Consider the following 127452-nt stretch of genomic DNA (forward strand, 5'->3'; position numbering starts at 1 on the left):
CAAAAATACAAACAAACAGAAGGAGCACCCATGGGATCACCCCTATCACCTGTCATTGCCAACCTCTACATGGAACACTTTGAAACCCAAGCTCTAGAAAAATCGGATCACAAACCCAAACTCTGGCTCAGATATGTAGACGACACCTTCATAATCTGGCCACATGGGAAAGAAAAACTGGACAACTTCCTCACACACATCAACAGCCTACACCCCAAAATACAGTTCACCATGGAAACAGAAGCTAACAACCAACTTCCCTTCCTGGATGTCTTAGTCTACAAGAAATCCAATGGCTCCCTAGGACACACCATCTACCAGAAGAAAACACACACAAACCGCTATCTGCATGCTCTCTCACACCACCACCCAGCACAGATCAACTCTGCAGCCAAGACACTCATCTCCAGAACAAAACGCTTAGCTGACGAACAACACCTAAAACCCGAACTACACACTCTCACCAATGTACTAACATCCAATGGATTCCATAGAAATAAGATTACAAACCTAATCCAAAAAGAAACCCCAACTAAAATCCAAGACAAAGAACAAGAAAACGGCAAAGCCCTCCTCCCATACATAAAAGGAACCACAGACAGAATCAGTAAGATCCTTCATAAACACAACATCAAAACAGCATTCTGCACAAACAGAAAAATATCCACCATCCTTAGAAACCCCAAAGATAAAATTGAATTAGAAAATCAAGAGTATACGAAATCCCATGCACCACTTGTCCCACCATATACATCGGACAAACCAACAGAAGAATAAGTGCACGCATTGAAGAACATAAGAACTCAGTCAAAAAAGAGGAACCAACATCTTCCCTGGTCCAACACCTTAAAGCCACAGGACATGAAATTGACTTTAAAAATACCAGAACCATTGCCAAAAGTGAACATTTTAATAACAGAATAATCAGAGAATCCATCGAGATAGAAAAACGCCCACACAGCATGAACAAGCGAGATGATACCTCCCGTCTACCAGCCATTTGGAAACCCGCCCTTATTGACAAACGATTCCCTAACACACAAAATGATACCAGACCCACACTCACAAAAACCACACAGGAGGTCACCACCACACATCCACGCAAAAAACAAACCCAAAGCCACACCGATGACGAGGCACGACCACAAACCAGAAGCCAGACCACAGCTGCATCATTAGCCACTTTAAACCCCTCCAATCCATACATGAAGCAAACTGACACCCTCCATGACGAGGAGACACAACCACGAACGAGAAGCCAAAAAATAGCAAGGCAGCCCAAAATCTTAAACCCCTCTGCAACTCAGACTAACCTGAGCACAATCAAACAGAACACTCCCCCAGCCAATCAGAGCACAGCCAAGCCCCTAACCATTCAGAACACACCTCCACCCAATCAGAACACAGCCAAGCTCCCACCCAATCAGTTCATACCCCCACTGGCAGTTAAAAGGAAGAAACAGCTAAGACCACACATTGCTGCTCAAAGCACGAAGCTGAAAACACCAGCCTGAAGATGACGAATGAGACTTCGTCGAAACGTTGCCAAGACACTTCCAATTTTACGCGGGAGAAAACCCGAACAACCAAAGACCTACATACAAATACCCGCGAAAACTTCAGAAAACACACACACACACACACACACACACACACACACACACACACAAATATATATATATATATATATATATATATATATATATATATATATATATGTAGGTCTTTGGTTGTTCGGGTTTTCTCCCACGTAAAATTGGAAGTGTCTTGGCGACGTTCAGCACCAGCCTGAAGATGAATGGGACTTCGTCGAAACGTCACCAAGACACTTCCAATTTTACGTGGGAGAAAACCCGAACAACCAAAGACCTACATACAAATACCCGCGAAAACCTTAGAAAACATATATATATATATATATATCCCACTATGTATGTATGTATGTATGTATGTATGTATGTATGTATGTATGTATGTATATGTAGGTCTTTGGTTATTCGGTTTTTCTCCCACGTAAAATTGGAAGTGTCTTAGCGACGTTTCGACGAAGTCTCATTCGTCATCTTCAGGCTGGTGCTTTTGGCTTCGTGCTTCTAGGAGCAAATTTGCTCCTAGAAGCACGAAGCATTTGCTCCTAGAAGCACGAAGCCGAAAGCACCAGCCTGAAGATGACGAATGAGACTTCGTCGAAACGTCGCCAAGACACTTCCAATTTTATGTGGGAGAAAACTCGAATAACCAAAGACCTACATACAAATACCCGCGAAAACCTCAGAATATATATATATATATATATCTCCCCCACCTTTATTTTTTACAAATAACTCAAGGTGGTGAACATATCCAACATATCCTCCTCCTCCTATTTTCTCCATAACAACAGTCCTGTGAGGTGAATTTTCTCCCTATAGATCAGGGGTGTCAAACGTGCAATGTCATGTGACGTGTCGTGACATATCATAACTTTTTTGCCATTGCTGGCAATGGGGTGGGCATGGTTTCGCTATGATGCATCTGGCCTGTGGGCCTGCAGTTTGACACCCTTGCTATAGATAATGGTTTTGGTCACAGACATAAACTTAACCATGATAAAACCATGGAGTAAGTAGAAAAGAAATAACAGGTAAGATGTGATAAACAAATCCCAGAATATTCACATCTTTAGGGGAAAGAAGAAATGGGAACACATAAGATGTTGTGTAAGGCTGAGTGTAAGAAATTAGAATGGATTTAGAAATAAAACTCTTCATGTGACAGAAAGAAGCAGTACGTTTGCAAATATTAGAAGATGGGAAGATTTCAATAGTAATGTGGCTTAAAATCTGATGGTTTCCCACCAAGATGTTTTGGGCAGAATAGCTAAAGAATGCCTGTCTGTTGAAAGTTAAAAAGGAAAATGGAAAAATGAAGGGTACTTCCCTTATTGAGTTCTTACTGCAGTGTCCAAATTTGGAATAGAGAGAGGCAAAATATAATAGGAATTTGTAAACATCAGTGAAGCTTGTTGTGGCTACACAGGTTGCCTCTCTGCACTTTGATCAATGGGTTGTTCCTTGTTAAGATGCCCCAAAGGCTTTCTGGCACAGGTACCGAGGTTATTAATTACAACAGTTTATAATGACATTAGCTCTAAAGAACCAAATCAAATCATGCAACTTTAGTTCCTAGGTGATCATTTTTTAATGCTATATGGTATTTCAAGAGAACGTTCTTTCTTATTCTAAATTAAGCCCAGCCCTACCATTTTGGCAGCAGAAATACTGTAATCCTTAAAGTAACAGGTCAAATATATGTAATTTGAATTAAATATGCATTCAATTATTGTCTATCTCAGGTAGCAGGATACTGTTAAGCAGTTGTTAGATTCTAACAGAATCCTTCAGTATATACTAGGATTTCTCTAATTTATTTATCTGGAAGCCCATTTTTATTACTTTTTATGCATAAAAAATGCAAATAAGCTTTTAAAGGGTCAGTTTCCTCTCTAATTAGGATGTTGACAACAACGTGGTGAAGGATAAAGAAAATAATTATTTGAATATTTTTCAAATATTGAAGGGCTTTTCTGTTTATTTAATAAAGACTGGTCTTGATCCATGGACTGCATTTAGGAAATGCTACGATTTATTAATAATCAAAGTCACTTTCTAAGTATTAGCCTTGAGATAACCAAATGGCATTGTGCAAATACCAAAAAGAAGGTGATGGTACATTTTGATAATTTGAATATAATAGGAGGAGAGCTGGATAAGATGGTAATGTGCAAACTTGCCCTGTTGATTTCCACCCATCCACTTTACTTAAAGTCTCCTCTAATGGTACCATGAGGAATCATTAGGCTAGGAAAAATGGCAAAATCTGAAGAACTTCTTAGAAAAAAATGTTTTAAAAATCCTCTACCAAATGGCCCATCTAATATGCTCAGTAATTCCTCCAAGCTGAGTGTTGGAGGAAAAATAGAATAACAGAGTTGGAAGGGGCCTTGGAGGTCTTCTAGTCCAACCCCCTGCTCAAGCAGAAGACCTTATACCATTTCAGACAAATGGTTGTCCAAACTCTTCTTAAAAGCCTCAAACTGGGGAGGGAAATGAAATGGAGTAGATTAAATGAAGACTATATTTTGGGGGGACACACATTCTGCTTTAGAGAAGCATTGAATGGGAAGTGGTGATACTCTCTTTCTTGCACTGTGTATGTACCCGATCCTGCTTTCCCCGATAGACAAACACAGAAAATGTAGGCTGGGGGAGAAACCTGTGAAGAAAGACAGTTTGCAAGAGAGTCACAATAAGTGGGAGAAAGGTTGGATACTCTCTCACAGGGATACCCTTCTTTTCTGCTTTCCAACTTTGATTATCGCTGAATGTCTGACCCTGTCAGCTTCCCCTCTGGGAGCTGTCTGACTTCATATGTACAACTAGTATTTGTTACAACCAGTTGTGTAGATGAATTCTGATCTTCCATCAGAGAAAGCACCATTTTGATACTGATCTGTATTTTCTCTTTCTGGACTAGGAGGAAGACTCTCTCCAAATTGAAGAAAAGATAAAGTGGGGAGATGGATTTGCAGTAGTTTATTCTGTCACTGACAGGTGTAGCTTTGATGAGGTGATGAGGCTGTGCTTTCTCATCAACCATATCCATTCTAGCCCAAAGCGGAACAGTGCTAGTGGAGAACCGCCGGTTGTGATTGTTGGAAACAAGAAGGACCTACAATTTGACCGAATGGTAACCTTTGAGGATGGAGAAAATCTCTCCAAGGCTCTGAAGCATCCTTTCTATGAGATCTCTACCAGGGACAGTTATGAAGAGACTGTGATGGTCTTCAACACCCTATATGGTGAGCTGATGAAGCAAGGGCACTTTTCCCCAGGGTCCTTCAAGAGGCGAGCATCATCTAAATTAATGGAAAAGATTCCTAAAATTCATGCCAATTCAAGTTTAACTTCAGCAGGCAGGAGTCTCAGCTTCAATTCATTCAGGGACTACATCCCAGAGTGAACATTTGTCTAAGCTGTTGTACAGTGATGTTCAAAGTACACAGAGCCAGTTCGAGATAACAAGGGAGAGGTTGCAGAATTCGTAGCACAAAGGGCAAGAGGCCTGCACGTTGTTAGGAAAGCTTTTTTTTTAAAAAAAAAAATTCCATCAAAATTGGAGTATCTGAGTTTGATCCTTAGCTGATAGCACAAGGCTATGTGATGCAACAGAATAACTTACTGGATGATACCAATGGACAATCTGTACCTGAATTTTTATTTCCAAAACATATTTCTGAAAATCCAACCCAAAATTAATGATTCTTCCCCCCCCGTTATTGTCTCCTAACAATTAATATTCACAGTCAATAATAGTAGCCTACAATCTCTGGCCCAAGGGGTTCCATTTAGCCAATGTTTCCAGTATATTTCACTTGGCCTATTCCACATATCCTCCCCTATGAATTTGTTTCTTCCATTTTAAACTAATTGAAGCCAGTAGCCATCTTAATGGCAGAAAATTCTAAAAGTAAGTGAGTTGTGGCGTGTTCTCATGTAGAGTCTTTTGAATTTGGATTTAAGAGCACTGTGAAGCACCATTGGGTTGGGCCCTTTTTATTTTCCCTTCAACAAGAAAAGCAGTCAACTAAATGTCTTTGCAAATGGGAATTCAGGTGCTGAATTCAACAATCGCTGAGCCGTGTTAAATGTTGATCTATCTTTTATGTGGTTTACAACAGGGGTTGAAAAGGTCTTAGATATACTGTTATCTCTCTGGTTCTTACTATTGATCTGTTTTTTCCAACAAGAATATTATATGTGCATCTTTTACAGACTGATTAAGACCATTGTTATTATTTGTTTTGGATGGATGCAGTAAAAACCACCCTTAATTTAGTCAAATATACTTAGGCCACTGAAAATGCTGGCTTGATCTATAGGCCTGAGTAAAAAGGGTGCTTTATTTGCATAAGAAGGTATAGTGAGATCAGTCTTTGTGGCCAGAGGGAAGAGGTGAATTCAGAGAACGGGGCAAGTTTACAGGATCCTACAACTTAGTATTTAAATGCTTATTAAGTCTACTGCCAGGAAATTCCAGGTACTCTTTACCAGAGTAATTTGAATTCAGATAATTTAGGTGCTGTGGATAACAGGAGCCAAGAATGTGTTCATCTGCCTCCCCACTTTTCAGATTGTGCTTGAAAATGTGAAAATATGAAGCTGCCTCATGGGAAGGTCCTTCTAGCCTATGAGTTTCTAGTTGGACAGATGGGAACTCTTTAACATCTCAGGTTCACTGTTCCTTGAGAAGCTTTGGCAAATAACATGTTCCTTATTTAAAGAAAAATAACTGGAGAAATGCTTGAAGCATATATAATTTGCCACAGATCTACTGTCCCTCTTCAAGCTATTTTTTTCCCCTCTGGGAGCTTCATCTACTAGGCCGATGCATTGCTCAGACTCCCAGGCACCTGCTGTTTTGGAGGGCGAGATGACAGATTAGTTGATTCAGTTTGTTCCCTAAGGCTCCTACGTGGCTTCTCTGCATTGGAAAACAGCCGCCTGCTCACTACCTACTACTCACTTCTTTACAGTGGTTGGTGTGGCTTCTTTGCCATGCAGCACACAGAAACAAAAAGATCTGTGTCTTAAACATGCAGATATTTTACATACACACTAAGGGATGCTCTGTATTTCTAAAAATAATAAATATGTCTGTACTAATTTCTCTGGCTCTTGATTCTTATCTAAACCAGCTAGTTCTCAAGTTGGAGACAGAGGTTTTGGGTGTGCATTTGCTTTGACACTGTGTGGCTTTACGGTTACAATTTGCTTTGTAGAATTATTATACTTACTATTAACTAAAATCTCTATCTATGGAGAAGGAATAAGCATATGTATTTTAACATACACACTTTGGGAATGTTACAGAGATCATGAAAAAAGAATGAAAATGTAATAAATCAATAAATGAGAAATTAAGTAAAGCAGCCTTATCCAAATAGTAGTTAGATGCCAGAATTCTGGTTACTGAGTGTATAGCTATGCTAGGACCCAGATTCTTAAAAACATCTAGTTAATGTGCACAACTTTTTATTATGATCAAAATTTCACTGCCTCCATTCTGAGGTATTTCATGGACTGCTGTCCACAATAGCATAAAAATTATGTGTACAGCATCATAACATGCATTTTGTTTAATTGCACATTTCAGAGATTCTTGAATGGTTCCCATAAAAACTATTTCTAGCCTTTGAGTGAAAGAATCTTCCAGATCCAGATATTTTCCATTTCAGTCATGCCATTCGCACTAATCCTTTGTTGCTTCAGTGGAAATAAGGAAATCTCATATGCTATCAAGCCCATCCTGCTGGTGGCATAAATAAGGAAAAGAATTGATGCTTTTGTTATCATATCTGGGAGCTGTCAATTAGTAATTTGATTTAAAAGCTCAACAAAGCTCCCTTTGTTAAACAGTGTCATTTGACTGGATCCGAGAAGTGGCCCTTCTCTATTGCAATGGTGGTCCTCTGGAACAGGGGTCTGCAACCATGACAACTTGAAGACTTGTGTACTTCAGCTCCCAGAATTCCTCAGCCAGCTATGCTGGCTGAGGAATTCTGGGAGCTGAAGTACACAAGTCTTCAAGTTGTCGAGGTTGCAGACCCCTGTTATGGAACACCACTATTCTAAGGGTGCCTATGGCTCCATTGTGATGGTATTTCAAATGTCTGTGAAAATCTGCCAAGCCTTGGGGAAGGGTGGGTGTTGAGCCTATTGGTTGTTTTTCTTTATATTGATTTTTTCCCCCTTTATACACACAAGGTTCTTTTTCTGTGTTTCATGTTTGTTTTTTTTTCTTTTAAAATTCTAAGCTGCCCATAGTCATCTGGAATAGGTGACTTCTACCTGTCATAAAACAATAAAGTTGCACTTAAATCCCATTGAAATCAGTCTGAAAAACTAGTTAATAATCTTTCATATTGATTTTAATTGAACCCATATGCAAATAATTAATAATGGGCTGTTATGTGCGTGCTTATTTCACTTATTTTTATAGGATGAATGAGTAAAATAAAACAGAAATAAACCCTTTTATTATTATTGCTCCAGGTTAACAGTAAAAGTGAACATAGTATTTATCTTCTGTAGTTTTTAGCTCAGTAATAATGATGGGGGTTAGAGGTCTGGCTCCCTCCTCCCCTTTCTTCCAAAGTAATCAAAGAAAATGTAAATATGAAATACTGTAGATGTTTATTCAGAGGAATAGCAAATGAATCATCAGTGCAGGTCTCAGAAAATAAAGAGAAACACTGTTCCATTTTTTAAAGTCTGGAAGCATTAGTTGTTATGTTCCCAATTTGTAATATATGCTTGTAAATGGATGTTTCTGCAATATAATATTATATCTCTGTCTGCTGTTTGGGAATTTTATCTTTCTCAGACAAGTGTCTGAAAAGCGTATTCGAATTTAGATATTGTTTCCACGTGAGAAAGCTGTCAGTAAAAAAAATATTTTAATCTGCTAGGCATAGGGAATATTTAAAGATAATTACACTTGATTGATATTCTGTGTTTTTTTAAATATTTGTTTCTCCTAATTCAATGGGAAAAGAACTATAGAGCTATATAATTTCACGCAACCTTATTACAGCAATACCAAATGTAGCGTTCTTCTACAGTTTATTTTATTATTAAATTTGTATGCTGTCTGGCTCCCTATGATTCTTCTGTCTAGGTTGGCCCTGGTAAATGCTTGGATGCAAAACCATCTAGGAAGTCCATAATTGGAGATTCTAGTATCCCTAATCTTTAAAGATTCTGGATGAGTCATGTCACAACCAGAATTCTGTTACATCTGCAGTGTATTCATCACCACATTCTTGGTGATATTAATTGGTGACTTCATCTGTAGGTCATAGTATTCTGATATTACTGAGTGCTGAAGAACCATTCTATTTCTTGTGCATAATTCAGGGAGAAAATAAAAAGAGGTATGATTTCACTAAGTTGATTGTTGCTCTCCTCACAAATTGTATTAATGGTTTTTTATTTGCTTTTACCAATTTATGATGTGTGCTGCCCACAGAGTTGCTTGTTGAAATGGGCAGCTATAGAAAACAAATAAATAAGACCTCACATGTAATGGACCCAAAGTAATTTTTCAGGGAGCTATGGAAGCAATTTTGAAAGTTCATGCAGAGAAGGTTCAAAACAGTCTGAAGAGATGGGTCAACCTCTCAAACAAACTAAAAAAGCTTGTTGCTTTACTTCAAAAATCTCTAGTGAAAGGCAGCTTTTGTTTACATGGCTGAATATCACAGTTTTCAAGTTCTCTTTTATGACATTAGGATTTATTTAACTCCTTTAAATATAGAAAGTTTACAAGTGACTTCCTTTTTGCTAAGCTATGCAGGGAATTCCTTGATACACTGCCTGATTGCTATTGACTCATTTTAGTGTTGATACATCCTCAAATGGCCATCTTGGCCTTAAGACCAAACCTGTCGTTTTGTCAGAGATTGGAAACCTCCAGATGTATGTGTGTATGTGCTGTCATTGGGACAGTTATCTAAGTGCGCACTGAGTAGAAGACTAGACTAGAAGACCTCCAAAGTTCCTTCCAGCTCCATTCTATTCTGAGTAGAAGGAGGGATCCCAATTGCAGCAGGATTGGATTATCATATTTTGAAGAAAGTGAAATAATATAAATCAGGTATCATTACAAAAAGATGAGGGGAATTAACAGAAAATTAAATTGAGTCCATAATTACCTAAAAGAATCCAACTATATTCTATGTGTACATTCTCCGCAATTATTCTGCTCTGACAGTTCATGCAAATATATTCCTGTACTTAAACTTCTAATGAATCTAAACAATACCAATCTGAAATAAACAGAGACTAGTACTATGGGCTTGCAGTGAATGATGCTAAGATATGTTTTGTGAAGCAACTGCATTTTACAAGGAGAACTTTTCCTAAGTAAAGAAAGCAACTGCTCTGCTAAGATGATAGGAAAAATAAAATTTTGGCAGCTATGAATAATGATATTCCTATTAGCTGAATTCAACTGCAATTCACACAACTGAGAAGATGTGAAATCACAGCGATAATTTCAGTAGCAGTCAATTTGGGAAGGGCATTATAGCCACACTCCAACTATAGGAAGAAGTTGAAGGGAGACAGTGGCAGAAAAGCTTCTATTTGTTTTCTGTCATCTAATCTAGTTTAACGAAGAGAAGGACAAGGGGGGACATGATAGCAGTATTCCAATATCTCAGGGGCTGCCATAAAGAAGAGGGAATTAAGCTATTTTCCAAGCACCTGAAGGCAGGACAAGAAGCAACGGGTGGAAACTCATCAAGGAGAGAAGCAACCTAGAACTAAGGAGAAACTTCCTGACAGTGAGAACAATTAATCAGTGGAACAGCTTGCCCCAGAAGCAGTAAATGCTCCAACACTGGAAGTTTTTAAGAAGAGACTGGACAGCCATTTGTCCGAAATGGTGTAGGGTTTCCTGCCCAAGCAGGGGGTTGGACTAGATGACCTCCAAGGTCCCTTCCAACTTTACTACTACTATTATTATTATCTTTCTGTAATCACCTTCTGCCTCAGAGGAAACAAAAGTTGGATTGTGCAAAAAAAAAAAACCTGCTGTTGTTGACAACCATTATGCCATATGTATACATTCCTTAGGGAATAACAACCTTGTTTTTCAAAATTCAAGGACAAGAATTTGCTGCTAGGAATGTTAATGATGATCTTTTTCCTTTTTATGTTCTTCTCAACTCTGACAAAAGACATTGTGTAAGCCCAGCCATCTCTCCTCAGGCCAGCATGACCAATTCCCAAAAGTACATTCCCCAAAGCCATTGCAAGAAGACCAAATGATTCATGGGTATATATAACTCCAGATTTTGCCTTCATTCAGCTACTAATTCAAGACCCCATTATGTCTCTGGAGATAAAGATTAAAAACAAACAAAACAAACTTGCATGGAAGGCAAGTTACCTTCTACTACACACATGCACAGGCTGACTGGCTTCATGTACTGCTAACTTACAACGTAGTTCAATTTTTTTTCTGGCTTAGGAGCTAATCATAATGATTTATTAACAATGGTTTATGACTTATGTAAAAACCCAGCCAATTGCAAATTATTAAAAAAAAACCACGGGTTACTTTATTTTGTATTTATTTGTAAAATTTATGTAATTCTCATTGTTCAGTATGTAAACCCAATCACTCTGTGACAATATACCTGTTCACTCATGTGCAAACACACAGCATCAGTTGGCGGTGTGACAGTCCTCTAAAAAGAAACTGAAATGTCATCATTGTTCATTGTCTTTCTTTCACAGTCCTTTGTGGTCTGCATTTTAAACCAAAAGCCAGTTCAACTTTCAAGCTTCTTTCAAATGTCAAAGGATTATTTGTTCCGTTCTTGACTATAATTAGTAAAAAAAAAAAAAAACCTGACTTGGGCTAAGTTGCAGTATTGAAAAATATCAATCAGCATTTGCTGGCAAGATTACTCAGCCTATTAATATTCTAATCTGCTTATATTATGATCTCTCCATCACAGGAAACTCTGAAGCCAAATATCTTTAAGTTCTAATCTATATCTTGTGGGTCTGACTAGCTTGTAACAAACCAATTGCATTCTTCCACTAGCCTCTTCTGTGGCACTACTTGTGCCTTGCCTTGTGGTTGTACGCAATATTGTCCATTTTAAAAAAAAAAAATCAACAACTCAGAGCCTATACAGATTTTGCAACAAACTCCTGGTGGTTTGTTGGCAATTTCTTACCACTTATTTTTAGATCATACTGAAGAGGGCAAGTGGTTGCCTTAAGAAAGGGGACAACTTGGGAACTATTCTTACATCAGCAATGGACACTGTGTGACCTACTCTAGAGTTGCTGGTAATAATTCACAACAGTCACAGTCACTAAGGCCAACTGCAGTCCAGCAACACCTGTGAGGGCCAAAGTTGCCTTTGCCTATATCAGGGGTAGGCAACCCAAAACACTTAAAGAGCCACTTGGACCCATTTCCCACCAAAAACAAAACACTGGGAGCCGCAAAACCATTTTGATATCTAAAATGAAGATAACACTGCATATATCCTTTTTTACCTTTATTATAGGTGTGTGTGTGTGTTTGTGTGTGTGTGTTTGTGTGTGTGTGTGTATGTGTGTATATATATGTATATGTATATGTATGTATGTATATATATATATACATACACACACACACACACAGAGATAAAAAAGGATATATGCAGTGTTATCTTCATTTTAGATGTCAAAAGGGTCTCTCTCTCTCTCTCTCTCTCTCCCTCTCTATCTGCCCTTGATCTGCCACTCCTCTTCCCTCGCTCTCTTTCTTTCTCTCTCTCTCTTTCCTCTCTCTCTCTCTCTCTCTCTCTCTCTCTCTTTCTCTCTCTCTCTCTCTTTCTCCCCCCCCCCTCTCCTATCTGCTGCTCACCTGACAAGCTTCAGGCTGTTGTCCAACAAGATCAGGGGTCGGCAACCTCGTCTCTTTTATGACTCATGGACTTCAACTCCCAGAATTCCTGAGTCAGCCTAGCTGGGCTAGCTAGCTCCCTCCTGCCCTTCCTGCTTCCTGCAGAGACGCAGCAAAGGGAGGAGCTCCGCCCAATAAGCTTTTCAGCTCCTCGGAGAATACTGTGAGTGCACTCTCTTTTACACAAAACCACACACACACACACACACACACACACACACACACACACACACAGAGAGAGAGAGAGAGAGAGAGAGAGAGAGAGAGAGAGAGAGAGAAGCAGGGAAGCGCAATTCCTCTCTCTGTCTCTGTCTCTCTCTGCAAAGGCAGAGGAGGCTGGGAGCCGCAGGGGAAGGCTCAAAGAGCCACATGCGGCTCCGGAGCCGCAGGTTGCCGACCTGTGGCCTATATCATAGGAATTGGCTTCCATGAACTGAAGTGTTTCTCAATCTTGACAACTTTAAGATGTGTGGACTTCAACTCCCAGAATTCTCCAGCCAGCATCTTAAAGTTACTGACATTGAGAAACACTGATATACTAAATTCACCTATCATACAATGCCATGATTTTTTTTAAACTGTGACCTGTAAAGCAAACAACAACTTGCTTCACAGAAAACATTAAGTCATGATTCATAGTAAATAAACTGGAGTGGTTAGCTTCAAGCATAAGGTGGCCTACAGGTAGTTCTGGGGTTTAGAACATCCAACTTAAAGACAACCCCTAAATACAAACATGGCAGCCTATTACAAAATGGGGGACAGCCGACCTGTTACAGTGCTTAATATGGTGATTGGCTCACTTAATATGATGATTGATCCAACTCAAAATGATGGTCAACATTCTTCTTGAGTCGACAATCCACTGAAGCAACGCAATACTTTCATGAGTGTCACAAAGTACCATTCGCATTTTTAAATAGAGTATGCTGTTTGTATTCAACAGTTGAATCATGAAAGCATTGCATGGTTTCAGTAATTCATACGCTCAAGGAAGGAGAATGCCATCTGCCATCCAGAGTTGGAACACTTTGCCTTCAGGATGGTGAGGGTTTAAATTCCAATGGATTCTCCTTAAATTGGGCTCTCCTTGCTGAAAAGTCTATGTCCCCTATAACTTGGTTTTAATGTATAAAACCTAAAATTAAAAGTTTAAACTTTACAAAAAGTTTATAAACAACTTTGTTGTTGTTCATCCATGATATGTGGACATGCAGGTACACTAACCTCTTCCAAATTAAATACAGTTTAGGTTAAAGACAGAATTAGGGAACAAAACTCATTCTTTATCCAGGGATTACCTGTTTCATGTGAAAGGTCAACTCAGCCTAAGGAATGGAACAATAATTTTTCATTATTGCACACTGTATACTGTAGATGTGAAGAGTAAAATGTTAATAAATCTGGTCTACTGAGTTATCAGCGATATAACCTACACCTTGCCTGCTCCCCAGTTCTTTCACATCTCTCTGAAAGCAGAAGATCCCCAAGGAAAAGCACAGAAGAAATATTCAGCAAAGGCGAAAATGCCAAATCGATGAGGCAGGTCTCTGGACATTTCCCAAGGAGAGCAACAGACGTAACCTGGCAACAGGTTCTCTTTGGCTGTTCCAGAGGGACAAAGCTGAGACATTGATGCCCAAAGGCTTGCTATTTAACATGCAAGAGTTTTTCAAACAAAGTTTGAAGATTTTATGTATTTCCTACATTTCTTCAGATACTTTATATATTATAGGATCTTTCTCACAGTTTCACAGCTCCTAATGTTGGCCTTTCCGATTTACATAATTTAAATCAAAATATTTTTGATTTAATTATTTGCTGCCCATCTCACCACGGGATGAATATATCTTGTTAATAGCTTACGAGTAAACAGATTAAATCTAGTAAACCAAGAGTCTGGCAAATTTTACTTAGAAGCAAGTAAACTATAAATAACTTAAGTAAAGAATTTTTAGAAACAAAGTAAGCTGTAGAAATGTAAGAGAGCAACAATTCAACAAAGAAGCAAATTCAAAGCAACAGGGTAGCTTTCCACATCCTTGGGATTGATGTGCAAAAGCGACCAGGGTACACTTGAGAACAAGAATATAAGTTTTTAAGATATTCAAGTCCAAACACAAACTCCCCTGTCTTCTCCAGGTTGCTAGGCAACGTCAAAACAGGGCTACTAAATTAGATCTGTACCTTGGTGACTTCTGGTGTCCTACATATTCTTGCATATAATATATTCATACATAATTCTTGGTATGGCCCTAGACTAGAAAACTTAACTGTTCAGAGCATTGAAGTGATATCACTGATTGTAGCTATTCTAACACATTTGAAATTTTCTCCAGTTGTGCTACAAGTTCTAGAAGTTGTTGTCCAAGTACATCTAAAACAGGCATGTCAAACTCGCAATGTCACGTGACATCGCACAACGTATCGGGCCAGTTTTGCCATTGCCAGCAATGGGATGGGCGCAGCTTCCATGTGATGCGTCCAGCCCACGGGCCAGCAGTTTGACACCCCTGATCTAAAGGATAGACCTTCTCAGCTTTGAGATTTGTTTTCAGATACAAACTGTCAATAAGAAGTTGGTAATTCACCATCCAAAAGGGATGCAATTTCAGTTGAAGAAGGTGCTGGTTGAAGTTATGTTGATATGTAAAGAAAAAAATCTTGCATGATCAATAAAGCATTTTAGAAATCCAGACATGTTTTTAACCAGTTTGGTCTAGTGGTTAAGGCACCAGGCTAGAAAACGGGAGACCTTGCGTTCAGGTCCTACCTTAGCCACGAAAGTCAGCTGGGTGACTTTGGGCCAGTCATTCTCTCTCAGCCCAACCCATCTCAGAGGGTTGCTGTTTGAGAGGACAATAGGAAGAGGAACGTGTGTTGGATATGTTTGCTGCCCTGAATTATTTGCAAAAATAATAAAGGTAGGGTATAAATAAATTACTTTGCACCAGGCAATTTAAAAGAAGAATTGATTTTCCAAATAGGTCCATCCTAGGAACTTGTCCATTTAATCCTGGGCCCCATCTCCATTGTTCTAGGTTTCCTAATGGACCATAAAAACTTACCACACAAGACGCCTCCTCAGGAGTCAGGACATCCAGTCCAGCGGCCTGTCTCTCTTCAACTAACCTGTATGTGTGCAGTGGTCTTTTCTTCCATGAGTCATCTGGCAACATCCAGCAACATTCCTTCAAAGGAATAACACCTTTGAACCAGAAGTCTCATTTAACTGTCACAGTAAATAATTGATAGGTCAGCCCTTCAAAGATTTATCTGCCTGGTCCTGTTTAAGAATCATCTTAGGCTGCAACCATAGTTACTTCTTGTGTAATGCATTCCATTTAAAAAAAAAAAAAACCTGTTGTGCACATAAAGATTCTTTGAGAAGCTGAAGACAAGTATTAAAAGAGCACAGCTAATCAGTTCCTCTTAAGAAAATTAGAATCGAACATGGCGTCCTTGGGTTTGTATCCCAAACACCAGGTCCTGGCACCCTGCTAAGGCTTTTGTCCCATCTGGAAAAGAAGAAATGGTACAGTATAGGATTGTTTTTTTTCTTTTTGGATGTCTGATATATGCCCCCAATGGAGAAAAAAAAAATGAAAGGATCAAATGCTTTGAGGTATTCATGCATCTCAAATTATGTGGAAGAAAACCAACAGAGATTTGCAACTCATTAAAGAAGATATTTTAATATATATTAAAACCCTGGTGGCTCAGTGTTATGCAGTACTGCAGGCTACTTCTGCTGACTCTTGGCTGCCAGCAGTTTGGCAGTTTGAGTCTCACCAGCCTTAAGGTTGACTCAGCCTTCCATCCTTTCGAAGTTGATAAAATGAGGACCCAGATTGTTGGGGTCAATATGCCGACTCTGTAAACTGCTTAGAGAGGGCTGTAAAGCACTGTGAAGCGGTATATAAGTCTAAGGGCTATGGCTATTATAGGAGATGATGGAAGGAAGGGGCAAAGAGGCAAAGGCAGAGGTGAGAGAATTAATTGTTACTTATATTGCTTATCAATTTCAGTAACTGTCCCTAGAAGGGAGAAACAGTTGTCTAACTTGTACAATTTTATAAACCTGCATCTCATCCTAGGCATCTCCTTATTCCTAAGCTAAGATGCCCAGTGCTACAGATCTAGTTTGCAAACCCAGTTTCCCTGTACAGAGCAGCAAAGAGATACAGAAAACTCAAGGTGCTTGCCCCTTAGCGCTCATCTGAATTTATATTTACATCTCGTATGCACACTCACACACACATTCCTAACTTGTGCCTTTTTTAAAGATTCCTGGAAAAAATATGTTGAAAAACAAAATGCTGTGATAGGATCATTTCTGGGGGCTAGAGAGAGAAAGAAGCAGCTGGGGTTTAGCTTTGCAGGAAGCACTTGGTGGGGTGAGCTGATGGTCTCCTCCCACTCTTTGGTGAATCACTTGCAGAGGGGGTTGCAATTCCTATCTGCCTTTCCCACCCAAACGCTTCCCTTGATGCCAGACACAGCAGCCGGGCGAACGTGAACTGGGATGTGAGATGTGTGGGATGTTCAGAGAGGAAAAGAAGTTTCTGAAGCTCATATCTTATTGAATGTGTATCAGTAAGCTGAAAATCACAGTAGTAACCCCCCCCCCATAGAAACAAGCTCTTTACAGCAAATACTCTTTGTGTGTGTATATGTGTGTGTGTTGCGTGTACATGCGTATGTACATATAATCAATCAATATACATAAAGAGAGAAGCAACCTAGAATTAAGGAGAAATTTCTTGACAGAACAATTAACCAGTGGAACAACCTGCCTCCAGAAGTTGTGAATGCTCCAACACTGGACAGCTATTTGTCTGAAATGGTATAGGGTTTTCTGCCTGAGCAGGGGGTTGGACTAGATGACCTCCAAGGTCCCTTCCAGCTGTTATTATTATTATTATTATACACATACATATACTATATAGTATATATGTCATAATGTATAATGTGTTATTTTAAGTTGCCCCCAAATCAACTGATACAAAAGCAGTTGTGTTCATAGAGAGAGTTAAAGACTGTACAGATAATTTAACTGAATTATCTCCTTTTCTTTGAGCCTTACAGCTGAGGCACCTTCTCTCACCATCACCGATCAGGTCTTTTCAAGAGGGCTAGCAAGAGAGTATACAATAAATATTCTCTATCTTTTGAGTGAAATGGAGTAATTCACAAAAACTGTTGTCAACAATTCATCATTACAAGGAAAATTATACGGTACTTCCCAGCTGAAGTATTCGACTCAGACATCAAAATGAAGGTCATGACTTAAATTCTCAAGTTACATTATTAAAATTATGTAGCTAAAATGTTGTAATTTAGCTGTGACATTAAAATCATATCGAATTTAAGCCAGGACAGAGTCCAGTGATGAACTGGAATTGCTGAGTCCAAGAGCAACAGCTATCAGTAGGAAGTAACACAAAAATGCTACTCTTTGCATGCATTGACAAGCCTCATGCCACCAACACAGACTGCATCCATACATGGTGCCAGATGAATCCAAGTTCATTTAACAAAAACCAAACACTGCCATTTCTGATTGATAAGATGTATGATTTAATTATTTTAATATTGTACTCAGTGTGTGAGTGGGTAGGTGGGTGTGCACGTGGACATCTTAAGGATTACTTACTCTGCTTGGCATTCAAATATGTGTTTCACTATCAATTTAAGGGTAGAGGTTTGTTCTATCCCAGCCTATTGCCGTCCTTGTTAAAGGCACAAGGACCAAACCACTGCTGATACAATAGGCTGGAGACTTTAAAATAAAGCAAGCCCCTTTTAATATGGGTGACAAACCTGTCAAATAGTCCAAAACACAAACAGCAAAATTCAAGTCCAAAGGAAGGAAATAGTCCACAGGAAACACAATGCAAACAGAAGAGTAGTCACAAGCAAGACGAACAGACCAGTATTCCAAGAAGCACTTTGCAAACGGTTGCCTTCAGCAACCAGCACCGCCCACACCTCCTCTTTTTATACAGCAGTCCCAAGGCGTTGCCTCTCATTGCCTTCTCCTTTTACCCTGGAGTTACGGTATTGACTGCTGCTGATTTACTCTCGCTAATTGATGAAATGTGCAAGCATCAATTAGCAAGTCCATCAGGTGTGAGTCCTCCGAGTCTGACTCATTCTCCTCACATAGCTGAGCTTCATCAGGAACACAACTGGAGGGCCCAGGCTCTGCATCAAACCGTGAGTCCTGTAATTCATCAGAGCCTCCCTCTGCCCCTGATGGCCCTTCAAATACCTCCTCCACCTCCTCCTCAGATTCTTCAGACTCAGCTGTTGGGAGCAGAGGCTGGCACGGAATCACAACAAGGTTGCCACTAGGGAAGTAAGAGAATGCACATGCTTATTTACAGTGATACTACAGTAAGTTTTTACTTGTAAGTCTTTCTTTCTAAATTCTGGGCTGCTTTTCCATTCCCTGCAATCTTGGAATGTTTACAAATAATAGATACAGGGAGGACAAATGAATCTGCACTTAGAACATTAAGAAAAAAGAAACTTCTGTTTGAAATGTGGAAACTTATGCCCTTTGGATGAGTTGATACATCTTAGTGACCAAAACTACAGTTAGTTGAACAGTGCTTTATTGAATTAATCCAGGACACTAAATTACACATCAACCACAATGTATTGTGCCACAAATTAATCAAGATTCTCTAAGCCAAAGTATGTTTTGCAAACCTAGCCAGCATGTGACCTAAGTGTGTGGTTTAACACGGTAGATACTGTATTTTTGATTTAGGTAGAAATGCACAAATATCTGTTTAACCCAGAAAGCACTGGTTCTGTGGTACATATGCAGTCAGAGGTTAAAACTGACCTAGCATCTGAGCATCTCTAACAAGAGGTATTGAATTCCTTGCCTACAGATGTTTTAATTGTGCCCTTTTAAAGAATGGTACAAGGAACAGATTTCAAGGGAGTTTAACTCAAGAAACTCAACTGTATCCCTCTCTAATTTGGCAGGTTACTAAATAAAGCAGAGGTGTCAAATTCAATTTTATTGAGGGCCCCATCAACATTATGGTTGCCCTCAAAGGGCCAGATGGGTGTGGCTGGGCAGGCGTGGCTAGGTGGTCACAGTTGGTTCACTGTGACTAGATAGGTGTGGCTGGATGGGCGTGGCTGGGTTGCTGTGACTTGGTGAGCATGGCTGGGTAGCTCCAGATAGCCCAATCCCGCTTCTGTGAGGGGATGCCCAGCAATGCTTATCTCCTCCTTGAGGCTGCTGCTGCTGTGCTCACTCTCCTTGACCAGGTTACTCATGGTGGGTGTGGGAGAGCAGCGGGGGGCTGAAGCTCATGGGCACCGCTCTGAGGTAGCTGCTTCGTCCAGTGGGCTTGTGAGCTTCCCGGGCTAGAAAAGAGCGGAGGGGTGGTGGGGCTCCTGTTGGATGGGGCTGCTGCTGCTGCCGGTGCCACCGCCACAGGGGTGAGGCAAGGCAAAGTGAGGTGAGACAGGTGGCAGGGTGGGGTAGGGTGGGGGTGGCCTGGCTACGGGTCCCTGAGGTGGGCAAGTGTGGTGCAGGTGGTGCAGGGCCAAGCACAGCTTATTGGACATCCAGGCTCACATCAAGCTGGCTGTTTCTGCTGGCCAATGAGCGGCCAAAGGGCCAGCAAGCTGCAGTTGCTGCTGGGCACTGCCAGCCCCTGCATGCTCCACCGCCTCCTGTGCATGTGCCCAGGGGGAGCACCCAGCTGGGCTGGGGTGGGCAGGGCCAAGGCAGCAGGGGCCTTGCCATCTCCAGGACAATCCTGCGAGCCAGGTCTAAACACATCATGGGGCAGATCTGTCCCGCAGGCCTTGAGTTTGACATGTCTGGACTAAAGAGATGCCAATGCACTGTCTTCCATTTTTACGGATACCATTTCTCAATCAATAGGAGAGTTTAAGAAACCTTCAGTGCAACCAATTCTCCATTGGCACTATTTCCAGTACTAATCGTGTATCTTTGCAAAGCTATCCAGAGCTTCCTCTTTACACAGCTGTCCAATGAGGAAGCGATCCATATCAATAGAAAGTGATAGAATATCTACTTCTTCTTACTTGCTGGATAGGGCAGGTATGGAGAAGGAGCAGAACCAGGGAGTCCGGAGCTAGGCAGAGGAACCTGTGGGGGGTGGGCCTCAGTCTTTGCCCAATAATGCCAATTCTGGTTGCCAGATCTGTTACAGGTCACAGTAATCTCTTTGCCATACCGGCACCAATCAAATTCTGCATGTTCTGTAAATGTTACTATTTATGATTGTACAATTTGTATCTTGCCTTTCCAGGAGAAACTTAAGGTGTAGAGAAATTTAGCTGGAGCCCTGAAGAGGAAGAGAGAGGTGAAATGGTTTCTTAACCTGACAAAGTAAAAAGCGAGGGAAGGAGGCTCAGATCAGACCCGCCTTGAATGTGTTTTCTTTAAAAGGGGGCAGTGAAGGCTATGAACAGATTCTCAAGATCCTGATAATATAACCTACAATAATAAAGTAGCATTTCTGTAATCCCTGGCCACCTAATGAGAAGGGAGGACTCACTGGAGAAGGGCCTAATGCTGGAAAGATTGAGGGCAATAGAAGAAGGGGACGACAGAGAATGAGGTGGCTGGATGGAGTCACTGAAGCAGTAGGAGTGAGCTTAAATGGACTCCAGAAGATGGTAGAGGACAGGAAGACCTGGAGGAACGTTGTCCATGGGGTCGCGATGGGTCGGACACAACTTCGCAATTAACAACAACAACAACAATCCCTGCAATGCCTGTCTTTACCTGGCTTACCTTGAAGGGCTGATTATACACTGCATTCCTTTCCCCCTTGCCCCCCCCCCAGTAAAAAATCTGTGAAGTAGATTTGGTGAGTGAGAAAGTGGCCCATAGACACCCACTGAGCTTCCATGGCTGGAAGACTCCCCATTTCCAGTTAATCACCCCACCATGCTCAGATAGCATCTATTGTATGGTACTTTTAATGCACAAATTACAGTAAAATTGCTAAGAAACAGAGACTTTCAATCTAGTAATAAATCCCCTCCCCAATATTTTAAGGTGCTAACAAATGGCCCAGGCTATTCTGAGCAATTCTTACTGATCTGCAAAAGAATTGGTGGGTATTTCTATAACACTGTACTCCACCAGGTGGTGTTGCTAAATCAGGAGGCTTCATAAGTCAGAAAGTGCTGGCATACACAATCTTCATTTAGTATATGAAATAAAATTACTTTAAATCTGAATGTGTGTGTTGAAGTCACTTTCATGTCAGCAAATACATAAATCTTGTAGGCAGAAACTAATACATGATTCATACTTACGTACATACTATTCCATTTTGGGGGAACCATCTTTATGCAAAAAGCAGAAAAGGAGTAAAAAATAATAAGCAGGAGAAATTAATGGAAGGAGATAAAAAGGAACTTTTACTAAATCATTTATTATTCCTCTTCATAACTTTCTAATCTGGCAAACCATCCTTGCTTCCACATCCTCACAGTGATTCATACGTTCACACCTCGGAGCACTTAGTGACAGTCTCCAGAAGTTGACATATCTATATATATTTGTTGGATATAATATGATCTTTCAGAAATGTATCATCTAATCAAAGGAGAAAGTACAACACTAATTTCAAATGGATAAAATATATATAATGTATAAAAACAAGAAATATATAGATCCATAAATATTGGTGACTGTACAGTTCACATCTAAAGTCTAATACATTTTGAAGTAACTTTGTTTAATTATAAATATGCTATCTATCACCCATTCTTAGTTCTTTATATATGTACAATGAATTATTTTCACTTGTAAGTAGTTATTGACTTTTTCTTTACAAGTTAAATAAGATACGAGTTATTGTATCTTATTTGTTTATTGGTGTCTTCAAGACAGTGTTGATGAGCCACCAAGCTAGGTTTGTGCCTAAAGCAGGACTAGAACTCATGACCTCCCAATTTCTAGCCGGATGCTTTAACCACTACACCAAACTGGCTTTCATACCTTAGTTGAAAGTTTGTTGTTGTTAGTTGCGAAGTCGTGTCTGACCCATCGCGACCCCATAGACAACGTTCCTCCAGGTCTTCCTGTCCTCTACCATCTTCTGGAGTCCATTTAAGTTCACTCCTACTGCTTCAGTGACTCCATCCAGCCACCTCATTCTCTGTCATCCCCTGTTTATGATAGTTACACATGGTCCACATTCAATCTAAGAAATTCAGGTTGGCAATGCCTGATTTATATATACAAATCTTATATAAACTGCTAAGTGTTTGAGAGTGATGGGAAGGGGGCCAAAAAGCTGCAATTCTGTCAAGCTAATAAATGGCCTCTCAAAAACTAGTACTAATTACTAGTGCCTATGAAATTATACTTTTAGTCCTATTTAGTCACATTGCAAGGCATTTGGTAAAGCTTTTAACACATCCAACAATTTGAAATGCAAATTTCAACTGTAAGTAGACACACAGGCAACTAAAAGAACTTTCTGTTTGTCTTTCATTTCAAGATATAATTTCTTTGATAAGCAAAAGGAACTTAGAAAACATTCCTTGCTGCATTACATCATCTCTTGAGATTGTTCTCTTGTTTTATTAGCCAGAAAACATAAATGGAAAAATAGTTCCATTATGTAATTTGACTGCTGTGGTGGAAAAACTCACCTAAGAACATGCCAACAGTTGGAGAGGGTACAACAATCATTTTATTAAAAGCAGCAAATTACAGTGAATCACTGATATCCTGTGTCAAGAACTAATAGCCTTAGAGACTAGTCAACCAAGTTTTTGTATATTATTACAGAGATTGGGCCATTGCCCAAGTATCATTTTATTGTACAACTGATAAGAAGCACTGATAGGGTTGCTTGGGAATCTTAATGTCCTGTGTCTAGTAAGAAAACACTTTGCCAGGCAGAGTGTTTAGCCTGTGAGAAGTATAAATGCCAATCAAACTGATTATTTCTCCAAAGGTTTGACCTCAGATTCCACTTTGAACAGGAAGAATTGTAAACACACCTCTTACTGCTCTCCTTGAGAATATCACAGTCTAGGGAGACATACAATTTGTGAATTAAAGCAATTCACTGATATAACAAAGGTCATTGTAGGATGATATTTATTTTATGAGGGAGTAGTAATGCCATGTGTGGTTTAGCAATTCAGGCTATAATAGCCTAGTACTTAATTTTTATGTTAAGTAGGCATTTTATATTAAATAGGAAAGCTAAGGCAGAGATATTCAGGGACACCTAGTTATGAGCATAAATGACATTATATTCCCTGCAAACTGTCAAAAGCAGTGAAGCGCTAATCTTGCTAAGAACAAGTATCACTTTCAGTGTTGATAGTGAAGTGGTAATGTTTTTGTGAAGTTCTTTTGAAAATGTTTAAAGAATAATCTGATCTAACCTGACTTGGGTGTCCGTTGTTCTTCTCAAACAATTTTCCTTATGTGGGGAAAGTCTGGCAGAGAAGAGAAAGGAGAAGAGGCAGCAGTATTTCCATGAAGGGGAGGAGATGGGTGTTAGGGATAGATGACAGTTTTGAAATAAAAAAACTTATCTAAAATGTTTACATTTCTTCATTAAGCAGTTGGATGGAACTTGGTTTTTACAATAAGGAATATGGGTGAAAATTAACTGATAGCCTATCCATATGGAGCTTTAATTGAAAATTTGAACTTTTCCATGTTCATCTACATTTGTGTTCTAGAACAGGGGTTCCCAACCTCTGGGCCGCAGCCCATTACTGGGCCATAGCTTATCTCAACCGGCTGTGTGAGTTGCGGGCTGGCGTGAATGCACATGCATGCAGCTCAATTCAGACAAGTGGCAGGCTGGTGTTCACATGCATGCAGCTCAACTTCCCCATGCTTGCTGGTCTGACGTTCATGCAGGTTGAGCTGCAAGCATGTGTTGGGTGCCAGCCTGCCAATCATGCAGCCCAGTTCCCCTCTCCCACCCGCCCCTAGCCAGGCTGCCAAACTGCAAAGGTTGGGGACTGCTGTTCTAGAACAAGATTGACCCCCTCACCCCCCTTTTTTTCAAACACCCTTAACTGTTAGCATTTCACAAAACATTGCAGACCTGACTGTTTACCCAGTCACTTGGATAGGACAGGGATCCCCTAACCCCAGTCCATGGACTAGTACCGGGCCACAGCATGCCAGCAACCGGTCTGCACAAATAAGCAAAGCCTCATCCGCAGGATGCAGGCAGCACACACAACCATGCACCTTCCAGTCCACGGAAAAACCTCTTTCCACTGAACCAGTCCCTGGTGCCCAAAAGGTTGGGGACCTCTGGGATAGGGGATGGGGGGGAGTAAATGAATGATCGGGGTCAAGTATTTATCCGTTGCAGTTATGTTTGGTTGGTCAATCTGTTTTAGTCTTGTAAGCCACCCAGAGCCACTTGTAGGGTGGCTCTGAGTGGCTCATATAAATTATGGATAGCTATGTAAATAATATAAATAATTATGTAAATAAGTGAAATAAAAACAAACAAGCTACCAAAATGTTGCCCAGCCCTGTAACAACGTTGCACAAGGAATACTGGCCATCTGATAAAGAATAAATTACTATCAGCCTTGTGAAGTAGTCCAGACAAGAAGCACAACCAGAACTACTAGCTCGAATTTTATTGTAAGGTTACATTAACTGAATCTTGCAAATCTGAAAGTATACAATGTCTTCCCCCCCCCCCCTTGCCTTTACAGTCCAAGGAACTTGTCAGGTCACAATCCTTCTGAGGACTCATCTGTCTCTTACTGGATCATTGTCTAGTATGTGGCCCTTCTTCCTGTCTCCTAAGGTCATTCCCATATACCATTACCATTATTTTGTGCACAAGCAAATAGATGGAAATTGTTGAGTCCTTCGCAAAAGGCAATAACTTCAGGAGTCATTTGGTAGTTCTCAGGAGCCTCTTTATTGGTGACTAGCAGCTCTGTTACAACGCCGCCGAGGCACACAAGCCTCTCTCCTCCTCTTAAAGACAATCCCCGGGCCAAACGGCAACATTTGGCGCGCTTTGCACTTCACGCATGTGCGCGAGTGCTGGCGCCAGCCAGTCTGGTCCCGGGCAGCTTGCAACTGCCCAGGACTGTTGCAACGTCCCTAGCCTGCCTTCTGCAGGCTCAGGACACAACAGAAATGTTGGAGTAATTTTGGCTTCTGGGTGAGATAAGTGCATTAGAATGTTCCATCAGTCTTTTTCAGTCCTGATCCTTATTGAAGGAAAATTAAAGAGACATCTAGGATGCTGCTGTCAAGGCTGTCTCCTTGACAGCAGGAAAAGTAATAATATAAAGTTTCATATAGTTATGAGATCTATTCAAATAATCATCAAGTGAACCTCACATTGTATGACCAGTAACATTCTTAGAATATCTCATCAGAGGGAAAGTATGCAATTTCCCATCTGAGTTCCATCAATTTACCATAAGCAAGTAAAAATAAAATAAACACATAAATAAGAAAATAAGGTTCAGTCAAAGTATTCTTGGATGGGAACAAAAATATAGATTTAAATTGAAATTCTCCAATATGATAATGTGGTTGTGGGACCGAAACTTCAGATAATTAAAGCAAAAGGCTAGAGCGCTGGCAAGGTTTAAAATAGTAGGCACAGGATGAGAATTCCACTAAGCAATTAGCATAACTACTGCTTTTTTGTCATGTCTTTAGGATTGTATGAATTTGGCAATGTATTTTTTTCCCAGCAATATATTGGTTCACTTGTTTATTTATACTGAACACTAATGAAGCATCATTAGGACATCATGTTCTGCCTTTTAAAAATCTTCTGACAGATTCATTGTGAAGGAGGAGGAATACGAAGGATTTGAAAACAAGCACATCAGTCAAGATCCCATTTCTTTCCCACAAGGTCCTCAAAGTACATCATCCCTTCCCCTCATTCTCATCCAATTGCTATTCTAAAGGACCTGTGATAATCTTGGAAAATAGCTAAAGGACAGCTTTCTGAGTCAGAAAACTCCAATGCCTATTAAAAATAGTTTTAATGGAATGGAAATCTACCTAGCTTATGTTAGGGATGGCAAATGTGAGCTATTTCCAAGTCACTTAATTGGCCTTGTCTATCATAATTACTGGATTATCTATGTGCAGGCAAAAAACTCATTAATTTTAAGAGTCAGTCAAAGAGAAAAAGGTTTATTATACATAACTGCAATAATTAGAAAGGTTGTAGAAATGTGTATATGTGAATTAGTTCAAAATATATTGGAAAACCAAGCTTTTAATTACATTTGGGCATTCTAAACTAATGGCATCCAATAAGCTAGACATCAATTCTACTAATAAGTGATCGCAAAGAATTTGTCCCAAAATGTTCATGAAGTCAAAAATGATGGTGTTGCATAATTTCCTCCAAAAATTAATTGGATCAAATTGACATTGAATTCTTGGTGTTTGGAGCAAGACAAGAATGTTTTGGTGCCTGCAATAGATGATTTTTTAAAAAATTATCTCTATTTCAGCTTATGTGATAAATATGATAATACTTTGTGAGAAGTCACACACCTCCCCAAGAGAAAAAATATTTTGGGGAATATTAAAAGGCAGAATATTATATTTCCCCAAAGAATCTTAAAGGCAGACTGGCCCCCCCCCCCAGGAAGCTGGGATTAGGACGAAAGATCCCTAGAATCAACAATCTCTCACACCAAAAATCCAATAGTCATCAGCCCCAGCCCCAGAGAAGCAGGATATGACCTTTGGGACATAATAGGATTAACCTACTACCATCAGAATACCAGAAAGGCACACTCAGACTCAGGTCAAAGTTCATGCCACAGGAACAACTCCAAACAAAAGCCCAGGAAAGTATAAAAACCCACTCCCTACTACATGTGTTCAGTTTTTTCCCCAGAGCCATCTTTCTGTCTGGCTCTCCTCTTCAATAAACTACAACCTTCTTTCTAAAGCAGTCTCCATGTTGTTTATTCCCACTTGGACTGCACCCTGATGAAGATTTTTCTTTCAACAACCTGTAAGCTTGTAAGACTATCAGAATTCCTTTGCCTTCATACCTGAGAATACAATGTTACCCTATATATGTTTTATTATCTAATACATATTTACAGCCTGGACAAATAATAAACCATGTTTGTGACTTATGCCTGTGGAGAAGGGCAGACCCCCTTTTCTTGAACTTTCTTTTTACATATTTAAGAAATAGAGAACCAGGAAAATCCAGCAATCTGGGACATGGCTAAGATCATTCCCCAAGGTAGATAAACCAAAACTTAACCTACCATCATGTCTTGTGCAACCCTCGCAGATTTAAAAAAAAAATACAATATGTATAGCCCCATCTTAAGTCACTTCCACTTCAAATTAACGTTGGTTTCCAGTTCAATACATTCCTTTACAAATCAAACAAACAGAAACCTGGAATGCTCAGTTGCTTAATACGTGAGCCATAACTTACTAGAAATCTTAATATATGTGGAGGTTCAAATGGTGGTCAGAGTATAGTTAGGCCTTACTCTTGGCTAGCTACTTGAAAACAAAACAAGTGTTTAACTGGACTGGAAGTATCTTCAAAAGAAGAAAGTTCAAATGTATTGGATCAGATATTTTTTTCAAGTATTTCCTTCACTACTAAAGGCAATTCTCAGGCCTAGCAGAAGACAGCCATATATGTGATGTCCTTTTTCAGAGAAATGTTAGGGAAGGGAAAGGAAAGACTGGATTTGTCAAGGTACACAATATGACCTTAGACCCCTAGGAATCTCAGTACCTTCATTCTATCAGTACAGCTTTCTATATTCTAACTGTTCTATTGAAACAATGGTCATTCTAAGCACTAGTAGCACTTCAAGGGATCTTGTAGGGGCCAACTAAGAGGTCTGGTGTACACTAGCTACAAGAGGTAATAAACTACCATCAACTATTTTTAAATCAAAGTTCTCCAAACGCGACAACTTTAAGACTTGTAGACTTCAATTCCCAGAATTCCCCAATCAGCATGGCTGGAATTCTGGGTGTTGAAATCAACAAGTCTTAAAGTTGCAACTTTGGAGACCTCTGTTCTAAAGCAACAACAGAAAACAATCTATTCCTTAAAAAAAAAAAAAAAACCTTTTCAATATTTAGATAGTTGAAGAAGCCAAAAGTGAGATATTGCAGAAAAGATAACAACAATCTGATAGCTTTCATTGGCAGCAGTTAAGGTTGCTAGAAACGGGGCTAGGAAATGGTAAAAATGGGAAAGAAATGAGAAGGTATTTATATTCACTTTTCATATTGTTCTCAAAACAGATAGACCTACTAAGCTTTGTAACTCTTGGAGAGATGTAGAATAAATTGGATAGTCTCTGCACATTGTTAATTTTTACTGATGCTTTATGCTTTTAAAGAACTGTTATTACTTTCTGTTTTTTATAAGAAAAGTGGGTTATAAAAATAACACATATAAAATAAATATTTTGTAACTACTACAGGCCAGAAATGGATTTAAGGAAGATTTGAAAGGAAAAAAAAGGATGAGTACATTAAAACACAAATGAGAGAGCAGTATATGAACATTTCGGAGGGGGGGAACTCTTATTCTTTAAAATGTATTTCTCTTGCAAGCTGCATAAAAGTTTAAAATACAATGACTGAGAAGGGGGAAAACTCTCATCTTCATGAAGAATGGCACGACTTTGCCCAAAATAAACAAGAGATGAAATTGGAAGGGCAGGCCCTATTTTGGGAAATAAAAGAAATGTTTTTCTTCAATCAGGTCAAAGGAGATTAGTTTTTCTTGGCTGCAAGAAGTAAACATTGTAGGCCATTCAAGGAAAACTTAAAAGATGAAATGCAGTTTGGAACTAGATTAGTTTTCCAATGGGCAGAAGAAATACATTAATTTTTTTTATATGGAAGAAGGTTTCTATAAGAACATGGGCTGGGATGAAAGATTCATTTAAATCCAACTTCCAGACTGAAGGATCTTCAAAGTGCTTCCTCTAAAAAGGCATACTGATAATTCCATTTGCTTTCTGAATTATAACCAAGTTTATTGGAAGAAAGATAGAGTTTCCATTGCCTGCATTTCATCTGTCTTCTGGTCTTTTGAAAAATGAATTCTGCCTCAGTGAAATTGTAGCAAAGGAAAGTTGTTGTTTAACATGACCAAAATCGAAGGAATTTTTTTAAAAAAAATGCATCAGAACAGCAGAATAACATGAATTGAATGGGACTTTGGAGTTCATCTAGTCTAGCGCAACCCTCTGATCAAGCAGGAACCCTGTAACATTTCAGACAAATGACTGTCCAATCTTAAAAACCTCCAGTGTCAGAGCACCCACAGCTAGATGTCAAGCAAATTTTCTCCAGTCTGATTTATCGCTATGCTGTGCTGTGCTGTGCTATGCTATTCCTAATTTTCATTGCTGTTTGCTTCTTTGGGAGTTATACATTCTAGGCCAGGGGTAGGCAACCTTGGCTCTTTTATGACTCGTGGACTTCAACTCCCAGAATTCCTGAGCCAGCACAGCTGGCTCAGGAATTCTGGGAGTTGAAGTCCACGAGTCACAAAAGAGCCAAGGTTGCCTATCCCTGTTCTAGGCAATACTTAATCAAAATGGGGAATCCTTGGTCCTCTCTGAGCTTGGTTGTTTGCTTGCCTAGCTAGGTAACATCATCAGTGTATACTGTATATAAACAGGGAGCAAACCCCACAATCACTAGCGCTGATATTTGGGTAAAGAAAGATTTGCAACAACAAAGCTCAGAGAGCATTTCCAGTCAAATCAAAGTATGATCATTCCTGTAAATTCAGCATCCCTTTTCTTTTTGTGATCTCTTACTGAACTCTTGCTTATTTTTCTCAGAATAGGAAACGGCCGTTTTCCAAATCAAAAACATCCTCTCAGGAGTGTAACTTGCCCATCAAAATCCCGACATACAGTTTCTCATCCACCTATAGTCACTGCTGGAATTTCATTTCCAAGGAAGAAATGGCAAACTGAGTTGAGCTGTCATCAGCAGCAGAATGAAGAGCGAAGAGCTGGTTAGGATTCCTCGCTTAACAAGGAGAGGACTTAGGACAGTGGTGGTGAACCTATGGAATGCGTGCCAGAGGCAGCACTCAGAGCCCTCTCTGTGGGCATGTGCGCCATGCCCCGGAGATGGCAACTGTCCCTCTTCAACCAGCCGCCTGCTAACTCGCCGAGGTCCCACATAGCCGGATGCATCCCAGCACCCATGTGCTCACTGGCCTCTGTGTGCAGGGGTCAATGGTGTCAGGCAGCAGCCACCCCAGCCCCTGCCTCGCCTTGCCCTGTGACAATGGCACCCTCGCCCTGTCCTGCCTCGCCGTGCCTCGCCTCACCCTGCAGGATGAGCCTCTTGCCCACCGCCCCACCTGCCAGAGACCCCCTGGATCTCCCCCAACCCTGCCTGGCCCCCACAGGCATCCCCATAAGCAACATCGAGGTGATCATGCCCACCTTGGCCATACCCACCCAGTCTGCCATGACCACCACAGCCATGCCCACCCAGCACCCGGCAATAAATAAGTGGGTTTTGGGTTGCAGTTAGGGCACTCAGTCTCTAAAAGGTTCGCCATCACTGCCTTAGGATCTCCCACAAGTAGCCAGTTCTGAGATTTCATATCCACCAAGGAATCACAGACCTTTCACAAAACATGGACACACTATATTCCAGAGCTGCTAATCTTGCAACATATAACTATGGTTATTTTTTTTTTAAAAAAATATAGTTTACTTTTTCACTTGCATAGGTTTTACATTTGAGGTAAAAGACTCCTCTCCCCCCAAAAACTCCTCTTTCTTAAACCTCCTATGAGAGGGCCTTCAAGAACATGTCAAAATAGCAGGTACAATCAAATGATTGTATCCCTGCCCAGTTTACCTTCAGTGATTTGCAGTGCACATTAAAAGGAGGTAAGGCTCATTTGGACATCATTAAATCCTCACATGTGCGCCTGCTTCCTATATATTGACAACAGCCCATACGTTCTTCAGTGTTTTGGATCTCTACTTTGATAAGCTTCCTATTAGCGTAGCCAGTGCTTTTTTTCTAAAAAAAAAAAAAAAAAAGGTGCCAGAACTCACACACGTCATACAATCTGCCTTGCCTACCGTACAAGGTTCCATCCAAAAAAGGTGCCAGAATTCATTCTGGGCGTTCTATGAGAAAAAAAGCCCTGAGCGTAGCCTCAAGGATCGTAGGTATTGTAGTTAAAACAGCTGGAAAGCACCCAAATTTCTAAACCTGGTTTAAAGTAATCAGAAACAACCAGAGAAATCTAGGTTTACTGGTATAAATACAGATATGCTTTATTTCTTTAAAATTGATATTTCCGGTAGGTCTCAATGTATTATTTTCTTCTAATGCATAGGTGTCCAACCTTCTGGTTTCAATGGGTTGCATTGAGTAAGAGGAATTGTCTTGGGCCTCATATAAAATATATAGCATAGTTTTATAAAATAAAATCATGTAATAATGTTAAAAGTTTACAATCTTGTGGGGCTACCCAGTGCTGCAAGTGGCCCCTGGGCTGTTGGTTGGACACACCTTTTCTAATGATCTAGTATTTCATGCTTCATAGTTTTGTTCCAAAGTATTCTAAAGGTTCCTTGTTTTGCAAAGTCTTAACCTTTCATTATTACAGTACAACCCGCAGGGGTAACTGTGCTAATTGCCCAGGTACTACATGTATGTGCAATATATGAATATATATGTATGTGTTACATATATGTGCATTGTTGGCATGTGTACACACACACACACACACACACACACACACACACACAAATGTAGATACATGTACACATGTGCATTTTCCCAGATTTGGCTCCATAATATTGCAGCGGCTACCATTGCAGAAGCCTATCATTGGAGTGTGGTTATAATGTTTGCCCAACATGCAGGACATTGCCAGAAACGTTTTTCTTTCCCTGAACTATAATAACCTTTTTACTGCTTCTGTTTACAAGATCACCGGTGCAGCATTTCATTAGTCTTGTAGTGAGATTAGAGAGAAATGTTTCACAACAGATTCAAAATAGTCCAGAGAAATAAGTTCTGCAAAGGACTTTTCAGTACATATTCTATTGACTTACGTAAGAGCTGGGTAAAAGAAAGAAGAGAAACTTCAGAGTTGTAGCAGGGTACTATTGGATTTATCATAGAATAAAACATGTTCTTTCTGGACTGAAATAAAAAGCCCAGAATCAAAGTGAGTGACTCAGTGAAAGAAAAATAATAATTAAAAAAAAAATCTGTCAGCTTCTGCTTTGCTTTGCAGGCAAATATTATAACCACTATGCTACTTGAACACTATTGCTGTCAGAAGCTGCAGCTGAGATTAGAGAATTTCAGGTACCAAATGACCCAGGTGAGACATATTCCTGTCACTCATGTCTGGCTAACACTGAAACCACAGGCACAGCAGACAATCCAGATAGCTACTGTATGCTTGACTTGGTCCAAGCTGGTTAAGAGTTTTAATGTGAAGCAGCAAAACTTATATAAAAGTCGTATTTATGGTGTGCTGGGGAAGAGTAGAAGATTCAGTCCTGCTCTCCAGAAACAGATAGGGGCCCATACTTCTAACAAGGCAACTTGACACTGTGGATATGCCCTTAGACTTAGTACTTAGTTGACAGATATATTCATAAGTAAGTTGATTTAAAAAATAGTGAAATTGGTTTCTAGATCCTTTGCATCAGTTTTTAATTGTTTTGAATCATGAACAAGAGCTTTTAAAGTTACAAGAATTCAAGATCAGACTGTCTATGAAATCTCTGGAATGATGAAAGATCAGGAGTTACTCTTTCAACTTCCTCTGAGGTGGAAAGGACTGATTCCCCTTCAGTTGCTCTCTGTTCGGTATTGTTAAATGAAAAGGAAAATCAAAGAATAGCAGGAGATCATTTTGTCCTCTGGTGACGCAATTTAGAGCCCATGTCTTACAAAAAAAGCTGTAACTTGAGAAAACATTATCCACTTACCAATGGAGTTATGAAACAGTCCAAATTAGGAGAAAATCTCAAAAACTGGAGAACCAGGATTGTAGATCATGTGATTGCCATTAAATACTAGAAATCCAATTTTTTTTTTTTTTATAAAAAATGATGTTTGGAGGTCATCAGAGATCCCAAATAAAAATCCTACACTACAAACAGTTCTACACTTTCTAATGTTAATTTGCATTATGTGAAAGCCAAGTAACTTTCGTGTATATATATGCAAATATACATAGCAGCTCTGGTTCCCAATTTACATAACTGGTGATGTGATTATTAGCAAAGGACCTAGTTTTGCTTGGGATTTAGTTCTTTCTCCTCAGTGCTTCAGACTGAGTGCTGGAGTCCCCCCTAAAAACAGACCCTCTCTGTCCCCTTGGTTTCTATAGCTGTTTAGCAGCCATACTGGGGAAGGGAGGGGTGAAAAAGTAGCAGGAATGAATGAACATTGCCCTGATTCCCAACTATAGTGCCAGCAGCAATTATGAAACAAAATGTTTTTATTTTTGTACTTATTTAGAAATAAAACTGCCTGAAATTGAGAAAGGAAGTGATAGTCTCCCAGCCTTCTTTGCAAACAGATAGGAGAAGTGTAAATGTGTGTGTGTGTGTGTGTGTGTGTGTGTGTGTGTGTGTGTAAAATAGATTACAGATCAGATTGCCCTCACAAAATGCAGAAAGAAGATAAATACCTAGGAAGAAATATCTTGTTGTGCAAACACAACTGGTAGGAAAGCTGCATGACTTTCCACCTAGAGTGTTACATTTAGACATCCTAAACCGAAAGTAAGAGATAGACTTCTTTCTAGTCACTTTATTGCTTAGTGCATTATTTTATTTTATTAACATTGGTTTACTTAGTCTACTGGGGTGCTGCTAACTTTCCGAGATGTTTGCAATTGGAAAAAAATCATTGCTAGTACTAGAAATCTGGGTTCCAAATTTTAATAGAGAAGAAGTGGTTTGGAACTTATGTGATTTTATGTGCGCGTTTACCAGAACTAAATATTAAATTCAATCTTCAATATCTGGATTAGCAGCAGCTAATCTCTCTACTTTGAGCGATATATGTTTGAAAATAAAATGAACTGATACGGCTATGAGGTTGTATCCAAAATAACTGAATGGAATGTAGGCAGTTTATAAATCTAGAATTCTAGCATGAATGTGAACTGAATTCAGGGTAGCTCTGCTAGTAAATCTTGGTTGGCATTTCGTGGAACCCCCCCCCTTGAATCAAGTTCAGGTAGTACCATGTCCCCTCAAAAAAGCAAAATAGTCTTTGAAAATAATAGTACAAACCACAGTTCAGTCCCAAAACTAGATATTAGAAGAACTTGAATTTTGGCAAGACTTCAGAACATATTATAACTTTGGGATCAAGCCTTCACATGCCCTAGTTTTGGAACTCTGCCCTTGAGAAGGTCACACCTTCCAAAACACATGGTGTGTGATCAAGCAGCTGGACTAAAGAACTTCTTCCCTTATTAGATACTTTTCAGCCAATGGACATCTGCTACTGGCCAAATAAAAAGGCAGCAAAGTTTGCCAATTGCTATGCAAGAAGTTGGGTGCCCTCCTGAAGAGAGGGAAATAAGATGACCCCTGCTTTTTCACCAATGGAACTGTTTTCTGAATACGAATTTTATCTAGAGATAAATTACATTAAATCTCCCAAAAAGTAGTAGAATGTTAGATCTGACATTCATATTCACCTTCACCTTCTTGGGAAATGGGAAGAATCAAAATCTCTCTGTAGAGCTATTACACATTTAATTGTGTTGATGGTTTAAAGCCCATTTGATTGACTCTTCAGTACTTCAAGACCATAAGAGGGAAATAGGGGACAGATAACTCAGGATTTATTCTGTATCCGTTCTCTGTAGCACCCTCCTTGCTTCTTGTCTAAAAGATTGCTAATCTGAGATCACATCCTTCTCATTTTTCTTTTTCTGCATATGATCTTAGTTGCCCTGCCTAAGAACAAAGATATTGCCAGCTGCTACAAAGTATTTCCTATGAGTAAATCTCCTTTTTGTTTTATGTATAAAACTAGCTCATTAGCAATTGCTCACATCAAATTCCAGCTTTTAGGAACACTCACTTACAGAGACACAACGCTTCAATCCCCAACCAATTCCAAACAATAAAAATCTCTAAAGAAAATGACTAAATATGCATCTCTCTGATAGATTTCACTTTCTAGAAATTTTGCAAGCATGTGCACACATGTACAGATGTATAATTTTTTTTTAAAGAACTCCATGTTCTCAAAATTTTCCTTAATCTAACAAGGCATATTTACTTAACCTTCAGTGTAAAGCAGCTACCATCTTTCAAAAACCGGTAACATCCTGCTTGTGCTATGTCTGACTTCTCTGCTGAGTGTACTTTCTAAACATTTTGCTGGGTTTTATCACATGCAAGTTATAACAAATCTGGCCAACTTGGATGCCTGGATTTTATCAGAACAGGAGAGGCTGCCTTTGTGTCTATTACACTGGGACCAGGCTGATGTGAATTATGTCATAGCAACATTTAGGATGTCATCACTGGTAGCCTATCACGGTGGTTTGCAGAACCCAGCAACGTGATTTTTCAAGGGTATCAAGCTGAAAGTAATATTGGTGATACATTTTACTCTGAGATTAGCACTAAGCCTCCTGTTTTTCTGCCAAAACTTCTCCAGGATTTTGCTTGCAGTGTTTTAAAAAGCCTCGGATTATACAAAACCAATCTGTTGAAGGAACTGTTGGTTCTATGCTTACCTTTCTAATATGGTCAACAGGTTATAGAGGTTGGAACGGGTGAGAACCGCAGGCTGTTACAATCAGGTAAGGATTCTTCCATTATGATGCATGAAAAGGAGACCAAATAATGCTTATCTACCTGTTTTTAGCAAGGGGTGTACTGAAAGAAGAGTTTTGTTTCCTTTTTATTTCAGCATCTATAATATAGAATCAAAATGATGTAACTTTTTTTCTTAAGAATTTTGTCAGCTATTGTTAGTTTACAAGAATTCTAAACAACCATCAAAGTTGTTTCGGAAATGATTTCAATTGATAGGTGTGTGCATGTGTACATGCACATCTCCATGTAAAGATACACACACACACACACACACACACACACACAACCAGAAGATCAATTGTATGACCACTGAGGAACAGATCTAATTATTATTTATAGGACTCTAACATGGCTTACTCAAAAAATGTATATGTTTGCAGTGATTTTGTGGACACAACTCCCTCCTTCCAGTTTAGTGACAAATGAGACATACGAGAAGGAAGAATTATTTTCCTATAAATAATAGTGATTTAAGAACTTTCATTCCCATCTTTTCTTTCATTTGACAGATGCCCCCTTTTCTTGAAGGACAATTGCTTCCCTTTTAGAATTGTTGCTATCATGGACTCACATTTACTAATAAACTAATTGCCCTTTATTTCATTCAGGATTCTAAACATGATTTTTAACCAAGAAAACTAAAGCACACAGAAATATAGCTATATAACTAATCTGCTGAATCTTTCTGTTTTCTCAGAGCTTTATGCATATGTGAGTGAAACCTTGCATTGTAGCAACAATAATATGTAAAAAAAATATAATTTTCAGAAGAAACCCATTGTTCCTGCTCTACAATATGTGTAATATAGTCAAATTTCCATTCCATCTCTGGGACCTGTAGCACATATCACATTAGCTGGGTCAAAAATCATAATATTGCCCTCACTTTTTCTAGGATGAACCTAGCTGTGTCATGAGCCATTTTATCAGGAGAGCATCAGCAAAGCTTTATGATCAGCTTCTTTCCCATTGGTCACATAGGGAATTTCCTGTGTGGCTTCAACACTCTGATCAATGTGGGGAAAGTGTGCTATGTGCTACTAAACCTTGGCAGCATGTCCCATGTAAAGAAGTTTACTGTTTCAGTTACTCTTTCCCCTCCACTCTTTTTCTTGGAGGACTATGCAAGCTGTGTCAACTGATGGGGTTCAGATATTGCCATGATAATCTCAGTTAGTTTAACCTTGTAAGTGACTGATTCCATGGAAATTAATTAGCTGAGCCAGTAGACCCCGTTCTAGTGTTAACTCTCTCTCCTTATTAACCCAGTTAAACATACAAGTAGTCCTCAACTTACAACCAGTCACTTAGCAGCCATTCAGTTATAACAGACCTCATCAGGGGTACTTATAACCTGATTCTGAAGTTCTGACAAGCACTCCTCCTCCATGGTCATGTGAATGCATGTCAGGCATTTGGCAACCAGCCCAGACTTATGGCCATTTGAAGGTCCTGCAGTCACATGACTGCTTTTTACAATGATTTTCCCAATTCTGTTTTTTGGGAAAACCGACCTATAGTGAACAATGGGTTTATTTTATGATTATGGCATTTGCTTTACAACTATGGCATTTGCTTAATGATTTGCTTAATGATTGTCAATCACATGGATGATTTCCCTTTATGACCATCATGACTTCGGATCATGATGAGCAAGCTCTTTTATGGTTATTAGTTGAGGACTACTTGCAGTGTGGGAATGGGGTCACTTAACTGAAATGCTACTTGGCTGCAGCTATGTAGACCTTTTGGCAGGAACTTTTCCAATCCTGCCTCCTGGCTTATCCATTTTCAGCATCCTAAGTAGAAGTAGTGTATACCTTTTTTTAATGAAAATTATCAGCACTTTTGATCAGTGACGTCATCAAAGTAAACAAACCCACGTGCTGATTACGTCAACAGGGCACAGCCCTAAAAGGAAGTGACGTGCTCAGCCCCCACCCTCCGGATGTGACGTTTTGGCCTAATCCCATCAAGATTGGCAGTCAACCCTCTGGGTACATGATTAGGTTAACCCTAGACTAATTCTATGGACATTCAAAACCAAAAAGAGCTAAGTAAAGTGAATAATTAGCAGAGGCCTGTGTTTTTGGGGAACAAGCCCTACTTTGGGGAGCTGTTAACCCTAGACTATTTCTGTGGACATTCAAAACCCAAAAGAGCTAAGTGAATAATTAGCAGAGGCCTGTGTTTTTGGGAAACAAGCCCTACTTTGGGGAGCTGTGAAATAAAAAATAAAAAAGGCTTTTTATTTCTAATCATTCTAGCCTAACGATGCTTTTAATTTTTGTGGAGTTTTAAAAATCAGTGCCTCAAAAGCTGGGGAAAAAGAAGCCCCTGAAAGGCAGCCAGAGCCTGCATTTAACCCCTTTTTTCTAAAAGATATTTTTTTCTAAAAGGTATTTATGTCTAGGTGGTTTTAAAAGCATTTCCTCGAATGCAGGGGGAAAAACAAACAAACACAGCCCCTTTTAAAACCCACAGCTGGTTTTTACCTTTGTAAAAAATCTAAACACACATATTTTGCCATTTGTACCCCGAATAAAATTTATTCTGCCCGCCTTCCCACTATAGCAAAAGACAAGGAATATTAACAGGAATTAAAATGCTCACAAGAGGCAAGCAGCCAACCAGGCTCACAAGAGGCAAGCAGCAAGCAGCCATGTGTGTTTCTGTCTGTCTGCTAGTAAAAAAAGGGGGGTTAGGCCTTGTTTGGGACGTGCCCGGGCATGTCATGCTCCCCGTGATCTGGGCATGCGCAATGCTCAAGGGCGTGTCATTGCAAGGGGCAGGGGAGTTTGCTCCCCGTGATCTGGGCATGCGCAATGCTCAAGGGCGTGTCATTGCAAGGGGCAGGGGAGTTTGCGCGGGCAGGGACATGCCCGGGCATGTCATGCCCCCCATGATCTGGGCATGCGCAATGCTCAAGGGCGTGTCATTGCAAGGGGCAGGGGAGTTTGCTCTCCGTGATCTGGGCATGCGCAATGCTCAAGGGCGTGTCATTGCAAGGGGCAGGGGAGTTTGCGCGGGCAGGGACATGCCCGGGCATGTCATGCTCCCCGTGATCTGGGCATGCGCAATGCTCAAGGGCGTGTCATTGCAAGGGGCAGGGGAGTTTGTGTGGGCAGGCCTGAACAGCTAGCGATTTAACCCCAGCAGTCTTTTGAAGATGGCAGCCTCTGATGGAGATTTGTTTGATGTAAATTTGACCCCCAAACCACCCAAGCGTGGGCGCAGAATAAGAAAAGGACCTGAGTTATACAGTTTCATTGAAGAGAACAAACTTATAAAACCTTGTTATTGCAGATTCTGCAAAACATCAAATGGTAAGTAAATATGTTTTTATTTATGATAATGTAAATGGTGCTGGAGCGGATACACCGCTAACAGGATGTGCTTTATATTTTGCAGACTCTGAATTAGTAATACCTAGACAGCAAACACTTCAAGACACCCCGCTTTTAGATTCCTGTGGTAATCGCCATGGTCAGAAAGCTTCTGCAGATTTCTCTGATCTAGACTGTAACAGGGATTATGAGCTATCCCAGAGACCACGCTATCTACCTTGTGAGTTAAAGAGCTGCAATTTGTGTAAAGACTGGTTTGCTTGTGACTGCGGACGTGATTTGTGGGGCTCAGACAGGTCAGAGTATTATAAAATAGTATTATCTTCTGATTCTGATAGTGGTGATGAGGGATATTTTTCTGATGGCGGAGCCGTGCACCCTCTGAATTCTGTATAACCAATAAAAGACTGTGTTAATGTCAACACTTGAACATTTGTCAGTGGTCTTTCAGTATAACGATGCATGAAAAGCTTTTAAGTCGTATTTATTATACTCCGGGGTGTGTAGGGAGTTATGGAGGTGTGAATGCCCTTTTTCAGGAAGCTAGAAAACATGATAAAAACCTGACCATGAAGCAAGTCAAGACGTGGCTGTCAGGGGAAGACGCTTATACGCTTCATAAGCCTGCAAGAATTAATTTTCCTAGAAATAAAACAGTAGTGTCTGGCTTAGATCATCAATGGCAGGCTGACCTCATAGATGTCTCCAAATTTTCTAAAGAGAATCATGGAAAAAAGTACATCTTAGCAGTTATCGATGTGTTATCTAAATATGCCTGGGCCTCCCCTTTATCTGATAAAACAGGGAGGGAAGTTACATCCGCTTTCCAGAATATCTTTCAAACAGGACGTGCACCCCGAAAATTACAGACAGATGCAGGTAAAGAGTTCTTGAATATTCCACTGAAGAAACTTTTAGCACGTTACGGCATTCATCATTTTGTCACTCATAGCGAAACTAAAGCAGCCGTTATAGAGAGGTTTAATAGAACCCTAAAAAACAAACTCTGGAGATATTTCACAGCTAGAAATACCCACCGGTATGTGGACATTTTAGCAGATACTATTCAGGGGTACAATAGCTCTTACCATCGTAGCATCGGTACTGCTCCTAACACCGTAAATTTGTCTAACGAAAGGGGTGTGTGGATGAGGCTTTATGGGGCAACTTTAAAAAGAAAAAGAAAGGAAAAATGTCTTAAGATGGGGGATCATGTCAGGGTATCCAGACTGAAGGGTAAGTTTGAAAAGGGCTATCAGCAAACCTATACGGATGAGATATTCATCGTCAAAGAACTGCAGACAAGGGGGGAAAGAGCGGTGTATAGATTAAATGATTACACTGGTGACCCTGTAAAGGGGGCTTTTTACTTTGAGGAGCTCCAAAAGGTTCCTGCTGACCAACAGCGCATATACAGAATAGAGAAAATTATCCAAAAAAGAGGGCGGGGGAGACACAGAGAATTTCTAGTCAAATGGACTGGATGGCCAGAGAAGTTCAACAGTTGGGTTAAGGAGACTGAAGTACAACATCTTTGATATGGCAGAGTTTTACATCACCCTTCCCAGCAATGCGTCAGCAGCAATTTTCCCCCAAAACAGAAATTCTAATTTTACTATACAATTAGCAAGATCATTGGATCTTCCAGGGTCATGGGAAGTAGGGCTAGCAGAGATACAGTATCCGCATAGTTGGCACACATTAACTTCTCCTGGATATTTTGAAATTGCTAATGAGAGAAAGAGATGGCATTTTTCTTTGAGAAGCGGATACTATACTAGCATCCGACAACTGTTAGAAAATATGAACAAGCTTATATCAAGTGCCAAGGACGGCCCTAAGACAACCCTACAGTATGATGCAGTGGGTCGAAAAATTAACCTTAAAGGTGATGAACCGCATACCATTCTAGTTAGCGGAGAACTTGGACATCTGTTAAGTACATTCCCTGGATTCAACACCTTATATGTTTACACAGACATTGTAGAGCTCCAGATAGTGGGTGACTACTATGTGCCATTACTGCGCTGTGTGCCTGTGCAAGGGCAAGACAATGATTTCATCACAATAACCTATGACCGTCCACATTATGTACCAGTCAGCAAACATCACATCGATACCGTTACTATAGAAATCAAAACCGACCAGGACAAAAACGTGCGTTTTTATAACGGGAAGGTGATTGTCAAGCTTCATTTTAGGCCTCGGAAAAGTGAAGGATGGTTGTAATCAAGGAGCACGGGAACCCTCAAGACTACGTGGCTTACTACAGGGCACAAGCCGGTGGAGGCCTTCCAGGCTTCCGAGGAGCCCCCATTATGTACGGGACAGGGTTAGGGGGTCTGTTCCGTGGGCTTTTTCGAAAAGCAATGCCTTTTTTGAGGCGTGGGTTAGAAATCATTAAGCCGCATGTGAAATCTGCTGCCAAAAACATTGTCAGAGATGTTGCGGGGAATCTTGTATCCCAAGTTGTTGATAGGGGGCAGGCTGGATCAGGGTTGTTCATAGCCAGGAAGAATTATGCATCGGGCCCGCCTATTCCGCTTAAAAAGAGAAGACTTGTGAAAAAGGCCCGTCATACCAAGAGGAGACGTGCGCAGAAGAGGAAGCTCTGTGACAAGGAAGACATATTCTAATACAATATGTCATTTATTCATTCTGCTTCAGAGGAATGTGTTAAATCAGAACTGGATCTTTTTCAACTGGCGCCTACACAGACCAGTATTGAAAACAGTACCTATGTCGAGATCCCTCCTTTATCAGCGCTAACACCCAACGCACCCCTGGAATTTTTTATCACGGGGCATGGTGAGCATTACACGGATTTAAACAACACTCTGCTGTATGTGAGTTGCAAGATTGTAAAGGCGGATGGGACGGATATTGATGATGGGGCAAGGGTGGGCCTGACCAACTACCCTATAGCATCACTATTTAACCAGCTGGATGTTACTTTGGGAGATCGGCTCATTACACAGAGCCATCATTGCTATTCTTATCGGGCCATGATTGAACTGATTCTGAACTTTGGTAGTGATGCACTGGGTACCCAATTTACAGCTGGGGTTTTTACAAAGATGACTCAGAACTCATGGAGAGTACTCTACTGACAGCTGCTGGGAACTCCGGTTTCAAAGCGAGAGCAAGACACACGGCCGGTAGTCGTAAATGGGATTTGCTAGGGCCTCTGCATAGCGATCTGTTTTTTCAAGATAGACTGCTGATTAATGGCGTTGATGTGAAAGTCAAACTCACAAGAAGCAGAAATGAATTTTGTGTGATGAAGGACGGCAATGAGAATTATAAAGTGCAACTCCTGGCAGCTTCTCTCTTTGTAAAACGTGTAAAAATAGCCCCGGGAGTGCGCCTTGGGCATGCAGAAGCTTTGCTCACCTCCAATGCCAAATACCCCATTGATCGAGTGGGGATGAAGGTTTACAGCATTCCTGCAGGGAGCCTTGTGTGTAATCAGGAAAATCTATTTCTGGGGCAGCTACCTAAACAATTAGTGATTGGGTTTGTGGACAATGCATCTTTTAGTGGGGATTATGAAAGAAACCCGTTCAATTTTCAACACTGCAATGTCAATTTTTGCGCCCTGTATTGTGATGGCGAGCAGATCCCTGCAAAGCCTCTCCAGCCTGATTATGAACACGGTCTTTTTGTGAGAGAGTACATGCAGATGGTGCAAGCCACGGGCAAAGGCATGAAAGACAGGCCACTGATAATCAGCCGGGAAGAGTTTAACCGAGGGTATACTTTGTATTGTTTTGACTTGAGTCCTGATCAGGGGTGTTCTGAGCACTATTCTTTGATCAAGAATGGTAACCTCAGAGCCGAAATTAGATTTGCACAACCCCTCCCCAACACCGTCAACATGATTCTCTATGCAATTTTTGAAAACCTTATTGAAATAAGTCACACAAGGAATGTGCTTTTTGATTATATGTGAGTATGGACACACTGCAGCTCCTCCAATTGTTCTCTGGAAATACTGCCTTTCTAGGGGTCTACCCTTGTGATCTGCTACCCCAGAGACATATCTCCAAAAGACCTTTTGGATTAATTGTAAATACTCACCCTCACACTCTGCCTGGTGAACACTGGCTGGCCCTCTACTTCCCATCTCCTGGATATGGGGAATTTTTTGATTCTTATGGAAGACCGCCGGATAGCCCTGACTTTCCTGGCTCTATAGTGATGTTTTTAGAGCAGCAAGCTGAGAAGTACACATTTCACCAACGTCAACTGCAACACCCCAGCGCTGTGACCTGCGGGCAACACTGTGCGTTTTTTCTACTGAACCGGACTAAAGGAGTGGACTATGAAAATATTTTAAAGATGTACTCCAAAGCCGATATTAAAAATGATCAAATGGTAAAGCTGTTTGTAAAAACTATAAAGGTGGGAAGGGGGCTTGGAACCTGTAACCGTCACCAATGCATGCAGACATGCATGCCTTATTGTAAAATAAAGAAGAAGACTTAAACGTTTTTACTTGTTTCACTGTGTTTTTATTCATTTTACAAATTGAGCCAGTCACCAAACTTGAACCTACTTCTAGGATTTAATGTCCAAGGGCTAGAGGGGGTACCGGTAATCAGAGGCTTCTGAGTTCCAAAAGGGGGTGTCATAACAGAGACGGGGTTAGTAGCAGCTTCATCCTTAACAACCAGAGAATCTTTCAACTTTTCTATTTGCTCTTTAACAGTTGTAGATCCCAACACAGAGGTTGGAACATTCACCTCGGCCATAGCATTCATAAAGTCATCCCAGCCTTTAGGTTTCCGCTTCTCAGTAGGAGCTCGGTGTTGTGAGGCTCCTTTTACCAAGTCTAAAATATTAGTACCAGGAATAGGGACCCCTTTGTATAAAAAGGTACCACGATCATCCCAGGTTGAGACGTCCTGATGCTGCTTCATTTTGTTCAGTAAAAGTTCTGCATTTTTCCTGTAACGGGTGCTCACACCCCTTAGGATCTCATCCATCGCTGTGTCCTGCGGAGATGGCTGTGGCGGCTGTTCTGGTAAAGTTGGAAGTGGTCGAGGCTCTTCCGGTGGATAAATGAGATTCAGTCTGTCCTTTTCAGATTCATTTTGCCTGGTCAGTCTTAGATACCTCTGCAGTGTAGAATTGTAGAGCTTAATCTTGTCATCCTCAGACAAATCAGCTCTCTGAAGAATGGTACGCATCTCATCATCCAACCGGTTAGTGGCTATAGCCCCCATAGTAGGTGGCCTACCCTGTAGTTGCTCCATCTGATGACGCGACACCAGGTACATTTTCTCGGCATGATCCATGGTTTATCCAGCTAACAGGCTAGTCAACAGCGGAATAGCTGTCCCTAGTAAGGGCCCGATAAAACCACCCGACTGAAGTATGATCTTCTTCTTCTTTTTTAGTGAGACCTTTCTATCACTCAACTTTTTAATGACACCTTTCTTTCTCTTTAGAGACCGGAATTGTGAAGGTTTCAGAGGAAGGTTTCCTTTTAGGGTGTTCAGAGCTATTTCTGCTATTGCCCCCACCAGGTCATTGTTAGCATTGCATAAGATGGCTTTTCTCTGTCTTGGTCCAGCCTTTACTAAGATTTTTAAAAGCCCCCAATTTCTACGTACCCTCTCTGACATCTTAAATGAACTAGTGCTAGGGTAACTGAGCTACTGCTTTTTACACTTCTTTTTCATCGTGTAAACAGTAGGCCAATCAGGCGGGAAGAGGCCTGTTCTCAACCTGTAGGATTCTGGAGTGGTGGCTGCCAAATCTACCAAAAGGTACCCATGTGGTTTGTGAGTGGCATCTTGGAATACTTCTAAAAAATACTTTGTGTTAGTGGGATACATTTGCCTGGCCAGTGTGACAATTTGCATCTGATCACGGGGGCTGCTGAACAAAACCAAATATTTGGAATTCAGAGCTATTGTTCTCATTTTCTTACCTTGAAAGAACAGGTTTTGTAGTATGAGAATAATGCTCAGGTTTCTGTGATGGACGTACTGTGTAAAAGCCTTCTCTATTTGATCGCTGTCACCGGCCGATGCCATGAGATCATCTATCACAGCTAGAGTGATTTGTTTTGGCGGAAACAAATCATCATCTTCAAAAGAAGACGGAAGCCCCTCCATAAACTTAATATAAGGAACTTTATTAAGCAGTTCTTTGTACAGAGGTTGCCAACAACTATAAAACCATACAATATTTTGAGGCATTTGAGACAACACAACATCACCATGTTCTAACATTTGTTTGATAAAAAAAGATTTGCCAGAATTGGATGGGCCGCTTATAATACAGGAGAAAGGATGTACAAATTGTGCAATGTTTTCTGCCATCCTTAATAACCGTAAGGCAGCGTACAGTAATCCTCACTCTTTAATAACCTTTTATTATACACTACTTTTAGAGTTTTTCGGAGGACCCGCGTTTCTAGGGTCCAATTTTTCTTAACCCTAACAATCCCCAACTGCTCTACCCCGATCTCCTTTTTTCTCTCTGCACCAGACACACAATAATCATCTACCAAATCTTTCAAGCTGTCAAAATTAACCTTGTTGCTATTACCACAGTTTAGCGTGATCCCCTTCACTTTTAGCACCGTTTCCCCGTTGGACAAAGCATAAGCATACGTTTTGGGACCAGCTGCAACAAACTCTGTTATCGTAGTGTTTGGTGGAATCTCACTTGTCAGCTGTCCTAAATAATCACCCAAAGGAGGTGTCCACGCCCCCTCTCTACTTACAAAAATGACTGAATCGGTGTCATGGTACAGGCACCTATCGCCCAGCCCATCCAGTAGTCTGTATAATTCCAGCCGGGCATAAGCAGTAGTAAAGCTGGCGATAAATACATTAGTGCATGTCGATTTGGTGGGGTGGTTCTTGGCTGTTTTCCATGTCACAACAGCTGTCTCTGTATCCACAAACTCACATGAGGAAACATCATAATAGGGCACAAAAAGGTATTTGAATAAATCCTCAGGGTTTGTCACCACGGATGTGGTCAGGTGATTGGTGCTCTGACCAAACTTGCCCCACAGCGAATTTAAAAACAGCTTGGCAATCTGTCTTTTAGCAGGATTTACTTCAATGTGGTCACGTCGTAAGCGGACACCTTCCATCTTTTCATAATCCTGAATATATTGCTCTTCATCCTGTTCTGTTTTGCACCAGTCAGGGTAACCACTGGCCTCCTGTTTCTGTCTGAGATGCGTGTTCATATAACCTGAAAATAGCTCATTTGATGTTCTTTCAAAATGCCAGATCTCATAGATTTCAACAATTCTGTAACCTTTTTCTAAAGCTACATTCAATTCAATGGTACACCATGTCCCAGTCAGAGCTCTTTCCTCATCACTGTGTTTACAGGGGGTGGTTTGCAGTTTTTCTGTGCAGGTTGCGCACAAACTAAACATTAATTTGCCCCCTGATTTGTGGGGTAGGATTGGGAAATAGAGATTCCTTGGTGGGTACACTTTGACTTTGGCCAACCCAAAATATTGCTTTATGTCCCCAAAGTTTTGGTAGATGATTTGCGGATGGCCAATTGGGTACTCCTTGGTCTTATTCACAAACGGGTACAAACTGGTGAAATCATAGTATAAGATTTGTTCACTGGGTTTTGGTTTGTAGTACAGGCATGTAGCATTTGTTCTACCACCAAAAAAAGCATCTCGAGGATTCAAAGGAGTTGGGAGCTTATTCTCAACTAGAAACTGCTTCAAAGAGGTGTCATCCTCCACCATGGCCCTCCATTCATGTTCCCAGATGCAGCGCACAGCATACCCCTGGCCCCTGAGGTACTCTTCTTTAATCTTAGTACGATTGTGCAGGCCTCCATATGTTGAATCAAGTAATTTGTTGAAGTCTTTTTCAGAGTAGCAGACAGGGCACCCATGAAAAAAACACCCGCGAAATTCAAAAGCTGTGGGAGTTCCATTTATGACAGCAAAACCATCCAAAAAATATTTGCCTACTTGCTTTTCACCCCCCTTCAGAGCATGCTGGATATTGAGATTCTCAGTGTGCTCTATATGCAACAACCATTGAATCGCTGGAGCTGAATACCTTTTCTGTGTCTTGTGATAATTGTCCAAAGGAGCTAATGCAATGGTATAGCTCTTCAAATACATGAACCGGTACTGGGCCATACAGACAGATGCCAGTGTGATATGTTGGAAGGGGTCAATGCCTCGAATCGCTATCTCCTCAACAATATCCCCCCCGACCCCCCTGAAACACTCTCGCTCAGTCATTTCCATCACCTGTTCCCTAAATCGAATACAGGCCTCTCTTAATATATCTACATCTTGTCTGCAATAGTAAGCCAGAGCCTTCTTTAGTTTAAACACAGTACCTGTATTAGCAGAGTGCCATTTCATGAATTCTTCTCTCTCCCCGGGCATCATGGTTTCAGGGCTGTAATACTTGATTTCAGGGAGTGGCCCCACATAGTCTTGATTGGCCATTGTATTGAACAAGTGGGGGAAATATCCTTTGCTGCCTTGAAACCCCATAGCTTTGGGTAATTTGCTTAATTTAAGGGGCAAAAATGAGAGGCTATCAATAAACCGGATCTTATAATCTGGCAGGGTGATACACAAAAGTTTCCCCCCTTGATTTATAAGCTGAACCCTAACCTTTTCACGGATCAATTGCTTCAGTACTAGGTACCCGTCATAACCTTTGGAGTTGTGAGCGATAAAAGTACATCCTTTAAACTTATGATTTATAAAATTCTTTACAAACTGCTCCAGGCATCTAACACCATAACAATCCCACCTCACAACATCTTTATCATCCTCATCCTTCAACATATCCCTGGCGCAGGCATAATTAGGTATATGGATGCCTGTCTCTTGACAGCATTCAAAATCATAAATAATATATCTTTTGCCAATTTGCGGCCGGTCCAACGAATTTAGAAAGCATAAATGCCCTTCCAAACTTTCAACCTTCTCAGAGCACTGTCCACACTTGGTTTCCTTGCACTTTTGTGGGGGCTAAAGACGTAAACCCCACACATTTCACAATATTCTTTATTCTTACAGTCTACTTTTCCCTCCATAGCAAGCTGTGTGTGTCTTTCAAGACACACCTTAGACCGGCAAAACTCTTTGCACCTACAGCAGCGCGCCTTCTCCCCCACCACCTGCTGGCATTCTTGGGTGAGGCAGGCTCTGCAGATATATTGACAGCCATGACTAAATTTGTGGTGGTAGGCTGTGTGGCAGAATTTACAGAAATAGCGTTCACCCAGGAAGCCCTTGATATTTTTGATGCCATAATAATGCTTGTCGTGTAACAATATAAACACTATTTTTTCTTGCTGGGGGCTACCTGTGACAAAAAACCGCCAACCGTCCTGCATATAAAACAAGATCTTTATAGTGACCCTTAAAGCTTCTTCAAAGAGGTGTATCTGAGAAAAGTCAATTCTGTTTTCTGTGGAAACACCCAGTCTATTGTGAAGTTCCCTGGCCCTGGTAATAATTTCTTGATTTCTAACATCCCCGCCAATCAGCCAGAGCAAACAGCTAGCAAAACATAGAAATTCACCTCCCACATTGAAATCTACTAGGTGCTGCCTTTTTTTCTCCAGCACTCTGGTGAGCAGCACAGTGCTTAACTTCCTAAGACCTCCCCCCTCCTTGTTCTTCACGACGGTAACCACTAATTGCAAATCACCCCCCCACAATATCTCGGCCTTACTTTGCAGCAGATTTTCAATACCGGTCAGAAAATCCTCAGCATTTAAATCATTGATATTCCTCCTAAGAGAAAAGAGAGGATGATTTAACCCCTCTGCATCCAGCCGTAGTTGAACAAAATCGTTTGGACCTATGTCCCTAGCAACATTATTCAAAAGAGGCTGTATCACATTATGAACAGCCTCTATAGCATCTACAAAAGACTGGATTCGGTCAAGATTAATAAATCTATAGCGTTGATAATATTCCACAGCCCTGAAATTCCTGATAGGCTTCTCCCATTCCTGTACCATATCCAAATAAACATTGTTCATATTCTGAGAGTTTGCAGAGTTAGGGGCTTGTAGCTGTGGTGTAGAATGACATATCTCCCCTTCTGGTTGAGATGCTGGCATGAAATCACATTTATGACTGTCTGCTGGGGATGCGGGAAGTCCACCTCCATGCATTTTTGCTTTTTTGCAGGCCGGCTCTGGTTAAACAAACAAACAAAAGGCTATCACCAACATTCCTAATAATGTAATACCGTTCCCCTACCTTTAGTTTCTAAAAAATAATACTAATGATTTTGTAGTTGGATAAAATGCTAAATATTATACCTCCTAACAGCATTCGTGTTGTGTAGCTTGTGCATGGCCGGGCCTCTTGGGGCTCCTGGGGTAATGTAAGGTCTACATAGGGCTGGTCATCCTCCCATTCTGAAGGAAAAAAAGCCCCCCAATGTTCAGAATTGTTGCAGAAATGTTTACCAGAATCTAAAATGTTATGAAAATATGAAAGACAAATACCTTCATACGCCCTCAAACATTCTGAGTCTGTCAATTGGTTCTCAATAGCAATAACTACTCCAGTAAATAGCTGATCATCCTCCCATTCTGAAGGAAAAGAGAAATCCTATGGTCAGATTTGTTGCAGAAATGTTTACCAGAATCTAAATGTGTGAAAAGTATGAAAGACAAATACCTTCATAAGCCCTCAAACATTCTGAGTCTGTCAATTCATTCTAGTGAAATAAAACAATCAATCAGTCAAACAAGCAAGCAGACAAGAATATTCTAAAACTCCATTTTGCATCTAAGTGTTTCAAAAATTAGCCATAAAACTACTTACAATAGTGGCTTCCATTCTGAAAAGGGTCTTCTTAGCAGATCAAATGGCTCCGGAGGTACAGATATGCCAGAAACCAGCAAATGTGACTAGACCAGTATGGACCCTGCTTTTGTATACGCTGGTGATGTCACAACTTAATCACATCAGAGGAGGTGTGCTTTTCACAACTTTTGCAAATCTGGCCAGCCCCGCCTCATCAGGAAAACCCAATTGAATAATACCCCTTGAGTTTTGATTAAATTGTGTTTAACATCTGCCAAAGTTAAACAGGGGACAGCAAAAGAAAAACATAATACATATTTCATGTGATTTGTAAAACCCATTTTATTATAAATTTCATAGCATTAAGAGATTCTTGTAATTAATTTCTGTTACATTTTGGCATATGAGCCTCTTCAGAGACAATGGCAATTCAGATTCAATCTTTGACATTAATGACAGTGGTTTACGGCTCTTTTCGATGCGCTGTATGAATGTCTTGACCTCATCAAGGGAACCCTGGGTGAAATATAAGTTATTCATTTTGTCAGAAATACTGATGATGATCCAGAGAACATGAGGCATAGAAAGTCTAAAGCATAAGCTTTTAATATGTTCTGTTTCACTGGTACCATCCACGTGGTCTTCATCTGATTGTAGACACCCCATTAAACAGTGGTGTAATATTTTAATAATACACGCTTTCAGAATCTGAGGCATGCTGACATTTTGAGACTCCGCGGTTTCTAAAGCAGGAAATAAGGTAGATTTAGGCTAGCTGTTTCAACCAATCAAAATACTGTTTTCTTAATTTTATATATATATATTTACTTACCATTTGATGTTTTGCAGAATCTGCAATAACAAGGTTTTATAAGTTTGTTCTCTTCAATGAAACTGTATAACTCAGGTCCTTTTCTTATTCTGCGCCCACGCTTGGGTGGTTTGGGGGTCAAATTTACATCAAACAAATCTCCATCAGAGGCTGCCATCTTCAAAAGACTGCTGGGGTTAAATCGCTAGCTGTTCAGGCCTGCCCACACAAACTCCCCTGCCCCTTGCAATGACACGCCCTTGAGCATTGCGCATGCCCAGATCACGGGGAGCATGACATGCCCGGGCATGTCCCTGCCCGCGCAAACTCCCCTGCCCCTTGCAATGACACGCCCTTGAGCATTGCGCATGCCCAGATCACGGGGAGCAAACTCCCCTGCCCCTTGCAATGACACGCCCTTGAGCATTGCGCATGCCCAGATCACGGGGGGCATGACATGCCCGGGCATGTCCCTGCCCGCGCAAACTCCCCTGCCCCTTGCAATGACACGCCCTTGAGCATTGCGCATGCCCAGATCACGGGGAGCAAACTCCCCTGCCCCTTGCAATGACACGCCCTTGAGCATTGCGCATGCCCAGATCACGGGGAGCATGACATGCCCGGGCACGTCCCAAACAAGGCCTAACCCCCCTTTTTTTACTAGCAGACAGACAGAAACACACATGGCTGCTTGCTGCTTGCCTCTTGTGAGCCTGGTTGGCTGCTTGCCTCTTGTGAGCATTTTAATTCCTGTTAATATTCCTTGTCTTTTGCTATAGTGGGAAGGCGGGCAGAATAAATTTTATTCAGGGTACAAATGGCAAAATATGTGTGTTTAGATTTTTTACAAAGGTAAAAACCAGCTGTGGGTTTTAAAAGGGGCTGTGTTTGTTTGTTTTTCCCCCTGCATTCGAGGAAATGCTTTTAAAACCACCTAGACATAAATACCTTTTAGAAAAAAATATCTTTTAGAAAAAAGGGGTTAAATGCAGGCTCTGGCTGCCTTTCAGGGGCTTCTTTTTCCCCAGCTTTTGAGGCACTGATTTTTAAAACTCCACAAAAATTAAAAGCATCGTTAGGCTAGAATGATTAGAAATAAAAAGCCTTTTTTTATTTTTTATTTCACAGCTCCCCAAAGTAGGGCTTGTTTCCCAAAAACACAGGCCTCTGCTAATTATTCACTTAGCTCTTTTGGGTTTTGAATGTCCATAGAAATAGTCTAGGGTTAACAGCTCCCCAAAGTAGGGCTTGTTCCCCAAAAACACAGGCCTCTGCTAATTATTCACTTTACTTAGCTCTTTTTGGTTTTGAATGTCCATAGAATTAGTCTAGGGTTAACCTAATCATGTACCCAGAGGATTGACTGCCAATCTTGATGGGATTAGGCCAAAACGTCACATCCGGAGGGTGGGGGCTGAGCACGTCACTTCCTTTTAGGGCTGTGCCCTGTTGACGTAATCAGCACGTGGGTTTGTTTACTTTGATGACGTCACTGATCAAAAGTGCTGATAATTTTCATTAAAAAAAGGTATACACTACTTCTACTATCCTATCCCTGGATCTTCTCTCTCCCTATCTGCATTGTTTAGAGCAGGGATGTCAAACTGCTGGCCTGCGGGCTGGATGCATTATAGCGAAACTGCACCCAACCCATTGCCGGCAATGGCAAAAAAGTTGCGATACATCGCTTCATGTCACGTGACGTTGAGAGTTTGACACCCCTGGTTTAGAGTTTACTTTCCCAGTCTCTACATGGCTACAGCAACATCTTGCATTTATGATTACACTATTGTTAAATTGCCATCTTATAAAATTGTTGATATGATAATATTTTATCCATACAGAGGGCTTTAAACATAGCAAATGAGCAGTAGCATGGCAGCTGGAAATACTTTGGAGGATTTCAGTATTTTTGATTTTACCTTTTTTTTATAAACCTCTTTTGTATGAAGCAATCTCTTGCTTTTTTGTTTATTTTTGAAAACCCTAAACAAGTGTACCTAAATACTGAAAAAGCATAAGTGAGGGCCCTGGCAGTTTAATGAACCATATTTACAGAAAAGGAAGATACCTCTGAGCATAAATGTGTAAATCTGGCTATTTGATGGACAAAGTCACACAGATCCATGCTGAGTTGGACTTTGACCAGGCAGATGGTGTGATCTGAGATGAGTTTGAGTTGGTGACCCTTGAGGAGATGAACAGGGTTCTCTGTTGTTAGTTCAACCATCTCTGTGTTGGACTCTCCTGAATAGTGACAGTGGTCATGGGAGAGATCTGCAACTGGATCCCTATGGTGGTATACCCTCTTCTCATGAAACCATTGTTGGACTCAACTATCTTAGACAACTAGCATCCAGGTGGGCTGCAGTTGCAGAAGACCCTGTAGGAAACATATTTTCTATAATCACTTCAGTCAAGCCAGAATTCAGTATGGATATAGTATTAGTCACACTTATTAAGACTCATGGCAGAGCTGGGATGGAAGGGGTGCCTCCATCCTCATGCTCCTTGATCTCCCAGATGCTCTCAGTATTGTTGAATATGTATCCTTCTGAACTGATCCCAGGAATAGGGCTATCATATTGTAATGTTTCTCTTCCTTCCTCCAGGGATAGTTCCATGGGGGTGTGGTGGGGGGCTGTGGTTGCTCTCTAGGCCTCTTCTTTGTGTGATGTCACTAGAGTTTGATGCTGTCTCCTCTCTTGTTCAACAGCTATATAAAACCACTGGGGTGAGTGTTATGTCCTGAGCCTGTGCAAGCAGGCTCGGGGCATAGCAGACGGTCCCGGGCGGGTGCAAGCTGCACGGGACCAGACAGGCTGTCGCCAGTACATGTGCGTATGCACGGGTGCTGGCGCACCAAAAGTAGCAGATTGACCCAGGAAAGGCCTATAAAAGGAGGCCGAGAGTTTTGGGCATTGCCGCCATATTCCAATGTAAGCTGAACTGAAGAATAAAGGTTTCCTGAGAACTACAACTGCTTCTCGTGTCATACCATTTTGCGACGGACTCAACAGTGAGGTAATCCACCAGTTTGCAATTTAGCATTGTTAGTTTATTGATGATGCCCAATTATGTATTTCAATCCCAGGCTGACAAATGAGGCTGGCAAAGTCTTTTCCCAGTGCCTGGAGGCTGTGTGGATAAAAAGAAACCAACTTTGACTCAATCCTACCAAAACTGAATGTCATTGTTATGATCATCTAGATATGGATTTTTCCTTCCTTGCTCCTGGATGTGGTTGCACTTCTCCATTCAGGAATGTATGGAATCAGCTTCTGCTCAAACAGCAGGTGGCAGCTACAGTCAAGGGAGGTTTTTTTTTCAGAATTCCATCTAGTTCCCTATTTGCACCTTTTCTTAGACTGGACAGCCCTTCAAGCAGTCACTTATGCCACTGTCACCTAACAGCTCAACTACAGGTAGTCCTCAGGTTATGACCATTCATTCAGCAACTGTTCAAAGTTACAATAGTGCTGAATGGTGCTGAACTAAAGGACTAAAGTGAATTTGTCAATGCCGATGGTATTCAAGTGGTGCTCCAGTTGTTTTGGGATTGCACCCAAGATGCCTATGACTACTGATATCACTTTTGCTTTCTTTTGCCACAGTCGTTCTCTTTCTATTTGCAGGTCTTTGTTATGGGCTTTTTCTTTCTGCAAGAAGAATCCAGTGTGTACTATAAAAGCGATCAAAATCCAATCTCCAGACTTTTTCTCCTTTGCTATACTTGGTGAAGCAGTGTTGTTGTGCAACTACATTAGCTAGTTGATTTCAAACTCTGATTCTTTCTGTTTTCATACTTATCTTTTCAGCCTAAAGTTTCATATGTCTAAATTATACATATAGAGTACAATGCTTTGTAATATTAATTGGCAATAAATCCCTTTAGTGTCAAGTGAGTCTAAATATGTAAGCAGCCTAAAACTACATAATCAAGCCTAAGCCTAGCAGAATATCTTGAGACTTACCCATAGGTATTTAACCTTAAGATTACACTGTCAATCTCATATTTAAGTTAAAATTATTACTTAGAAAGAAATAATACATGAATTTCTGAAATAATACATGAATTCAAACTTATTATCATGAATGCTCTCATAAAGAATACAAAAGAGACTAATATTTTCCCCTGGAAAGTTTCAACAATACAATGGATGAATAAATCGATGGCAGGAAACACTTACATATGAGACATACATTTTGGGAAAGAGATCTACAAATGTTGATCTTAAAGGCCTTCAGTTGTTTAAAAAAAGGCAGTAGCATCTCAAAGGTAGCTCTTTAGTTTTTAATTAAAAATAAATTGAATCAAATCATAGTCGTATAAAAGTTATATCAAGGGATGAACTCCAGCGTGCACCATTGTTAGGGACAGTCTGAGTCTTCTGATTCGAAGGCTGAAGAGCTTGACCTTGACTGAGAAGGTTCAACCTGTACCCCAGGAATTAGATGAAGAAAGTACATCAGAGGAAAAAGAGATACCGGCTGAGTCATCTGATTCAATGCTTGAGCCAGGCAAGGACTGCAGCCCAGCAATATATCTCAGCTTACCTAAGCTAATAATAAGGGCTACATACAAGAGATAGCTTTGGTTATTGGCTCTTGTAGTCAACAACATTAGAATTTGCTACCTGCGATTCTGCAAGCTGTTGTTGACTACATGAAACCTTGGACTGGAAATGAATTATTCTTCGATCTTCCTGTACCCGAGATTCATCTCTCCTGACTCTATTGCTAAAGTTAGAACTTGGGCTGGTGTGCGTTTGTGTGTGTGTGTATGTATGTATGCAGAAAGCCTTGAATTTGCAGGGTGTTTGGGGTTACTTCAGTAAAAGATTTATGACTGCAATAAATATATTGAGTTTATTATCAGAAAGCAGCTGGGTGTGTGTAATTGGCAGCATAGGACAATGGGGGAACCAAAGACACTTCCACACAATCAGGATTTTCATTTGCAAAACCCTTACAAAACAATTTGCAACCAAGTTGTTATTAATGGTCTGCTGAGTTCAAAATGAACACAGTGAAGCAATCACCACTTCTCTTCTTTTCTTTTAGCTGACCAACATCAAGGTGAACTTTTGCAGTGGTGTCTCCCATTAAGCAAAAAATAAAATAAATGGCTAGCCCTAGTCTTCTCTCTGTTTTTCAGTTCACGTATCTGTGTGCATTTGCCTTCTTATAATGAGAAAACTGACTGAATTGTTAATGTGGAAGCTATGGAAGGGGAACTTGACTGCAAAAGGAAACAAACAAACAAATGTATTAAAATATCCCCAGCTGTCTTGCCCATGTTCCTTCATTGCCTTTAAAGGTCTTTGTCAGTTGTAATAGCATGCTAGTAATTTTGCAGTAGGGTACATTTGCAAAATATTGCACGTTGCTGTAGGTGGTGGTGGTGAGATTAAATTCTAAACTATACATAGAGGAAGAGGTAAGATCTAGGACCAATCTCTGAATTTCTATGAAGGATGTAATTAAGAATGAATGGTTAGCTGTACCCAGTCTGAAGCAAGGGAAAAAATGGAACACGTACAATGTATGCAGAACTACAGTAAATCAAAGAAAAATACGCTATTGCTTACACAGCCAAAAATAATTTCATCTTCAACTCTGACAATGCTGTAAAATCAGCCTGAGCTGGAACAGAGGCCAGAATTGTGTACAGCACTATTGTATTATTGCTGTTATCCTTGGACACTCACTTCTAAAAAAAAAAATAAGTGAGAGTGTACATAATGTAATCCAAATAAATTTGAACAGGACTAAGTAATTCAAGTGCATGCAAATATTGGCTCACTGAATGTCTACGTCAAATAAATAACATCAGTCATAAATTCCATTTAACAACTGAATAATTGAAATTATTCAAGGACTCAGTGCTTACCTGACACAACTAAAAGAGGCTTAGTTTTCTTTGTGATTAATGTGGTTAACTACCATCCATAGACTATCATAAGGCGTTTCTTATTTTGAGTTCCTTAGTTGTTATTTTTTCCACGGTTCATTGACATCCCTACACGGAATTAATCAATAGTGCACTAAACATGAGCAACTTCCTTGTGGGTTGGGTTTGGGCTAACGTTTGGTTAAAACCTTCTTGTTCAATAAGCAGGTTTTTTTTCTTTGAAGCCAAGGATTTTGGGAGCATTCAGGCCTCCATCAGCAATGGACAGCGCTCCTGATTAGACAACCTCAGACATGCTGGAGATATGTCAAGCACCTGGGAAAAATCTGGCAGGACAAATGGACCTGGCACTCCACAATATTTGCAGTTCTTTTTTCCAAGCTCCCTCCCTTTACACTGCTTTTGCAGCTCTGGCTGAAATAACTTCCCCAGATTTAAGCCTCTTTTTGAAGAATGCATGGAGGAAACTTTTCAGGAGTATTATTCTGTCCAGTTCTTTTTGTTTTTCCCCTTCCTGGGTACCAATAGTGTGGAATTATTGACAGATAGCCAGGGTCTGTGGGGTGGAGTTGGGAGAGAGAACAGAATTTCCTGCAAAATTCAATAACAGAAAGCTTGGGGCCCTGAAATCCCTTGCTAAATCTCCTCCTCCTCCTCTTCCTTTTACTCCTTTCGTCTTTTTGGTGATTAAAATAATGCCTTACAATCACCCTAGGAACAACCTCAGTGAAATTCCAGAGGCGAGGTGGGATTCTGGCCTAAAGGAAATGAATGAAACCTGGAAAGGAGTGATTGCCTGTTTTGGGGTAGTGGTCTTCCTTCTGATGACCATTGGGATTATTTATTGGCAAGTAGTGGATCAGCCAAACACAAACTGGATCCTGAGAAGTAGTACCAGTGGTCTGACCTGGGATCGAAAAGATCACAGTCTCATCCTTCAGACTTTGAAAGAAGAAAGAACCTTGCTAAAGATTCACATGGGAAGCTTCCCAGATGTGGAGATACCTTTCATAAAGAACATGTGTTGGCAGAATCGGTCTGAATTCTGTTACATCTGGGAAGCTATAGTTGAACTGAAGGTCTTCCTGGACTCCGACTCTTCTCCCAACAACGAGTGTTACAACATCAACTGGACTCCCCTTCACTGCCAGGTGAAAGTAAAGGTAACTAATTATAGCTTTTCTTTATTTCCTTCTATTGTATTCTCTAAATAACTTTATAACAAGGCAAATTCAGCTGTGGTGAGGTCAAGATAGTAATGATGTGAAGAAAGAATAGGCTTTTGGCCAGCTTGGACTTCAGACTGATAACTACAGTAGCAAACAGTTGCTGCACTGAACTTAGTTTTTAATTGTAAACATAGAAAATCTTTATTTCTACCTTCCCACCATACAGAGGTATGTCAAAAGAATCTAGAGAGGGATTCTCCTGCATAAATGCTGTGAAAATCTCAAGATGCAGGAGGTAATGGATCATATAAAGCTGGCGCTCATAAAATTAAAAATGGCAATTGTACTATAATTAAATCCCAAAGTGATTTCAGTGCAGAATTGTGAGTTAATGGAAGATACTTTCATTTAATGAAGCTTCAAGCAAAGCATTCTCTCAGAGCCGTTTCTTGAAAGAATGTGGTTCCTTCATTTCTAAGAATGAGGCAGTCACTTTACTTCCCTTCCATTTGCTAACTGAACTTCCCTTATTCTCCTCTAGTTCTTGCAACACCTCCCCCCCCCAAAAAAGGTTATTGTGCAGGCACCAGCCACATCTACCCAAAAGGCTCTTTCTGCTTCTCCAAGGCTGGAGGATACCAAAAGGAGTCTGGAAGGCACCACAAAATTTGTCAACAAGGCAAATTATGTTGTCTCTTTCCTTGGATTAAGTGGATGTGACTTCCATCAGTATGAAATTATTGAATCCAAGCTATCTTGCATAGCTTAATTGTTGAAAAGATGCTACAATAACACTATCAAATATATACAATAGTGTCAAAAATAACAAACTGAGGTATATGAGTGGTCACCAAAGTTAAACGTCCAAATGACAGCAGAATTCTTCCTTGCTATATTTACTCTGTCTATGTGTGAGAGAATACTGTATGTGAGAAGGCTTTAGATCAGTGGTTCCCATTTGGGGTCGAACGACCATTTCACAGGGGTCGCCAAACAAGGCTGTCCGCCATTTTTCCCCCTTTTCTTTGGCCACGCCCCTGGCACCCGGTGATGTATAAGTGGTTGGGGGTCACCATAAATTGGGGAACTGTATTATGGGGTCGCGGCATTAGAAAGGTTAAGAACCACTGCTTTAGATTAATTTCAAACTAACAGATGTCTTTCTACCAGAACCAAAATGTAAGAACTGTGCTGTTCTTTGGACATGCAAAGCTGGAAAAGATGTGTTTTCAGATGCACGTATGGGCTTACACAATTGGAAATAGTCTACCGTGAGAAATGAGCTCTCCTTCCAAACAAATATCTTAATGATTGAGATTTTGCAAAATGAATGTTGCAGCTAAGAGATTTTATATTTGAGATTAAGGACAATGGAAATGCAATGTTAATTAAAGAAACTTTAATGAAAATGTGTTTTGTAATTAACTACTGATCTCTGTTTTTTGCCCCCTTTCTGGTTTCTTTGTATACACTGTCAATCAAAAGGCATTATGCAGAGCTTTTATCTTTTCTTTCTTTCTTCTCAACACTTTTATGGGAAAAGGAGGAAAAAGAGATACTGTGGAAAACAGTGAAATACAGCAGCACCTGAATTGCCAGACACTTTCACAGCTTCAAAAAATTGCCTCATTTGGGAATTATTTACTAATATATTAGGCATTCCTGGAAAATAAATTCAAAATTGATGCTATGTGAGAAATGCTTTTCCATTTCAAAATTCTGGAAAGACAGCACGAGAAGGAAGAAATCATAACAGAAATAGTATAAACAGTGGAATGAATTTGCTCTGTTTTAAGCATGAGGATTATGCTAGGTTAACTTTCGTCCATCACAGTGAATCATAATTCTTTTTTTTTTTTTAGAGGTCCACCAACTGCAGCATAAATAACGCCAAATCTTTTCAGAGTCAGATCTTGGTGACTTGAAAGACGAGAGACCACATATAAATTCTAAAAGGTCTTGTTATATCTTCTGCTAGGGTTCTCCAAATTTGGCAACTTTAAGTCTTGTGGATTTCAACTCCCAGAAATGAAGTCCACAGTCCCAGAAATGTCTCAGAGAACTTCCAGCTAGTTAGCTTTCCATCTCCCAGCCCTTTGGATCCCAACTTAAAATATGCTTGAGACTGATTTGGGCAGTTTTAATAATTTTGTAATAGTTTAAGCTATTTGAATAGCATTTTGAAAGAGTACAACTGTAAAACAACCCTTAACATTTAAACCTCAATTTTAAATGACTCCAATAATGAAAGACCTCTAGTCCTTTGAGATCCATACATTCAGATCTGACCTAAGGTCATCCAATTAAAAAAAAATCCCAGTTGAATCAGGACAGATAAAAGTGTTTTTCTTTTTACACAGTGCATAATTAAACTTTGGAAATTACTACCACAAAATGTAGTGCTGTGTACAGGTTGGCTGGCTTCAAAAAATGGGTTGGACCATTTCATGGAAGTCATGGGGATCAATAGCTATTAGCCTAGTTAACAGTGAAGGCCATCTGCTGCTTCTTTGTGCAATTGGTTGTCCACTGTGAGAATGAACTGCTGGACTTGATGGGATGACAGTTTTTAGAATACCACTGTTGAGCATGAGTGGAATCATAGAGGTGTTTAAAATCAGTATATTGGATCCATTCCATCCTGAGGAACCACAGAGACATAACAAGGCAATGCCAGCCATTTATCAAAGTTATTAGTAAGCTCAGAGTTGAATCAATTATAACCATATGTGAAGCTGATGTCACTATTCAGATTATTCATGTTCGTAAAAGATTGTATATACTGTACAGGAACCTTCTACTGATATTATAACAACTATGGATTGGTTTGAAGATAGAATCTGCTCAGACAAAGCCGTTCTTCACATTCTGCTGTCTTCTATACAGTAGAAGTGCTTTGTGGATAACAGGCAAACAAAAAGTCTAACAATGGCAGTGTTCTGTAAGAGACCAGTGTTCTGTAACTAGCAGCATTTCTGTATGCCAGCTAAGCTAAAGTTTGAATAGACCTCCATTAAAGAGAGCAGAGGATTCAAAAAGAAAGTATTACCTTAATCAATACAGAAGTATTTCTAATATAGGAATTGAACTTTTAGCCATGTAAATAAATCCTGACAGCCATCTTGTAACATCCAGAGAAAGTGGCTTTTCAAATGAAAGATAATAATTTTGGTAATAAGCAGTAAATACAGAAATTACCCCTTCGAGGGACTTATTATTATATGCTGCCTGCTTGTTTTTTTTATGGCAACATGGTAAATCTTTGTTAATAATAGGAGCGCAGGATGGATTAATCAAGTCACATTATATTTTAATTGGCTTACACTGACATATACCATTGCCTTCAGCAGTCTTTTTCTAAATCTTATCCTTTGGAGTTCTCTAATATCGTTCTCAATTTGTAATAGCAAAACTTTTGACCCTGCATAAGAACACCATTATTTTAATTATGTTATTCTAAAGAATCCTGTTAATTATATATTTTTAAATCAAAAAGGATATTTTCAATCAGATCATTTATAACTGGATTTCAGTTTTACAAAAGACCTTTTCATAAAAGGAGCCACAGAAAATAAAATACATTTACCGTACATTTACTGAAAGCTAATATGGTAAAAAAAGAAATCTATTCTCTAATTTCACAAAGATATTCTTCCCCGACAGAATAGGCTTCTTATTTTTCCACCTCATTCGAAGGTTACTTTAGAATTTATTTTGATAACAATTGCACATTTTTGTTTTTAAATATACTCATTATTATAAAGTAGTGAATGGAGGGAGGGGTAGTTGTTGCTACATTTTTCTTCAATTTTCTGCAGCCACCTTGGCTACCCAACTCACTGATTTGAAAAATATAAGAAAAAAATCCTTCATAATTTCCCTGAAGCATAGAAAGATATAGGAGAACTGCAGATCACCAGATAGATAATAACATAGTAAAAGAATTAAGTATGATAATAGATTGGATGAAGGCTAATACATTGAAGTTCATATCAGACAAGTAAATGGTATTATTACCCATCTCAGTAAGTTTCAATCTGTTCTGAAAATATTTACACCCCTCTTGAAAAATTGGTCCCATAATTTGGGGATGCTTCTGATTTAGGGTTGAAAGAAATGGCACTTTGATTTTGATGACTTGAAGTATCCTTTATAGCAGGGCTTTTCAACCTTTTCACCCATTGTACCACTTTTAGGATATGGCAACATTCTGAGTACCACCAGTCTCCTAGCAAGGTGTCAAAAACTTGATGACCCCCCCCCAAAAAAGGAAAAAAGTGATAAAGTACAGGTAGTCCTTGACTTACAACAGTTCGCATAGTGACTGTTCGAAGTTACAATGGCACTGAAAAAGTGCCCCCAAGACACAGCCGAGCAAGACACCTGCCTGCCCACACGGCGGCGCTCTTCCTCCTGTGTGAGGTTTCCATTGTTGTGAGCATTTCTGTTGAAGATTGGCAGCAGGGGTGGGATGGAGGGTGTTTGGTTTTTATTCCCCCCATCTGCTGGGTGGTTGCAGCAGGTTTTGGTCCCTTCACATGATCCTGGGACACTGTGACGTCATAAATATGAATCAGTTGCCAAGCATCTGAATGTAAATCACAAGACTCTGGAGATGCTGCAACATTCCAGCTGATCGGTGCTTTTTCTGGGCTCAGCAGAAGTGCCAAGATCAGTGCTGCTTTCCAGCTGATTGGTGCTTCTTCGGGGCTCAGCAGAAGCGCCAGGATCAGCGGCAAGCTGCAGCTGGAGCCTGCACTGATCCTGGTGCTTCCACTGAGCCCTGACAGCCCCGAAGAAGTGCTGATCAGCTGGAAAGCGGCACTGATCCTGGCGCTTCCGCTGAGCCCTGACAGCCCTACAGCTCCAGCCATCTCTCAGGCTTGTGCAGTGCTGCCACTGGTTCAGCTCATTCCCCTCCCCCACTACCATTTTTCTAAGATGATCACGTACCACTTGCAGGTGCCAATGTACCACAGGTGGTGCCCGTACCACTGGTTGAAAAGCCCTGCTTTATAGCATGCTGTATTTCTTCTGGACAAAAAATGCAGGTAGTCCTCGACTCACAACCACAACTGAGCCCCAAATTTTCATTGCTAAGCAAGAGAATTGAGTTTTGTCCCATTTTACAACCTTTCTTGCCACAGTTGTTAGGTTAATCACTGCAGTTGTTAAGTGAGTAATCTGGCTTCCCCACTGCTTGTCAAAAGGTCACAAAAGATGATCACATGATCCGAGACACTGCAACTGCATGGCATGCAATAAATGCCCATTGCCAAGCATCCAAATGTTGATCACGTGACCGTGACTGCTGTAATCGATGTAAGTGTGAAAAATAGTCATAAGTCACTTTTTTCAGTGCCAATCACTAAATAAAAGTTCGTAAGATGAGGACTTCTTATACTACAGTATCAATTACATACATTTTCTAGTAACCTCTTGATTGAATAACTATGATTTGTGGTATGTGGGACCTTCAAAACAAAGCTGCAAAGTTGTATTGGAAAACAAACAATATGATCTTATCTTGCCAGAGTTTCATCAGCTGCAATGATCACCAGTTAATTTCTGAGCTCAATTTAGTGTTTTGGTATTGTTTTTTTACAGCACTTAGGGCTTGGGCGAAAATATCCAGGAATGCCTTCACTTTTATGTCCTTGTCCCAGCTCTTTGTTCATTTAGTGGCCCTCTTCCCATGTCCTTACCAAGTGAAGTAAGGCAGGAGGCTTCAGGAAAGAGGACCTTCATCCTCCAGTGTATGTGACCTTGTTTAGCAAGCTGTCCTCATACCTTTTATGATATGATATATTAAACCCAGCCAGATCATAGCCTATCCTCAGAAGCTGATTGTGCTAAAAAAATCTCTTCATTCAAGAAAGCACAAGATTTCATTTTTTTAATCTTGTATTTTGCTTTACAGGATTGCTTTTCCATGATAAATGTCTCCTGGTATGGGGGAGCCAGTGTCAGTAGACAGCACTGGCCTCTGAATAGTATGAACATCAAATCCCAACCGTTCACTATCAGTAACCTTAGTAAAAGCCCAAATGCTTTTGGCTCTGTCTTAGAAAGATATTTTTTGGGATCCACTGGTAAGTTTCCTTGTCTTATTTGATGTCCTAAATTGTAGTGTCTAAATACAATAGCACACACAGTTTTGAAAACTTAGTTAAAAACAGCTGTCAGGGCATTGGGTAAAATGGATTACGACAAAATTTTGGATAACTACTTTGTTGTCCTAACTGATTATCGGAAAGAGGCCAGAAATGTTTGTACAGTCTTCTGGCTCCAATGCTAAAACAGCTTGGCCAGCAATGGCTACCACTGTTTGCCCTTATTAGTAGGAGGAAGTGTTACTGCTTTATTATCTGGGATGTCTTATTATGGTCCCAAGTATTATTCTTCATTTCTGAAAGACTAAGAGGAGACGGGCAGCTATTTACCTTAAGTATTGACCACCCCAGAACTGAGAGTAATTTGTCATATTTCTAATAACATAGTTCAGTCTGTGCATTATGCACAATGGTATCTACTTGCTTGTGCAACAATGCATGAGACTAGGCCATCTTTGCCCATATGAGGACTTCCAAATGTGTTGAGACAACTCTGAGAATGTCCTGGGAGGGCACTCTCAGAGAGCTTCTAAGAATCAAGCTCAATTCAAAAGAGTTCCTACCTTAAGGAACAGAAGGAATCTGCCCAGCCTACGCTATCAAGAAGAGAGGGATTGCTTAGGATGTAAAACTTACATGAGATTGAAGAGGCATGGTGTGACCAAAGACAGTCCTTCTCCAGAACAGTTGATGTAGAAGATTTACCCCATGAAACACATCACATATCCCAAGAAGTTGACTTTCCACAGAGCTGTCAAAATGATAGTCATAATGATAGTATTTCACCTGGTTTTTGGTAACACAGTTGCAGTTATCTGATTGATTATTGGTCCTAGGCTGTTATCTTTTTAACATATGAGCTTTATATATTGTACCCCTAATTTGTAACTCACCCTTAGTCTTGGGAGTTAGGCACTACAGGTACTCTTTGGTTTACAACCACTTGTTTAGCGACCATTTGAAGTTACAGTGGCCCTGAAAAATTGCCATTGTTATGATCATCTTTCACACTTACAATAGCATCTCCATAGTCACATGATCAAAAATTAGATGCTTGGCAACTGGCATGTATTTATGACAGTTGCAGTGTCCCAGGGTCATGTGATCCCCATCTTCTGACAAGCAAGTGCCTTGCTCAGCATAGGATTTTGGGCTTGATTGTGGTCATAAATCAATGACTACCTGTATATAAATTCAAATGAATGCATGAATGAATGTGTCTGCTTTCGATTCTTCAGGGCATGAACAGTCCCTAATACTGTTTGTTAGGCTAAGAAAACAAAAGACCAAATGTGTTTTTTCTGCTTTGTAATTCTGCTTAGAATTGTCTGATGGTCAAGGGAGACTTTAACAAGGTTCCAAATATGTGAAGAGGGGATGTATGGAATGGAATTATAAATTTAAATCTATCTAAGAATAGGACAGAAATATGGTCCAAAACTGAATAGGGATGCAGGTACTTTCCATATCTTAAAATATCTTCTTCAAAAGGACTAGACAAGGAGAACCTATTTCACCCTTCCTTTCCATCTTAAGTGGCATAAACAACATGATAGCATTAAAAACATTTGCCACACTTTACATTGTAAAGCATTTTTAATGTTCTAAGTGTGAACTACTGAGCTTCTGGTAACCTAGTGTCTCTGGCCTGTCCCATTTTAGTTGATCAAGGGGAAATGCTTGCTCCTGAAGAAAGATTTGTCACAGTTCAGAACTGAGTATCATACTGTGAAGAGAATTTATTGCCAGGCTCAACAAGTCTGAAAATCAGGGAACGCCTCTCTCATATAGTGTTTGGCTTGGAGAGACTATTGATTAAAAAGAGATCTAATTACTCAGAGTTTCCATCAATGTTTGTAGACTATGGAATTAATTATATCTATTATACCTATTCCATCTGTAAACAACAGAATGTTTATGCAATCTCACCCATAAGTAACATAAATAAAATAATGTAGTCATACATATAAGGCTCGTGTGACTTTATCATACAGTATACACACTCATACATAAAGACCCATAGTCCTCTATTGTATTAGAACTCCCATTTACAAGGATAAAGGTGAAGGGAGCTGTAATCCAAAACAACCCAGCACTAGGCTGGGTTGACAAATTAAGATACTAACTAAAAAGTAAAAAATCAACATCTTCAAAGAGGAATGGGGGACGGTTCTTATTTCCCACAGCATACATCAAACATTATTTCAGCATATGCTAGCATGTAGTCCATCTTGGCTGACTATACTGGGAATCTGAAAACAACATGTGAGAAGAAAGCAGTTGCAAACCACTTTGGAACTTTATCTTTCACAAAGAAAAATTATATTGAAAAAGTATTTAATGATTCATGAATAACGCTTTTCTGTATATTATCATTGAAGGAGTGACCATGATGATGGTTTCAGATACACCAATCTCTCTCTCAGTGGAGAGAAACAAACATTTTTGCCTTGAAAATACCCCTGGCACAGACATGGCTTCCCTGCAGTACACTGTGTGCGTGAGTCAAAATATCACATCTGCTCATCAGGAACTGGGAAGTCGACTTCTGAGACAACAACCAAGGTTGCCAGATACAGACATACTTAGGTAAGAATTAAGTGAAATGTTGTAGGGTTGTCTGATATCTCAAGCAGTTATTTAATGACAAGATCTAGGAATTCTGGGAGTTGTTGTCCTTACATATTAAAAGGGCTCCAGACTGGGAGAAAAAGTCACAGACATATAGCTTGATCCTAAATCAGACTGAAAAGTTCACTATGACTCCCAAAGATGCAGGGACGTATTGCCCTTTTGAGCGGAGTACAAAAAAACTGTAATGTAAGACCTAAAATAGTTGAAAAACATAAAGAAATCAGGAGAACTCTATCAACAAAAAGTCCTGTGCTTATATGTATAGCATATGACTGTAGGGGAAGGAGTGGCAGAATCTGGGGGCGGAATTAAAAGAGTAATCAACCTAGAATCTCTACATAACCACAAGTGAGCTAAGTCCTCCCAAATCCATTAACTTCTAGCAGGTGCTAACTGTCAATTAAGGATATTCCTGTGCTTAGGTATCAGCAGCAATAAATCATTTTAATTTGGATGGACCTGATCTCTTGCGCCTGACATTGACCTATCTAATAATCACTCTATCTACTGTGTCCCTCACCCTTGGAAACCAAGATAAGTGTGGCCTGCCTATAAAACTATTAAAATATATATATTATTTTTCTCGTCACAAAATCTGTGATCCAGGCAATTCAATTGTTGTTAAATCAAGCAAGACTTTTCTTTTTAACAGGTTACCAGTCTGGAGGTATTATGGTATGGCTGATTCTTTTGCTCAAATGGAGCGAGGACTGAGATCTTTCTACAATAAGCTTCAAACACATAATCTTGGGGAGGGCATAATTGCTCTCAGTGAAGAGTCTACAATGGTACTTCGAAATTTGGTATGTGCAGCAAATCCAAGTATTATCCACAAAGTTCATTCCTCAACAATTTTTAATTCTAATATTCTGCATTAAATTATAGTTCAGAATATCATTCGTCAAATGCTTGGCGAACAAATCTTTTTCCAAGCCACTGGGTATTTCCTTGATTATGACAGTATTTAATAGCTATTGGTGTACTTACTAGCTGTAATTGTTAGAGTTTTAACATCTTACAAAGATTTATTACAGAAAGAAAAAGGAAGGAAAGAAGGAAGGAAGGAAGGAAGGAAGGAAGGAAGGAAGGAAGGAAGGAAGGAAGGAAGGAAGGAAGGAAGGAAGGAAGAAGGGAGAGAGAGAGAAAGAAAGAAAGAAAGGAAGGAAGGAAGGAAGGAAGGAAGGAAGGAAGGAAGGAAGGAAGGAAGGAAGGAAGGAGATGGAAGGAAGGAAGGAAGGAAGAGGTCATTTAATATAGTAGGCCGTGTGCTGTTTCTTAAGGCCAGAGGACTGTACTCCTTGGGCTACATTTTCAGAACTTCTAATCTACATTGTTGAAACAACTATTTGGACAAGACATGGATGTTATTATTAGATATTATCATAAATCTGACAAGCAACTTCTGAGGCTCCTATTAACACACTTTCTAGGCCCTGACCAGATTCACCCAGTAACATCCAAGATAGAAGCATACAGGATTACTGCATCATTACTGAAAGTTATGATCTCATAAGCAGAAGTCCATCTAAGCATGCTCAGGCCCCTCAACTACAACCACCAAAGAGTTTATTCAAGTTTTGCCTACCAATCTATACACAATATCTCTTTTGTGCTGTTTCCTGGGTTTCTGTTTTGATGCCACTAATGAGGAAACTGGAAAATCTCTCTTGGCTATATAATTTAGGTGCTCAGCTGGAGCTCTCTTTAATAAGCAATGGTTTGCATAATGAGCAATTAGTCTTACTCTCCATATAACATAGTTCTTGACCTCTGCAACAAAGGTACAGTCTCATTGTTCTCTCTTCTCACTCCCTTGCAGGATCACGTCTATTTACCTCTGCTCAGAAGAAAAAGGCTGCATGCACCAAGATTTATCATGAACTACTTCCGTATGAAACCACTAAAACTTTCCATCACTCTGTCCCCTTATACAAGCATCAACTCACCAATTTTCCAAAGGTCCCTGCAAGAAGGGAAAGAAGAATTTTGGTTGAGCCACCATTCTGAATCCAGTGACTATTCGGTACAATTTGCTAATGTTGTCTCTTTTATTTGGCCCATTGCTTTTAACAGTCATTTATATCATACGATTATTTGGCCGCTTGATTTATTTTAAAGGAAAACGAAAGCCAAAATTTGTATAAAGTACAGGTGAGAGATTGGATCACTTTATTGTTTTGTCCTAAAAATTGTGCCACACTCCAACTGCTTTGGGCAGATTCTCCTTTTGCTGGGATTTGGATGTTATGGCAGGAGGGAGGCATATTACCCTACTCAGCTCCCTCTATATCATTTTTTTTTTCAAAGTTGTTGTTATCTGCTTGCGTGGACATAGGCAGGTTATGGCTTAATCAGGATGGAGGGATATGCAAGCACCCCAGTCCAAGTTGCAGGAACTTCTAATTCTTTTGTTTTAGAGTTAGCAACTGTCAGAAGGAAAAAAAAAACCACATTACAGGTAATCTTCAACTTATGACCATTTATTTAGTGACTGTTTGAACTTAAGATGGCATTGAAAAAAGCGACTTTTGATCAGTCCTTGCACTTATATTACAGCATCCCTTTACTCATGTGTTTGTGACTTAGGTCTATGATTAACCACTTTTTTTTTTGCAAAATACTGGACTATCTAAACATCCACAGGTAGTCCTCAACTTATAACAGCTCATTTAGTGACCATTTGAAGTTACAACAACACTGAAAAAAGGACTTCTGACCGTTTTTCACACGTACGACCATTGCAGCATTCCCCACAGTCATGTGATCAAAATCCAGACGCTTGGCGATTGACTCGTACTTATGATGGTTGCCATGTCTTGGGGTCATGTGATCATTTTTTGCAATCTCCTGACATGCAAAGTCAATGGGGAAGCCAGATTCACTTAACTCTGCTACTAACTTAACAACTTAAGTGATTCACTTAATAACTGTGGCAAGAATGGTTGTAAAATGGGTCAAAACTCAGTTCACAATTCTCTCACTTAGCAACAGACATTTTGGGGTTCAATTGTGGTCTTAAGTTGAGGACTACTTGTATTGTGTTTCATAATAGTAGTAGTAGTAGTAGTAGTAGTAATAAAGTTGGAAGGGACCTTAGAGGACATCTAGTCCAACCCCCTGCTCAGGCAGGAAACCCTATACTATTTCAGAGAAATGGCTGTCCAATCTCTTCTTAAAAACTTCCAATGTTGGAGCATTCGCCACTTCTGGAGGCAGGTTGTTCCACTGGTTAATTGTTCTAACTGTCAGGAAGTTTCTCCTTAGTTCTATGTTGCTTCTCTTCTTGATTAGTTTCCACCCATTGCTTCTTGCCCTGCCTTGTCCTTCTCTGAGTGACCTTTGTTTCTCCAGAATCTGTGGGAGGCCAGAATCTGTGGGAGGTGTGTGTGTGAGAGAGACATTCATAGGGCAATACTCTTCTCCTGATCAATTAAAAAGCAAGTGCTGATTGGACTGCAGTGTCTTTAACATATTTTCAGCATTCTTGGGCTGCCTGAAAAGATAACCACAGTTATACTTCAAAGTGGTTTGTGAAAGATTAAGAAATGGAAACTTTGGCATGGAAATATTTTATACATCACATACACAGATAAGCATGTTGAGTGATGATCCAGAATGTTTTATATTGGAGCAGTACAAAATAAGTATATACCTATCGTGCAAAATAAGTATATACCTATCCTTTCAGTGTACATAGTGCGCAGAAAAAGAATGAGAAACAGTAAGTCAAAGAAACAATACACCTGAGATAAGAAACAGGAAAAGAAAATTAAAATTTATATGGTGAACACTATTCACTATACCTTTTTTGTCTTGGCAAACCAGTTATGCGACCACATATTCATTCACCTTTCATCTATTGACTTTTCTTTGCTAAGGCTCTCACCTCTGTTCACCCAATTCGCCTACGTGCAGATCGTACATAAATTCTATAAGTCTAACGTTATATAATCAAAGCTGACCTTTTTAATCCTCCAATTTAGCAGATGAATCGCATGCTGTTGGCTAATCAGTTTATAGGAATTAGTCTCCACTTCTGCTACAGCTTTCTTATGTCCTCCTTCCTGTTACAGGTGCCACTCCTCACCAAATGGAAAGGGCAGTTTTCAGCCTGTCTGAATGTAACCAGTCAGGCTGCAGTGCTCTGGTACCTGGGCCAGGTGAAGCTCCTGAAACAACAACTGGGAGCAAAGTATGTGGTTTTTGAAGGTAGTGAAGGCAACATATTTATGGAACAAGCGATCCCACCTCCTGCGGAACTCCGAGGGGATCAGTATATTCGTATTTTGGGCTCAATAGCAACGATGTTAGGCAATTCATCAATAATTACTGGTGCTACAAGGTTGGTTTCAGGAAAAATTCTCACACAATATCTTGTCCTAAGGCAGGCCTGTCTTCCAATCTTTTATTTATTTATTAAATTTGTCACCCATCTCATCGCAAAGTGACTCTTCAATGTCTTTATAAAAGAAAGTGAAAGTTCTTGGAAATAGACAATACTTGTTAATGCTATACATCTTTGGTTTAGAATTCCCTGCAATCACCTTCCCCAAATTAGATCTCTCTCCCCCATTTCCAAATATGTTGCCTGTCAGAGTATCATGGGAATTGTGGGAAATGACCTCAAGCACATACACTGCAGAGAGCACTAATTTGGGGAAAGTGGCTGTCCTCAAAGTTGTATTTTTTCTTCTTTCTTCCTTCTTCTTGTTTTTAGGTTCAGTACAGGATTAAGAACATTGGGTTAGTTTATTTTTCAGAAAAACTTTAAGAAAGAATTAAGGAAAGCGCTGACTAGCCCTGAAACCCACCTAATAATGCTTTCCCCCTATCAGTTACAAGTGGAAAGATTTGTCATGCATATTTATTATGGGACTATTTTCCCATTAATTTTCTGCAGTGAAAGAGTAGTATATCATGGAATAAGTGGTCTTTCCAGCATTTTGGATATGACAAAGAGTTCCATCTTATCCCCCAAAACATATACAGTGATACAGGACCTTTAGGGTACCAAGATGATGGCAAACATTAGAGCAGTAAATAATGAGATTCATAGTTTACATCCCATGTTAAAGGCACTGAGATGGAGAAAGCCCATTCCTTTGGAGGGGACATAGCATACAATCCAAGAGGGTGAAAGTGCACATAGGGATCAAGATGGGTTCAACAGTTGAGTTGGAATTCCTTTTACATTGTATCCTTTTCTCTAATAACCTACAATTGGAAAAAGGAAGGATTCTGTACTCCATATTGCAAGTAGAGGAACTCATTTGCCAACCCCCCCTCCATTGTGGACTCAATTTCTGAATGACTTTCTGAATGTGTACAGTGTGACTTGAACATCCACAAATTCTGCTACTATTGAAATAACTATTGATTCCCTCCGAAAAAGATCTCTATTTCATCTGCAAAATGCAGGGTTGTTTTGGTTTTGCTTAGAAGCAAAGTAGACATGCTCATGGGACTCAAAGTTATCATCCTATTTCAACATGCTGGATTTATTTTCCTAGGACACTTACACACAGCTGTATTTTTCCTTCTCAGACCCTTCACAGACAGATTGTCCTGCCCATCCTCACTATCACTATTCGCTAATTCTTAAGACAATATGTGTTCCTTCAGGCTGGCCAATAAAGGAAGGCAAAGCAAGCACCCTACTTATCCCCACTTCACAATAAGCACATAAAGTATTGGCTACTGTAGGCAAAGACACTATAACATCATTTGGTAGTTCGCCTCATTTTAAGCAGAAGAACGAAAGAATGCCAGTGTGTCATGACCCTTAGTCACTTAGCACAATTGCAAGTTCCTGCCAATGGGAAATTTCGTGGAGATCTAGCATCCCATGCCAGGAACTAGATGATTTAGGTAGATTGCTTTGATCACAGTCTCAATAAGGATCGTTCCTTTGTTTTCCTACTCAAGAAGTTTTTACACTCTAAATTGAGTTCCTCTTGCTCTAGGAAAGTGCTCTTCCACCAAAATTCTAGACTCCCCAAAACCTGCATGAATATCTCTCAAACTTCTCCTAACTCCATGCATTTACAAGCAGCAATTCTCTGCTCTGTCCCATTTTTTTCATTATTTTCTGTTAAAAGGAGTTTTCTACACATGCAAGTCAATGACCCCAGCATTAATTCTAATAATCTTAACAGCTAAAGCTATCATTTCACTGGGATAAATCTGAACAATAGAAATGCCATTTAGTGTTTTTGAGTTCAGTCCTTAATCTGAACTTTTTGAATGGCTGCTTTCCATGCTTTCTGAGTGATGTAATTCTTGTCTTTTAATCCCCCAACTGTCTTAAAAGAACTTCATATGAGTCTGAATTGCACATCGGAAAATATTTATTTCCTGGCCCTCCTTTGACAAGGTTCATTTTCTAGTGGGATTCTAGAGAGGAAACTTCAACTAGCTACACTCCTCCTCTGATTGCTGTATTCTAGTGAATAGAGGAGTGGTTGATCCCCCAAAGCCATGTATGCAATCATCTGTTCTAGCCTATCCTTTCTATTTAACAAGTAAGGAATAATACACCAAAAGTAGAGTCTGTTTCCATGTTCAAGGTCCATTTGACTTTTTGTGATTTTGATGTAGCATTTGGTACTTCCAGTAAGCACTTACTGTGCATTTGAGTAATTTCATGTTTACTGTATAATTATTTGTATTGCTTATAGATCCAGCCACCTGCCACTCTTTTTCCAAATGAATCCACGACAATCTGACTGGAGCTACGCTGGTTTGAAAGGAATTATTCCATCTGTGCTTCATTATAGTCTTCTTGGTTATAACTTTTTCATTCCAGAGGCAATAGGTAATATTATTATATGATCTGCTTCTTTCAAAAGCTGTTTTAAAAGGCTAATAAATGAAAAATCAGGCAATAACTTCCAGTATAACATATTTATAAATAGAAAGCTGCAAATCCAGTGCCCCCTTTTCTATGTAATATTCAGGGGAGGGAATCCTTTCTGAAGCTCCACCCTGTCACTGGCAGTCAGTTTGTATACCTAGATGGATTACTGGTCTGACAATAAAAGGCAGCTTTTTAGATTCCTACTGGGAGACAAATGTACACAATCTGACATCAATGTCCAATTTTGCCACCACACTGGAGTTATTTGATTTCAGTTATTAGGCATTAGTCCGCATACTAGTAAAAACAATTGAAGGATATAAGTAAAAAAATCCATATGCATTTAATCCTGGCTTCATTCATCTAACTGATGAAAGCACAAGGCTTTTTGGTTTTGCAACTGATTCATAGCATGGATTACATCTGTGAAAGTTTTCCAGGTTTAATGCCTTCAAGACTCCAAGTAGAGCTAAAATGGTTTTGATCTGAAAACTGAAGACGTTGTGTTATGTTGACAAATCACCTGATTAAGAGGCAGTTCCCTTTGATAAGACATGATTTTTTTTTCATATTTCTGATTATGAATGAAAATTCCCAGATACTTTTGGCTGTTCTTCACTAGCCATCAATTTGCACCATTTTGCTCAAGTTATGCCAAGAAGCTTTCTGAACATTTGCAAAATCTAAAATAAAGCAATTGGGCATATCTAAAATGTCACCTCTTATCTTCTATACTTGTGGCGGACAAGAAACGTGGTATTTTTCCAATTCCATGGATATGTCATCAACTTTATTTCTTTTAGTCTACTGACTTTCATTTTATGGCTTCAGGCAGCACTCAACATTTAGTCTTAAAATAATTGAACGCAAGCAGAAAAAAAGACAGACACTTAAAAGCTGGGCAAAGAGATTGAAGCCCTTTCCTAGAAGAAGAAGGCAACCAGCCTAAAGGCCAATGAGGAATCTGTTACTGAATAAGCAAAGCTAGCTGTTAATGTCAAATGCATCCATCACAAGCCTGGGGAAAGGCATTCTGCTGAAAATGGAATTGAACAGGGCAAATTGTGTGCAAATAGTTGTACTGCAAAAAAAAAAAAAAAAAAAAAAAAAAAAAATTGGCCTAAGCCATATTTAGCTAAAAGCCTGAGGTGATTTCAGATTGCCTAGAATAAAAATTGTTTCTGTAATTTCAAGATTCTCTCTGAATGTTGGAATAGACCGCTTTAAACTCTGTTCCCATAATCTCCAACAATCATTGCCTTTTTAAATTATGCTTCATTGAATAAAACACAAAAAACTAGTAATGATAGTAATAGTAGTAAAGTTGGAAGGGACCTTGGAGGTCATCTAGTCCAACCCCCTGCTCAGGCAGGAAACCCTACACCATTTTGGACAAATGGCTGTCCAGTCTCTTCTTAAAAACTTCCAGTGTTGGAGCATTTACTGCTTCTGGAGGCAGGCTGTTCCACTGATTAATTGTTCTCCACTAGATTGACATACTGTGTCATGCCTTAAGCCATGGTTTACAACCCAGAGGAAGTAAATTTGCACATCATAATAAAGATATATCCTATTTTGCCAGATGGCCCTGATTTGAATTCGGGCCACCAAACATTCCTGGAGGGTGGAAATGATGTTGTCTTCCAGTGGCTCTTGGCTAATATAAACCCTCATATTCTTACATTTCCTGACTTAAGTAGAAAGCAGTGCTTTCTGGTTTGTGCTAGTTCAAATGTTTCTGTCCAGTTTTGCCTGATGCATTTTGCTTTCTTGTAGACCATTCCCAGAATATGTATAATGTATTGCTTCGAGACATGCTATAACTTATTTGCAGATATAATTCAATTTTGCATAACAAAGTAATTCCCTTGTATTGTAAAAGGTGGCCTTATTTTTCATAATAGCCAGGCCTACCTACAGAACCTGTTTCATCCCGTTACATCGGCCTGTCCCACTCAGTCAGGCAGGGAAAGTATGTTGCAGACCCTCTCAGTTAAAGAACTCTGACTGGTAGGACCTAGGAAGAGAGCCTTCCCTGTTGTTTACACATACACACACACACACACACACACACACACACCAGGAATATTCTCCCCCAGAGGTGAGATAGGCCCCCAATTCTCCTGCTCTTCCCTTTTGCAGCCTCACTTGTGAAGCATGGCTGGCTCAGGAATTCTGGAAGTTGAAGTCTACAAGTCATAAAAAAGCCAAGGTTGCCTACCCCTGGTCTAGTTGATGCCCTGAGAGCCGTTCCTTTACCTTTTAAATTATTTTTTAACCTGGTTTAATTATTCTTGCTCCTTCTAAAAACATTTAAATTTAATTTACATTTTTAATTCTAACATTTTAATTTTTATATACTGTGTTTATATTTTATTATACACCGCCCAGAGTCTCTCTTTGAGGGAGATGAGTGGTTCAGAAATATGGAAAATAAACAACTCATTGTCTTGATATCAGAGATGTTGGGTTGATCAAGAGTTACAGACTCTCAATGGTACTTTAATTCTAGTAGCTTAAGTGAACATAATAACTGTTCAGTTGGGTTGGTCTTTAAGACATCCAGATACAATAAATATGTGTTAATAGGAATATAATGTTTAGCAAAAAAAGGAAAAAGAAATAAAAGGCCCAGAAGTATGAAACATTTAATGATCGGTCCTCTATTTCGACTCTTATAGCTTTGTCTGTTTTTTTTATTACTATTGTTATATAAGAGGAATGCTGCCTGAAAAATGAATGTGAAGCATGTGTTTGACAGAGGGAGATGAAAGATTTCCCTTCTTTTAACAGGAAATTATCTGGGTCATTTATCTGAAATTCAGCTATTTATATTAGTACTGTACTGTTCCAGCTGGAAATGTGTATTAGTTGAATTTTTCATAACCTAAACCAATCAGGCCAATTATATTGCTTTCTCTCAAAAGTCAGATAGTCAGAAATGGCCTTTCTTGGTTTAGTTTCTTTATTATTTGTTATCTTCACTTATTTCTTTTGGAAAAATGCTGATTTTAACAGCGATTTTGCTTCCCCCCCCCATCCCTCACCACCTTTCCCTGGTTTCTGTACTAGCAGTTAAGGGATTGAGACTGTAAAAGCCCAGGAACTGGGCAGATCTGGGCTATGATATTGATTGTGTCATGTTTTAATACTGCCCTGGTTATCAAGAGAACAGAGAAGTGATGTTACAATGACTTGAATTATATTATCAATTCACTCTAGAGGTTACTCATTCATTGAATCTAAAATCAAAGCTGAATATTAATGATTTATCTTACATTTCATATAGCCTGCTAATTTAGTTTTCTGTATGTTTTGTAAAGGTGGAACACTTTCAGGTGAATTTCTGACTGATGAAGAGCTATATATTAGATGGCTTCAAATTGTCACTTTCCTTCCAGTCATGTCTTTTGGGATTCCACCATGGGTCTGTTGTGGTGATTGGGTAGGTAAACTTTTTTTGTTTTCTAATGATACTAAAATTAAAAAAAAACACCTTTTTCCAGGCTGATTGTTTGCTATCTTTCAAGTTCCTCTGAAAAAAAAAATGTCCTTGTCCTTTTTAGTTGTTAAAACTTGAGGTCTAATGCAGATAGATAGCAGCTTGCCATTCATTATTTCAGTAGTGATAAGTGTATCATTGGAAGAACCAAAGAACCAGATTAGGGACAGATCATCATGTAGAAAATCTGTCTATCTGATCCCTAAGTGTTGACAAAAACTTGATGACATGAATCACTCTCCCAAAATTTTTTACAAAATTGTTGAAACTTCCCACTGAACTATCAAGATTTGTCTCTCTCACATACTCTGTTGGCTCTTACTGTTTTTACCTCGCCAATGTATCCTTTGGAAGGATTAATAATCTCTAAGCTTAAGATGGATACAATAGAAATCCCTGAAGACCCTCTCAAACAATCCATTTCATTTTCCTGTTTATTTCTATTTTCTATTTCACAACAATTCATTCTATTCTCTTGTGAGACTGAGTGTTTATGCCTCTACAGCAGGGCTTTTCAACTGGTGGTACGTACCACTTGTGGTACATTAATGAGTGGCAGGTGGTACGCAGCCCTGCCTAGCCAAGTGTAGTCGGGGAGGGAAAGAGCCAGCACAGGCAAGGACTTTCAGTGAGAGAGTCCTCTGGAGCTGCAAAGGCCCCAGGCTCACTTCTGGCTCACCCTCCCCCATGAGAAAGGAAGAGGGCGGTGGAGACAGGAGAGGCTATAAAACAACGGTTCTCAACCTATGGGTAGCAACCCCATTTGGGGTCGATCGACCATTTCACGGGAGTCGCCAAGCAAGGCTGTCCACCATTTTTTCCCCTTTTCCGGCGGGTGCTTTACCTCCCTTGGGCTGGGCCAGCTGGTGGCCCAGCTGGAGGTCGGCCTGCTCTGTCTCTGCCGTTTGCCAGCTACGCCTCGGCCGGCGCAGGGGGCAGCACCACGCATGTGCGGTGCTCCCAGGCAGGGAAAGACCTCGACTTACAACTGGTTGGGTAGTCCTCAACTTACGACCGGTTTAGTCCTCAACTTACGACTGGTTTAGTCCTCGACTTATGACTGATTGGGGGTCGCGGCATTAAAAAGGTTGAGAACCACTGCTATAAAAGGAGGCAGTTTGGGCAGGAGAAGGAGAAAAAAAGCAGCAGCCTTGGGAGGAGGTGGAGTCAGCTGCACAGAGGAGGAGGAGGAGGAGGAGGAGGAATCAAGCAGGCTGAGGAATCAAACAGGCTGGCCATGAGCCGATCTACAACTGCTGTGGCAGCCACCTGTGCTGGCAGCAGCAAACAGGCAAGAAATGTAGCGGGGGAGGGTCACCCTCCAAGAGGAATGAAAAAAGGCAGCAATGGCTGGAGGTGAGGCACAAGGGAGGGAGATGGAGAGTGGAAGGATTGTTATGTGCTTTTGTGACTTTGAAGTTCTGGGATTTGTGCAATGTGGGCTTTGTGTTCTTAAGGAGTGTTTGGCAATTTCTATTTGGCTGATGTCTCGTGTTAGTTTCTATTGCTCTGCTGTTGTTAGCTGTAAGTGTTGCTGCAAGGGATTTTGAAGTATTTTTCTCCTGAATGGATTTTGCCTATAGCATTCCTTTACTTATGAATGGAGCCATTTGGGGAGGTTGCCTTAACCTGCAGCCAGTACTTAGATTTTTTTTCCTTAAGTGCCGGCTGCACTCCTTAACTTTCCTTTCTAGCCAGTAGCTAATTCTTAAAGGGGAATGTGCCTTTTTAAGCTAGTTCACTCAGCAGCTTGTCTTTTCTGTCTCTGGAGGCCTTTCCTTGTTTGATCAATATATGGAAGAGGGAAAATATTGGGGGGGGGTTTCAAATTCTTCCTTCAGAAAGAGATGGGAATGAGAAAAAGGGAGGCAGGGAAGGGAGGGAGGAAAGGAAGTCCCGCCTTAGCACTTGGCCACCAGCAGCTCTGCCATTGACTTTGCTTGTCAAAAGGTTGCAGAAGGGGATCACATGACCCTGGGACACTGTGACCATTATAAATATGAATCAGTTGCCAAGCATCCAAATATAAATCACATGACCCTGGGCATGCTGCAATGGTCATAAGTGTGAAAAATGGTCATAAGTCATTTCAGTGCAATTGCAACTTTGAACAGGTTTTTTTTTTTTTTGGTAATCAAGTTTTTGACACCTTGCTAGGTGGTACTCGAATATTGCCATATCCTAAAAGTAGTACAATTGGTAAAAAGGTTGAAAAGCCCTGCTCTACAGAATGCCTCTTTTTGTCCTCAAATTCTAGTACATGTTCTTGTCATCCTTTCCTTCTTAATATTGCAAACTTTTCCTTTTTTCAATTTATTAACACTCTAATTTATGTTCTTAACTTTCCTCCGTCAATCATAATATTTTACTGTGCTTCCAACCTTTCATTTTAAGCCTCGTGCTTTAGTACTAAATTTAGCTAAAATCTTGTTTGCGATCTCCACAATGCCATTCATAGGCTAGCCAATTCAAACTTGTTCCTCTCCTTCCTTCTATCCTTTGTCCTTTACCTTCTTCCTTTTTTGTCCCTGTACCCATCAACCCTCAGTTCCTTTTGTATTACTTCTTTCCTTCAATTTAGCTATTACCAGCCTTCTCCTCATGCCTTTCCATGTGATTGCCAGCTTTGCAATCCAAATCATTAGCAGTAATTTTGCATAACATTTGGAACTGCCCTCACTTTCCCCTTGTTACCTTGGCCAGGACTCCCTTCAATAGGCCATGGAGAGGCACTAAAAAGGCAGCTAATTGGCACCTTTCCCCATTCCTTGTTCCTTTCTTCTGTGGCTCTTTTCAAGGCAAGGAAAAAACCAGTTGTAAAAGGTCTTAACTGGAGATTGTATCAGAGGAATAGTAATGCAGTTATGGAAAAAGAGGCAGGGCAGTAAGACAGGAGGCCAGCAAGGTGAGAATGTGGAAATCCCTACCCCGCTACTCTACAGGAAATGCTGTAAAGTCCTGAGCCCTGGTGGCGCAGTAGTTAAGTGCAATATTGCACTTAAAATTCTGCCCACAGTCTGGAGTTTGATCCTGATCGGGCTCAAGGTTGACTCAGCCTTCCATCCTTCCAAGTTCAGTAAAACAACAACCCAGATTGTTGGGGACAATATGCAAATAATGCTGACATTGAAAACCACCCAGAGAGTGCTGTAAAACACTATGGGGCAGTATGTCAGTCTAAAATGCTATTGCTATTGTCATCAAATTAGCCCAGATTTCCAGAAGCCTTACAGCATTGCTGTCCTTTCAGAGGTACAATCTCTGCATATGGGCCTCATTCCTCTTAGTCCTTTAATATTTTCTTCTGTCAATTGGCTGTGCCTTGCTACCTCCCACATTTGGAATTCTTCCCCACTGTAGTTATTTCCTATCTTGCTTCTTTTGAAAAACTTCTGAAAGCCTTTCCATTTCTTTTCTTTTCTTTCCCTTCCCTTCCCTTCCCTTCCCTTCCCTCCCCTCCTCTCCTCTCCCCTCCCTCTCCCTCCCCTTCCTTCCTTCCTTCCTTCCTTCCTCCCTTCCTTCCCTTCCTTCCCCTCCCCTCCCCTCCCTCTTTCTCTGTTGGCTTTAATCTCTCTTTAGAACTCTAAGCTTTGAGCAGCTGACTTTAGACAAGTTGCTTTTCTATCCTTTTCCTCTCTTGAAGTGTCTCATTAGATTATAGTCCAGGAGGCATGTGCAATTGCTGCTGCCACTGGTAATGATGATAAAGCCTGACTATGTTCAGTTCAGGGAGGAAATTTCCATCAGTGTCTAATTATGATGAGAAGCTGAATAAACTGATGAAATACCAAGAAGTCCATGTTTTCTGGCAAATTCTGTATCTACTCGGCGAAGCGTTTGCTAATAATGCTTGTTGCATCTACTGCTCCTTATAAAGACATATTTTAAAACAACCTTCTCTTTGTTTTGATTTGTATTTTTTTTTTTTAAAAAAAAAGAAAGCCGTTGTTCTTCCTTTCTTTCAGGTGTTGAACCTCACCAGGTACTATATTCAGAGACACCAGAACTTTGTGGTTCCACTCATTGAGAAATACAGCAAGGAATGGCTATTGAGGGGGGATCCAATTTTTCGGCCCACCTGGTGGCTCAGCCCCACTGAGCCAGCTGCCTTTACCATTGATGACCAGTTTCTCATAGGCGAGGAGGTAAGACATGGATTCTTTTCTAGGATATTTTAGATCAGCTCCTAAGGGCCGACTGACACCATTTTACATGTGTATTAGAATACCTGAAAATGTCAGCTCCCTAAAGGCTTCTGGAAATCTCTCTCCAGTTAAGAAAAAAACCAACACCTGAGAGCATCACAGTATCACGTCTGAAAATATTTTAAAAGAATATTATATAGCACATCAGCAAAAGGTATATATTAAGACTGACACTGTCAGAACATAATCTACTCTTTCCCAACATGATGGTCACTTCCATCAGAATTCCCAGCTAGTGCTGATGACAACCATCACATACAGCAACAGTGACACATTGGAAAAACACTCAGCTGAAGAAAAAAAATTGAAGACTTCTGCAATGATAGTTCTCTTTCATCAACCTTTGGGAATTAATCTACTAGAACGTCAATCAGTCAATGGAAGTCAACCAGTGTGCATTACATGCTTGGGGCTATTTGTTAAAGAAGGGAGAGAGAAAGGGATTATTTCTTTAAAGGCCTGCTGAAAAGCTGCCACAATCAGTAGCGGGCCCTGCTTGAACAGTGGGCATAGAATACTGTGTTTGCTTCATTTTAAAACAGATTAATAGAAAAGGAAGGCTGGGAGAGAAAGTAAATAAGAGGGAGAAGAATAGGTTTGTTGTGCTTTTAAGCAATGTAACTTAAGAAAGACATGATAGAGATTTAGAATTTTTTTATTATTTTTTTTATAAATATTTTTATTGAGTTTTATAAAGGTAATAAGGGGATAGGATCAAAAAGGGTAAGACAATGGGAAACATACAAAAAGGTTAGATCAGTATTTTTTTTATTATATATATATATTGGATTTTTTTATTATATATATATTGGATTTTTTTTAATGTAATTTTTGTCTTAGGTTTATTTAAGTTTAAATGCTTTGCATTTTTACTTCTTGTTAACCCTGTATTCAGCTCTGGGAAGAGGGGGGGAGGGTTTTTGGGAGGGTTGGGAGGGAGTGGGAGAGGGATATTATTGTAAAATTGTAAAACTTTTAATTAAAAAAAAAAGGTTAGATCAGGGAAAAGGGATAACACAAAAGTGGGATTAATTCCACAAAATAATATCGCTTCAGCAAGTCTACCAGTCCAGGTTTACCTATTAAATCTTAATAATTACTCTATTATTAAAAAACATTCCATATAATCACGTAAATAACAAATTAGTCAATAAATCTCATTCATTTCACTACTTAATAATGCTTAATATTAATTAATTATAATCACTTTAAAATAATATACTACATATTAGTTATAGTTTACCATATTATTTAAGATCACAAATATACAAAGAGGAAGAAGAAGAAGAAATAAGAACAAGTTCATACAAATAATCATAGAATATAAATACAAATTATCAATTATCTGTTTAAATTTCATAATCTTTTCTCACTCTAGTGTGTTTCTAATCAATAATAAAATTTTCCTGAGCCACTCAGGTAGAGGTAAGAGCTCCCCTGGATCCCCATAATTTCGGGGATCAGAGGGTAGAGCTCCCTTGGAGCCTGAGCCAACTCCGCACTCCAGGATGTCTTTGTCCCAAAGTTCTGGGATGAAGCAAGGCGCCGCTCTCACATCTGCTTTTTTGGGAGGCTTGTGAGTATTTAAATGCAGACGGAGCAGACCAGGAGAAAGTGGATTTAAGATTGATTGTGACTTTAACTCCTGCAAGCATCTTCCCCCCCCCTTTTTTTGTTTACTTTCCCTTTTGAAGAAAATGAAAGTGAAAGGCAAAATGGCGACTGTCTTTCTTGTTTGACTTTGCAACAAAGTTAAAAGTTCATGTTTTAAATATAGAGGCAAGAATTTTGTTCCTCTTTCTTTTTTTTTCCTTCTTTCTTTCTTTTTATTATTATTTAAAGAACTGTGATATTATAGAGGCAAGAATTTTGCTCCTTTGAACTTAACAGAATGGCTTCAAAACGTTTGGTCTCTGTCCCTAAAGCTTCCATCTCCTCCCCAATGACTCAGCCTGCTTCTCAGTCTAAACCAAAATCACCCCCACCCTCTCCTCCTCCTGCAATCTCTCTCAAAGACTTACAAGAGGCTTTAAAAATGACTGCTTTGGATATTAAAGAGGAGGTAAAAGATCTTATAATTGCAGAGAGGGTTATTACAGAAGAATTATTGGAGAAAAAGAACAAGCAAGTCAGAGAAGACATACTATTTGCGTTTTCTGGTCTTGCCCTGCATATTGAAAGGATTGATGATAAAATGGAAGAGATTACTGAAAATGCAGCAAAACTGGAATTTAGAATGGAGGAAGTGAAGAATAAGATAGAAGTTACACAGGATGAACAAATTATTTCACAATACAGAGAAATGGAGTTCGCATTGCGTATCCGAGGATTGAAAGAAAATTCCCAGGAAGATTTGAAGATGCTTATTGTTAGAGATATTGCTTTTAATCTTGGATGGAGACCAGAAGTAGTTGGGAATGAGATAGAAAAAATCTTCAGAGTCAACTCACGGGTTGCCAAACAGAGAAATTTACCAAGAGATGTGGTTATTTACTTTTCCAGAAGATCTATTCGTAATGAAATTATACAGGCTTTTTATAAAAAGAGGTTTCAAATTGCAGCTCAAGATGTGATAATTTTAAAAGAAATACCTCCAAAAATTTTAAGAGGTAGAAAAGATTTTACTTTTCTGTCTGATGAGTTAAAACGTCGTCAAATCCAGTTCAGATGGGAGATTCCAAGAAGAATAGTAGTGAATTATGATGGAATACGTTACAGATTAACTACAGTTTTAAAGGCAAGAGATTTCTATCACTCTATTCTAAAGGCAAGACCATCTTCACCTCCACAAACAAGGATAATTGAAGAGCCCATTATGGCAGGAGCTTCCTCATTGATGGTCATGGAACAAGCGGTGTTGCCTATACAGAATCTTGAGATAAAAGATCAAAGGATGACACGAGCTGCCCATAAACGCAAAGAAAAAGAGCAGCAGCAGAAGAGTGGCGATAAAGTAGAAGGAATGGTTACTACAGAGCCTGTGGGAGGGGCAAGACCTAAAAGATCTTCGACAGTTGATCTTCAGGCTATGTGTCAAAGGCTTCAGGTGGCTAAGTTCCTGACCTGGAATGTTAATGGCTTAAACTCACCTCAGAAACAGAGAAAGGTCTTCTACTATTTGAAACAACATAATAATGACTTGATATGTTTGCAAGAGACTCATATAACTTCAAAAGACTCAAAATATCTGATAAATTCTCATTTGGGATCAAATTTAATAGCTCCAGCTCCAGGGAAAAAATGGGGTGTTATAATTTATGTGAAGAAAAATTTATCGGCTAAATTAATTGAGGTTGATCTTGAAGGAAGATATGTCTTTGTGGAACTATTGTTACAAGGCAAGAAAGTTCTTATTGTTGGATTATATGCCCCTAATCAACAACAGAAGCAATTTTATAAGCTTTTGCATGGGAAGATATCCCAGTTGGATTATAAATCTGTAATTTTGATGGGTAACTGGAATGGAGTTTTGGATATAACTATAGATAAAAAGAGCTCTTCAAAAAATTTCATTCAAACTAAATTACCCAAAACTTTTTTTGATTTGAAAGAAGAGTTGGAACTTATTGATATTTGGTGAGAAAGGAACACAAGTGATAGAGATTTTACCTTCTATTCGGATAGACACCAGTCATTTTCAAGGATTGACTTCTTTTTGATTACTAGTGATTTTCTTTCTAGGGTGAGAAAGGTAAAAATCTTTCCCAGGACCCTTTCAGACCATAGTCCTGTGTGGATGGAGCTATACTTGGAAGATGGGAACAGAAGGGCTTGGAGACTGAATGAGAATTTGTTTACCCGGGGAGAGTTTGTACAAAAATGTAAAGAGTATTTAAAGGAGTTTTTTGCTTTAAATATGAATAAGGGTACATCGATGCCCATGGTCTGGGACGTCAGTAAGGCGTATATGAGGGGAATTTTAATTCATTTAAATAAAGTTTCTAGGGATAAAAGGATACAAAGACATAGAGAAATAGAAGATGAGATTAAAATAAAAGAAGAAGCGCTTGCTCTTAACCCAACTGATAATAACTTAAAGGTTTCTATAAAGATGCTTAGGAAACAATTTAATATGTTGATGGCAGATCAGGTGCTACCAATTTGCATTATATGAGACATAATACTTTTTGTAATGCGAATAAGCCTGGGAGGTGGTTGGCTTATCAGTTACGAAAGAAACAGAAGGCTAGGATTATAGAGAAAGTAAAATATAAAGGTACTGAGGTTTTTCAGCAAAATTTGATTAAAAAGAGTTTTTTAGATTTTTACACAAAACTATACTCAAGTGATAATATAAAGGGAATGGATATAGATAAATATTTACAATCAGTACATTTTCCTAAACTTTCTGAGGAACAGCAAAATGTGATGAATTGTTTAATTACTGTGGAGGAAATTGGCTTAGCTATCAAGCAGTTAAAGGTGGGAAAGTCTCCAGGAACAGATGGATTGATGTCGACGTATTATAAAAATTTATATGAAGAAATGTTGGAGCCATTAAAGGAGCTTTTTAATAGTATCTTGCTGGGAGCACAAGTTCCTCCTTCTTGGAAAAGAGGGTTTATATCATTGATTCCGAAGGAGGATCAAGATCTTAGAGAGCCTAAGAATTATAGGCCGATATCATTATTAAATGTAGATTACAAGATTTTTACAAAAATTTTGGCAAATAGATTAATGCAGGTTATGAAGGATTTGATTCACAGTGATCAATCAGGATTCATAACAGGGCGATACATGAAATATAATGTTAGACAAATTATTAACTTAATTGAGTATTTGGATAAGAACAACCAGATTCCTGTGGCTTTTATATTTTTGGATGCTGAAAAAGCCTTTGATCAATTAGATTGGCAATTCTTATTCTCAGTGGTAGAGAAAATGAATTTTGGGGATAATTTTTTACATGCACTTAAAGCTATATATCAGCAACAATCTGCTCAAATTGTTGTTAATGGGGGATTGACTGAGACTTTTAATATTGAAAAAGGGACAAGACAAGGATGTCCATTATCTCCATTGTTATTTATTTTAACACTGGAGATTTTGTTGATCCAGATTCGAGAATCAACGGTAATCAAGGGCATAAAGATAAGAAAAAATGAGTATAAATTACGGGCTTTTGCGGATGATTTGGTTTTGATTTTGGAACAACCAATTAGAGCGGTTGATTATATATTAGAACTTATAACACAGTATGGAAAAGTTTCTGGTTTTAAAGTCAATAACCATAAGACTAAGATATTATCTAAGAATATGTTAGCCAATGACAAGGGAAGTTTGGTTAAAGCCACAGGTTTTCAGATGGTGAAAAAGGTTAAATATCTGGGAGTATATTTAACTGCCTCAAATGGAAAATTGTATAAAAATAATTATGAATTACTATGGGCAAAAGTGCAAAAGGATTTAAATGACTGGAAAAAACTGCAATTGTCACTGTTGGGGAGAATTTCAGCTGTAAAAATGAATGTTCTACCAAAGTTTCTTTTCTTGTTTCAGATGATACCTATTTTAAAAAAAGATGTAAATTTGGAGGAATGGCAGAAGGGTATCAATAAATTCATTTGGGCTGGGAAAAAACCAAGGGTTAAGTTTAAGATTTTGCAAGATGCCCGAGAAAGAGGAGGACTTAAAGCATCTAACTTGAAATTATATTATGATGCAGCCGCCTTAACTTGGATAAGTGATTGGCTTAATTTAACATATAAGGATATTCTTGTTCTTGAAGGGTGGGATTTAATGTACGGTTGGCATGCATATTTAATTTTTAATAAGAAAGTGGACCGGGCTTTCAAATCACATATTTTGAGGAGTGCCTTACTTCGAGTTTGGAAAAAGTATTATTATAGGTTAAACTATAAAATACCTATCTGGGGGATTCCTAGACATGCAATTGAAGGGATTTCTAAGGGGATGAACTTTGATAAAATTTCGTATAAAGAATTATTAATTTGGTCAGGTTCGGATTGGCATTTAAAATCTCTAGATGTATTAAGGCAAGAAAATATTCTACAGTCATGGTTTCAATATTTACAAATAGTGGACAGGTGGACTGTAGATAAGAAAGAAGGAATAACACTAGAAGATGGAAATCTGGTTATTCAGATTAAAGATCAGAGTCAGGCCCATATAAAAAGAATTTACAATGCTTTAATAGAATTAGACTCTGAAACAGAATTGGTTAAAGACTGTATGATTAAATGGGCTCAGAATATCCAGGATCCGATCCCACTGGACTTATGGGAGACAATTTGGATTAGAAATGTTAAATTTACACAAGCTCAAAATTTGAGGGAAAATTTTTATAAAATGTTTTACAGATGGCATTTAGATCCTAAAAAATTATCTTGTAAGTATCCAGATTTACAACCCAAATGTTGGAGATGTGGTAAAATGGATGCGACATATTTTCATGTTTGGTGGAATTGTAAAAAGGTAAAGGCTTTTTGGATTATGATTTGGTGAAACATTCAAAAGATTTTTAAAAGGAAGATAAAGTTCACCCCTCAATTATTCCTATTGGGTATCTTTGTGGATTTAAATGACAAAGAAACTACTTTAATGTTGAATTTATTAACTGCAGCAAGGTTATTAGTAGGCTCGTATTGGAAGAAGGACTCGTTGCCTACTTTAGAAGAATGGATATTTAAAGTTTCTAACTTTGCAGAAATGGAAAAAAATTCTGCTTATTTGAAGGATCATACACAAGAAAGATATATTATTGTATGGAGAAGATGGATAGATTATATTCAGAAAAAATATGGGACTATAAAGTTTCATTTATTTTATGAGTAAATTTTATAGTAACTGTTGTAGAGATTTGTTTATATGACTTAATTTAAGGGGAGTTAAAGGTTAAGTATGATGTTTTTTTTTCTTTCTTTCTTTTTTATTGTTAACTTTCTTAATAATAACCCTGTATTCTGCTCTGGGAAGCGAGGGGGGGAGGGTTGAGCATGGGTGGGTGGGTGAGTGGGTGGGTGGGTAATGATAATATAGTCATGGTATATGCTTGGGCATTTCCCCTATGCTGCATTCATGTGTGTGAGAGGGATGAGAGGGGAGGAAGGAGTAGGGAGGAAGTAGGATGGTTAGAGGAGAAGGGGAGGGGAAGAGCGTAGGAGGGGAGGAGAGAAAGAGGAGGGAAGTAGGGAAGATTTAGAGACGGTGGACGCAGCCTGGGGGGAATGAGCAGGCGGTACCAATGGTTAGGAATTTATTTTAATTGAATTGTATTTTGTATGAATAAATGGAAAATAAAAACTTTTTAATAATAAAATTTTCCCCATGTTTTAAAGTAAATTGTGTCTTCTTTCTCTTTCATTTCTAAAGTCAGTCTATCCATTTCTGCACATTTGAGTATTTTTGTTATTATAGCCTGGTCAGATGGTAAATTTTTATTTTTTCAAAATTGGGCAAATATTATTCTTGCGGCTGTCAGCACATGTAGTATTAAATATTCTCTTTTCCATAATTCAAACCTAATATTCCTAACAAACAGAGTTCTGGTTTAAATTCTATCTGTATTTTAATCATCTCTTCTAGCCACATATGGATCTTAAACCAAAATTTTTTAACATTAGGACATATCCACCAGAGATGGTAATAAGTGCCTGGTTGTTGTTTACATTTCCAACACATATTTGATACATTTTTAAACATTTTCTCTAGAAATTTAGAATTTTTTTTGTTAGTGATACATCAACAATATATTAGGTGTAATACATTTCCGTACTACTTCCCATCAAATGCTTTTCCAAGCAATTTACAATAAATTTATGAAATAGTTATATAAAAGGTATACAGTACAGGTTTTTGACTACAAAGTTGGTGGGGAAAGGAAACATTATCCAACATCCATGCAGGGAAGGCTTGGCTAAAGAGGACGTACTTCAAAACTGACTTACAGAAGGCAATGGCAAATGCATCCTAGGGTTTATATGCACCACCAGAAAGAAAGCTGCTTGTGAGAAAAATGCAAAATGATCTTCTGCCAGAGTTGACACATGCAGCTAGACTTAGATGGTTGTAATGACAGCAACCTGTAATGGCAAAGGTCTACCAATATTCCAGTACCCACGTTGTTCAGGTCTTCACATGCTTTAGCAGCTAATTAGCAGCCAAGACAGCTAAGACCTCTGCTGTGCAATCTGGCCACTACATTCTACACCTGTTATGTCCCGAGCCTTGCAAACGGGCTCGGGGCATTTGCAGGCAGTCCTGGGCAGGTGCAAGCTGCCCCGGACCAGACAGGCTGTCGCCAGCGCCTGTGCGCATGCGCGGGTGCTGGCGCGGGAAAAGTAACACATTGACCCGGGAATTGCCTATATAAGAGGCTGGGAGCTTTTGGGCGTTGCTGAAGCCTTCACCTGTAAGCTGAACACAGAATAAAAGAAAACCTGAGAACTACAACTGCTTCTCGTGTCTGCTTTTCGCCAAGGACTCAACACTGGCGACGAAGGTGGGATGCCTTACATCGCCTGGAAAGGAAGAGATGTAAGCTTACCCAAGTGAGTCCTGAGCGGCGGAACGGCGTTGATTCGGCAGCTACCCGCCAATCCAGTGCGCATTCGGGGGTAGGCTGGCTGATAGACCCGTCTCCTGAAAATGGCAAAAGTTGGAAGGCTTTCGGAATTCGACGTCTCACATCCAGAGTGGTGGGAGTCCTACGTAGCCAGGGTGGAAAATTACCTCAAGGTGAACCAAGTGAGGGAAGATAGCTTGAAGGCTGCCACCCTGCTTTGTGTTTCAGTCAAGACGCCTTCGAAATCGCAGAGAACCTTGCAGCACCTATCGCATTAGAGTCTGTCAGCTATGCAGATCTAAAGAAGCTATTGAAGGAGCACTTCCAGCCCAAGATGTCCGTCATCGCATGGCGCCACACCTTTGAGCAGAGGGATCAACGATCCGGAGAGTCGGCCAAAGAATACATCGCTGCATTGAGGAAGGCCGCCAAGCACTGCGAGTTCAAGGACCTCGAAGAACGACTGAGGGACTGATTCGTGTGCAGTTTAAGGCATCGAGATCTACAACAGAGGCTTTTCGCCAAAGAAGACTTGTCCTTCCAAGATGCCTTAAGAGAGGTCACCGCAGAAGAAGCAGCAGGCGGCGCCGTCAAAAACATGCGGCCGATCAGGAACAGTCCAGAGGTTGCATCCGTGCACCAAGAGGACGCCCAAGGGAACTCCGAGGAGGATCCGGACGAGGAAGTCGACCGTCTCCACCCCACGAAGGAAGGGAATCAGAAAGGAAGCTCTGCAGCTCCCCTCAAGTGCATCGGCTGTGGAGGTCGCCACAGGAGAACCGACTGCAAGTTCCGCTCCGCTATCTGCCGGGCATGCGGGAAATAAGGACATATTGCAGCTGTGTGTCTGGGCCGACGAAAGGTACAACCTCAGGAAGAACTGCGCCTGAAAGGTACCGGGGTCCCCAGCCAGAATAGGGTAGGTTTTTGCGCTTCGCGAAGAAGCATCTTCAGGACAGGCACACACAAGCCCATCAAGAAAAAGCTGTCACTCAAGGTGAAGCTACAAGGGGTTCCATTAACTATGGAACTAGACACGGGGTCTGCCCTTTCAATCATATCCTTACATACATTTAGGAAGATTTGTTCCGGCAGTGGAACTCAGGCTAAATTAAGGCCTTCTGACATTGTGTTAACAGACTTTCAAAATTCGAGAGTGTGTGTTAAGGGGGAGGCCACCCTTAACGTACAGTATAAGAATTTTGAAGGTCCACTAGACCTATTAGTAGTAGGGGGTGAACGAACGAGTCTCATAGGACTCGATTGGTTTGAAGCCTTGGGGATACACGTCACGGGGCTCAACAGCTTACAAACACTCGACCTACAGGAAGTCTGCAAAGAATTTGCAGATGTCTTCAGCCCCCAGCTGGGCACATTCAAGGGACCCCCTGTGTCCTTAAAACTAGACCCCACTGTCACTCCCATTAGAATTAAAGCAAGAAGGGTCCCTTTTGCTTTAAAGAGTAAAATTGACACTGAGTTAGACAAACTGATCCAACAGGGAATCTAGAACCTGTTGATTCCAGCCCTTGGGAGACCCCCATTGTCACGCCTCTAAAGGCAAATGGGGACATTCGCATTTGTGCTGACTACAAATGCACTCTTAATAAGGCATTGCAGCAACATGCCTATCCTGTTCCTGTGGTCAGTCATATTCTGGCCTCCCTCAAGGGGGGGCGCGTTTTTGCAAAGCTTGACCTAGCTCAAGCGTATCAACAGCTGCCTGTTGATGATGATGCTGCTATAGCTCAGACTATTGTGACCCACAGGGGAGCCTTTAAGGTAAAAAGGCTGCAGTTTGGAGTGAATGTCGCTCCTGGGATTTTCCAAAGCGTAATGGAAAACACACTGCGGGGCATACCGGGGGTTTGCCCCTACTTTGATGATGTCTTAATTGCAGGAGACTCCACACACATTCTAGCTGAAAGGCTAAGGGCTGTTCTGTTAAGGTTCAGGAAAACAGGCCTCAAGCTCAAAAAAGACAAATGCAAAATTGGGGTGCCTTCTACTGAATTTCTGGGGTTCAAAATTGATGCTGCTGGGATTCACCCTGCTGAATCCAAACTAACTGCCATTTTAGAAGCACCTAGGCCAAAGTCTAAGGCCGAACTTCAGGCCTTTCTGGGCCTCCTGAATTTCTACAATTCCTTTCTTCCACATAAAGCTAGTGTAGCTGAGCCTCTTCACAGGCTATTAGACAAACAAGCAGTGTGGCAGTGGTCACAAACACATGAGGCTAGTTTCAATGAGGTCAAGGCCTTACTCACTTCTAACAGTGTACTTGCACACTTCAATGAGTCCCTTCCTGTGTGCATCGCTTGTGATGCTTCCCCTTACGGGGTAGGAGCCGTCCTGAGCCACCTCAGGTCTGATGGAACTCAGGTTCCTGTTGCATATTACTCCAGAACACTGTCTTCTGCTGAGCGCAACTACGCTCAGATAGACAGGGAGGCTCTGGCTGTTGTTGCTGGAATTAAAAAATTCCATGATTTCTTGTATGGCAGGCATTTCACGGTCTTCACTGACCATAAGCCTCTGCTGGGACTGTTTACCACACGTAAACAAACTCCCCAAATCATTTCCCCTAGAATGCTTAGGTGGTCTATTTTTCTGTCTGCATATGATTTTTCCTTACTCCACAAGCCTGGGAAAGAAATGGGCCATGCTGATGGCCTCAGTAGATTGCCCCTGCCAGTAGTAGAAGCTGACCCTGCGCCAGCTGTCAACATTCTATCCATCCAAGCCTTGCCCGAGTCCCCTCTGAATGCCAGGGATGTCGCCGCTGAAACAGGCACAGATCACACACTTTCACGTGTCCTTTCTTGGGTTTTGTCTGGATGGCCTGAGCACTGCCCTAGTCCTGAGTTTCAGAGTTTCTGGTCCAAAAGGAACGAGTTGTCCACTTCTCAGGGTTGTCTGCTTTGGGGAAACAGAGTTGTCATTCCCACCTCAATGAGGACTAGGATCTTAGAGTCCCTCCACGAGGGTCATCCTGGCATTGTTCGCATGAAGGCCCTTGCGCGCAGCCACTTGTGGTGGCCTGGTTTAGATAAGGACATTGAGGCTAAGGTGCATGCATGCCACCTGTGCCAGCGCTCTCGCCCAGAGATGCCCCAAGCTCCTGTGCATAGATGGGAGGATACACAGTCCCCATGGTCTAGGGTGCACATTGACTATGCTGGGCCCTTTCAGGGCCAGTTCTTCTTGGTCCTCGTTGACAGTCATTCAAAATGGCTTGAGGTTGTACCTGTCTCATCCACCACCACTGCAAAGACTATTCAGGTACTGAGGGGGATTTTTGCTGCACACGGGCTCCCAGATGTCATCGTGTCTGACAACGGCCCTCAATTTACTTCCTCCGAATTCCAAGCTTTCTTACAGGCTAACATGATTCGTCATGCCACGTCTGCACCCTTCCACCCGTCCACCAACGGTATGGCTGAACGCATGGTCCGCATCACAAAGGACGCCTTGAAAAGACTCACCTATGGGGACTGGCATCACAGGTTGGCTGACTTTCTCCTTTCTTACCGCACCACACCGTCCACTTCTACAGGGAGAAGCCCAGCTGAACTTCGCTGGGGGCGCAAACTTACTACGAAGCTTGACCGGTTGCATCCGGACAGACTGCCTTCATCTACCTCACATCCTAGGGCACCTAGACAACTACTTGTGGGTGCCCCGGTTTGGACTCGCAATTACGGGCCTGGTCATACATGGGTCCCCGCTTCTATTTCCAGGGTCACAGGTCCTCTATCCTACGAGGTAGCCCTGGACAACGGTCGTGTCCTGCGTCGGCACATCGACCAACTCCGCCCTAGGCGGGATCTTTCAGATGAGACTCCTGGGTCTTTTCCAGGGGGGGAGGGGGACCCTTTAGAGCAAAGGGAGGGGCACGAGCTGCTGCCCACCTCCAATGATGGAGCCACAAACGGCCCATTCCAAGATTCTGCGAGTGCCCCAAACAGGAATTCTAAGAGCCTATCCAACTACCAGGCATTCACGCCTACTCCAGCCAGGGAGTCACCCCGGGGGTACAATCACTATTCACCTGCACAGCACAGTACTCCAGTCAGGGAGGATACCCGGGAGCATCCCAATAAATCATACCCCGCAAGAGAGCTGGCACATAATCCCCAGAGTTGGCCTGACCTTACCCCAAGTCCTACAGGGGGTCAAACATACAGGGAGGTGGTCGAGGAACCAAGTCCCGACCGCAACACCTCTAGCCCAAATCAGGGAGTAACTGAGTTTTGGGAAGATACAGAAACCCACACGAGCCCGGATACAGAACGGGGTTTAGGGAATGGACAGCCTCCTGACAGGTCTTGGATGGACCTAGGAGGTTCTACAGAGACGCCCAGCAGTGGCTATCACTTCAAGGGGCCCGAGGGCCTACAGCTAGGCAGGTCAACCAGATCACAAAGTGACAGAAGCCCTGGCCTGACGAGCCCGGTGGGCGAGCGAGCAGGCCAGGCATCGGGGCACAGTCCTTGGAAGGCACCAAGGCATGATAAGGAGAACAGGCTCACGTCTCCCCGCAGTCAGGGAACACCTGTCAGAAGCCCAGAGCTGAGAAGGTCACAGAGAGCAAGGAAACCTCCTAAATACTTAGAGGATTACATAACATTGCTGGCCAAACAAAAGCCAGTAAACAGTAGGAGCACTGGGGAGTAGAACATTGCATCAAAAAAATAATTGTATGTTGGTAGTAGTCTTAGCCCGGGGGAAAGGGGTGTTATGTCCCGAGCCTTGCAAACGGGCTCGGGGCATTTGCAGGCAGTCCCGGGCAGGTGCAAGCTGCCCGGGACCAGACAGGCTGTCGCCAGCGCCTGTGCGCATGCGCGGGTGCTGGCGCGGGAAAAGTAACACATTGACCCGGGAATTGCCTATATAAGAGGCTGGGAGCTTTTGGGCGTTGCTGAAGCCTTCACCTGTAAGCTGAACACAGAATAAATGAAAACCTGAGAACTACAACTGCTTCTCGTGTCTGCTTTTCGCCAAGGACTCAACAGCACCAACTGCAGCTTTCAGATAAAAATAGCTCCACGTACAGCATCTTAGGGCAGGGGTCTTTAAACTTGGCCCTTTTATGACTTGTGGACTTCAACTCCCAGAATTCCTCAGCCAGCTTGCCTGGAGAAATGATCAGATCTGTCAGTCTATCAAAACTGTTTCTTCGTATTCCATTTCCCTCCCAATTAAGAGGGTGATTGGTGGATGCTTTCTCATGAACTAGTGACATTTGATAGAAAGTGAGCAAAACTAAGATGATAGACTCCACCCATCCCATTCCTTAATTTGCCTTGCACACAGTAAAGAAGGATATAACCCTTTAATAGCATCCCTATATGGCAGGTTAGGGATCAGCACAAGAGAAGTGAATGATGTGGTTGCCCCATTTTGATCTAAATAGTGTTGAAGGCTATTCAGATTTGATTCCAAAAATTGTCTTGGGGTGTGAGCATAGCACTTTGTCTGCTGGTCTTTAAAGCAGCCATGTCATTTCACTGATCTGCATGGCTGCCGTCTGCAATTTCCTCATGACACCTGGAAAATCAAAACAGCTTTAAGAAATTGCAAGCCAATGTTATGTACACATTACTTAAAGTGCCTTTCTGAATCAAAGCCAAAGCATTGCACAGCTCTCTTGTTTACAATATATATTTTTATGAGATAGTCTGGTCCACAATAATCCCAACTATTTCAAATATTGTTTGCCTACATGATTAAGATAATTGTGTGCTATGTGATATCATTAATTAGCATTAACAGACATCTGGGAAGAGATGAGAGAATAATTAATGCTTTAATGGCTTTTTTTAGTTAAAGTTCAAATACAGCCAATATCTAATTAAATGTTGAAGCATTTTGATTTGCTGATTATGACTCATCTAAAAAAATTAATTGCTGCTGTATCAAGGCAACAAGACTTTGATCTTTAATATCTTTTGCTGTAATACCGCTACAGGGCAGGATCTCCAGTGTTGTCTTTATTCCTATTAAGAAAATCTTTATCATAGCATTACAATATCTATTGACTTTTTGCAGCCTAGATCCTGTATCTTCTTTATCATTTTGTATTTGATAAGCTTCTGAAGTGCTGTGGTGTATAATGATACCTACTTAAATTTGCAGGGTTGATTTAAAAATCAGTGCCTCACGGGAAACCTTTAAATAAATATTTTTGCTCTAATTCTTTAAATCATCTGGTTGTTACTTATTAAAAAATAAGCAGAGCAGGTTTTTCATCTACCTCTGGATTTTTTTCTTTGAAACTTTATATACTTTATATAAAAGAGAAATTCCCATATTATATAGTCAAAATATATCATCACATAATAAAAACAACTAAATTACAATTATAAGCCTTACATTTTTATTATGTATTAAAAATTGGAATTACAGGTGCAGGATATAAATGTCTCTTACTGTTTTAAAGTGTCACTGGGCAACTTTGTGATGTGCCTACAGCTGTTCTGATCAAATAATTGTGGACATGTTTCAAGTGAGGTTCCTATCTTCTGTGTTAAGACCAAATGTATTTATACACATTTTGTGTCTCAGATACTATTAATGAGATTATCTTTGTTAAATTCAGGTTATTGTTGCTCCAGTAACAGAACAAGGACAATTCCAGAGGGACATCTATCTACCTAGAGAAGGTCAGAAATGGATGGATACCAACACTGCTCAGGTGTTTCATGGAGGAAGCTTCCTCAGGAATTATTCAGTGCCTCTTATGAATGTGCCTGTTTTTATTAAGATTTCCTAGACTCTAGTCCCAAAGGTAATTTTTCATGAGGCAACTGGACTTTCTTTTTTCTCTTTGAAGACCTTTTGCTTCTCATCCAAGAAGCTTCTTCAGCTCTGACCCGATGGTAGGGAATGGAAGGATTTACACCCCTTGCAGACAGCTGGTCATTTGAATTCTTTTATAGAATCATTGAGGCCACCTGGAGGTTCATCTGTGCCATCAGGGTCACCTCAGTAGTGCAAATGGGTGTGGAGCCTTCTTGGAACTGCTGAGAGGATTGTGTTGTAGACTGCCGAAAGGACTGTGTTGTATCCCTTCTCCTCTGTTGAGAGAGGGCTGTTCAGTTTTGACATAGATAGCCTCTGTGATCTCTCTTTCAAACCAGTGGTCCTCTTTGTCCAAAACGCGGCACCTTCTTTCTAGCTCCAACGCGTGACTTCCTCCACCACTGTGTGGGACTAAAAATAAAGTTCAATCAATCAATTCCAACTTTGTGAGATTTTTTTTTCCCGCAAGAAGTTAAAATTGATTGATTGAACTTTTTTTTTTTTTTTTTTGCACATGGTGGCAGAGGCCTAAAGCAAAAAGGTTTTATAAAACCCAGCTTAAAAAGCCACTTGCCCAGGGAGATTTTGATGAAGGTTGCTCATGGACAGGACTGAAGGCTTAGGACTGTGACGACGGCATGCGTGCCCACAGAGAGGGCTCTGTGTGCCACCTGTGGCACACGTGCCATAGGTTCACCACCACGGGAATAGACAATACAGTATTTGCATCAAGGATATGGTGGAGATATTAAATTACTCTGGTTAATAAAAAAAAATGCTGAGTTTTCCTTGTTTACCTGACCAACTTAGTTTAAAATTTAGTTGAACCAAAAATTATTTTACGCCTTGTGAAGGAAAATACTTAAACCATTATCTGTCTTATCCATCCATGCATTTTACATTTTATTTGTCTCATTTATGCCCACTGCAACTAATCAGAGGCTTGGCAGTTTACAATAACTAAGAGCAAATAAACACAAGGCACTCAGAATTGAAACATCCACAGCAAGACTCAAATAAACATTATAAACCATTAAACCATGAGCATAAAATAAATCAAATAATCCTAGACATTGTGTTATCAATCAGGATCAGCAGGTTCTTCCAGGTGGGTCATATCTTTAGGAGGAGGTGCTTTTCAAAATGGCTTGCTGCCAAGAAACAAAAGACTTTATAGCTAACAACCAGTATTTTGAATTGTAGCCAGAAGCTCATAGGAAGCTTCTGCAGAGCCCAGAGCATACATGTAATAGGCTCATGAGGACAAGAGTAACTGGACTGCTGCCTTTTGGATTAAATGAAGCTTCTGAGTGTCTGGCAACATTGCTGGTTCCAATGTCTCCCCTGGGTCATACTGAAGATGGTGGTAAAATCTGCAGCTCCTCTCAGTTCCACCATTACTGTGAGCTCCAGTTCTTGAAGCAGTAAAGCTTCAAGCTTCGTCAAGTATCCTAGCTTTTACATTTGTCATTATGCCAATAATGGTAACCGTCTTACCTTTGTTTCTGCAACTCCACCAAACAGCAGAGATGAGTCAATTGCCTTATTTGCTCACCTACCAAATGAGATAATTTAGTAATCAGATGTTTTCACTGTTGCTATGCCAAAAACAACTAAATTCTTCCAGTTCTCTCCTAAGCTTCACTTTCTACAGCCAACCAAATTCCTGGTATATAAATCTGGCTCCATCCAAGCCAATATTGTACAGCCTACCATTTAGTTCCAAGAGACCAAATCCAGGTCCACTCCAAGCACACGTTTGTATCTAAACCACCTTCTCTTACCAACAGCACCATTTCCAAACCAAATTCACAGAACAGACCCTTTAACTATAACCAAATACCATCTTAAAATACAAGATACACACATAAATACATACACACACCTATCCACCCTCCATTTGTAAAGTCAATTCTTGGATAATATAATAACGCATGTGTATACTATGACCACAGAAAAACAAATGAAAGATCATATTAAAACCAAAACACATGTAATACAGAAAATCGGCTACTATTTCTGTAGCCGATAGCACATTAAAAGCATTTTAAATTAGAATTTAAAAAAAAAATTAGACACGAAGTGTAATTGGAAAGCTCCCCAAATTGTCCAGGATATTTGTTCTCCAGTTGGTTGACAGACATAGGTAGTAAATATATCACTGCAATAACCTAGGAAATGTTCTCATTTTGTCCTCAGCATTGTCAGCCTTCCAGGTAGATCATACTAGGAAACCAAAACCATATAGGACAATACTACTTTTATTGTAAAACTATAATAACAGAATTTTGCAAGGCTGCACTTCCGCCGGAAGAGGCTCCTGGCCGGTAGGAAACTTCTTTAGATCTCCTAAAGATTCTCTACAGTTTTAGATTTAAAACAGTTTCTAAGCCAGAAGAAACTTCCCTGGGAAAGGGGAAGCTTTGGAAATCAACCCTCTTATTCCCCTGAGTAGCCAGACACTCTCAGATTGCTTCTTGAAGAAGAAGTAATTGGGTGAGTCCCCGGCTGGGGCAGGGCAACCATGCAAGTTCACTGTGGAAGAACCAGCCATTTAAATGGAAAATAAAGGATGCCACAGGTTCTTAGTCACTAATTTTTCTACATAATTATCTTTCTTGCCAAGAGAGGCTTCCTCTAGTTGCAGTTTGTCATTTGCTTTTTGTGGAACTATCATCATTTCTGAAGCTCCATGACTTTAAGATGGTGAGGGGAGGGGAGGAGTTGGTTTTTCCAAGCCAAACTAAAGAAGCTGGAAATCACTGTGGAGACTACCTTTGAAAGTTAAGGATTTAAATTTTTGGAAGACTCTATACTGCTGATTGATTTTGTGGGGTCTCTGGGGACTCATCCTCTCGCAATGCCACAACAATCCTGCGATGGGGCATTTTGGCCTCTTCCAAGACTCTGAATCTAGTCTCCTGTACTTTCTGGTGGCCCCTATTGAAACACGACATCCAGGCCTACATCACATCTTGTGTACAGTGCCGACAGGCCAAGTCGGTGATGGAAGCCCCACCGTGTCTGCTCTAGCTTTTGCCGATGCCCAATAGACCCTGGGGAGCAGTGTCCATGGACTTCTTGATGGACTTGCCCCCATCTTCTGGGTTCATGACAGTGTTTATTGTAATAGACATGCTGACAAAGATGGCACATTTTATCCCTTGTCGAGGATTGCCGACAGTCCGTGCCACAACTCACATGTTCATTCAGCATATCTTCCAGCTGCATGGCCTACTAGATAGGGTCATTTTGGATAGGAGGGCTCAATTTACAGCCAGGTTCTGGAAAGTGCTACTGAAGGCCTTAGATGTGCAAATATGTCTGTCATCAGCACATCATCCTGAAACAGATGGCGGAACTGAGAAAGCGATTGGAATCCTGGAACAATATCTGCACTGCTGTTGTAGTTCATTGTCTGCCAGCAAAACTGGCACCCGAGTCGGATGAGGATGAGGAGGGGGTGCCTGGGTCATCATCGGAACTTTTGGAAGGCTCCAATGAGCAAGAAGACTCAGAACCAGATGCAGAGTTGGAGCCTGAGCTGAGTGGGGAAGAGAAGCAGATGGGGCCCGTCCCAGACGCACGTATGCGCCAAGAGGAGAGGAGACCAGAGCAATGGAGGTTTATGGGCCAGCTCTTAGGAAAAATAAGGAGACATTAGCCAGCCCCTCCCTGGCTGGAACATAAATAGGAGTGGGTTGGGAATGGTTGGCTGTGGCAGTCAATTCTTCATGTTACTGGAGATTTCAATCAGTTGGATTTCTTTGTCACGATTCCTTGCCAAGACCCAGGTTTGCCGGGGCTATTTGTTTATGTTTGAAGTGCTAATTAACATTAGCGGGACATTCATAGACATTGAAAATGTTTCAGCCAGTGTGAGCTGAGACTGCTACGGCTTGATTAAGCCTTGAAAGACTTGTTAACAGGAGTTCTCCCATGAACCTAGCTGGTTCCTGCCTTGTAAATAAAAGGGGTTTCTACTTATGAGTAAACTATTAATCATTACTCACAAGGGCTGGGTCAGAACAGTTTGTCTGCTACCTTTTTCCTACTAACATGGAGCAGCTACGTGCAGAGAATGCCCAGCTCTCCCAACAGGTGGCATTGCTGTCAGTGCAAGTTGCTCAGCTTCAAGCTCACCTGCTCCATAACCCTGTTGGAAATGCCCAGTGGTAACATCAGATAAATTTGATGGCAATCAAGTCATGTTTCCAGCATTTTTGGGACAATGCCAGCTCTTCATCAGCCCGAGAGCAGAGGACTTCCCCACTGACCAGGATAAAGACATCCCTGTTTGTCCAGCCTAATCCATTGTTGGATGACTTCTGGGAGTTTTGTGACCACCTTTGGCTCATCAAGACACAGACTGCTACTCGATGCCTGAAAGCCCTGAAGCAGGGCCAACACCCTTTATTGGAATACATTAGTGAGTTTTGGCTGCTTAGCCAAAATTCAGCTTGGAATGAAGCTGCCCTCATGGATGCTTTCAGAAGATCTGTTGGATGAGCTGGTCCATGTCGATGTTCCCCTGAACTTCAATGTGTTGGTCCATCTCTGGTTTAAGGATTGATGCTCGGCTGCAGTTGTGAAGGAGTCACTGGACCAGGTGGCCCCAGTTGTGCACAAGAACCTGGCTCTGTGGGAAGAACCTATGGAATTAGATGCCACCAGGCCCCAGTGGTGGAGAAGAATAGACGGTGTTTGAGGCAGGTTGTGTTTATACTATGGAGAAGTATAAACTATAGTTTATACTATGGGGAAGTGACAACGGCCGTCGGCTTCTGGGTTTGCCCCATTAAAGCGGAATAATCTGTCAGGAAATGCCCCAAGCCCAACCTAAGGGGCATTCCGGGTCAGGCCTCCATCAAAACAGAGCAAAGTCCATTGGATGCTTCTCTTGGACCCCCATAGCACTTGATCCTGGTAGCACATTTGATCCTACCTGGTGAGCCATAGGGGATCCCTATACATGCCTTGGTCGATTCTGGGGCATCCACTAACTTTATAAATGCTGTGTGTGTGGCCAAATGGGCTGTTCCTCAATGCCCAGTGGAGCCACCTCTGCTAGTGAAGACCATTCATGGCCAGTTGCTTCTGTCTGGGCCAATTAAGGCAGCCACGCAACCATTGAGTATGGCATTAGCTCTCATGAGGAGGCCATTCAATTTTATATCACCTCTGTATTTGCCAGTGGTCTTGGGCTTGGCATGGTTTGGGATGCATGATCCTCAGATTTACTGGTTCCAGAACTTGGTCACCCTCCTGAGTTTACAATGTGTGGTCCACACCTGCCAAGTCTACGCAGGCCAGGTTCTGAGTCCCCAAGTCCCCTGCCAGCTGAACTGGCAGACTTCGCAGATGTCTTTAGCAGGAAAGTAGCAGATCAATTCCCCCACACAGGCCATACGACTGCCCCATAGACTTGGTTCCTGACATGCCTCTCCCAGTGGTGTGTTTGTACTCCATGTGTGACCCCAAGTTGGCTGCATTGCAGGTCTTCCTGGACAAAAATCTGGCTTGGGGCTTTATCCGGCCCTCATCTATGCTGGTGGCCACACCAGTGCTGTTCATGAAAAAGAAGTCAGGGGACTTGAGGCTCTGTTGCAACTATCGCAAATTGAATGCCATTACCATGCGCAACATATACCCTCTGCCCCTCATTTCCAAACTTCTGGAATGGCTCCAGGAGGCCAAAGTCTTCACCAAACTGGACCTGAGGGGAGCCTATAATGTAGTTAGGATCTGGCCTGGTGATGAATGGAAGACCATGTTCAGTACCCGGTACAGCCTCTTCCAGTACACAGTCATGCCATTTGGGCTGACCAATGTCTTCCAACATTTCATGAATGATATATTCTGGGACCTATTGGATCAGTTTGTCGTGATCTATCTGGATGACATTCTGATCTACTCCCCTTCATGGGAGAATCATCATCGGCATCTTCACCTGGTCTTGCAACAGCTCCAGGAGTATTGACTGTATGCCAAACTAGAGAAATGCCAATTTTATCAATAAACTATCAACTTTCTAGGACATCACATTTCTCCTGAGGGCATTGCTATGGAGCCAAGCAAGGTCGAGTCCCTGAACTTTTCTTATTAGGTATAGTACCAGAAAAATTTGATAAATAAAATGTATATCTAACATTGGATGTATTGACAGCAGCGAGGATTGTATTTGCTCAGCACTGGAAGAAGGAAGAAACACCATGGGTTTGTTAAAAACAGATCATGCCAAATCAATCTTATTTCATTCTTTGACCGAGTAACTAAATTAGTAGACCAGCGAAATGCTGTGCACATAGTATACTTAGACTTCAGCAAGGCATTCGACAAAGTAGACCACAACCTACTTCTTGGAAAACTAAAAAAAAAGTGGGATAGACAGCATCAACATTAGATGGATTTTTAACTGGCTGACAAACTGTACTCAATGAGTAGTCCTTAATGGTACTATGGCCCAGTACTCTTCAACATCTTCATAAACGACTTAAATGGGGGAATAGAAGGGGAACTTATCAAATTTGTAGATGATATTAAGTTGGTCGGAATAGCCAACACCTTAGATCAGTTGTGGCGAACCTATGGCACCAGTGCCAGAGGCGGCACTCAGCCCTCTCTGTGGGCACACGTGCCATCGCCCCAGTCCTAGGCCTTCAACTGGGTTTTTTTTTATTGAAAAATTTTTAAAAGCTTTTACAAAAAACAAAAAACAACAACAAAAAAGAAAAACAAAACAACCCTCACCCAACCCCTCCCAACCCCCCCCCTGGATCCCCCCCGAGCTTCCCAGAGCTGAATATAGGCTTAATTAAAAATTTTAAAAAAATCCTAAAAAAAATTAAACAAATTATAAAACAATTAACAATAAGGTATATATAACAAAAAAAAGGGACATAAACCTTAAAAGAAAAAGTGTTTAAAAAAGAAAAAAAAGAAAGAAGAGAGATAAGAAGAAAAAAGAAAAAAGAGAAAAAAATACAATCTATAAGATATCAAAATACCCAGTCCCACCCAGTCTGCTGTTACTACCACAGCCACGCCACCCAATGGGCCACACCCACCCGGCACCCAACGATGCATAAGTGGGTTTTGGGTTGCAGTTTGGGCACTCGGTCTCTAAAAGGTTTCCCATCACTGGCTTAGATGATAGGCTCAAGATCCAGATGGATCATGACAGACTTGAACACTAGGCCCTATTTAACAAAATGAAATTCAATGTAGAGAAAAGTAAAGCTTATACTTAGAAAAGAAAAACCAAAAGTACACATATAGATTGGGTGGAACCAGGCTTAATGGCAGTAACTGTGAGAAGGATCTTGGAGTCTTAGTGGACAATCAATTAAATATGCATCAACAGTGTGCTGCGGCAGCCAAAAAGCCAATGCAATCCTAAATTGCGTTTCCTTACTGGAAACTTTCAAGAAGAGACTGGACTGCCATCTGTCAGAAAGGGTGTAGGGTCTCCTACTTGGGTGGGGGATTGGACTAGATGTCCTACAAGGTTCCTTCCAACTCTTTTATTCTGATTCTGATTTCTGAAGTTTACAGTATGCGCAACAGAAATCCCCTTCATATGGAACATAATCCATACATTTAAAAAAATAAATTAATAAATCAGGTCAGTGTGCATAAGATTTCATTCAGTTAGTGTAACCATTTAATTGCAAAAAGTTTGCGTTGAGAGGTTTTGTGATTCCAACTAAGACATTATGGCTTTTTCAAGTTATCCTTTATCAAACTTTATTTCTTGCCATGATGCTGATCAGTTACACAATTGAATGCTGGTTTCTAGTGACATCTAGTGGATAAGCCCTTATTTAATTACCCTTTCTGGATAATTTCTTTTATTATTTTAGTCATATCTTGTAAGTAAACTGAAGATGTGCAGAATTTTCATTTCCATTGCAGATACTTATTTCCTATAAAGTGAAATCCGGGATAGGTATCCTGAAGAAAATCCCCAGCTGCTTAGATTATAGAAAGTATATTAGGGTTATACTGAAGTCCTACACATGAGATGAAGAATTTCTGGATTTGTTTGATTTCATAAGATAACATTATGGCTATAGTTTACTGAAATGAAATTTTTCAAGCCTTTTCCTTTTCAAATGAAAAATCCTCAGTAAAATCTAATCTAATTCTTTTTCAACTGTGTTCTCAATTGAGATTGTTACATGTTCAACTAGGTATTTAGCACAGATAACATTTTTAATTTTCTAAATGACCTCCATCAGATATAATTGTTACTGATACAATGAGAAGAATGCAAACTACTAGAACAGGGGTCCCCTGTCCCCGGGCCACGGCCTGTTTCAAACCGGGTTGTGCAAACAATAGGTAAGCACGCATGCGCAAAGCTCCACTCATGTGTGCAGAGGGCGCTTGAGTGGAGAGCACTTGTGCCCAGGCTTGAAGCTCCATTCGCTCGAATGGAGCCTTTGTGTGTGAGCAGTTTCTGTTCAGACAAGTGGGGCTTCACACGCAAACACAAAAGCCCTCCACTCAAGCTCCCTCCACTCGCATGAGTGGAGCTTCATGCATGAGCAAAAGTGCCCACTGCTCACACAAGTGGAGCTTCATGTGCAAACGCAAGCTCCCTCCACTCACGCACAAAGCTCCATTCACACGAGTGGATAGCATGCATGCCACTCGCACCAATGGAACTGTGTGCACACGTATGCACATGCCACTCACACACACTCCTCTTGCGCCATGCTGGGCTGTCAAGGAAAGGTTGGGGATCACTGTACTAGATAGACAGACAATAGACAGATAGACAGACATCTAGAGCAGACACACATTGAAGATATTCTGAAGCTATATATACTTTAAAGAAATTCTATTACAGTCATCAGTCTGCCAGAATCAGTTCTGTTTTATGGTGTGAAGATATAATTTTGCATCATTTTTCAACTGTTTTTGTTACTGAATTGGTATGAAATATGATTCTACCTTTCTCCCTAAACTCCTTTAATTGCCACAATTGTTTCATCCACTACATCATTAAGGGGTTCAGAAATGTGTAATTTGTATTTTGGACCATCTGCTGCTTCATCACCCCTAAAAAAGCTTGCATTTTTTTCTTAGACAGTAGTTTACTTTGTAACATTTGCCTGAATAGAGTTTTCTCAGCAATGTTTTTAGCAGTTTTTGCTGCTTTTTTAAAAAAAAAAACCTTGATCTCTATACTCATTCATACATATAAGCAGTTGCGCTGCAACATTTAATTACATACTATACTTTGCATGACTGCCTAATTTGTGGCAGATGTCATATCAGATAATTATACTACGCCCCATGCAAAGTAGTTTCTATCCCCACATATTTACTATGATCATCAATCAATATTATTTTGGGTGTAATTGGAGATTTATATACAAAACAACTCGATTTCTCTTTTTACTCTTGCTGAAATAAATTATTTATCCACATTTTTGCAAATCAAATATGTTATGTATTTTCTTCCAATATGTGTTTCTTGCAAACATACTACATTTTGTTTCAATATTTTAAAACAGTGAAACAATTGTCTTCTTTTTTTGAAAAGCATTTGCTCCATTTATATTCCATGTTAGGCATTTATAACCCATATTTATGCCAACAACTTAGAAGAGTCAATACCTGAAATAAAGGCTGTTATCATGTTAGTATCCTCCTCAGTTTTTTGCTATAGTTGTTCAGAATCCAGAGTCCAAAACCCAGAGACTGCACATCAGCTCGAAAGAGGGTAGAGATAGGGTTTGGTAAATGTCAAAGCCACTGTCCTGGACAAAACCCAGGGCATCCAAGAGTACATCAGTAGGAGGGCACCCAGTGATGGGATTCAAATATGTGAACAACCAGTTCTCTGTGTGGATGCCACTTCCGGAAGTCCATTCTCAGCCTGGGCAACAAAAAATTAGCTACCGGTTCTGCCGAAGTGGTACAAACCTGCTGAATCCCACAACTGAGGGCACCCAAAGATGAGCTACTGAGAGAACGTCTGAGGCGGCAGCAGACATGGGAGGAAGGTCAAACCATGGCAAGACAAGACTCTGCATAGGATGTATCAGTGACATCGTGTATTTATGTATTATGAGGTGGAGCAACAACTATACATTAGATTTATACTGAATTCCAAATTGAATTCTGACATTGACTCCGAAGTATCTAATGAATGACAGTGAAAAAAAAATGCTTTTGCCAAATTATTTCTGGAGTGAGCAGAAACAAAGGATTCTTATCATCCCAGGTTTACCTTTCCTTACCCCTGATTTTTTCTCAAAATAATTTGTGTGTGGGAACTGAACTCTGTCAACTCCTGCTCAGTTCAGTAGAAGTCTGATGCTCCATTGTGCTTGCTAACAAAATGTTCGCCTAGAAGACTGGATGCTAAATTGTGCGCAATACTTCAGTTTATATGACATTATGTTTAGGCAAAAGTTAAACAACCCTATTCTCAAAATAAATAAAGCTTTGAGGACTTGAGGGTGGATTTTTTGCCAGAATCTTTGTGTACCTTCTATAAATATAAATGGCACGTTTCCCAAATGCAAAAATGATTGTAGTGACATGCAAAATAAGCAATAGTTGTAGCACTGCTTTCTCAAGCTCTGTCATGCAAGAAGACCAAGTGGAACCTGTAGCCTTTTCTTTTGATTGCTTTTGGCAAAAGACCTATTTGAAAATAAAACAGATTTTTGTATGGTATATGCAGAACTCTGTTTGAAAAGAGGATACCAAGCTATAGCCCAAGCTCAAAGATTTGTAATAGGAGGTAAAAGGGGGCAGTTCCATAGGGCAGGCACCATGACAGAGAAGCCATGCTATCAGAATCTCATCAGACGATGTTGTTTGATAGAAGGGACTTGGACCACGCCCATTTTGCCAAATCATGTGGAATGGCAGAAATAGCAACAGAAGGGATACCACAGATAACCTGGCTTTGGGTTATATCCTGATCACTCTTCCTACCACTATAAGCCCCTCATGTGACAGATCGATGGTCATTGTAACAGAGGAGGAACGTCATGTTTCCCATCCTTTCCTGATAAGTTGGAAAATACACAGCAAGCCTGCCCATTGGTGTGCTTTTCCTTTTTCAGCCTTTTCCTTGCTGAAATGTCCAAGCAGCCTGCTTAAAAAAAGTGATGAATTCCGAGAACTAGTTTTAGCTAAGATGTCCTTTCCCCATGCCCATGACCTATATCCAATCTGAATAATTGGTAAATATTTATATTTAGAAACCTCCAGCCAAAGTTGAGGTCAACTCTCTCTTATATACTTAACAAAATTAAGGCAGAATTGTTTTAGGTTTCTTTCTCCTTCTTTCTGATTTCTGAGGATTGTGTAATGGCTCTACATACTCTGACTTTGCATCACAAATACCAGAAGAAAGGAAGACATCCTGGGACCCTTATGGGAACAGATAATTTTGTGACCTAGACAAGCAATCTTCTGGCAGAAGCAGGATCTTTAAATAACTTATTAATTATGCTTGAAAGTTCTAGTTAAAGATAACATTCATTTTTGGAATTTTCTATCTTACCAAGATAACACACATTTAAGATTCGCTGTCCTCAATTAATTCAAAATTAATCTGTTAATTCTATTCTGGAATTCTAAAATAAAATTCTAGTATCTCTTTAAAATTGAATTTCTGTTTTGCTATATTGGGAGCTTCTTAATATTTTGGACAAATAATTCTACCCAGTGATAGCTTTTTAAAATGATAGCCAGTTTTTTTCCCTTGAGATTTTAGTTGCCACTGGAATAATCTTTACTCAATTATGGTTTCTGGTGTAAGCAGCTGTGGTGCAGTAAGGTTTTTATTTGTAATATTCAGTGTTCCTTTTCCCAATATTTAAAAACACGTTGGGAAATTTGAAAAAGTTATTTCTTGTTTTTGAACGGATACCTTTGTTGTTGTTGTTAATTGCGAAGTCGTGTCCGACCCATCGCAACCCCATGGACAACGTTCCTCCAGGTCTTCCTGTCCTCTACCATCTTCTGGAGTCCATTTAAGTTCACACCTACTGCTTCAGTGACTCCATCCAGCCATCTCATTCTCTGTCGTCCCCTTCTTCTATTGCCCTCAATCTTTCCCAGCATTAGGCCCTTCTCCAGTGAGTCCTTCTTCTCATTAGGTGGCCAAAGTATTTGAGTTTCAACTTCAGGATCTGGCCTTCTAAAGAGCAGTCGGGGTTGATCTCTTCTAGGACTGACCGGTTTGAACGCCTTGCAGTCCAAGGGACTCGCAGGAGTCTTCTCCAGCACCATAGTTCAAAGGCCTCAATTCTTTGGCGCTCAGCCTTTCTTATGGTCCAACTTTCACAGCCATACATTGCAACTGGGAAAACCATGGCCTGGACTATACACACTTTTGTTGGCAGGGTGATGTCTCTGCTTTTTAGTATGCTGTCTAGATTTGCCATAGCTTTCCTCCCCAGGAGCAAGCGTCTTTTAATTTCTTGGCTGCAGTCCCCATCTGAGGTGATCTTGAGCCCAGAAAAATAAAATCTGTCACTACCTACATTTCTTCCCCATCTATTTGCCAGGAATTGAGAGGGCCGGATGCCATGATTTTGGTTTTCTTAATGTTGAGTTTCAAGCCAACTTTTGCACTCTCCTTCTTCACCCGCATCAAGAGGCTCTTTAGTTCCTCTTCACTTTCTGCCATTAGAGTAGTATCATCTGCATATCTTAGGTTGTTGATATTTCTCCCGGCAATCTTAATTCCAACTTTTGATTCATCTAGCCCTGCCTTTCTCATGATGTGCTCTGCATATAAGATGTTGGCAGGGCGACAGTATATAGCTTTGTTGGACTCCTTTTCCAATTTTGAACCAATCAGTGGTTCTGTGTCCAGTTCTCACTGTTGCTTCTTGACCCGCATATAGGTTTCTCAAGAGACAAATAAGATGGTCTGGTACTCCCATCTCTTTAAGAACTTGCCACAATTTGTTGTGATCCACACAATCAAAGGCTTTAGCATAGTCAATGAAGCAGAAGTAGATGTTTTTCTGGAACTCCCTAGCTTTCTCCATGATCCAACGTATGTTGGCAATTTGATCTCTAGTTCCTCTACCTCTTCGAAATCCTGCCTGTACTTCTGGTAGTTCTCGATCCTTAGCAAAACATGTTTACACTTGCAGGTACAAAACTCCAGCTTGGTTTTTAAATCCTGGTCAACATCATGCTTTTCAGCTTTCATGGATCAAAATTGCTCCTTCTGTAAATGTGGAAGAGTCAAGCATGCTACAGCAAGGATAAATTTGTCACCACCAATTCAGTTTTGTTTGCATAAGAGCAAGGTCCATTGAACACTTCACAGCTGTCACAAAATGCACTTTACACTAGAAAAAGTGGGAGACTGCTGGCCACTCTGATGGAATCTGGAGTCAAGCTGTTTCAAGCTTAGACAAATGGCTTTGCCTTTACATCATAATATGTTGTAATGTGGACAGATTCAAAAATTGAAAATAAAATCATTTTAAGATATAAATGTTGGGACCTTAAAAAATCATGTTGGCTGCAATTTCAATGATGGATTAAGACTCATGATCTCTTACCATCTATAAAAGTGGCCTGAAGCCAATCTAACCAAACTGGGGGGGGGGGTGTTTATAGCTATGGGTTATCTTACAAAATGACTATGGTATGTGTATGGTCATTTGGTTTTGGTAGGGAAGAATAAGGTTCAAACCCCCATTTGTCCTCTTTTGAACTCAGCAAACACGCTACAGCACTTCCAGTAACTACAGGGGTCAACAGATTGCCTGGCTGCATAGTCATACACATTCAATAGGAGAAATACAGGGAAAGAAATTTCCTGCTCTGTAGCTGGGATGCAGCACTAGGAGAAGAGAATCTAGTCTCCTCCCTCACTTAATGTGAATTAGGGAGGGGCCTGTCTGAGAAGTTTTTTCAAGTCAGATTGTTTGCCTTAGTAGCAGTTCTCCCTCCTATCCTTCAACGCCATTCCCCATATCCCCTACATAAAGGTAAAGCTAAGAATCTAAAAAACAATAAATGTAGCTGTGAAGTTGAAGCTTCTAGGAGCTGCTCCAAAGTAGGAGTAGGCTGTGGATAAGGTTTAGGAAAAGGAGTTCTTAACCTCAACAGGGCATCCAATCACTCATGCTGCTTTGGTCTCTGAGCTGCTGAAAAGCTATACAGCTACCCTCAGCCCTGGCAGTCATCACTGTAAAGCCCACAAGAAGGATGACGCCCCAGTCACAAAGAGGAAGCAGTATGCAGATGCCACCGCAAAATGGGTTGCCAGCGTCAATCATCCTCCCAACCTTGGGAGTCAACCCTAAGATTTTTAGAGGAGGGGGAGGCAGAGACTTGGAAGGAGAAATTCGAGGCTAGCTTTAGAGATGGGTTCTGGTGGGTCTCAGATGGCAGATTAATAGCCCCCATCGCCTGTTACAATGATATGCCAACAACTGTATTAAAGATCCATATCGGGACTCAGGCAATGGTAGATGACATCAGGCAAGTCACCCCAGGGGCATACAGCGAAGCCACCTGCATAGCCAAAACTTGCCAAATATGCCAAGCCAACAATGTCTCTTCCAGAAAAGTCATATATGCAGGAGGAAGACCATGAGCAAAACACCCCTTTGAAAAATTACAATTAGATTATATCCAGCTTCCCCAGGTAAATGGCTACCAATATGTTTTAGTATGCAGGGACCAGCTCACCCACTGGGTAGAAGCTTTTCCCTGCCACCATGCCCTTGAGACAGCACACCTACTGAAAGATGTTGTGTCCAGGTTTGGAGTGCCAAGTGTCTTGGACATGGACTGAGGGACACACTCCATGTCACAGTTCATCACCCATATCCCTCAGGCCCTAGGGATCACCCAACACCTTCACACACCCTGGCACCCATCCTTGTCCGAGGGAGGGGGTAGAACTTGAGAACAAGACCCCATCGAGACTATACAATACTATGTGGTGTGTTGTTTCATTTTAATTATCTGTCTGCAAGGAGGTGGAATGCCAAGAATTACTTGAAAAGCTCATTGTGCAAAATGCTAAAATTGCTCAGACACATTAGAATAATTCTCTTGGTTGCAAAACTCATGATAATTGTACATTGGGAAGGATAAATTTAAGGTTGTATATTAACAAGGTCTCCTTTAGATGGAAGTAGACCCTTGCACTTGAATGGCCTTTGCTTCCAGTTGAGTCGGCTATAAAAATAGCTATCTGTTTTATTTCTCATTAAGTATGTTTTCTTCTTAATCTGTTAAACTTATACTGTTCTTTTAAAATCCTGCCATTGGTGTTCTAAAATGTTACGTTTCTCTTTTGATTTTTAATATTAAAACTATATTAGCTTTATTACTTCCCAATTATCTTCTTGGAAGTAATATTCAACCAATGCTTATATAATAAAGTTATTTTAAGATTTCTTAGAATGTTTATAGTTACAGCAATGTGGAACTAATAACAAATTCAAATCCTATATTTCAAAATATTTTCCTTCAGCTGCGATTATGGGAGACCATTAAACAACTCTGTTATTTCTCTGTCCAGTAGATGGCAATGCTGTCTATATATTAGCTAGCTCATTGTAGATTTTTTTTTAAAAAAAAAACATGAATGAAAATTTACCTCCCTGTCCAGAAATACTGCAAACGTTTTTCATATAATTGTAAACTGCCTGCAGTGAACATATTTATCAATTTTCATCTCCATCGCAATTAAAGATACAGGAAGTGTACATGACTTGATAATTATGTATTTGTTATTGGAAAACATTTATATTCTTCTTTTCAATTTCAAGAAGATAGTTTTGAGGGCTTCTGGATTGGATCTCCCATCAAGACAATCAACTCATTCAATGTTTCCTAATCCATCTTTCTCCAATGTGGCGGACTGAAGATGTGATCTGTTGTCTCTGTTCAGCAGAGCTCAGCAGGTATGTTGTGCAATGAATTCCAGCAAACATCTACCCCCTTCACTTCAAGAGCTCTAAATATAGGACAGTTCCGTAAAAGTTACTGTATATGATCTGTTTTTTATTTTTATGAAACACTCCTTTATTAATGAGACATTCAATGAAGTTACAAAGTAACAAGAAATAATTAAAGTACAGGAAAAGGTCTAGATGAAAGAAAAATACAAATCCAATACAAATGAGACTCTGTGCCTCTAGCCTCTCCCACAAGACAGATGATTGGAAATTCCTCCCCAACAGACAAACAATCATGATAACAAGAAAGGCTTCAAATCTGAATACGACAATTATTTAAATCCTTCAGCCACAAATATACTGAAGAATCAAGATATCTAGATTTTTTTTCTGAAACAGGAAAAAGTTATGCATCCATTTTTGGTTAGGCCCTCTACTTAAGTAAGTTATAGCTGTCAATAAGAGCAGCAGAGGGAGCAAAAAAAGTTAACAAATAAATCCTGCAGATATGTTTACATATCCACTGAATTGTTACTGCTGAAGTTTCAATTAGAGTTTTAAGGTCATTTGCACATAGGGCATTAAACATAACGCTGCACCCTGCTCATCAAGAAACAAGAAGAAAAACTGTGACAGCAAGTAGGAAGGAGAATCCCACAGGTGTACAAGATACATATTTTTTTCATAATCACTCAGTACTGAAAATGCTAGATAATTTCACACAATTCAAATGGAATTCAAAAGGGTGATTATTTGGATCCTTTTCATTCTGAGTTCAGGTCAAGGTTTCAGCACAGAAAGAATATTGATCATGCTTGTGGGTGACCTTTGGAGGACTCTAGATGGAGATGCTGCATCTGTTTTGGCCTCCTGGATCTTGGTTGCTTTCCATACCATCTATCTTCTGGACTGATTGCAGGGATTGGAAGTGGGCGGCACTGTTTTGCAGTAGTTCCCCTCCTTTCACTATGGCTACACCAATCAGTGTTAGTGGGAAGACAGAGGTCCAGGCCTAGGTCCCTCTAATCAGGGTGACTTATAACTCGGGCCTCCTGCCACTCCTTTTTAACATCTACATGAAATCACTGGGTGAGGTTATCTAATGGCATGAGGTGCAGTATCATCAATTTGCAAATAATACCCAATTATACAGCTCCATCACTGGTGGGGCAGATAATGCTGTTTCACTGCTCACTCAGTGCCTGGAAGTTGTGAGGATCTGGATAGGGAGGAACTGAATTCAGCTCAATCCTAGCAAGACAGTAGCTTTAGGTTTTGGGCCCCGCAGGGTCTGGTGATGTGTTAATTTGACTCTCAATGAAGTAACATTTTCCCAAACAGAGCGGGTGCACAGTTTGGGAGGCTACGTTACACTATACTGCATGAGCTACATTGACTTTCAGGTTTTTTCTGGGTATAAAGGTGCTGGTACTTTTAAAGTTCTATATGAACCAAGGGCTAAATATAAAATTTCACAAGATGCAAAGGAAAGAGAAGATAGATACAGATAACCTTTATTGTCATTTTTTTTTTTACTGTGGGCACAACGGCACACATCAAAAATGAAATTTAGTTGCCCGCTCTCAAAGTGAAACAATACATGATGCACACCTAAACATACTATATACAATATATGTATAGACCCACACCCCTACATATACATACCAATAAATATTACACACTATCCATCTTGAATATATAATGGAAGGAGGAAGCTTGAGAGTTCACAAGGTTAATGCTGTATGGAATGAAACTATGGCTGAATCTGGATGTTCTGCTATGGATACCACGAAGCCTCCTCCCAGAAGGTAACAAGGAAAACAGGTCATGAAGAGGATGTGTAGTGTCCCAGATAATCTTAGGGACCTTGCTCAAGCAATGCTTCTGTGCTGTCCTGGATGAGAGGGAGGGAACTGCCAATGATCTTTTCGGCTATGCTCACCACTCTCTGCACCACCTTCCTGTCTGAAGCAGTGATGCTTCCAAACCAGACTGTGATGCTGTATCACAGGATGCTCTCAATAGTCCCCCTGTAGAAAGTGGTCAGGACAGGGGAAGGAAGATGTGCTTTTCTCATGCGACGCAGAAAATGCAGGCACTGCTTTGCCCTCTTCACCAGTTTCTCACTGTTGAGCAACCAAGCCAGCCTACTCATTAGCTGCACACCCAGGAATTAATTTGATGTTGGTAACCATCTCCATAGGTGAATCAGAGACGTGTGGCTGTGCCTGCCTTTTCTGAAATCGACAATGATCTCTTTGGTTTTTCCGGTATTTAAAACTTGGCTGTTTTAAATATATAAGGACTACCTGACTTCAAATTGTATTTTGCAACCTGGTGTCTAGTTTGTGGGTGCTATTGAAAAATAAGAGAATAAGAGAAGAGAACTAAAAGCACACAATGTGAAGTTTAGGTGGCATGCTTCCTTACAGTATGGTAGTTAAAGTTAATATAGATTTTAAGAAAACATTGTGTTAGAAGTACTATATTAAGAATATGGAATAGGTATAAACTCAGGTTATGCCCCAAAATGCTTTTTTTTTTTTGTATCAGCACAAGAAGCATTTTATAGAAAAGATACAGAAGATATAGAGAAATGGTTAACATATCAAGTTTTGTTACTACAGGAACATGGAAAATTTAAAATGAAATCAGGATAACAAATGACTGAAGAGGGATTTAGTTTTCAATGATTTTCATATGCACAATTAAGAGAAAGATTTAACATAGAAAGATAAGTGGAAATGAACAATGCAAGATGGAATTTAACATTGTGCGGTGTACAAATGAAGAACATCTGATTGCTAAAATGTATAAACTTTTTGGGGATTTGAAACTGAAAAATAGTATGTTAAAGAATATGTGATAAAATGAACTAAGGATTTCAGTTTATTTATTTTATTTATTTATGAGACTTATATACCGCTTTAAGTGCAAGCACTCTCCAAGCGTTGTACACCAGTAAGCAATGTATATATATATTTACATTGCCCCCAACAATCTGGGTCCTCATTTTACCTACCCCGGAAGGATGGAAGGCTGAGTCAACCTTGAGCCGGTGAGATTTGAACCGCTGACCTGCTGAACACAGTCAGCTAAAGTGGCCTGCAGTACTGCACTCTAACTGCTGCGCCACCTATTACTATTATAATATATAGTATTTAATGGAAACAAATGTGGTTAAAAGGACTGGAATTCACATTGTGTTATAATTTAAGAGAGAGCTTTTATAAAATGTTATTTGTTTGATTTCGATAGGCACCCATACATGTAGGGCATACATCATAAAACATGAAGACAATTAAAAACAAAAAATTAAAACAGTACAAAATAAATGTATATGCCATCAAGTAAAACTGTTTCTATGGATGTTAATACAGCCAGAAAATAGGACCCTTAACATATTTGGGGCTCTAGGCCCAGGCACACAAAAATGTATTCACAGCGAATTGGATGGGTAAAAATGACTTGGAGAAGATGCTTCCAAAGGTAACCAGGCCCCAAGCCATGAAGGGCTTTAAAGATGGTAACCAGCACCATGAATTGCATTCAGAAACACACTGGCAGTCAATGCAGTTCACAAAGCAGTGGTGTTACGTGGGTCAAATATCTGACACCTTTCACTACCCATGTTCTGCACCAGTTGGTGGGTCAAATATCTGACACCTTTCACTACCCATGTTCTGCACCAGTTGAAGCTTCCAAATTTTCTTCAAGGGCAGCCCCATGTAATGCACATTGCAGTAATTGAAAGGAAAAGTACTGCTGGTACATGACACCAGAAAAAATTATCTAAGGTGTATAAGAGTACTTTTAATCAATGTTGGAGGTGTGAAAATCATGAAGGAACATTTCACCATGAATGGTGGGCTTGTGGAAAAACAAAAAGATACTGGATACAAATAAATATGAAGATACAAATAATTTTAGAAGTTAATATTCAGATGAAATCAGAACTTTGTTATTGGGACTTATGGATAACTAATTAGAAAAGACTCAAAGAAGACTGGGTTTGTATGTGGTAACTGTAGCAACACAATTATATGCACAATGTTAATGAAATACCCACAATGGAGGAATGGGTTGTGAAGATGACAAATTTGCAAAAATGGAAAACTGATGCGCTTGATCAGGGATAAAATAGCAAATATTTTTTATAAAAGATTGAAGACTTGTAATGGATATGGTGAAAATGGAAAAAAAAACAAAATGGGGACTTCTGGATTTGCTGATTTAAAAGGGTTGAACTATGTAATGTAATCTCAGAAGAAATAAGTTTGCTTGTAACTCTGTAAAGAAGATCTAACTACTTCTTTAATCTTTTTTTTCATTATCTGTATTGTTTTCCGGCTCTTAGCTTTTTCGTAAGTTTCTTTTGTATTTGTTTTCACGTTTATCTTTTACTTGTGTAAAAATCTTCAATTAAATTATATTTTTAGAAACTATGGTACAAGGCCAGTTTACCTGTGTGAGTCTGTCTCTCCCTGATGGTATCTGTCCATTACATTAGGTCAGAGAGCGTGGGACCTAGGAGGTTTTCATTTTCCATAGTTGTTCCTGCTCTGTGGAACATTCTCCCCTTTGAGAACCGGCAAGCTCCCACTCTCTTAGCTTTCCAGAAAGTCATTGAAAGATGGTTTCCCCCCCACAACAGGAACTGTGATAGCATTGTTACAATCAAACTTACTCTTTAGTTGGATGGATACTGTTAATCACATGTTGGGTTTTTCTTGTTTCTTGAATTGTTTTCTTGTTGCATTTTTATTACTGCTATTAGCTGTCCAGAGCAGGGGTTCACAAGATGGGCAGATATAAGATATAAATCTAATCAATCAATCTTACATATTCCGACTAGTTATAATGTACATTTCTCTATTATTTTGAGAACTACTTCCAGGTAAACAAAATCCTTCATTAACAAAACTGGACCAGTATTGACTTTAGTTTTTAGTAGGTTGTAAAGACTGCCCTGTGAATTCTGACTGCTAATATTCATACTTGGGTTTATTGTATCCCCCAAAATTTTAGAGATAGTTTTGATGTCCCCTGAGCTTGGTTGTTTGCCTGCAGATATTTCATTACCCAACTAGATAACATTAATGTGAGTGAGTATAGGGTTAATATGAAATAGTTTGCCTGGCCGGTTTTGGTAGGGCTGTGATTTTCTCCTTTGGTAGTTCCCTGATTAGGGTATTGTTTTCTGCCTGATTGTTTATCTGGTGTTAATCTCTGCTTATGTGATTGCTGCCTACTAGAGGCCAGGTGTTCCAGCTTGTTGTATAGCCTGTTTTAATCTCTACTGTTCATTTCTAAGCTATGAATATTCTCTATTGGAGTTCAGAGGTATTTTGTGCTTTTCTTGATTTCCTATTTTTAAAACTGCATGTTGCATTGAAAATTATTTTGGATAAAAAAGCAGTTCAAAAATATTTACTTAAATAAATAAGCATGGATTTTGACTACATGCTTGTTAAAATTTTACTATTAGGTATAGTGAACAACCTCCAAGATGTTAGTACTGTAGTTTCACCCCACTTTCTAGTAATCTCCTTCCATTGAAGTACAGAAGGGAATGCACTATAATATCTGCTTTCCATTCCCAAAGCAGTGATAAAATACAATCTGTCCCTAGTGTTGAAGTTAAAGCAGACTTACAGCGGAATTGGAGATCACCATAATGGCCATTATTAGACAGCAAAACATCCTCCATTGTTTCAATCATCCTGCCTTATTTGTGTCTTTTTAAGGTTCTCTTTTTTGCCTTCCCTTTCTATAATGCATGCATTCACAGAGGCATCTGTGTGTATATGTGAAAATCAAATCCTCAAGGGATTTATTCCCTGGTTAAAAATTTGGCAAGAACACAACTGGCTGATAGAATTTGGATGTAACATTAGCTACAGTTTTCTGAATGTTAGAAGGGTACTTAATTTGTCACCACTTTGATCTAATCTCTTGATGTAATCCCCATGTAATAGAAGAGGAAAGAATGAAAACAGATTTAGCCTGATTTTTAAAAAAATGTCTTGCCATTTACTACAAGTATTGTGTTTGTTAAGTAGCTAGCAGCTGTGGAAAATACTAAACCAAAGCAGTTGGCTGCCACTATTCTTTTTTATTTAAAAAAGGTGTTTTGATGGCATTAATACTTTTGCCACAGAGTATTTAAATGCTAAAAATTTTATAGGAAAAAATTCTATATCCCTTTACCTGACAGTAAGCTGAATTTAGTTGGCTTAACTTCCTGCACACCTACAAAGGATAATTCCAAATTAATCCAACATGGCCCGCCTTGTATAAAAGATAAATAGCAGAAACAACTGGGCCCTGAGATCACTACCTAGAGGTAAAGCAAAAAGCTTGCCCATTTTCCTTGTCTCCCTGCGCACTTGCTGTTGGTCTTCAAACAAAGATCATTCTTTTTTTTTTCAATTTTTATTATTTTATTTTCATTACAATCATAAGAAGAAAAATTCAGATACATAAGAAGTTAAAATACAACACAAATTCCGACATTGCTCACCCATTTCCCCCCAGACCACATCTCCCTCTCATCTCTTCACTTCCCCCTTCCTCCTACCTCCTCCTCTCCTCCCCTCCCTCTCTCCTCCATCTTTCTACTTACTTATCCCTCTCCTCTTCTTCTCAATCGGATGCAGTCTGAGGGAAAATGCCCGAGCAATCCTCTATCACCAAAATCTGAACTATTGAAGATACTACCCATACTCTCCCCTCCCTCCTCCCCCCACCCCCTCCCCCCCCCCCGACTTCCCAGAGCTCAATACAGGGTTACAAAAAAAAAGAAGAAAAGAAAAAAAAAGAAAACTAAACATGGTCAACTTAAATTTACTACTTATACAATAACCAGAGTCCTAATAACCCTTAACTCTCTACAAACTTGAATTCATAATTTAATAAAAATCCATTATTCATAAAATAAATGAAACTTTGTTGTTCCATACTTCTTCTGAATATATTCTATCCATCTTCTCCATACAGAAACATATCTCTTTTGTGAATGGTCCTTTAAGTAAGCAGAAATTTTAGCCATTTCTGCTAAGTTAGAAACCTTGAACACCCATTCTTCCAAAGAAGGCAAAGAATCTTTTTTCCAATACTGACCCATCAATAGTCTTGCTGCTGTTATTAAATTCAGCATTAAAATAGTTTCTTTAACATCAAAATCCAGAAAAATTCCCAAAAGAAATAACTGGGGAGTAAATTTAATTTTCCTTTTAAAAACCTTTTGAATGTTCCACCAAATCATAATCCAAAAAGCTTTAATATTTTTGCAAGTCCACCAAACATGAAAATAAGTTGCATCCAAGGAACCACATCTCCAACATTTGGGTTGCAAATTCGGATACATACAAGATAACTTTTTAGGATCCAAATGCCATCTATAAAACATTTTATAAAAGTTTTCCCTCAAATTTTGTGCTTGAGTAAATTTAACATTTCTAACCCAGATTATCTCCCAAGAATCCATTAAGATTGGTTCCTGTATATTCTGGGCCCATTTGATCATACAATCTTTTACTAACTCTGTTTCTGAATCCAATTTTATCAACTCATTATAAATTCTTTTAATATGAGCAAATTTCTGATCTTTAATCTGAATTACCAAGTTCTCATCTGTTAAAGTAATTCCCACCTTCTTATCTACCCTCCATCCCTCCATTATTTGTAAATATTGAAACCATGATTATAAAATATTTTCTTGCCTTAACAAATCAAAAGACTTTAATTGCCAATCTGTACCTGACCAAATGAGCAATTCTTTATAGGAAAACAGAGATCATTCTTGAAGCCCAACTTTTTTCAACAAAAACCAAAGACTTTTCCTTTTGAAGGCAGACATGTTCTTTCACCTCACAATACTTCTAACAAGGCAGCTGATATCCCAAGCAATATACACAATTAGGTGCACAGATGTTGATCTGCTATTAACATAGTTCCTTAAGCACAACGTGCATTGGTGTGTGACTCTCATAATGCAATTCCCTTACCACTTAAATTGCAGTATTGAAGCATCAGTCGGTCCAGGTACTTAGCAATAATATTGAACAAGCAGTTAATTATATTTTCATACTGTGGACATTAGCTCTAGAGTGGCTAAGCTTTATGCTTCTCAGGATCCATCTTCAGGATGTTATATTTACTCAGTAATCATGTCCAGGTGGTTAAGTCATACTTAACATGCAAAAAATTGACACTAAAGGGAAATTTTGAAAAGGTTAATCACAGGAAAAATCAAACAGGGTCAAAGAGGTAACTGAAGAAAGTTTTTTTTTTTTTTTACAATACTTTCCTATTTTAAGCTATTGTTTATTCAGATAACCTGATTTTCTGGATTTGGAATACACATGAAACCTTAAACTTACCATTCGTGCAGCATACTAAGCTAAAATATAATTGGATAATTTATGATTTAGTGTATTGTATAAAAAGACTTCTGAAACAAGATGATGGGAGAAGAACTCCAATTTACAATCAGAATATTCCATATAAGCATGAAACTTAGGGTTGATAAGTGTATGTTTAAATAAGCAGGTCACTGGTTGGAGGAGGTCAGGGATCCCAGCCTCAGAAGGAAAGTCTGCTTCCTATACCACACAGGACGAACATTATAGATTTCTAGCTACCAGCAACATGCAAGGGGGTGGCACTAGAGATACATTTGTATATTAAATAGATTACATTTTAATAGCTGAGTTCCACTGATGGAAGCAAGGGAGAGGCAATTCAGTCCCATTTCCCTTTTTTAGTCACACTCTCTAGAAAATTTACTTGTAGAATATTATATTTCACCCAGTGTTTTATATTTTCAGTTATTTAAACACACATATTATCTCACTGTTTATACTAACATATAATGCAAACAAGAATGTTAATACATGTGTTGCATGAAAAAAAATCTATCACACAATTGCTTGAATTACTCACCTGGATTTTCCACATAGCTATTTTCATTCAAACTGGCCTGGGTTTAATACAGTGTAATAGGATTGCCCTTACATGTCAGATTTTTTTTTTCCTGATCCAGGCTCCCTCCTGTGATTAAATTATGTCACCTAAATGTCACTTAAATCCACATACCACTCCCCAACTTTTTTCTAGTTGTCAAGAAGAAGCTGCAATACTTCCAAGCGCTAAGAAGAGAAGTTCTCTATCCTGGGAGGTGGCATTTGAAGTTGCTCCTAGCAAAGTGTATCTCTAAGTACCAATTCCAAGGGACTTGGTTTCAGCCACTCAACACCTTTAGGGAAGGTCCATTGTGGCCAGAAGCAGAACCCCTTTCAGGCATTACACATTGCATGGTAAGCAGTTTCCTCACTTATAATGGGAGGGATAAGACTTAGGAGAGAAGAAGGAGCTTGAGGCCCATGGACTGAAGAACTAATGGTATAAATTAATTTTTTTTGCTCCATATGCCATATTTATTGTGCCCCAAATAGTAAATATTAGACATTCAACTCAGCAGATATTGGTATAGACCAGGGGTAGGCAACCTTGGCTCTTTTATGACTCGTGAACTTCAACTCCCAGAATTCAACTCAGGAATTCTGGGAGTTGAAGTCCACTAGTCATAAAAGAGCCAAGGTTGCCTACCCCTGGTATAGATTGTCACTAGTAAAAACATGGCACACAGGCACAAGCATAGTTACCTTGGACAGAAATTAACTTAATCTTATTGTTCTAGTAGCCTCAGTTTGAGGCTGATTGAACATGTGAAAGGATGGAGAAATAGAAAGTAATAGCCTGCATAAAAGCCTGATTCTTCTTCCCTTTTGCCTTTAAATATGTTGCCAAGAGAGAGAAAAAGAGAGCAGGTAAGTGCTAGAAGAGAAGCAACATTAGTTTTATGTAGAGCACTGACCTGAACCATATTACGTACTGTGTTTTTATACAAGCAATATGTCAGTCCAGCTCACGTGAGACTAATTCTTACTGTGCTTTCTTGTGAAGCAAAGCAGGCAGAAATAGTGGAAGTTGTGGCTGAACATTTCAGGCTAAATTATACTCAAACCTAACTAGAGAAAGGAACTAAGAGATAAATGCCACAATCCTCAGCTGGGCAAAAGACAAATATTAATGGCCTTTGCTCCGCTTGATGATAACATGGGATTCTGCCTTTAATGGAACAAACATTAAAATAAGCTGATTGTAGGATTCAGAAGACAACACATGGTGGAACCTCTCTATTTCTGGTTTTCTTTCCCTGGCTACTGAAAACCATGGCCAGCTGGATAGCAGCCATTGCCAGTTTTCCATAATGCTGTTCATGTCCTTTTTTTACACAGGGACAGCTTGGCTCTGTCCTTGTTATCTCTTCATGATACCATACAACTTCTAAGTCTTCGTACACTGAGCTGATTAACTTCAGAAATTTAATCAGCTCAGCTCCTGTCGCCAGAGCTAGACAGAGAGAATGGCTGGCCCTCCTCTTTAGTTGCTAAGGGAAGTTCTCCATCTGCAGAACTCTCACCTCATCTCACCAGTTGATGCCTTGGACTTTATTTCCCCTTTTGAAACAAAGGCATAGTGGGACTTGCTGTATCCCTTGCTTTCCTGCTATTGTAACTTAGCTATGCCTGTGTAGATGGGTAGAAGTTTTGTTGCTTAATTTTTTATTTGAAAACATGAAAGAAGAACCAGAAAATGAAAAGCCATTTTAACATCCTGCATTGGCTAACCTGCTCTAGAAAGGGTTAGAGAACATCATGAAAATGCTGTAATAATTTAGGTAGCAAAGAGGCCATAGTATGGAAGAGATCTATACTGAGTGTTTTAGGGTATATGCCAGATCTATTCAGGATCTTTTAATTATGCCCATTTTCCAGTCCTATGTAGTTGGTCATTTTTTATGGTTTCTTAGCTTCTTCGTGATATCTCGTTTCCCTCCTGCTTCACTGTTCTTAATAATTTCTCAGACAGAAGGAATATCATTTCTTTTGGAAAACAACCACTCCAGCTCTGGTTCTATTATGGGATTAGCAGTAAAGAAGTAGTCTAGCTCAGGGCTTTTCAACCTTTTAACAGATTGTACCACTTTTAGGAGATGACAGTATTCGAGTACCACCAGTGCTTAGCAAGGTGTCAAAAACTAAAAAAAGGGGGGAATTTTGGGCTTTACTGGTTAGATTTATTTGTTGTTATAAAAATGGCTAGTTTATAATATTATGGAAAAATAAAAAGTTAAGGTTCAATGTTAATGCTTCCTTCTACTGCAACAGAAGAAGTCAGAAGTCAATGCTTTTTCTTTTTCCTTTCTCCCCGACACTTTTCCCTTTTTCTCTCACCCTTTGGTCGCAAAAGCCTCTGGCTCGCTCTCTCACTCACTCACCCTTTGCTCGCAAAAGCTTCTCGCTTGCTTTCTCACTAATTCACACTTTGCTCACAAAAGCCTCTCTCACTCACTCACTCACTCACTCACTCACTCACTCAGCTCACAAAAGCCTCTCTCTCACTCACTCACATTTTGCTCACAAAAGCCTCTCGCTCTCATTTACTCACTCACCCACTCAGCTCACAAAAACCTCACTCACTCACTCACATTTTGCTCACAAAAGCCCCTTGCTCTCTCACTCACTCAAACTTTGCTCACAAAAGCATCTCACTTGCTCTCACTCACTCACACTTTGCTCACAAAAGCATCTCACTAGCTCTCACTCACTCACACTTTGCTCACAAAGGCCACTTGCTCACTGTCTCCTCACCGCTTTGCTAACAAGTGTCTTCTCTTCTCTTTCTTCCTGTGTTTTTTTTTTCTCTCCCTCTTCTGTCAAAACCTGCTCCTTTTATAGCTTCTCCTCTCTCTGCCCTCCTCCTCCTTTTCTCTTCCGGGTGCGATGGAAGCTCCAATCAATATATAGCTGTGCGTGCATACCCTGGGGCTTCTGCAGAGCCCTGCAGCTCCACTCCTGTGCGGTGCCACTTTAGCTCATTCCCTTCCCTGCTATGTTTGGCTAGGGGTTGCTTACCACCTGTCAGGTGATAAAGTACCACTGGTGCTACACATACCATGGGTTGAAAAGCCGTGGTCTAGCTAATACCTTGGATCAAGGCTTCCTAGATGTCTTCTGTTACAAGTGCAGGAACTTGTACCTCTCATATAATGTAAAGCATGGAGACATCTACCAATTCCCATGATTAAATAAATAATGTAAATAACCATATAATATTGTACAGTAATCTCATGAAACTGCCAAATGTCATAAAGCTGAATTTTTGATTTAGCACATTGAGCATTGCCCAATTTCTGTAGCTCTAGATAACTTTTTCTATTCTCACATGAAATCTAATGAGTACATTATTTAAACGAAAATGTGCAAAAATAAACAGTTTCAGGACTTCATGAAATGTCAGCTTTTTATTTTACTCTAAAGAGGGTGGTATCATTGTGTGCCAAAAAATACCCTGCTGAACTATGATATAGAGGAATTTCAGAGTATGAAATGGTGGTGGCATCTGCCTAAAGGTATCTTCCCATATAATTTTTAATTTCACTCAACAAACTCAATATCAAGCCCTGAGCTTGTACACATACCAGTTCTGTGAGCAGGTACACACAGTTTCATTCCACCAGATTTGATCAGAATGAGCTATTCCTGGTTTCAGCCATGCATCATAAGTTTTGAAGTAAAGCCATTCTGTATGAAAAGCATAATGTAACACTGACAAAATATATCTATGGCCTCAGCTCTATATAAGTGCAAGATTTTAAACTCCCAAAATACAGCCTAATGATTGCTAGGCTTATCTTCTTTCTCTCAAGGATAATTTTTAAAAAATGGTTAAAGAACATAATTAATCTGCGTAACTTTTGCAATTCTAACCAATCCAACTTTTCTGCCAAGTATCCATGTATGAATTGTTATTTTGACTTAACCCTTTTATCCACTAGACAGACACAATATGCAATAGCCATAATGTGACTTTTTAATCTCATTGAAGGTACAAAGGGCAGCTCTGGCATATTAGCAAACATACAGATAAACCTATTAACGTAAGTGGCTAAGGAAGTACATAGGACAATTTCAGTACCTTTGGCCTACCTTCTTGTGCAAGTTAATAATTCAGTTAATGCCAACTTACTTTCCAAACAGTTATTAGACAGCATGTTGCTATGGTAGTTTCCTAATTCTAAAGAAGTACAGTTGTGTGCTGCAAATTAGAATTGGGAAAAGTGAATAATAGTACTTTTATTTATTGTGAAGAAAAGTTTAACAACAGAAACTCTTATTATGATGTCTGTAGTAGCTGTATAACAGAAATACACACCTCTTCATAAGAATGAACAAATGTTTTCCTTGTTCAGTAACATCCAAGCTGTGAGTCACCAAGGGTAAAAGTCACTAAATTTTTATAATGTGGACAATTAAATCATTTAAGGAATGCCATGAATAGAACAATGTGTTCATGAGACTAATGAACTCATAATCTAAGTTGTATTAAGATTAGATAAAATATCATTAAAGAATTAGACACAGTGTCAGAGTCACATTATCTTTTACTATAACAATATATTCCTGGAAACATGAATAAATATTAATTCCCAGGAATAACAAGATAAATCTATAAGTAGTGTATACACATTATTTATTTTCAGGTAACATTGCACAATATTTCTATCTGTCTGCATTCTGTACCATAGTTTTGATTTCATTTCTGTATTTTCCACTTTTGTCTGTATCTGTCAGAGGCTCTTAGTTCCAAACTATTAAAATGTAGAATTCTAGAATACAAGACACACTGGCCCTATTTTCATTACCAGCTTAATTCAGTTTAATGAAACCTTTTTATGTACTGATAATCCAATGTTCCCTTAGGGTTGCAAGATGCTGCCCTCATCTCATACCCATCTCATGAATGAAACAGCCTAAGTATACCAAAATAAAAGCAGAGCTTTCCTGCTTAAGCCAACACAATATTGCCATAGCTTCATGGTATATAAAACTTTTTAGTGATTAGAAAGCGAGATTGCCTAAACCAGTGATTCTCAACCTTTCTAATGCCGTGACCCCATAATACAGTTCCCCATGTTGTGGTGACCCCCAAGTGGGTGTGGCCACCAATAAAAGGGAGTAGGACAGCTAGGGAAAAGGGAAAAAAATGGCGGACAGCATGGTTTGGCGACCCCCGTGAAATGGTCATTTGACCCCAAATGGGGTCCCGACCCACAGGTTGAGAACCACTGGCCTAAACAGTGCTGTGTTTGGTAATTGGTCAGTTTAAATCCTTCCCCTTCCCTAACATTCCCTTATGAAGTAAGACAATAGTTGCCCACCTTCAACTATCCTATCCTACAGAGCCTGTCTCCTTCTCTTTTGGGGTTATTTTTTACTGTATATCTTCCTCCATAGTTATACCAATTTTTTTCTAATTTAAATGGTACCAAGTGGGAGTTAGGAGAAAGGGCAGACAAACCAGTCTTTGAGAAGACAGGAAGAGTCCTAAATCTGACTCATCCCATT

General features: G+C 40.0%; 2 protein-coding genes across 4 annotated transcripts; both read left to right on the forward strand.

Moving 5' to 3' along the window:
- Positions 1-3704: 3704 nt before the first annotated feature.
- LOC120302599 (ras-related and estrogen-regulated growth inhibitor-like) lies at positions 3705-6704 on the forward strand. Its single transcript, XM_039331249.1, has 2 exons — positions 3705-3755; positions 4516-6704. Exons 1-2 carry the CDS (start codon positions 3705-3707, stop codon positions 4999-5001), a joined length of 537 nt encoding a protein of 178 aa, XP_039187183.1. The 3' UTR covers positions 5002-6704.
- Positions 6705-35907: 29203 nt separating this feature from the next.
- Positions 35908-97497, forward strand: LOC120302601 (SITS-binding protein-like). 3 transcript variants are annotated; one of them, XM_039331259.1, is made up of 11 exons: positions 35908-36368; positions 57970-58417; positions 64344-64515; positions 66918-67125; positions 67823-67973; positions 68990-69193; positions 71244-71512; positions 73848-73984; positions 77350-77471; positions 81494-81673; positions 96859-97497. In XM_039331259.1, the coding sequence occupies exons 2-11, from the start codon at positions 58022-58024 to the stop codon at positions 97030-97032; spliced, it is 2013 nt and encodes a 670-aa protein (XP_039187193.1). In that variant the 5' UTR covers positions 35908-36368; positions 57970-58021; the 3' UTR covers positions 97033-97497. The 3 variants fall into 3 exon arrangements, with proteins under 3 accessions (XP_039187193.1, XP_039187192.1, XP_039187194.1); XM_039331258.1 differs by lacking the exon at positions 35908-36368 and having other exon boundaries at positions 57424-58417; XM_039331260.1 differs by lacking the exon at positions 35908-36368 and having other exon boundaries at positions 57424-58417; positions 71244-71362.
- Positions 97498-127452: the final 29955 nt, after the last annotated feature.

The sequence above is a fragment of the Crotalus tigris genome, unplaced genomic scaffold (assembly GCF_016545835.1).
Source record: "Crotalus tigris isolate CLP2741 ecotype Arizona unplaced genomic scaffold, ASM1654583v1 scf7180000024436.1354646, whole genome shotgun sequence".
NCBI lineage: Eukaryota > Metazoa > Chordata > Lepidosauria > Squamata > Viperidae > Crotalus > Crotalus tigris.

Excerpts from the sequence above, each read along its gene's own strand:
- LOC120302599 (XM_039331249.1), top strand. The coding sequence starts at position 3,705 with ATGGTACATTTTGATAATTTGAATATAATAGGAGGAGAGCTGGATAAG. Across the intron at positions 3,756-4,515 it reads GAGGAGAGCTGGATAAGATG|GAGGAAGACTCTCTCCAAAT; the intron begins GTAATGTGCAAA and ends TTTCTGGACTAG.
- LOC120302601 (XM_039331258.1), top strand. The coding sequence starts at position 57,950 with ATGCCTTACAATCACCCTAGGAACAACCTCAGTGAAATTCCAGAGGCG. Across the intron at positions 58,418-64,343 it reads ACTGCCAGGTGAAAGTAAAG|GATTGCTTTTCCATGATAAA; the intron begins GTAACTAATTAT and ends TTTGCTTTACAG. Across the intron at positions 67,974-68,989 it reads CAATGGTACTTCGAAATTTG|GATCACGTCTATTTACCTCT; the intron begins GTATGTGCAGCA and ends ACTCCCTTGCAG.